At 41.3% G+C, this 121,896-nt stretch overlaps 3 protein-coding genes across 3 annotated transcripts; all 3 read left to right on the top strand.

The window, feature by feature from the left end:
• Positions 1 to 644: 644 nt before the first annotated feature.
• On the top strand, positions 645 to 50,511 carry nck2b (NCK adaptor protein 2b). Its single transcript, XM_077199176.1, has 4 exons — positions 645 to 828; positions 36,090 to 36,331; positions 47,113 to 47,837; positions 49,282 to 50,511. The coding sequence occupies exons 2-4, from the start codon at positions 36,106 to 36,108 to the stop codon at positions 49,474 to 49,476; spliced, it is 1,146 nt and encodes a 381-aa protein (XP_077055291.1). The 5' UTR covers positions 645 to 828; positions 36,090 to 36,105; the 3' UTR covers positions 49,477 to 50,511.
• Positions 50,512 to 57,520: 7,009 nt separating this feature from the next.
• otos2 (otospiralin 2) lies at positions 57,521 to 61,606 on the top strand. The gene is made up of 4 exons (XM_077199982.1): positions 57,521 to 58,049; positions 58,205 to 58,277; positions 60,418 to 60,435; positions 61,196 to 61,606. The coding sequence occupies exons 2-4, from the start codon at positions 58,214 to 58,216 to the stop codon at positions 61,378 to 61,380; spliced, it is 267 nt and encodes an 88-aa protein (XP_077056097.1). The 5' UTR covers positions 57,521 to 58,049; positions 58,205 to 58,213; the 3' UTR covers positions 61,381 to 61,606.
• Positions 61,607 to 67,665: 6,059 nt separating this feature from the next.
• On the top strand, positions 67,666 to 85,204 carry ecrg4b (ECRG4 augurin precursor b). Its single transcript, XM_077199248.1, has 4 exons — positions 67,666 to 67,769; positions 68,876 to 68,923; positions 78,027 to 78,193; positions 84,825 to 85,204. Exons 1-4 carry the CDS (start codon positions 67,700 to 67,702, stop codon positions 84,972 to 84,974), a joined length of 435 nt encoding a protein of 144 aa, XP_077055363.1. The 5' UTR covers positions 67,666 to 67,699; the 3' UTR covers positions 84,975 to 85,204.
• Positions 85,205 to 121,896: the final 36,692 nt, after the last annotated feature.

The raw sequence follows: 121,896 nt of genomic DNA, 5'->3' as shown, positions 1-121,896 counted from the left end.
GTTAACGTAAGTAATATCAACAGTGAACCATACATTTATTAGTTTATTCATCTTTTTTTAAACGTTAATAAAAATATAACTGTTCATTGTTTGTTCATGTTAGCTCATGTGCAATTAAAAGATAAAAGTTTTGATTTTAATAATTTATTTAGGCTACATTAAGATTAACATTTCTCCGCTGCTCCACTCCTGTCAACGATTTGGCCCGAGTATTCCAAGTTCTTCAGTTGCCGTTTGTGTTTAAAAGCGATATAAGGGGGGCAAAAAAATGATATTTAATTGTTTTAAGTTTTTAGACACTTGTTTGGAATTTATTGAATTTAGGCCAATAATCAGTTATAACCCATTTAATCTAAATAAATCTAAAATAATACACTACATTCCTAGTGCCACTCGCTCGCCGCCCCGGCCCAACAGTCGGATCTACCTCATATTGTGACATTGAATACTGGGTTTGTTTATTGAGAGTCTGGGTGGGCAGGGATCTCACTTGGTTTTTAGTACACAGAAACACACGACAAACAATTAAGTTGACAATGCATGTGAATCTTGTATATTGCTTTTCGCTGTTGAATCACGAGCAGTTCTCGCCCTGGGCAGTCCAGCCCTGGCAGAGGTGACGTCATCGAGCGCTGGGTTGAGCAGCAGCAGAGAGAGAGAGAAAGCGCGAGAACGCTGCGGTGGAGTTCCTAGGGGCCTGCGAACGAAGGACGAGGTGGAAAACGACAAGCACTCTGAACGGGATTTCCATCGCCCTCTTCTGCATGCACCCTGACCCACCCGCATCCCTTCGTTTCTCCCCGATCTGTCCAGAGGCAACCTGTAAAGGTAAAGAACGACGAGCGCATAAAGTTGGTGCGTGAGCGTGTTTGGCAGCTTCATGGGAGTATTCGGTGTTTCGTGGTTCACTGCAATAGAGGTTTCTTTCAAGAGGAAAAAGTCTTGGTGAAAAGCAAAGCGTTATTTAATTCGCGTATAACCCAACATAAGACTCTTAAAGTCACACACAGTGATTTTGTCTTCTGAATTTGCCGCTGGTTAAATACTGAATGAAGCTTTTGTGTGCTCACGCCAGAGCCTACAATAGCAGCGAGGTCAGTAAGAATCGAGTCTTCGAATCTTTCCTTGCGAATCAGAGCGAGCTGGTGGTACCGCAACCAGTTGACTTGTTGTGATATTTTTGGTTTTTCTGTGACACTGTTCAACGTCTCAACGCAGAGCGAATGTTTTACTTGTCAGTGTAAGATTAGATAATCTTGTGAAACACTGCAAACGTAGAATGGTGCAGATGGGATGTTTTTGGATCACTAGGAGGCAATACCCGTGGGTCCTACAATTGTTAAAAAGTGTATATTTCTTAGGAAGTGTCATTTTAATATATATTTTTTTTTAATAGAGAACACTTGATTTCACTTGAACATAGAGCCTACTGATAGCAATTATTAAGTGGCCAATATTATGCAGAACGTTTTTTTTGGGGGGTTCTTGACGGATTATTATTATTATAAATATTTCATAATATTTTGGGTTAACCTGTTTGGTTGCAAAGATGTTGCATACATTCCTGAATCTGTTATTTACATTTTCTGCTCAGTGCAAACGATTGCTCTGTAATTTCTCTTAACAAACCAGTTCTCATTAAATGGTATGTCTCAAGCGCATCAAAAAATACGTATTCATGCTTAAAGGGATATGTCATCATACTCACCCTCAATCCAAAAACCTGTATGCATTTGATTATTTTGCAATGACATTTTGAGGAACATTGGCACCCAAAACATCTTTGGACCCCATTGACTTTGATTTCATGGGTAAAAAATGTCTTTTTAGAAAGCAATACAGGTCTGGACAAAATGGTGAGTTTTAATAATTAGCCTATCCCTTGAATGATAGGTATGCCAAAAGTCAATTAACTTATGCAAACAACACAATAAAATATGAAATACATTTTAAATAATTGACCTTGCTTCCTGTTGAACATACATTCTTGTTAATGCTGTTGATTGGTGGTGTTGTTGTTCAGGGACCCATCAGATGGAATTGATTGGTAGAGTAGACCAGATAAGTTTGAATATCAAATTGCAATATCGGTCAATATCCTATATCTGCCTGTCTCTTTAGCATCTGTTACTCAGCCTTTACCCTCCTGTGACATTTCTCTAAATCCTGTAGTTGCGAGTTTTTGGCACAGGGGCAAGAATAATGTCAGAGCTGGCCCCATTTCCCCTGGTATTATCATTCGTGGGCTGTAGACGATAGTGGAAATCCGGTTGGTCTTACATGCATTACACCAATATCAGAGGATGACTTTGCTAAATTGGTCAACTACAGCTTAATGGGGGATGTGCGATTTACCCTCTTTCATTCGGCATCAGGGTCGGATGCCGTTCAGCCCATTTTGACAGCGATTGTATAAAAAATATAAAGTTTTAAAAATACAAATGATATATCAACATTTTTATTTACTTCTCAACTATACGTTTATGCTGTGTTTTGGGGGATATATACTAGCCTACTATTTTGTTTTTTTTACCTATTTACCGCAAGAATATTCTCCTTGTCCATTAGTTTGCTTATCAAATATTATATTTTTATGAAAAAAAAAAAACACTTTGAACTAGGTACTTGAGGCATAATTGACCTATGGCTAAGCCACGACCCCAAACGCGATGAGCCAATCACGGTGCGCATAGCTATCCCATAAACTTGGACATTCTCTACTTCCTCGTCCATTGAAATGCATTGCAGTAAGTCAGGTTTCATTCGTTTTTATATGTTTTTTGTTTTCCTTTTAAGTTTAGAATGGTCAAACGGTGTGCGTGGAGTACATGCAACTCTGACACTAGGTATCCCGAGAGGCTGGGCGACGGTGTGTATTTTTTACCCTTTCCCAAGCCACATCTCAACCGAGATAATTGCCTGGATTAAGTTATGCGGTACACCACAACACCAACTAAACGTGGATAAATTAAACAAGGATGTCTACATCTGTTCTAAGATAAGTCAACAACTTATTTGAACGTTATCTTTTACATCTCTAACGTAATGTTAGCCTAACATTAGAAAATGTTAACGTTAGCTTCTAGCTGCGTTGTACATCGTCACTTAGCTTCATTAACGTATCTGTAAATAACCGAGATAACAAATGTTAGCAATGTTGTGTTGAATGATTCATGTAAATACTGTAGCACCAAACTAACGGAGAGGTACTCTTGGTAAAGATGGTAAAAAGGCTTGTCCTGGAAAAGTATGCAACTTAGACCTGTACATATTTAATTTGATCATGAACCATTAATTGCATATTAAAGCACAATATTTTAGACAACTTTTTACCAAAATATATATCTATATAATCTTTCTGTCTCCAAAAAATATCAGTTGCCTCCTGTGAAATGTCTCCTGCTGTGAGAGCTGCCATAGCGCCTGTCACCGAATGTTGACTGTTTGTCCGAGTGAGTGGAGGGGGCGTGGCTTAGCCACAGGTCAATTCTGCCATCTGCTGGTTAGAGAAAAACCTGTAGGAATTAAAGTTGTAAAAAAATGTGTAATGGTTATACAATGATTATATAATGATGTCCAGCAGAGGCCCATAGAGAGCCATTCATTTTTCTGGATATTAGCACATTAAAATCAGTATTTTTTTCAAAGGTTAGAATTTTTTGTTGTTGTTATTTGAGGTCTTTAGAATTATCTGTTTTTGCAATAATGCCACCCAAACATTTGCAGAGATGCCATATTAGGCCCTGTCCATACGAACACTTCAAAACCGCCGCCTTATCTACGCGGTTTGGCCGTTCGTCCACACGCAAACGCAGTATTTGGTCACTGAAACCAAACTTTTTTGAAAACTCCTGCCAGGGTGAAGATTTTTAGAAACTCCGGTTGCAGTGTTGTCGTGTGGACGGTGATACCGGAGATTTTAGCTTGTGACGTCGGAACTCGGAACCATAACCGGCAATGCCTTTTTTTCCAGGCTGCTGATTGGCCTGCACGGCTTTACGGTTGGGGTTATATCGCCACCTGTAGGTTTGGATTGCTCTTGATGGCGCTTCATAGCGTGTTTTTATGTGGACGCAAAACATCTCGTTTTATAAAAACGTGTACAAAATTACCTTAGTACGAGTGGACTAGGCCTAAGTTGCCACTATTAGGCAAGACTTGATTATAATCGCATATAATTCATTTCAATATAAAAAAATACATTTAATTTAGAAAAAGAAATGAAATGAATAATAAAAAGTAAATAAAACCAACACCAAAACAAATCAGCAATAAGCAAACATGAACAGGAGTGAAGAGTAAACAGTGTACAAGAGCGTACAAGTACACAAGCGTTCTTCTTCGTGAGCATTTGAGCGTGTGGTTAAAAATTTGCCTACAGTGCTATCTGCTGTTAAAAACTAAGCTCAGAATCGATTGGAGAGAGGATCGCGATGCATACTGAAAATCGTAGAATTGATCCCTGAATCCCGATGCATCGATTTACTGTCCCAGCCATAGTTTTTATTGTGGGGTGAAAAACATATAATGTAATGCAATGCAACGACGATTGAGAGATGTACCAATAAACATGCCTGATCTATCATTTTTGATTTGCACATTTTAACAAAATATATTTAACAAATATGATACAGATTAGGCAGATTAGGATCAGTAACCCCTTTGTTCTAGGGAGTGTGTAAAAATGATTATGCTTTCACTCTCTCCTGTTGCTGTTTCTTGTCTCTGTTGGGGGCAGCTCTGCCAAAAATAACATCCTCTCTCCAGGTTTGAACTCTGGGATCATGCCCCACTGGGAGTTTAAAAGCCTTTCCTATTGATGCCAATGTAGGTAATGACGAAGCAGTCCACACTCAGCATTAATGATGGCCCAACTCTGAACCCTAAGAATATTTTAATTAAATTACACAGTGCAGTTTCAAGGCATTTAGTGTACATGACATTTTTGTATAATGACATGACACTTTTTTTTGTCATAAGCTATTCAAAAATACATTAAAATACAGTTCATACATACACTAACCTAAACACTCTACAGACTTGAATTTGAATTTCCTTCTTCCTGTGGCTTATACATTTGACTTTTGGTGTATGCAAAAGTATAATTCAACGCATTATTTACTTTCCATAAAAAAGTAATTAAGTAACTCAATTAGTTACTTTTTTAGGGAGTAATGCAATATTGTAATGCATTACATTTAAATGTAACTTTCCCCAACACTGCTTACTAAAACATTAGATTCTCAGTTGCACTGTGTACAGAATTGTTGTAGCTGTAAATAATAGCGTCATTAAGAATCTGTCTTTACAGTCTTATGCTCTTTCTCCCATGCAGCGCAGGAACAGAGCAATTTGCAGCTCAGCGTGGATGATGCATATTTTATTAACAGTCTGGGAAAATGTAGCATCTCAATATTTCATCAGTGCACAGCTTGTCATCGGTGCCAGGAAAAAGTATGAAGCCCTCCAAAAATAGGCTCTGTTAAAAGTTACCAAGAGGACATATTACTTGAGTTGGGACTCCTTGTTTCTGACAGGGCATTATTAAAAATCTGGATCTCCAGAATGAGCCCCTACTGAGCAGGGCTCTCAGAAAAGACCTTGCGAAAGGTATCTAACTTTGGGTACTGTTTGTGCTGCTAAAAATATTTGGAACAGAAAGATGGCTTTAAGGAAACAGAGGGAAAGGATTGTTGTTGATTAACTTTGATCTGATTTTGAATGTCCAGATTCAAAATCTCAGATCATGCTAATGTAAAAATTGACAGTGGCAGATTATACACAATGCCAGTGTGTTTTGACTTTACGTGATGAAGCATCATGACAGTTTTCTCAATGTATACTACTTTGTTCCAACATGACTGACAGTTAAAATAATGTTATGAAACATGATCTTTTGGCCATTGCGCGACATCTTCCACTATTTGGAAATATATACCCTGCATGGTGTTCCCCGTGGACATGTGCCCAGTTATGATTAATTCTGCCCTGTAGCAACACTATCTAATGTCATGGGCTTAAAAGATTTGGTACAAGTTCAGCTCAATCGACAACATTTGTGGCATAATGTTGATTACCAAAAAAATAATTGAAAACGGTTTGCAAAAAAAAAAAAGGTTATGGCAAGGCACTTAATTGTGACCCTTTTTTTTGGAGGATTTAACAGCACATGTATTATTTGTGCTGTAAAGTTGTTCAATCCTGTAAACCCTGTTTATGATATTAACTTAATTACTTAAAAACTGTATATACGGAAACCGACAGAAAATGGTTTGCGATTCAGGGCTGAGAAAGAATATTAAGGCCCCGATATACTCACGGCAAAGTTCTTCGTTTAGGGGTAGAACGAAGTTCGAAATAAGTGAGCAGCGATATACTGTCAGCGAACATCTGCACTGCCCACACTGAAGAGAGCGATGCTTAGGTGAATATATGTGATGTGTGCTTTTCTCTCAATAATAAAATAAGCACACAACAAAATTGAGAAACTGGCAAGCATTTTTTTTATAAAAGCACAGGAAAAGCATCTGACGTGGATATGTTTGCACAAGCTCTGCATTTCGGCACTCATGTAAAGTCATGTCACGTTTATTTATATAGCACTTTATACAATAGATTGCTTAAAATCAAGTAGCTTTACCGTATTAAACATGATAAACAATGTTGGTCTCTCTTTTCATCAGAATAACAACTTCATATTCAACTATAAAGCAGCTCTTGTGTGTTCATGTTTTCACTCACGAAAGAATGAGCAATTGGATATGCACCTAATAATAGCGAACATTTATCTAGGTTAACGTTAGAGTGAGGGGCCGTGTAAAAATAGCTAACGCGTTTCAAATGATAATCCACGATTGAAGTTGAATATGCGAAAATTTGGATTTCCTGCCCGACTTAATTACCCTTGACCAGCTGTGTTAATGATTTGTCCTGCACGAACTGCGGGACTTCGGCAATTCCTGTGGAGTTTTTTTCTCTCCGAACAATAAAAGATAGGTTAACTAAGGGGCTTTTACACGACACCGGTTTCAAAAAAAAAAAAAAAAACCTGAAAACTTTTTATGCTTTTGGCTGATCATTTACATGACAATGCTGTTTTGGGTGTCTGAAAACGCAAACTATTGAAAATGGATTTAAAAAGTTTAAAGGAATAGTTCACCCAAAAATGAAAATTATCCCATAATTTACTCACCCTCAAGTCATCCTAGGTGCATATGACTTTCTTCTTTCAGCCAAACACAATTGAAGTTATATTAAAAATATCCTGGCTCTTCCCAGCTTTGTAACAATAGTGCTTAGATTTTGAAGCTCTAAAAAGCACATCCATCCATTATAAAAGTAATCCATACGACTCCAGTGGGTTAATTAATGCCTTCTGAAGCGAAAGCATTGGGTTTTGTTAGGAACATATCCATATTTGAAAATTGTATAAACTATAATCAATGGCTTCCGGCAAACGGCTGTACACGCGTTCATGAGAGATTCAAGTTCCAGCGTAAGGGACGGGTGACCTCTGACCCGACTTATGACGACTTTTGCATGTTCTTGCATGTTGATGAATTTTGTGCAAAGTCAGAGGCATAGTGGTTTGTTTCAAACCATGGATTATCTTGACTTGCAAGCACATCTTTTGTGATCTAAGAAAAAAAGATCATCGTCCTTATAAGGCATGTTGGAGACATCATTAGCTTGGTCAACCTGTTACTTTTAATTGTACCTAGCTGAATTTTGCCAATTTAGAAATGTACGTTTGTGTGACCCCTCAGGCAGAGATGCTCCAGAATATGACCTTTGTTTGTAGAGGGCAGGAGTTTCTTTCAGATATGAGGAGAGGTTGAAAAAGAAGTAAAACAGCTTGTCAAAACAAAATTACAGCTTGTCTCCTTGACTAATGTAGCCCAATCTGTAAAAAATGATGCTATTATGTTGAATCTCATTTGATTCTAACTTCCATAGAACATTGAGAAAACAGGCTTTAGTTGAAGTTTTAAAAAATATTCCTCATGTCTTTTTTTCTTGTCACCAGTAGTAGTAGTAGTAGTGGATGCAAATGATAGTCTTCCAACAGACATTCTTTGCAAACAGACATTTAAGTAACTTTGCAACTAGATGTCAACTTATTCAAACCCTGTTACCCTTCCAGTCTACTAATACCAACACTCTAATGAAAGTAAGTAGACATAGGTGCAGCGTTACTTATAGTCAACAGAATGTGTTAAAGGGACCATCAAAATAAAGTGAAACTATTAATATTAAATATCATTATATTATTCTTTATTCAGTTCTATGCAACAGAATCACAATTAACAGATTTATTTTTTGACCAATCAGATCAGTGAACGTGAGGGTAGTGTCCTACTGTCCTTTTACCAGCGTTGCCCACCACGGCACACCATGTAACAGCACAATTAGGGCTATTGCAAACAGAAACGGGTATACTAATACATAAAAAAAAATAATTTCAGCACGTTATTTGAGCAGGCTTTGCTTTTCCTCTGAACATGACTGGTCTGTGAGAGGAGCGTTCGCATGGGCTGTGAGCCACTGACAGGAGCACACATGCATAGAGAGGAATTTGGCCGGAATCTGAAATCACCCCCTATACCCTAAAATAGGGCATTATTTGAGGGGACAGCCATTTGTAGTGGTGTTTGAAACCATAATGGTCATTATCAAGTGCACTCATTCTATCCCACACTGCACCGCAATAACGAGTGTACAGGCGATGTACGCTCAACGGCTGTCCCAATTCGCTCACTCGTTTTCAAGTGAACTGTATTAGAGGACTAATGCAGGGAATAGTGATTGAGGGTTTAGGGGCGTTTTTGGATTCAGCCATTGAGTAGAGCTTCACACCCCAAGTGTCCCGAAAAGTGAAGCCAAAAGCCAGGTGGCTGGATGCAGTATAGCTCATAAAACGCCCTCTCCATGTAATCTAATGGGACGTGAGACAAACTAAACAATCAAATAATTTTTTTTTCAAATTCAAATAATTTTTTTCCAAAGATGGTTTCTGTCAATTTAGGTAGTCTTTATCATGCTGATGTTATTTCAAGTGTTCTTTTTTAAAATAAGTTTTATAAAGTTTTAGTTAGCTATTTGATGCTATAAAAAACGGCAGTGTGGCGTCATGATTGACAGCTTCTCTGAGCGAAGTAGTCACTGAGGCACCAACAGACTTTTTACATGAGGACATTTCCATAACTGTTTGCTGATAATTAGGTTTTTTTTTTAATTCTTTATTTTTATTTTTTATCTCTTGAAAGAAAATCAGTCAAATTCTTCTAGAACTAAGACTGCAGAACAAGTTTACAGTCACTGTTATGTTCTATTGTGATTAAATCTATATGGTTTCTGTCTCAAATGCCTAAACATTTACTGTAATGTTAATTCCGCAAGTAGAGAGAAAGATGATTTGGTAATGAAGCAGGCAGGAACCTTGATGGATGAGTGATGTTCTGATCACTGTGACCGCAAGAGTTCCAGCAGTTCAGTGGGATCTTTTAGCTGGCCCTACTGCTGAATGTTGGTTTTCCCCCTCAGGCACAGTCACTCTATTTTTACCTACTTGTAAAAGTCTTAGACTAGATTAGAGCGAGAAGAATCCTTAACCACCCTTGAATCATTATGCTGTTCCTCTTTCCAGCTTATTTTAGCCAGCTGATGTCTTCATTAGTTCACATTAAGAATTCACTAGATGTTAATTAGCAATCTTTTTGCGCATATTACATCTTTTCATCCATTTGTGCCGTTTTCTTCATGGATCATACTCATACTTGCGTAACTCATACTGTACTGTTTCCTACACATGTATTTACATTTTAAGTCTTTGCTGTGTGATCTCAGGCCATTTGTTTATTTTATTTTCCCCCCTGTTCTAAATTGGTTTATTTTCCAATGGCTTTCTCGTCTATTATCTCATCACCATTTGAAACTTGATGCAATAACTTGTTGCGTGTGCGAATTTCAGTATAAGATCCATTTCAGCTACAGTTCTCCTCAATTGTTCTTTTATTAGCTTTCTGAATAATGAAACCGCATGTCATTTCTGATAACACAGGAAACAGAGGAGTGGGAGGAAGCCTGCAAACCATGTTTTGTCATCAGAATGTGTGTGACAAACATTTGTGCGTGGCACATAAGCACTAAATTAAAATGAAGCGTGTGTGGAATCCTTAAGGACACTTAGCAGGCAATTAAATGTGGAGTTTAATGCATTTTTAAAGTTTTTTGGTGGCACTTTTCATGAATAGGATAGACGTTTTATAGGATTTTATATTTTATATTGAAATATTTATTGTCAAACTTAATATTATGAGCTGTTTTATTTTCAGGTCACTGGACACCAAAATATGCCATTAATGTGCCTTTGTCTTTAGATTAAATTTAGCTTGTCTTTGATTGAGAAAAATGTGTTAAGCAACATAAAAATAATTAGATTTTTGGTTGTTTGTTGCACACCCGAGCCCTTTCAGTATCGGTTTGGATTATTTAAAAGCTCCAGAGCCTGAACTTGTTTTTTGGATGCAAATGTAGTGCGTTGGCACAACCACTACTTTCAGCTCTCATAATGCAACAGTTTGAGAAAAGTGCAAAACGATTATTGAATGTACAGTATCAATTTAGATAGGACTGCAATTATGTACCCATCGGATTACAATTTAGTAATTCACTGTTGCAAATATCATCTTCTGGTTGGCCTGACTGGTTGGTTGGTGAGTCTAGTGACTGGTGAATTAAGAATTACTGCTCTAAATGTCTGCTCACTATATGAATATTTGGCTATCTGCCAGCGTTTATGGGAAAAACTTGTTGACGAAAGGTGGCATCGGCTAAAATTGACAACCATGTGGTGCAGTGGCCCTCTGACAGGGCCTAACAATGATTGTTCTTATTAGTCATCCCTCTGAGAGAGCGGTGACGACAGTCACAGCATTTCTGACTCACACACTTTGTGTCTTTACTCATACATGCAAATACTCAGTGTTTACGCACGCATTCAAATTCATTCTGTATTCAGAAAGCTATTGCTTTCTTCAATGTTTGAGGGCTCTGGTGACCAACAGTCAGAAGGCAACATGTTCTGCCTCAGGGTTATTGATCCGCTTTCGTCCCGGTCCGGGAGCAAAGAGGCATGCGGATTGAACTGCATTCATATGTCATATATGATCTTGAGTCATTTAACCATTAGATGCTTTTTGAGAAGAGGCAGAAGAGAGGGCATTGTCTATCTAGGCTATTTTGCTTCTATTGTTGGCTCCAGGCATTCCTGAGGAACAAGAAATTGATGCTAAAATTGACTGAAATGTCCATATCAGTTCTATCATTATGATACCTTAATCCCCAAATGCATTTCAAATATGATGTGGAAATGGACGTTCTTCAAAGCAAATGGTAGCAGACAATTTTGAACCTTCAAAATGCAGACATCCCAAGTCTCCCGGAAGTTCCGGGAGTCTCCCGCATATTGATAGCGGCTCCCTGATGTCCGCAAATAAGTTCAAATCTCCCGGAATCTAGAGCTTGCGAGCTCCAAACCGTGTAGCGCGCGCACGACAGAGAGGGAGAGAGCGAGAGACCTTTCGTGTGTCTGCAAATGTGCGTGTGTGCCTCTTGAAGCGCGTGTAAACCCCTCTCCCAGTCAACAAAACCGAACAATCCCCAGTTCTGAATCAGTTCAACGAAAAGATCCATTCACTTATTCTGTTCATTTCTGCAGGTTGCATAATGTCAGCAAGTGTGACTGTGTGTTTTGAGTGAGTTCATTGAATCCTTCAGCCAAACAACAGTCAAACAACAGTCAAACAGATGATCAAAACAAGTCACAAGAAACTCAAAAGACTGTTTACACAAATTAAAGCAAAATTATAATTTACTTAAAAATATGTTTAATGCTATTTTTCTTTAATCCAGCTATAGAAAAAAAGTTTTAATTACATTTTTGTCATTTTGATTACCTTAGTTATTTTTTCACATTCGTCATTCTTCCACACCCTTTCTCTCCTTGTTACGAAGGAAAATGATTTGCATGCTGAATTGAACAAACATTCAGTTTTTCGGCAGATCCTCCTCTGCAACTGAGATGTCACAATTTATTCAATTAGTTCAAGAATGACTATATATTGTGCTATTGCCATTCGGCAGAAAAGCAGTCGTGTTTCAAAAAAAGGAATACTTTCTGGAGAAAAGAAATTGAACCCATGCAAATATGACGATTTGTTTACTTAAAAGATTCATTCCAAAATTCACAAAAGACCCTCTTTTTCTATTTTGCTCTCTAGCGAGGCATTTCACTCGTTGCTACATAAAGTTGGCATGAAACGGAAATTGCGATGATCTTTTCTTCCCTATTGTGACGTATATCAGAGTGAAACTGCTTCTCGAACAAGTATAGTTGTCGGGCGGTATGATTGTTAGAGGAAGTTATTTTGATAAAAGATTATGAGGGCACATGAAAATAATTTATAATAAATACTACACTGCCTAGTATAAGTGAACGCACCCATGCTAAAGTTGACTAAAAAGAGGAATAAAAAATCATCTTTTGGAAATTGATCTTAACTAGTGCAATGCCCGGGGCAAAATCTGTTTTTGTGTGTTTTTATTAATTGTTGGTTTGGTATGTTTGAGTTGCTGAATAGCCTTGGCTACTATTACACAGGAGCCTAAACTCTGAGAAAACGATAATGTTAAGCGCACCAGAATAAAATATAATATTCAGAATTAAACAGTGTAGCTGACGTTCAGTTTACAGACAGATTCAGTTAACATCCACAAATGAATAAGCGCGACGATTCAGGGGAGGTTCAGACCTTGGCTGGAGCAGCTACACAGTTAACTCAGAGAAAAAGCTATACGCTTGAGCAAACATTTTGTGAATAGGCTACTAAAAATGATGGCCGTGAATAAAATATAATATTCAGATATTTTTAAACCACAACCCTCGAATGTCAGAATGTTATTTTTAAACCACAACCTTCTAAACATCTATCTATAAATTACAGGAACGTCTGTCTGTCTTTTTGTGTGTCTGTGTGTCAGTTAATCGCATATCTCTCGAACCGTTTGTCCGATGGATTTCTTGACAGGTGTCTCGCTTCGGGCACGAGTAAGTGCAGTGCCGAGTTTGACGTTGTTTGGATTAGAAATGCAAAAGATATCGTCAAATATATCGGTAAAAGAAGCACACATTGAAGTTGTGGTTTAAAAATAAACTTTCTGACATTACAGAGGGTTGTGGTTTAAAAATAAACATTCTGTCAGCTAAACATTAAGTCAGCTGCACTGTTTACTTCTGAATATTGTAGTTATTCAGAATTAGTTGGTTGTCAGTAGTTAGTTATAGATGTAGTTCAATTTTCCATATTTATTTTATGTCATTATGTCAGTATCAGTATTTGCTTTCAACCATGCACAAAAGAAAATATCACTGAACTTTTGCTGTGTAGTTGAGAGACAATGAGCACTCAAACACACCAAACCAACAATTACTAAAAACACACGCAAAAACTGATTTTGCACATATACATACAGTCAAATTGATTAATCGCGATTAAAAAATATACAGTACACACACACATATAATATACAGTATATATATAATATAGCCTAATACACAGACACGCATCTATCTATAAATTACAGAAACGTGTGTCTGTTATTCGCATATCTCGGTAAAAGAAGCACACATTGAAGATGTTTAGAAGGTTGTGGTTTAAAAATAAACATTCTGACATTAGAGGGTTGTGGTTTAAAAATATCCGAATATAATATTTTATTCACGGCCATCATTTGTAGTAGCCTATTCACAAAATGTTTGCTCAAGCGTATAGCTTTTTCTCTGAGTTAACTGTGTAGCTGCTCCAGCCAAGGTCTGAACCTCCCCTGAATCGTCACGCTTATTCATTTGTGGATGTTAACTGAATCTGTAAGTCAGCTACGCTGTTTAATTCTGAATATTATATTTTATTCTGGTGTGCTTAACATTATCGCTACTGTGTAATAGTAGCCTATGCTATTCACCAACCATAAAAGACACTAACTGCCTTTCATTGTGCAGATTAGAATTGTAGAGACAATGACAAAAAAGTTGACACTAATGTAAATCTAATCTAATCTAAACTCCTGCCACCTGTACACAGATACCCAAATACATATCACCTAATATCACCATTATACATTGTTTTGCAACCATGTAGTTACATTTTCCATATTTATTGTATGTCATTGTCAGTATCAGTATTTGCTTTCTACCATGCACAAATAAAATTGTCACTGAACTTTTGCTGTGTAATTAACAATAAGCACTCAAACACACCAAACCAACAATTAGCTACTAAAAACACGCACAAAAACTGATTTTGAGTGGGCATATGTTATTCGCATAACTCTTGAACCGTTAGTCCAATGGATTTCAAACTTGACAGGTGTCTTGCTACGGGCACGAGTAAGTGCAGTGCCAAGTTTGAGCGTCAAAGTGGCCGGAAGTCATTCATTTTCAATGGAGCCGGTGGCGAGGCGTCTTGGACGGTGAGAGGGGCGAGGAGAGTTGCAATCAGGTCAACTTCATGGTAATGGGCTACCGTATGAGCCATACCAATGAGCTACCGGTTCGGCGGCAAATGGCGGCAACCAATCGGAATGTGGAAGTGCTCCGTTTGAGAGGATTCCAGAGAATGCAGTCCTGTAAACTTTGGTTCCGACCACATAAGTTCCAAAGCAAATTAGAGGAGAAGTTGATCATTTGAATTTGATAAGAAGGCGCACAACACTATTTATAGGCAAGATTTGCACGTTAGAACACTTGTTTTTCAGCGGGAATGCAAATTAGAATAGCACTTACTTAACCATGAACACAAAAGCCACACCACACAGATGGCTTTTAATCGGTTTATTTCGTTAGCAAACGTGTCACTATAATTGTTAAGTTCTTTCCATCAATCAATTTTCTGCAAAAATAACGATCGACATGAAACCACAATTTTTAAACTCTCTAATGTCAGAATGTTTATTTTTTAACCACAACTTCAGTGTGTGCTGCTTTTAACTATATATTTAACAATATATATTTACATTTCTAATCCAAACAACGTCAAACTCTGCCCGTAGCAAGACACCTGTCAAGTTTGATCCATCGGACTAACGGTTCGAGAGATATGCGATTAGCAGACATACAGACACACAAACAGACAGACAGACGTTCCTGTAATTTATAGATAGATTTAAAAAAATAGGAACAATCCAACCTTTAAGGACACCAATTTTCTTTGTAAATGAATAATGTATCATAAATAAATAAATGTTCTTCCTTAAAATACAGGTTCCATTAGTCAGGACACCCCTATGTTAAATTCCCAGAGGCAGGCAGATTTTTATTTTTAAAGGCCAGTTATTTCATGGATCCAGGATACTATGCATCCTGATAAAGTTCCCTTGGCCTATGGAATTAAAATATTATTTTTTTAACACATTCACATTTACACATTTTAACACATTCCCTTCACCATACCTAGAGATTGGCATGGGGCACTTTCAATAAGATCATCTTTCAATGCAAATCATACCAGTTAGCCTAACTGAAATAACACCATGCCAATCTCTAAGTATGGTGAAGGGAATTTGATGATGTGGGGCTTTTTTTTTAAATTCCAAAAGTCAAGGGAACTTTATCAGGATGCAAAGTATCCTGGATCCATGAAATTCCCAACCGTGCGGATTCCTATTGAAATGACTGAATTTTGCCCGTGAAAATTTGGGAAACAACAGTAAACATGTTGACACATTTAAGAGAATGTTCGCTTCTCACCAAAGCAAGTAAAGGATGTTGTAGCTGTTAGTACTTCGTGGAGTATGGGTGGGAGTGTCTTCCATTTTAAAGGTTTTCATATTTCCATTCTTTCAGTAATACGTTGCCAGTGCTCTCTTTTGTGATTAACAAAAAATAACATCACAATTACTGTTTTGCTGGAAGCAAATCAAGCAGATCAACTACAAAGTATATTATAAATGTGCCACCTGAAAAATGAGCGCAGGCTTACATTTTTATAGTGATTGACAAACCTGTTTTTCAACTCCTCATATATCAGGACAGGATTGTTCGTGGAGTGCTTATTTTATAGTCCCCAAATAGTTTACTTTTTGTTGTCCCTATATTATAAAAGGGAAGATCTCTTTCTTCACTAAAGTTGCATGTATTATTGTAAATTATTATATTATAGCACATTTCCATGTCTGGGAGGTTTTTAGTCTCTCGCTATAAATGTACATTTATCCTTTCACATTCCTGTGTTTTGGTTATAGTTTTCTTAGAATGCACTGTGGAACGATTTATTTATACACATCAATATAAGCGGAGATATGCTGCTTTCTATTCAACATGGAAAATCAGAAATCTCTATTCCTAATTGGAAAAGAACACAAACAAACTTGAACACAAGCAAACTATGCAGAAATCCACAACTCTGATTTCACTGAGATAAGCAGGGGCCTCATTTATGAAACAAACGTCTGATCGGATATGATCCTGAGTCTCATGGATTTCATCCTACCTCAAAAGTGAGGAGCAAAGCGGGATTTTAAAGGCAATACCTGGAGTGATTTTTTTTTTTTTTTTTGCCAGTGATTAAAATAATCTGACATTGTTTATTAATAAAATGTAAAGATAAATAGACATTCAAAAAATACTTAACTATTAGTATATGTAAAAATGAGCAACTGCTTTGCATTGTTCAATTTTGGATAAACTGCAATTTAGAAAGTGAGATGCATTTTGGAAACTTTTCTGTGTATGGGTGTTTTAAATATCCCATATACAACTATAAACGTAATGAAGCATTAGAGGCAACAGACAAACAGCTGTTTGTAATCTGAATGGCAAGTACAGTGTGGTCTGAGTTCCTCATAAGTTATTTTTCCTCTGGTGCAGTTGCTGAGAGATTGTGAAAGATTTAAAGTGCTCTCTTTCTCGCTCCTCTAAGCGTTCTAGATGGTACTGTCGTGTCAGTCAAATTTTTCAGCTTTTTAGTTTCCTGTTAGTGCTGCAAGGCTGTGTTGTGTGCACCTGTGTGATAGATCAGGATGTGAACGACACTGGCGCCAAGACACTGCAGCTGGACCTTAAGGGATCTGCGGTTTGAACTACCAGATTGGGACGCAGTCAAGTATTTAACTGGGGAAGCAGATTTTACATCCCTCGTGCATTAAAACCGTGGGAATTTGGAAAGGGGACAGTGGTAGAGAGAGACGAGACAGTGAGAAAGAGATGGGAAGGCAAAGGCAGGGTGAGACAGACTGAGATACTGTGAATGACCAGTGATTTCTCGACTAAAATGTGTCAGGACTTTAAATGTCAAAGGCTATTTTCACACAGCAGCAGAAGTTTGCAGTGTAGAGTTGTCAAAAAGTCAGTACTGAAATTTTAAAATTGTGACCCTGTTGAGCGTAATCGTAAACACCTCTGATTGGCCATCGTTTTTGCGCGCTCATCGGATATGAATGTGATTGGCTACAATGATCAAAGCACGTGAGCATTTGAGAGCACACGGAAGTGTTAGAAAGTGTTTTAAATAAAGGGAGCGGGAGCGTTTGAAACATAGACTGTAAAAAAATATTGACGTAGTGTCCATGACGTCACCCGTAGGTTTCTGAAGAGCGTTTTTGAAGCCTAAAGTGGGCGGAGTCGCTCGTCGCCATCTTGGAAGCGCGTCACAGTGCGTCACTTCCGGATAAACGAAAATGGGCAAAAAGGCGGGTGGAGTTGAGGTGCCTGGATGCTGAAACTACGCCCGCCTAGCTCGACGTGATCGAGTTTGCTCAGCTCAGGCTAAGGAGCTAATGTGCTACTGGCCTCGCGCCAAAGTGACAGCTGACATGAAGTAGTAGACCTAAAGCGAATAGTTAAAGTTCATGTTTTTGCCCTTTGAAATACTATTAGTTAAAATACATAACTAACCGTGAGCCTATGTGTATCGTGATGTTATTATTCTCATGCAGTAACTTACATTATTTGCTCTGAGCATGTGTGTGAGTGTGACAGTGATTCATGCGCATACATGTCAGTCAGCGCGGCATTGCACGTCAAGTTCGTAGAGAGCTTTATTCAGTCCATTTTCAATTCTGATAGATATTACCTAAGAAGTTCAAGTAATGCACTAGAAATCCGCGCTCATTTAAGGGACGAAGAGAAAGCACTGACACCTGCAGGATTTCATCTGACGGTACTTTTTATTGAACACTAAAAAGTTAAATAAGCATATTATAGTCTATCTGCTCCGTAAGATCAACGGTACAGCAGAATGATTGTGGCCTCTAACGTTAGATCTTAGATGTTTTTTAAATCTGAACCTCAAAAAGCAACGATATTGTCAGACATCCATGAGTGCATGTTCACAGAGGAAAACAACTGAAGAACAGCGCTGGTTGTTTTCTCGACACTCGACAACGACGGAATCCATGGCGTGGGTGAAGGTATAAGGGCGGCGTGTAATAAACTGAATGAAATAATCCCGAAAAAAGTACAAACACGGCAGATGACAAGTTCAGCAGCTCGAATCAGCTGAGGTGACATGATGGCTAACAGAGAGCAGACAAACGGCTATTAACAGCAGCGGCAATCCACCTGTCACTCAAGTGGCCACGCCCTTGATTATGGAGCATTTTAAGGCTTAATATACAGTAATTTAAACGGATGAGTTCTAAAAAATTCACCCCCCTCACAGTTGTCATGAAGGGCAAAATTAGCTGTATAGACCAAAACAATTAGGACACCAGGCTGTAAACATATTTTTTTCTGCTGTAAAGTTGGGCATTTTGACATGGGGGAGATACAGATTTGACTCACTTTTGCTGCCAGCCTCAAGCGGCCAGGCGATGAATTGCAGTTTAATTCACTTCCGTGTTGGTTTCAAGAGAGAGACAGGGAGGTTGCCGCTTGGTTTGAAAGCACTGTATCAGAAAATGTCTAATATGGGGAGAAGTTTCACTGGCAGTAAACTTCCGGGTTCTTAACTGGTTGCAGTTCCACTCTGGCTCCATATGAGGGCGCTCACAGGACGAGTGCAGAATGAATGGAGGTCTATGGAGCTATACCCCTAAAAATCCACTTTTCTCAGGATATAATTTTTTGTCTAGTAATTTGAATGTTGTTTTCGAAAGGAGATGCAAAGAAATTACAGATTACTGGGTGTTAGATTTTTTAGAGTCACTTATTTGCTTTAAAAAGTCGTCATACACATCGTACGCCCAGAGAACTGCTTTGCGGCAATCCTTCAGTCACTTTGGTGCTTTCGCGATCTGCACTTTCTTTTCTCTCAAGGCATCGACAACACCGCTGACACAGGTAAATACACGTGGTAGAAGAGTTTTTGTTTTGTTTTTTTAAAAGACCACGCCGAAAATACTTCGGATGCCATCAAGCGGTATCTCTAGACGTAATCAGTCCTTCACTGACCACTCAAGTCCATTAGCAGAATGCTAGCGTGTTATGGGCAACCACAACTCAACCTGTAAGAAATCTTGTTCATTCAACTTTGGACCTATAACCCATGTTGAACTTGCAAAATCTACATTCAAATCTGAGATTTCTCAACGCAATCGGGTGAGAGACAAATTTAGCCGTCTAGCCCCATAGACTCCAATTCATTTTGCACTCGGACGATCGGCCCCCACTTGAACTCTGGTGGAACTACAACCAAAATTCGGTACAATAGTACAATAGGGCTTAATAGGGCACAGTGGCCAGGCTTTCCTTAGACGGCTTTGACTGTATCTCTCCCTCTCCCATCTCAGTGTTTCCCCTACCATTATATAAGGGGGGCGCCCTGCCCTCCTAACGGCTCACCCCTTCCCCCTTGAAGGTCAATTCAATTTGATTTGATTTTCTTTAAAGCGCCAGATTACAATGTGTTATTTTATTTTAAAAAAAACGAAATAGCCCTTAAGTAATATGTTATTTATCTTATTTCCACTATGGCATGTCTTCTGTCTATGTTTGCGCGTTTACAATTATCCTAATGAGTGCGCACACGCGCACACTCACACACAAACACTTGTTGCAATGTTGTAATGCACTCACTCTGTGTGTGCGCATTGCGGGAGAATAAAACGATTCGCGGGACTCCCGCAAACTAGAGATATCTATGAATAAAACATAAAAACGTATACATTTTTATTCATCTGTTGCAGAAGCAACAAGAACAATTAAAACAAAATAGAAACGATTTACAGGCCAGAGTTCTCTTACGAGAGGTTCTCTCGTATTGCGTAAGTTTAGCTTAAGCTACGGGAAAGATTCATCTTCTCGAGATACTGAAGCCAAAAAATTATCCTTAATTTTGTATTCCTTGTCAACGCAGTGCAGCAGCTAGCAGACCTAGAGCAGGCCATCTCGCGTGCTCATTGGCTGCCCTGCGGGCAACTGCTGCAGCCTACCAGTGAGCCCGGCGTGACGTCACGCCCAATGAAGGGCGCCCGCGCCTTCATAACGTCACAGCCCGCCAGAATGGGCGTGGCTTAGCGTATAACACTTGGGGCTGTAGGCTGACTTCCCTGATTTTCGTCTCTTCAGCGAGCTCTTCGCATCGCTGGATCTGAGAGAAGCGCGCCGCGCCGCGCTGCGCTTTCGGCTCCGGGTCAGTTTCACAAAAGAAAGCAGGTTATGAATGTAAGTCTCGTGCCTGCCAGAGTGCGTTCACGCTTGCTAACACCAACCTCCCCCCGGGCTCCGTCCGCGCGTTTAAGTGTTATCACAAAACGCAGGGCATTAATAAAACGCTCCCCATCCATTATGATCGGGGCATCAAATACACTTGTAAGTCTCGTGCCCGCGCTCACGCTTACAGGAAGCTTTTCCGCCCGGAGCGCGTCAAAAAATGACAAAAGACTGTTCCCCATCCCTTATGATTGGGACATCTCACATAAATCAGCCGGTTTCGGCTTTTCAGCGAGCAGCCATTGCCCAGAACCGAGAGCGCGCACACCGCGTTTTCGGCTCCGGTTCAGTTTCACAAGCCCGCAAATGGCGGCGGTCTGAACCCGGAGGCCATTCGCCCCCTAGCGGCTCACATAGCTGCGTGGGAAACTATCCCAGGGATTTCAGAATGGGTGTTGAGCACAATAAAGCAGGGCTATACACTTCAATTCATTCGCCGTCCCCCGCGCTTTCAAGCCCGGACCGCGACGATAGTGAATGCGGAAGTAGCACACCTACTTTACGCAGAAATAGCAAAGCTGCTGTGCAAAGGGGCTATAGAAAAGGTACCGCCTTCTCTGAGCGATGTCAGGATTTTACAGCCGATATTTTCTCGTACCCAAGAAGGACGGAGCCTTCAGACCTATCCTAGACATTTGAACTAAGTGCTTGCGAAAAGACCGTTCAAAATGCTTATGACCAGGAAAATCCTCGCGCACGTTCGCCCGAGGGACTGGTTTATTTCTCTAGATCTGAAGGATGCCTATTTTCAGATTCAGATAGTACCCCGTCCAGGCAATTTTTGAGATTCGCCTTCGACGGTCAGGTATATCATTACACCGTCCTGCCGTTCGGCCTGTCCCTGGCACCCCGTACATTAACAAAGTGCATGGACGCGGCACTCGCCCCCCTGAGAAGTCAGGGGCTGCGAATAATGAACTATCTGGACGATTGGCTGATATTGGCACAGTCAGACACAGAACTGCTATCTCACAGAACAGTGCTTCTCAGTCATCTGGAAAGCTTGGGTCTCACGGTCAACTGGACCAAGAGCTCATTACTGCCCAGCCAGTCAATTTCCTTTTTAGGAATAGCACTGGACTCGGTGACCATGACGGCTCGTTTATCGACACAGCGCGCGCGCCGTGTTCGCCACCTAGCCGCATCTTTCCAGAAGGGCAGCTTTCTCCCTTTGAAAACATTTCAAAGGATGTTGGGCTGTATGGCATCAGCTGCACCGGTGCTCCAGCTGGGCCTACTGCGCATGCGCCCGCTCCAACGCTGGTTGAATGCTCGCGTGTCCCACCGGGTGTCTGGCGGCCAGAAAATCAGAGTGACAGAGTGCCTGCATAGCAGCTCTGCAGCACTGGTTAGTGGCCGACTGGTACCAGCAGCGAGTAATGATGGGAACCATCTCTTATCGTAAAGTCATCTCGACAGACATGTCCAACTCGGGTTGGGGCGCACTGTTCGAGGGCAGACCGGCCTTTGGCCAGTGGTCAGACCAGGAGAAGGGTTTTCACATAAACTGTCTGGAAATGATAGCGGTCGAGAACGCGCTGAAGTGCTTCCTCCCGTTCATACAGGACCAGCATGTTCTTGGTACAACATGTCTGTGGTATCCTATGTAAACCGTCAGGGCGGTGTCAGATCCAGAAATCTCTGCAATCTGACGGAACGCCTCCTTATTTGGTCTCAGATGCACCTGCGCTCGCTGAGGGCGGCGCATGTGCCTAGCCATTTGAACGACGGCCCAGACAAACTGTCCAGGGACAATGTTCCCCCAGGGGAATGGTCCCTGCACCCCCAAACACTCCAGAAACTGTGGCGCCTATTCGGCAGAGCGGAAGTCTACCTATTTGCGTCAAAAGACAACGCTCAATGCCCGATGGTCTTTTCGAAGGACGAGGACGCGCTGGCCAAGGTTTGGCCCAGCCTCCCGCTATATGCTTTCCCTCCGGTCTCTCTGTTGCCACAGGTGATCAAGAGAATCAGGGAAACGCGCCACTCGGTGCTCCTCATAGCCCCGCGTTGGGAGAATCAGATTTGGTTCCCGGAACTAGCACGGCTGTCACATACAGCTCCGTGGCCGAATCCGGCGAGGGCAGATCTCCTCTCTCAGGCTCGCGGCACGATCTGGCATCCCCATCCAGAGCGCTGGTCTCTGCATGCATGGTTGATCAACGGGTACTCGTTGCCCTGCCAGAAGGAGTGATGAACACTAGGGTTGGGCGGTATTTCGGTAATATCGTATACCGCGGGGTCTTAAAATAGCAACGGTATCAGTTTCAATACCGTCATTACCGGCACTTATATATAATAAATAAATATAATTCATTCAATGCCTAAAAATGCTTATGTAGTTGTCATCAAGTGACAGTGACGAGGAGAGAGAGAGGGAGAAGGGAGAGGTGGTAAATACTGACTAGACAATTTGTAAATGTTGCAATAAAAAAGGTGACCGCGAGAGATGGAAACACCTCTAACCTAATGTCGCATCTCCGAAACAACCACCCACTCAGTGCTGCGAGGATGCATTTTGCCCCGAGTTCATTAAATAAGGACATTCGTTTATATTTGTTAAAATATTATAATGTTATTTTTTTTTACGTTGATAATGAAAACTGAACAGCACGAGTAAGATGGGATGCATCGGGAGTCAGACGTTGACCACTTAATTAAGTTTCATTTTGTAAAAGGCCTTTCTTTAAAGTGAATTTCGTTTTGTATAAATTGTATCCTAATTTTAATTAAAAAAAATTATCAACCAATAATAAATAAGAATCAAATATAGCAGACAACATAATCATGACATGATCGTGAGCTGGCGCGCCGTGGTCACTTGCATTGAAATCTCATCATAAATTAACCGAAACTCAGTGTATGTCTCACAGACATGACAGATATCTAAATAAAGCTTGAAATTTCATTAAACGAAACAATTCAAAACGAAAAGAAATAGGCCACTCGCTGATTATTTAATCCAAGATGTGCATTTCTCTATATGCGTGTTCTATACGGAAATGGCGATCATCAAATTAAACGAAACTATTCAAAACGAAAAGAAATAGGCTAGCCTACTCTCTGATTATTTAATCCATGATGTGAATTTCTCTCTATCGTTCACTATGGAGATGGCGATTCGTCAATTTCTTTAAACGAAACAATTAAAAAGGAAAAGAAATATAGGCAGCCGACTCTCTGATTAGTCCATGATGTGCATTTCTCTCTATAGGCGCGTTCACCAAGGAGATATCAATCGTCAATTTCTTTAAACGAAACAATTCAAAACGAAAAGAAAAAGGCTAGCCTATACCTTCTGATTATGTAATCCATGATGCGTCCACTAGGAGATGGCGATCGTCAACTTAATCTTTGCAGCACTGACAGAAAAGTTGTATTAATAAAAATCAATGATCGCATGTCACCGGATTTACAAATGCACTTCTTGCTTGTTGCTTGTTAATTTAATTTAAATGAATTAATAAAATGAATACAATTGTCATAATTAAAATAATTAAATATTATTAATTGTCCCATTTTTGCTCATTTATAAATGGTATTTATATCTACCACCCCCTCAGCACCTGGGTTAAACAATTATTTGGCGCCAACATATTATAACGGCCCACGTATTAAAAATAGTCGAGTCTAAATAGGGCTACGGCTCATATTACATTTAATGCCGTCAACAGGGATCAGACACAACGTGCACGGGTTGGCCTTGATTTTTTTTGTGTGTTTTTTATGCCCGATCTGGTATTCAGTTTCTGAACGGTGTAGACACAAGCCAACAGTTTGGTGACGCTGTCTGAGCCTTATGTCATAATTTTTAATTAGTCACGGTAATACCGTATACCCCGGTAAAATAGGGAGGAGGTTTGACGGTATCAAAATTTGGATACCGCCCAAGCCTAATGAACACGATCACGCAGTCTAGAGCCCCTTCCACGAGAAGGCTCTACGAGTCTAAAATGGTCGGTGTTCTCTGGATGGTGCACCGACAGAGGTCTGGACCCGCGGACATGCGGGGTGGCGCATCTGCTCACCTTCCTACAAGAGCTGTTGGATAAGGGAAGGTCCCCATCCACGCTCAATGTATACGTGGCGGCCGTGGCAGCGTTCGCAGAATCGACGCTCGGCCAGTCATTGGGAAGACACGAGTTGGTCATCCGCTTCCTTAGAGGAGCTAGAAGGATGAATCTGCCGCGCCCCCCGTCGGTTCCCATGTGGGATCTTTCATTGGTCCTCGAGGCCCTGAAAGCTTTTCCATTTGAACCACTAGACTCCGTGGGGTTGAAATATCTATCACTGAAAACCGTCTTTCTGACTGCACTGTCGTCAGTAAAAACGTGTAGGGGACCTGCATGTGCTGTCTGTCAGCGTGTCGTGTCTTGAGTTCGGACCGAATGACTCTAAAGTCATCCTCAGACCTAGACATGGCTATGTCCCTAAAGTGATGGGCACTCCATTCACAGCGCAAGTTATTTCGTTGTCAGCTCTCCCAGCATCTGACAGGGAAGGTGATGTGAATCTCCTCTGCCCTGTCAGAGCGCTGAGGTTTTACATTACGCGCTCCGCCTCCTTCAGGCGTTCGGAACAGCTTTTTGCTTCGTTTGGTGGGCGCACCAAGGGTCTCGCCTCCTCGAAACAGAGCCTGTCCAGATGGATAGTAGACGCTATAGCGGCCGCTTACGCGTCAAAAGGTCTGCAATGCCCTCTGGGCATCAGGGCTCATTCCACGGGAGGCGTGGCCTCTTCGTGGGCATGGTCCAGTGGAATTTCTATCCATGACACATGTGTAGCGCCGGGCTGGAGCTCCCCGTCTACCTTTGTCAGGTTTTATAACCTAGAAGTTCCTGCCTTGCAGGCTAAACTGTTGTCAGTCTGAAGGAGAGGTGTATTCTGCCCAGATCTCCTGCTCAGATCACTCTCACATGACTCAGCTCTCCTGGTTGAGCTGCACTAAGTAGGGTATGTGCCATGTGCCTATACGGACCGGCGCGCTGCTCTGTATTCCCTATGTGTGCTTATGTACAAGTGATGGGCCGCGTGGCTGGCCACCTTATTTTTTCCACTTATGGGGTTCCCCTGAAAGCTCGGGGTCTCATGTGGATGCTTGGCGCGCACGGCGTTGACAAAGTGTTCCCGTAGCGTAAGCTAAACTTACGCAATACGAGAGAACCTCTCGTAAGAGAACGATACTCGGTTACTAACGTAACCTCGGTTCTCTCTAGAGAGGGAACGAGTATTGCGTAACCGGCCGTGCTTGCGACACGAGCGACTTCGCTTCAGTCGACGAAAACCAGGGAAGTCAGCCTACAGCCCCTAGTGTTATACGCTAAGCCACGCCCATTCTGGCGGGCTGTGACGCTATGAAGGCGCGGGCGCCCTTCATTGGGCGTGACGTCATGCTGGGCTCACTGGTAGGCTGCAGCAGTTGCCCGCAGGGCAGCTAATGAGCACGCGAGATGGCCTGCTCTAGGTCTGCTAGCTGCTGCACTGCGTTGACAAGGAATACAAAATTAAGGATAATTTTTTGGCTTCAGTATCTCGAGAAGATGAATCTTTCCCGTAGCGTAAGCTAAACTTACGCAATACTCGTTCCCTCTCTAGAGAGAACCGAGGTTACGTTAGTAACCGAGTATCGTTTCTTTTTATAACTTGTTTGCAGCGTTGAGCGATGTAGCCAATCACAGACATAAGTGTTGATTTCTTGAACGCAATGGCCAATCAGAAGCGTTCAAGATAGACTCCCCTCACCGCTCAAAACGGACTTTTTGTTCAGTGCTGAATTCTGTATGCTGGCAAATCCTCTAATTATAACAAACAAAGTGTATATATTATGAAAGATTCATCGTGCAGTCAGCTTCATTGATAATAACAGAGATGTGTGAGATCGCGATGAACTGATGACAGCTTTTTAGGAATTATTAAGGGAGCACACTTTGCGCGCAGTCATGCCAAACCATGCTGCAGTATCTTCTTGCTTTTATGTTATAACACAAACAGTGGTTTAATAATGTATAAAATGCAGTTAATATATTCACTGCAGCCATTAAAAGAAACAAGTGAACACCATGACTCCTTTAAGTGTTTTTGTCTGTCATTTTTCCCCAACCCCCCCCAAAAGCTGTAAACCTAGGGGAAACACTGCATCTGTATCTGTGTAAGTGCTCTGTGAAGCTGCATTGATGTTTATTTACAATATGTTTTTGAAGCGCTGATCATTGTAGCCAATCACAGACATATCCAATGACCGCGTGAGTACAAGGGCCAATGAGAGGCATTTAAAATTCTGCTCAACAGCGCTCAAAGCGTCACATTTTTACAATTTCAGTACCGACTTCACTTGGTACCATATCAACTACTGCAGTGCTAAAATGCCATGATATTTGGAATTTAGTCATGAAAACTGACTAAAATGTTAAAAAGTAACTGCCTGAAATTGAAATAAGTCACATTGACATACACATGATATCAGTGTATATCAGTCCATGCTTTGGGGGTAAGTTTTTATTGTTTGAAATAGTTGTAAAAAGTACAACAGTGCATGTGCAAGTGACTTGAGCACTTGAAAACAGTCAACTAGATGCTGCGCATGTGCTCTTTCTGCACGTACAGCCAAAGGTCTATACATTGAAAGGCTCACAGACTCAACAGTGCTCAAGACGGAACAGCACAACAAAGTGTATAGGAGACCCAATAAACCTAGCGATGTCACTGACCTTAGACAAAGATTTTTTTTTTTTTTTACTTCAAATCCAGTTTTTAATTGCTCCAGTGAAATACTGATTGGCTGCAGTCTTGGATCTGGTAAACAAGGTTTCGCTGGTGGACCGTCAAAGATTGCTGGACACTAGGCGCACGGAAATCCTGTAGATGTCAGCCAATAAGAGTTAGACTTTTTTTTTTTTTTTTTTTTAAATCATTTCCAGTTTAGTGTGCAATACAGATCAGGTGGTTAGTGAATAACGGTGTGTGGGCGGTCTGTGGGCTTGACGTCTGAGAATCAAACCATGTCAAGAAATTCAATTGAAACTGGGTTTGAACACTAGATCACTCTGAAACATCAGAGATTGTGAGGGTGTTGTAATATTAGGCTTGAAATAAGAATATGAAGTTTTCAGCTCATTTGTCTCTTAAAAATATGCTGTTGTGTCCTTAAAAGTCAATAATAAGCCTTATCTGTCTTTCTCCTCAGCTGCAATAATGTGTCAGGGCAAACCAGAGCACTCCAGCTTATGTTTGTCAAAGATATGGATCTAGCCAGCAGTAATTTCTTCTGTCTAGCTGTTGTGTTTGTACAAATAGTCTGCACTTTATAGTTGAAATGATAGTGTTTTCAGTGAAAATTGGAGAGCAGAGAAAAGCTTCTTGATATCATCCTTTTCCATTCTACATGACTTAGGCAAATTTTCCTTTCTGCTAACAAGGAAAACTGCAGTGCTAAACCAAATATACTGGCTGAACTCTTTGGGATAGTTCACCCACAAATAAAAATTGTCATCGTAATTTTCTCCATGAATTTCTTTATTGCGTGGGACAAAAAAAGTTGAAGAATTTGATAAATGTTCATGTTCTATATACATCACAAGCTACACAGCTACCAGAGGATATCAAGCTCAAAAAATGACAAAACAATACTGGTCAAAAGTTTGAGATCAGTACTTTTTTTATTTTATTTTTTTATAATTTAATATTTTAGCTTTTTTTGGCGAGGATGCTTTAAATTGACTAGTGACAGTAGACATTTAGAATATTACAAAATATTTATATTTCAGGTAAATTGTTCTTTTTAACTGTCTATTTATCAAATAATACCGAAAATGTTTTCAGTTTCCACAAAAAAATATTTTCCACAAAAAATGTTTGTTCCTGGAGCACCATATCAACATAGAACGATTTCTATCATATGAAACTGAAGACTGGAGTAATGAATGCTTATAATTCAGCTTTGCCATCACAGGAATCAGTTACTTATATATACAGTATATCTTAAAATATAAAACAGTAATTTTAAATGGTTAAAATATTTCACAATATTACTGATTTACTGCATTTTTGATCAAGTAAATGCAGCCTTGGTAATGATAAGAAACTTAATTTGTATAACTGACCGCAAACTTTTGAACAGACATGTAAAATTGCTCCATATTATGATGTGTGCACTATATTCCAAGCATTTTAAAGCTATACAAAATTAAGTCAATATTTGCTGAAAATCTTCACATGTGCACAAATGAGATTTTGAGAGATAGCCCATTTCTTGAACAAAGGTATTGTATGGTTTTAAATGGACTACTTTTTATGTATTTTATCTAGCTTTTCTCGATTTCTGGGGCCTGAGGCAATTAAGTCCTCATTCCCGTTCATTAAGAGCAGCTTGAGCATTTTTCAGAACAGCCCCTTTCACGTTTAATAGAAAAACAGGAAGTCATACAGATTGGCCGAAATGTACAGATGAGTAAATGATGGCAGAATTTTCATTCTTGGCTGAACTATAAGTTTACGGTCACATTTCGTACTTCCTGTGTGTCACAGCTGGCCCATGTGGCCTCACTAGCCCCTCTCTCTGTTTTCCTCTCTTCATCCCTTCTTCACCTCAGGGTCAAGGCTTTCCCAGCAACTAGGTTACAAGAGTGCACAGTCACATGGTTCAACTTCACCGCCTTAGTGCTGAAAAAAATAATAATCCAGAGACACTAGTTATGGTCACACACACACACACACACACACACACACACACACACACACACACACACACACACACACACACACACACACACACACACACACACACACACACACACACACACACACACACACACACACACACACGTACACACAGAATAAACTGACTGCAGTGAGAATTAAGCACAACTGCCAATAATGTACACCCCCCCCCCCCCCCAAATTTCTTTCACCCTCACAACCCACAATGCCAACATTTATGCAAAGTGTTAGAGCTGCATGATTCTGAATCAATTGTGATTCATGATTTTTTTATTTATTTTTTTATAAATAGATATCACCATTCTCCCACCATTCTGAACAGACAAGAGACAACTAAACAGAATAAGTAATTTACTGTAGTATTAGTTCTGTCAAAATGTTAACATTTGCAGTCTATTTAAAATTTTTCATTAATTTGAATTTACATTTATTCATTTAGCTGACGCTTTTATCCAAAGCGTCAGGTCGCACGCCGCAACGAGCAACTAGGGGTTAAGTGTCTTGCTCAGGGACACATTGGTGTCTCACAGTGGATTCGAACCCGGGTCTCTCACACCAAAGGCATGTGTCTTATCCACTGCGCCATCACCACCCCATGAATGAATTATTTTAAAAATTGGTTCCAATGAATGATGCCAACATTGTGGCATAACACTGTAATTGATACAACTAGTGCAATGCCCGTGCAAAATCTGTTTTTGTGTTTTTAGTAATTGTTGGTTTGGTATGTTTGAGTTGCTGAATAGCCTAGGCTATTATTACACAGGAGCCTAAACTCTGAGAAAACGATAACGTGTAGTGCACCAGAATAAAATATAATATTCAGAATTAAACAGTGTAGTTGACTTACAGATTCAGTTCACATCCACAAATGAATAAGCGTGACGATTCAGGGGAGGTTCAGACCTTGGCTGGAGCAGCTACACGGTTAACTCCGAGAAAACGCTATACGCTTGAGCAAACATTTTGTGAATAGGCTACTACAAATGATGGCCGTGAATAAAATATAATATTCAGATATTTTTAAACCACAACCCTCTAATGTCAGAATGTTTATTTTGGGGAGTGGCCACCCAGTGTGCAGTGTGAGCCAGAGTTGCCAGGGCTAGAGCCGCAAAGCCAATGTGTGCTTCTTTTACCGATATATTTACATTTCTAATCCAAACAACGTCAAACTTGGCACTCACTTACTCGTGCCCGTAGCAAGACACCTGTCAAGTTTGAAATCCATCGGACTAACGGTTCGAGAGATATGCGAATAACAGATATGCCCGTTCAAAATCAGTTTTTGTGTGTGTTTTTGGTAATTGTTGGTTTGGTGTGTTTATACAATAAATATGGAAAATGTAACTACATGATTGCAAAACAATCTATAATGGTGATATTAGGTGACATGTATTTGATATTTGGATATAACCCACAGCGACTCTGGCGGTCATCCGGAATTCACAGAACCACAGTTACATACGTAACTAGCGTTAGCGTCTTTTATGTTTAGTTGGTGAATAGCATAGGCTACTATTACACAGTAGCGATAATGTTAAGCATAATAGAATAAAATATAATATTCAGAAGTAAACCGTGTATCTGACTTACAGATTCAGTTAACATCCACAAATGATTCAGGGAGCAGGCTTGTGAACTCAAACTACGCTTGAGCAAACAGTTTGTGAATAGGCTATGATGGGCGTGAATAAAATATAATTTTCAGATATTTTTAAACCACAACCCTCTAATGTCAGAATGTTTATTTTTAAATCACAACCTTCTAAACATCATCTAATCATCTTCAATGTGTGCTGCTTTTACCTAGATATCTGAATAACAGACACACAGACAGAAGTTTTCTGTAATTTATAGATAGATGTATGTGTGTCTGTGTATAGGCTATATTATATTTATATATACTATATATTATACGTGTGTGTACTGTATATTTATAATCGCGATTAATCGATTTGACAGTATGTATGTGCAAAATCAGTTTTTATGTTTGTTTTTAGTAATTGTTGGTTTGGTGTGTTTGAGTGCTTATTGTTTCAATTACACAGCAAAAGTTCAGTGACATTTTTAATTGTGCATGATTGAAAGCAAATCAGGAAGAGCTTTATTGCCAAGTGTGCTTGCACACACAAGGAATTTTCCTTGGTACTGAAGCTTCCAGTGCACATATACAAATACAGATACAACAAGAAACATAGCAATACAAATTCTACAAATAAAATTATAAAAATGAAAAAACTATAAAAATATATGGTCACAGTTGGGTTTTGTCAGAATAAACATTTACAGATTATGAACATATTTACAGTATTTTGAATAGTATGAATAAATATAAATAAATATAGATATCACCTGAATTTTTAAGATATTGCACTAAACAGTGGGAGTATTGTACTTACAAGCATATGCCTTGGGAGATATGTTGATACCTGTTAAGAAGGGAAATGGCCTGTGGGAAGAAACTGTTCCTGTGCCGCGATGTTCTAGTGGCCAGTGATCTGAGTCGCCGTCTTGACGGTAACAGTTCAAACTGGAGGTGTCCAGGGTGAGTGGAGTCTGTGATGATTTTACCTGCTCTCTTCCTCACTCTGGAAGAGTTCAGGTCCTGGAGGGATGGCAGAGGAGCACCAATAATCCTCTCCGCTGTCCGTTGTAGTCTCCTGATGTCTGATTTGGTAGCTGAACCAAACCAGACAGTGATGGAAGTGCATAAAACAGACTCAATGACGGCTGAGTAGAACTGAATCAGCAGCTCCTGTGGCAAGTTGAACTTCCTCAGCTGGCGAAGGAAGTACAGTCTCTGCTGGGCCTTTTTCACAGTGGAGTCAATGTGATAGTCCCACTTCAGGTCCTGAGGGATGATAGTGCCCAGGAACCTGAATGACTCCACTGCACTTACTCGTGCCCGTAGCGAGACACCTGTCAAGTTTGAAACCCATCGGACTAACGGTTCGAGATAAATGGAATTGACAGACAGACAGACAGACAGACAGACACGCAGACAGACCGACACGCAGACAGACCGACACGCAGACAGACCGACACGCAGACAGACCGACACGCAGACAGACCGACACGCAGACAGACAGACACGCAGACAGACCGACACACAGACAGACCGACACGCAGACAGACACGCAGACAGACAGACGTTCCTGTAATTTATAGATAGATATTTATTTGAAGTGCCAAGTTACTTTCAAAAGGGGATCTGCTCTAATTTGATCGCTACCGTAGACATCAGTGTTTATATCCGAAATTAATAAACTTTTATCACAGTACTTATGTGATCATTCAAATATGTGTAACAGAAATAATACTGTATGGTTGAATAGACCTGTTTGTGAAGCTGTTTTTTTAATACCTACAGCCTACATAATGACTGCTTTCTCTGCTTTGAATGTTCACTGTGATTTTGTCAAAGGTTCGATAAACACGGCCGAATCATTGTCATTTAGGAATGAGATCGCGTTGGTGTTTGAATCGAGATTGCGATCTTTTATTGATCGTGCATCTCTTACCTACCAACATGTGGATACCCTGAAAACACAGCACACGTCTAATACCTCTCTCTTCCTGTAGCCTCGAGACACACTACACAGATTGAGAAACCTCCTGATTCCTTACTCACTTTTTAAGTCTGTTTAGTACTGCTACTTTTAGGGATCTCAGTCAGTCCTCAAGTGTTGTCTGACTGGCAGGCAGCTATTTTTGAACACAGCAGCCATGTGTGCATTCATGAATGAATTGAAATGTGCTTCTTGATCAAAACCCTACTTATTGCTCTGGTTCTTTATTACTGACTCTTTACTTGGAAAAAAGAAGCATTGTTAGAAGTGTATGCTTTAAAAAAGTGGACTTTGGATCCATAATCATGTTGCATAACCAGATTATGATTTCAGACAATTTGGCTGTATGAGCTTAGGACCATGGGTAAGTAATAGGGATATAACGCTGCATTGTAAGTGTCCTCTGTTTACCCAGACCACAGTTTGACAGGTGTCAGAAAAAAAAGAAAAAAAAAGTGTTCCACTCTGTGAGGGCAGGTTTCTCTTTCAACACCACACAAGGAACGGAAAGATCTAGGAGACGACATGCTTGTTTATCGAAGAGGAGTTTTTATCCCTTGCTGTTTGAAAATGCTGGCTGTCAGGCAGTCATTGTAATTGTATCGACCCAGTGTTGACACATATGACAGCTTTATCTGTGTGTTGAAAGGTTTCCCTACTGGGAATGGGAGAGAGTGGACCGTGAAGATCTGGCAGTGGTTTTGGAAGGTGACTGCTGTGCTTGTTAGCTCTTAAACTTCTAAAGTTGCAGTTTATAGTCATACCTGAGGTTTGCTGTCTTTTTTAAGCTGTCATTTTATATCTGCGAGTAGTTAACAATACCTGTCATTTTTGGCGTTACGGTCGGCCCACTTTAACACTTGCATTTCGTCATTTTGGACTGATGTTATGGATGAGGTTTCCTGCTGTCACATAAGACAGGCAGGGGACTGTTTAATGATGAAGTGGCTAGTGTTTGTGCACAGTATCAAGAAGTGTCCACTGTTCGCTGCTCAGCCTGCATCTGTGTTTGTGTGTGGCAGCTGTCAGAGTAATTGGACAACAACGTATTGAGTGTGTCCCTGGAGCAGGAAGCAGCACTGTCACGCAGTGCCATCATGGTCCTATAAAGCCTTTTTCACTGACACACTCTCTCAAACACACACACACACACACGTACGAGGAAGTCTGAGGGAATGCCACAGTCCTTGTTTTTAAAGAAATAGCTTGACAAGGAAGCACAGCTTTATGTCATGTGTTAATGTATTTCTTATTGAAAGGGGAAGTTTGGGCCAATAGGTTATAGTTAAAGGGATAGTTCATCCAAAAATGAAAATTAGCCCATGATTTACTCACCCTCAAACCATCCTAGGTGATTATAACATTCTTCTTTCAGACGAATACAATCTGAGTTATATTAAAAAATGCCCTGGCTCTTCCAAGCTTTATAATGGCCGTGAATGACCGGTTTCTGTTTTTAAAGTGCATCCATGTACATGATAAAAGTGCTCCACATGGCTCTGGGGTGTTAATAAAGGCCTTATGAAGTGAAGCGATGCGTTCGTGTAAGAAAAATATCTACATTTAAAACTTTTATCAACTAAAATAACTAGCTTCCGGGTAGTTATGTACTTATTCAAGAGAGCATTTTGATTGGTCAAAAATGTGTTATGCAAGATAGGGTTATTTTTATTAAAAATAAAATATTTTTTCTTAATTTAATAACCTGGAAACTAGGGATGCACTAACAGGATTTTTATTTTTTGTATTTTTTTTTTTGGCCGATATGGTTTTGATCAAATAACTATTGGCAGATACAGGCCATCATTATAAGAGAGGCAAAAAGATAAAAATAACAAAAAACAAATAAGACAGCATTAACAACATTATTTTACCCAGAGAAAAACAATATATAGCACATATTCATGCCTTTATGCAGTTAATAATAAACGATTGGGTTGTTATATCTGTTTTTTTCATATAGCCGATATTTTAAAATTGATCAAAAGTTGTCCGATACATCAGTGCATCTCTATTGGGAACTTAACATAGAAATGATATGGTTCCTGTTCCAGCTCCAGTCTGCAGGGAACAGCGGACACTTCATGAATAAAGAAGTTACATTTCTTAATACAATGTTAAGGCTTTTTTCAGTATCATATTTTATTTTCTCTTAAAGCACTGGTAGATTGTTATACAGTATATTCAAAACGTGCAAGAAAATCTCCTAGTGTTGAAAAGTTATTAGGAAATTAGATTGTTCCTTAGTAATTTAATAGAGTATGTTACGAACAACATTTTATGTAATCTGTGGTGGAATACATTTTAAAGGTAGCAAATACAAATATGACTAAAAGCTACAAAACACTTATTTTGTATTTCATGTGTTTATTTCTTTAAATGGATAACACAAAAATGAAAATAATGTTGATTTTGACATGTTGAATTTCAATGGATGGACAAGCAATGAGAGAATATTAAAAATATCTACAAAAGCCTTTAGAACAACACAAGGACAGAATTTTCATTTTTTGATCAGCTAATGCTCTAAAAGCTTTATTTTCCTTGTCTTTTGTTTTCTCTTTCTTTTTCTTATAGGTATGTTGCTAGGTATTATCAAATGTTTTTTGTTTCTTGTTTTTTTTCACCCTGCTCATAATGTGGGTTGCTCAGTGTTTTCAAATGGATTTGTTTAATTAATTCCATATAGCATTCTGAAATTATTATTCACTTTCTTCTTTTCTTTCAATATCCCTCTCTTTTCTCTCCTTCATTGTATTTGCTGAATAATGTGCTATGTTTAAGATAGTTAGGTGAAAAGGGGAGGCTTTAAAAGCTGTTTGAGGGCCAATGCTGCTGTTCGTGGGGAGTGTGTGAGAGGAAGAGAGAGAGACACGCACATTTAGAAACAAGCTTTACCTCCTGGCTAGCAGGGCTCTTGGTCCGTCCTGTCCCTCCTGCGGTTGCTGCTCAGTGTCTAGGGATAGCCTGTACAGAGCAGAGTTGCGCACCAAAATCTGCATGGCTGTTCATGAGTCCAGGACACTCTCCATTAGTCTATTAAAAGTCATTTGGCTGGATGAGGATTCTAATTTCTTCTTTTATTTATATTTCAGAGGGATTCCATGAAAGATGTCAGAGGAGGCGATTGTTATTGCCAAGTGGGACTATACGGCACAACAAGACCAGGAACTTGACATTAGGAAAAATGAGCGCTTGTGGCTTCTCGATGACTCAAAAACGTGGTGGCGAGTGCGAAATGCATCTAACAGAACGGGCTTTGTTCCTTCCAATTACGTTGAACGCAAGAACAGTCTGAAGAAAGGTTCTCTGGTGAAAAATCTCAAAGATACACTTGGTAAGAGACTTGTTTCTTTAAATTTATTTATTTGTAATATCCTGACACAATGGCAAATAAGAGTGTCTGATTTAAAGCACATGCTTGTGTATTCATTAGAGCTGTGGAATATAATCATTTTTACAAAAGAATCGATTTAAAAAAAAAATGTAATTAAATAGGCCTATAATACATATTAATCTGCTGTGTTATTGTAAATATAAAATAGGCTACTCTTATTATATATTAATAAAGAAGTTGTGCGTGTCTTTAGGAAGCAAAACACTTGCGTCTGATGTTTCGGTTATATATATATATATATATATATATATATATATATATATATTAGTTACATTGATCAAAAGCGACAATAAAGACATTTAAAATGTTACAAAAAAATCTAATTCAAACAAAAGTCTGTTCTTGTGAACTTTCTATTCTTCAAATAATTCTGAAAAGTATCACTGTTTTGGCTATTTTCAACATTGATAATAAAAAGAAATGTTATCTGCGCACCAAATCAGCTATTAAAATGATTTCTGAAGGATCATGTGGCACTGAAAACTGGAGTAATGATGCTGAAAAATTAATTCAGCTTTGCCATTAAATGAATAAATTACATTTTTAAAATATATTAAAAAAGAAAACATTCACTTTAAATTGTTATATTTTGCCAAATTAGCTTTGAATGATTCTGTATTTTTCCAGGTAACAATTAGTATCATGAATTATTAATATTATTATCATCATAAATATAATATTACATTTTTATTTGATATTTTATTTAAATTATTTTTTAGAGATTGACATGTATTCATGAGGGTATGCAGGGGTCCTCTCTATGATATAATTTCCTTTGTTTATGTTTTTGGATGTTGGTTTTTACCACTTGATGTTTTCAAATATTAATAAGCAGTGTTTTTCCCCCTTTAGAAATAAAAATACTGCCGCAGTGCTTAATTAATATTTTCTTTTCAATGATTTAATTTTTTTCATTATGATAGTTCCATCTCTCTTGTATTTCGGAATTATTGCCTGTTTTCATGTGAGAAATTCAAAACCTTCAGAGATGCAGAAATAAAACCTTCAACATCAAGGTTGCGTAAGCAGGAAGCGGTAATTTAAAGGCTTTTTTTGTAAAACCTAATTAGTTTCCCATCTGTTAATCACACATGGGAGCGAGGTGAACCGATTGATCAGCTGTGTCTTGGGGCTTAATGTATGAGTTTAGAGGAGTCAGACTCAATTATCCTGGCTGTGAAGTGGAGACTAATGTGTCCCAGACTTTCCAGCGCTGATTATACAGTACTTCGTTTTGACATTTCAGTTGTCCTGCCATTCTGGTTTGCAGGAGAATAAGACGTTTAACACTCTTAATTCAGCAATTAAAAAAAGAGAAGGGAACACCTTAAGTTACTTTTGTTTATTGGCATGGCTGAATTGGATCATCGAAGGTCAGCAAGCAAGGAAATTGGTTAATAAAGTGAGATTAAATGCATAAAGTATATTTGTGTTATTTAATATATTTAATTATTGCAGATTTGAGTAATATTTTGAGTTTGCATTTCACTGTTTTTATTCATTTTGAGGAAAGCTGAATCTGTTTTTGTGCAAGTGAGATGAGTAAATGCATGCTCACATGTAGTCTAAAACTACAATAACCATCATGTTTAGACAGCGCAAACAACGTCTCTGATTTCTCTCAACATGGGGACGGGAGAGGTGTCAGTCAATAAATGGTAAAACAAAGTAACTTAAGTACTTATTTGAAAAAGTAACTGATATTTTGTTGTAAATTTAAAAGTAATGTGTTACTTTACTAGTTATTGAAAAAAGTAATCTGATTACGTAACTCATTCCTTGTCATGCATTACCCCAAACACTGGTCACACTTGGTTTAACCACCTGGGATGAACAAGCTAAAGACTGTTGATATGCAGATGGTAGTAAATGAGCCGTGCTAATGGCAGTTGCATCTCTTCCTCAACGTCCTGTTCAATCTTCAACTACATGGTTTAAACAAGCACATTTCATGGGTAAATTAAACTGAAATGGAGAGTCTTTTGATTTAATTAGTGTTTCAATCTCATGTACACTTATGGTCAAAAGTTTGGAATCATTTAAGATTTTTTTCCCAAAAAATACTGTACAACATTGTGAAATATTATACAATTCTATTTTAATATATTTTAACATTTAATCCTGTGGTATGGCAGCCATTAATTCAGGCTTTAGTGTCACACGATCTAATATACTGATTTGGTGAAACATTTATTATTGTTATCAATGTTGAAAACAGTTAATATTTTTATGGAAACTGGGATGCTTTGAAAAAGTTCAAAAGAACAGCATTTATTTGAAATGGAAATCTCTTGTAACATTATTTATAAATGTCTTTACTCTCACTTTTGATCAATTTAATGCATCTTTGCAATAGTGCACGGCACAACACAATTTAAAAAGGAAACATAAGTTCACAACACAATGAAATTAAACCACAACACAACAAAATGAATCCACAACACAACGGAAATGAGTCACAACACAACGGAAAATGTACAACACAACGAAATAAAGCCGCAACTAAACGGAAAGGCTCCCGACCACTAGAGGGCTCTCGGAGCGCGATAAAGTTAGTTAGTTTTCCATGAGACTGTTCTATAGAGTCAGCTGTCTAAAAAATATATCAACATCACGATTAAATTTTAACAGTATATAGCATTGTATATCGAAATGGCAGGGGTAGGCAAGTTCGGTCCTAGAGAGCCACTGTCCTGCAGAATTTAGTTCCAACCCTAAGTTTTTTTATTATTTAAGTTTCAAATATTGTAGTTCCTGTAGACCAGCAATTCTCAAACTGTGGTACGCGGACCACTATTGGTCCGTCAGGGTACTGCAGGTGGTCCGTGGAAAGGCAAAATAAAATATAAAATAATATTTTTTTACCTTCATTTTACCAGAAAATTCCCATAAAAAAAAAGTAAAAGGAATATGTAGGCCTATATTGATATAAAATTTAAATAAAATTGTCAAGTTATTGTGTGATTACTAAAATAGGCTAGTGGCGCTCGGCCGTGACGTTCAAGTTCAGTGCCGTTAGAACCACAACATGGATCGGTGGATAGCAACAGGTTCTTCATCAGGGCTCTCAAGTGTCACACATTGAGCGTGACAGTCACTCATTTCGGTCTTTTGTCACGCACTCCCACCACACATTGTATTTCTCACGCAGAAAAACTATTTATAATATATTTAATATGTTAAAATTTCTCTGGCCGCGCCGCTCTAACTATGGAACCGTCCAGAATCAAGCGTGTCTCCCCTGGTGTTGTTAGTCGAGCCACACAATAACCAATCAGAAAATAGCACGATGGTATCTGGGTAAGATTTAACGCACCAACCAATGAAAAAAAAAAAAAAAACAATTGTCATGAAACACCCCCCCCTCCCGCCCTGATTATGCCCTCGAGCGCTTGAGTAAATAAATAAATAAAATATGCGGCAGCCGTTGTGTGCAGTAAACTTTCTTTTAACAAGCCTGTTGTACTGATGTGATGACCAGTTGTAGTTTTAGTGCTAGTAAGCCTATTTAGAGGTGCGAATTAATTCAGGTAGGACTGTGTGTAGACATATTTTATTATGTGTATTATGAGGTGGTCCGCGAAAATTCTTGATTACAAATAGTGGTGCACACACACAAAAAGTTTGAGAACCCCTGCTGTAGACTGACTTACAACAGATTGTGTCAATAGCTCCCTGTATGCACAGTACACAATTTGTTTTTTATAAAAACACTAGGCCTGTAATCCACCTAAAGGTTGTTTTATTTGTATTTATCAAATTATATTATTATAAATTATACGTTTTAACCTCTTGGTGGAATTGCCAGACGGCTCCCTAGGGGTCATGAGCTATGGTAGCGCGTCAAAGCATTCTCGAGAATAAATACGCAGCTATAATTCATGTAGGTGATTTCGAAGTAACCATATACAATGGTTACATACTGTTGAAACTAATCGTGGTGTTGATGTATTTTTTAGACTGGTTAGAATGATTTTGTACATGCATGAAGAATTCAGACAGGCAGGCAGATTTAGCAGCCACCAAGATAACTACACATTGTTGAGTGCAAAATCATCACTTTCGGAGACAGACAGAGCAATTAAGGACATCCTCCACTCCATTTTGCTTTCCTGCTGACATCTATTTGTAAGATGTCCACACACACACACAAACTGCACCACCCCTTTCTTGTCAGGGTAAATGGGCCTCAGCTCTCTACCCTTTTGACCTTAACCTCTCTAGAACATCCTTTTCTCCCCTCCCTCACTTTCCTTATGAAGCTTGTTACATGCTACTCTTTATTACTGACACATGGATCTCTGCATGGAGTCCAAGACAGGAAATGGGAGAATGGAGGGCAAGAACCTCTGCAGTGAGAATATGCAGCCTGTGTCACCTTTTCTTGTATATTTAAGATCATTATTAAATGGCTGTTTTGATGGCTCTTGGTTGGCTCTGGTTTATTTTGGTCATTGGCATATCATCGCTGGACAAGAACATGAACCGTTTAAAAGTAGAGCTTGCCAGCTTAATACAATGCCAACTTTTAATCTAAAAAACAAATTTATGGTTTTATAGATTTTCATGAAGCTAACTGTAGCACAGTAGAGGTTGTGTGGTATAATGGTGGAAGATCTGGGTTTGTAACTAAAGTTGTGGGTTCAAACCCAGACGATATGAACACTGAGATCATCACCATTGTGCCAGTGAGCAAGATGCCTAATCCCAGATAAAGGCCTGTTCACGTCAAAAATGATAACTATATTAGCATCCACTCCACACCATCGGACAGTAATGATCTGTTTATTTTATGTCGTCTGCCTCATTTAATGCTTGAGCTCTTTAAACTTGAGTGGATTTTGATTGGTTGTCAATATTTTTATCATTCATCAGAAAAAAGAAAAAAATCCAAAATTTCAAAATTCCAACGGTATCTTTCCTCTGATGTTATCGTTATAGTTGCGGTGTGAACTTCGCTATTCTCATAGAATTAGAACGATTAAAACTTTATAGTAATAGTTATCATTATAGTCATTGTCCTTGGTATAAATGGCTCTCTTTACTCCAGGGGGCTGTATTTGTATTAAGAGTAGTGAGCTACTTTAGGTATCTACATTTAGGTCTGTTACATGATACTTGCACTGTAAAAAAATAAATAAATGAATTGCAGCACAGTGCATTAACAGAGCTATTACAGTTTATAGAGAACACGGCTGTTAAAGGGATAGTTCATCCGGAAATTGAAATTCTGTTATGATTTAATCACCCTCATTTTGTTCCAAATCTGTATGACTGACTTTCTTCTGTGGAAAATAAGGGTTTGACTGGAAGGTGAGTAAATAATAACAGAATTTTTTTTTTATTCTGTCACTATTCCTTTAACAAAAATACACTGTACACTAAAACACCTCTTATGGCTCTTTTACTTGCTACTGAAAGCCAGTCAAACGCTGTCATGACCGTACAGGCAGCTTCAATCCTTGGCCTTGGGTGTCATGTTTTAAAAGCACATCCTCTTTCCCAGTCTATTGGCCTATCGATCCTCTGTGGACAGAGTGAGGACAGCTCTCTCACAGGCTCTTTGTTCTTTCAATTTGCTTTGATAAATGTGCTCATCCGCTGTCTGTGAGGTGAGACTCTGACTCAGAGACTCTGTGTTTATGGGCTACATAAATGATGTGTGTGCGCGCGCGTGCTGGTTTATTGGTGTTTTTCACCCTCTGGCCTCATAATGTCATCTGTGTCTGAGGTCATTCAGTCAATGCTGCTCATGCATTCGGCTCCTGCTTTCATCCCTGCACCCGATTTGTAGTTATCAAGGTTAACCTCCCCTCTCTGCTCATCCATTGTGACAAGGTTACCCTCTCTCTGACAGCCTTCGTCTGTCTTTCTCTTCCTATTATTATTCTCTTTTCCTCACTCTTTTCCAGGTCTTTTTTCATATCTGTGTATGAAAGATTTTCTCTCAATGAGGAAACTCTGTGAGCTGAGACTGGTAAAGAGATGGAAAATCAAGCAACAAAGTAACAAAACATCACTACAACTATTTAATACAAATTGTCCATTTGATTCATGCAACATATTCTGAAGCTGTATGGTAGTGTTATGTGAGGAACAGAAATAAATTGTTTGTAAAGTCAGTCGCTGAAATTATTATTCGTGAATCATGTTGTTGATACTTTATTGATCCTTTACAGGAAATTACATTAGTGTACATTCAAATATGTCATGGTTGTGGCAGGTTTGACCTCAATGATGTTTGGTCACAAGACAATAACCAATTAACTTTTAAGTCATTGACATCAAACTGGTCTAACATCTTGATGTCATATTTGAATGTTTCTTTAGATCAATGGTTCTCAATCAGTAGTTCGGAGCCCACAATGGGGCCCTAGCAAACTTCCAATTGTGTCTCAAGTTGACTTGCTTATGATTTGCTAAAATCATAAAAATCAAGATATTTTTTATTCTGATTCATCCCTCAAAATGGTTTTATTTATTTAAAGCCTGGATGTGTGAGGAAGTCATATACATTAATATTAAAACACCATAATGAATATACATTTTTTCTTCTAGTCTAGCTCTAAAATATTTCACAGAGTGTCTATTTACACCAATGGAAATAGCCTGCCTTTTTAGTGAGCAGAGTTAGTCAGAACTACAAAATAAATCGCACTGATAACAGATCAGTGATGTGGAGAGTAAGGTGGGTGGCATTAGCTTTTGATCTGTATTTTTCCAAACTCATTATTCCTCCATTTTCCTATTGCTTGGCAGCTCGGAGAAAATATTTGAAAAGTGGAAATAAAGCTTAACAGGTGGGAATAGTGTAACAATAGTGGGAATAAAGTGTTTAATGGATAGATTTAGGTGTAGGGGGGACTTTAGGGATAAGGCAGCATCCATTTATGATTAATAAATATAGTCATATACACTGAATTTGTTATTATATACTACTATACACAGGTGCAAATAGTATCTTCCACTATTTGCGCTAGGTATAGATAGCATCTAACAACAATTTCAACTTGGTTAAAAGAAAATACTGCAATTTGCAGTTAGTGCAAAGAAAATACTTTCTGTTGCCATTTACACACAACATTCAGCTCTTAGAAGTTCTGAAATGTAATTATTTTAAGTATAATTATTTTCTTTTCTTTTATATGGACATTCTTAGTATCTGCAAAATTGCAAGTTAAAAAAAAGCTTTAAAAACTGTCATTACATCAGATAAACCAGTGGAACCTACTGCATTAGTCTACGTTGTTGTGGACAATAGTGGTCTTGTGGTCAACATTTTATGTAAAAGAGATAATTAACATTCTGCTAAATAACTCTTTTTTTTGTTAATAATCATACAAAGAAAATGGGGGTAAATAAGTATTTTTTATTTTTTTATTTTAACTATTCCTTTTAAGATAACTGTCTGGCATTATTATGGATTAAAATCTGCCGGGTGATGTGTGAGTTGAGAAAACAAGACATCCTGTTCTTTCGAATTTGAATGTATTGTAGCCAATGAAATCACAGAAGGGTCCATGAATGAAAGGCTTGATCATCTTTTTGCCTATAAACCGCAGTAGAATGACTCAATCTCCCTAACAAACCCTAAACAGAGAGACTAATGTTTGTTACCGTGAGTGTTAGAGAACACGCTTGACACTATTGTAACTGAAACACCTTGCCTAATTTCCAACTTCAGTCTCGATTAAGTATGTATTTGAGAGTTTTATCTCGCATGAATCAGTGAGACCAGAGAAAGCAGAATGAAACCACTTCATGTTCGAGCTGCACTGCACAGACAGTTTATCAGCTCTGATATTAGACAGTCCAGCGCTAGTTCAGAACAGGTTTACTCTTGGCCAATCTTGACCGCATCACTGTTAGCTGGGAAGTCCATGAGGAAGCATTTAAATTTGCCTGCATTCTTAAAAACATCGCTGTGAGATCTAGTGAGAAGATTTAAAATTTGGTGCAGAATTCTCTGTTACAAACCATATTAGATCAAACTGCACTGACGTGGAAACCAGGAGAAATATTGTGCCATGAACAAATAAGTTGTAGAAAGCTCCACATCACCAATATTCACCATGGATTTAATGTAGCAACGCTAACTGTAACCATGGTATTGTGGCAGAAATAGTAAAATGTTTTTACATTAACCATTTCGGAGTTCATACAACCTTTTGAGAGTGAAATTAAGCACTATTTCCAAGGACATTCAAGTCCTTCACACTTTTATCACAACTTTAAAGCTCTAAATATTATCCAGTTTAAATGTAATTTTTAATGTGATTGGCAAAAAAAATAATTACATTACTTTTGTTCATAAAAGTTCATTTTATCTGCATCTTAACTCTGAATGTGATATTATTTGTTACTGCACTTAATGCAAAATAATAGTAATTTTATTATTAAATTACCTTTATAATTAAAAATCCCCCACCCCCATTGCAATCAAATTAGGTACTGCTGCCTCCAAATGTTAGTCTGGAGCCCTGCTTTAGTGTGACTTAAAAATCCAGCTGTTAAAATTGCATCCTGCTGTCCTGAGAAACTGTTTCCATGGAAAAAACTGACCTTAAAGCCTCTGAGCTTCTTTTTTTTAAGCCAGCACTTTCTCAGGTCACAGTATGCTAATAGAGAACATCACTGCTTTAATGAAGCATTGGGATCATCATACCTGAGGGACAAAATGTTTGAGGTTTCTCTTTGTAAATGTGTCCTTTTGAGAGATGTCTGCTTCCTTCTGGTTTTGTACTACTTCTCTTCCTGTTTGTTATCGGTGATTAAAAAAGGGAAAATTGTCTGATATTTAAGAGGCGTACTTTGGCACACTGTCATGGACTTCAGGATTTTTATATATATATATGATAAAACTAGCTGTTTTAGCTTTTTGTAGCATATTCCTGCACATTGCTTACCACCACACTGCTGCTTTAAAAAAAAAAAAATAATGAAAAATGATGCCAAACTACTGTCATGGAATGAAAAATCACACTGTCTATTTTCTAAATGCATGTTATTTATCTTATTGTAAACAAAATCATATGTGTAATTTTTAATGGGCCATTTACACTACACCGTTTTCAACTATGGGAAAATCTTGAACCTCCCTTGAAACAACAGACTTCTTTTTGGTAATGGTTGCCAAATTAAGTCTTATGGGCTTGGAACGACACGACAGAGTGATGTTAGAATTTTTATTTTTTGGTGAACAATCCCTTTAAGGGTCTCTTTTCAAGAATTTCATATTTCTATTTAGGCTTTTTATTCATTATGATATCAGGGCATTTGTATCACCCTGTCATTTTTTTAATCAAAAATATCAATATGATTTTTAATTCCTTGTGTCATTGATCCATGTCTCCTAATGGAATATATAATTTCCTTTCCTATAAAGGGTTAAATTACGTTTAATACCAGTTCTGAAGGGGGAAAAAAACCCGACAATGCACAATACCAGACACATTCTTCTTCATTTGAATAGAAACGCGCCATGTGTGAATGCAAACCATCATTCTAAGCATCCCTGTCTCACAACACGCACTTAAAAATACACACATAGTATATCATGCTGCTTTTTGCTCCTAAAAATAGGCCACCCCCGCTCTCTCCTCAGTTGAGTGGACACATGAACACCTGCACTCTTTCTCTCTTTCCTCCTATTCTTTCATAGTATAGAGGAAGTTATTGTCATTTTGTATTCTTTGCAGGTGTGTATTGAGAAAGAGGGAGGAGTTTAGGGTTGGAGGTTGAGTGAGTGCGTTTGTGTGTTGTTTACTGAGTAAGGAAAGCAATGGTGAGATGAGTGTGTGAAACTGGGTGCATGGATCATCTGCTACAGGAAGGAAACTGCTGGGTACTGATGTTTGTGGTTGTGTTAATGTGTTATGCACATGTAAATGTGTAGCCTATTTCTTAATCTTTACTATACACAACTGAGTCTATTTTAAGTGATGGGTCAACATGTCGCTTGTTTGGTTTGATCGTTATGTTTATACACTGACAAGCAGCAACACTGAGATCTGTATCACATCGCACATTTATTTCACTATCCATTCGCAGTTGTTCACAATGCCCACATAAGAGGTACGGCTCTGCGTAGCAGAAGGCTTAGGGCATGGTTTAGGGATAGTTTATCGTATAGCATATTATTTATCTTCAGCTAGATATTTGACTTTATAAAGTTTTAAATATGGATGTTTTTCTTACACAAACGCATTGCATCACTTCAGAAGGCCTTCATTAACCCCTTGGAGCCGTGTGGAATACTTATATGATGGATAGATGCACTTTTATGGACTTCAAAATAGAAACAGCCATTCACTGCCATTATAAAGCTTGGAAGAGCCAGGACTTTTTTTTTAACTGTATTTGTATTTGTCTGGAAGAAGAATGTCATATACACCTAGGATGACTTGAGGGTGAGTATAAATCATGGGCTAATTTTCATTTTTGGGTGAAATATCCTTTTAAGTTTGCCTGGTTGGGAGCAACAGAAAATGTGATGAATGAGGTTTAAGAATATAGAAGACACTAAGAGGAAATGTGGTTGCTGCAGTGATTATATCACATGTATTCTTTCAACAGGAAATGATTCATATTGATGAATTTGCAGCGCTAATCAATATCCCTAGCCTTTCTTTTCTACTTCTAATTAGTAGCGCTCGAGGCTCGAGTTTTACATAATTACTGTACTGTGTTCTGTTGTCTAATACCATCTTTCTCTTTCTCAGGCCTGGGGAAAACAAAACGCAAAACGAGCACACGGGAAGCCTCTCCAACTCCCAGCACGGATGAGTACTCCTCTAATGGCGGCGGGGCTGAACGAATATACGACCTGAACACTCCAGCGACGGTGAAGTTTGCCTACAACGCGGAACGGGAGGATGAGCTCAGCCTGGTGAAGGGGGTGCGGCTGATGGTGATGGAGAAATGCAGTGACGGCTGGTGGAGGGGCAGCTATAACGGTCAGATGGGCTGGTTCCCCTCCAACTACGTCCAAGTGGAGGAGGAGGTGGAGGACACTTCGGCCGACTTTCCCGCTGTCTTCTCCTCACAGCCGGGCCTCAGTAACGGTCATGGTCCCAGAGTCCTTCACACTGTTCAGACGCTCTACCCCTTCAGTTCTGTCACGGAGGAGGAGCTGAACTTTGAGAAGGGCGAGACGATGGAGGTGCTGGAGAAGCCAGAGAATGACCCAGAATGGTGGAGGTGTAAGAACTGCCGTGGGCAGGTGGGTCTCGTGCCAAAGAACTATGTGGTTGTGCTCAACGATGGTCCGTTATCGACGGCCTCGGGGTCCCATGCCCAACAGAACAGCCACACGGGGCCCTCCCACACAGGGAAATTTGGCGGAATGGACTGGTACTATGGCAACGTGACACGGCACCAGGCCGAATGTGCGCTGAACGAGAGGGGGGTGGAGGGAGACTTCCTCGTGCGAGACAGCGAGTCCTCTGTGAGTTGAGTCTTTATCTGGATCTAAACAAAATGCAGTGACCAGATAACTGCTTTCAATAGCTGTGAATAGTCACTTGAGTGCTGTTCTGTTATTTGTGTCCATGGTGTCATTTGGAGGGTTATTATCATTATATAACACTAAAACTATTAAAACATTTTCTTACGAATATAAATATTAGATGAAAAACCAAGAGCATGTATAACTTGTTTTTGGGGTCTATTAGAGTAAGTTTACATGCTTGAATGTTCAAAAAACACTTTTTTTCCACATATTTTACATTGTTGCAGCACTTCTCTTCCTAGTCTGTCAGTAACACTCTATGAAGCCCTTCCTTCCGAAAAGCACAATGAGCTCTGATTGGTTGACTGGATCAGTGTGTTGTGATTGATCAACCGCTTCAAGAGTGTATCGGAAATGTCACGCCAGATCCGGGGTGGAAAATAAAACTCGTCTCTTGGACATGGCAACAATACACTACTAACACAACTCAACCAGGCCTCGTCCCCAATATTATGCGTATGCCTTGGGGTGGAATTAGTTAAATGAGGAATATTGTGTCGTATGTTCCTGGAAGAAAACTGAAGATTACAATTGAGGGTTTTCAGGGAGTTCAGAAACCGTACTTATTATTATAGAGAATAACTGCTTTTGGAGTTACTTTGGAAGTGCTTTGGAACTTTGCAGACATGCTAAAACAGCAAGATTACTTACTAAGTTGTTATACGTATTCTCTATGTATCCAACCTAGAAAGTTGAACGTAAAAAAGCATTATAGGTCCTCTTTAAGTTGAATTGTATTGTGGTTTTGTCTTTTGGTTACTCAATTATGCAGAAAATAAATTTTGGCATTAATAGTGTTGCCCTAGAAACGCATAATTCTGAGTCAGAAGACATGAACAGCTCAGAGTAAAAACACCCAGGTTGTCATTTAGTAATTATTATAATTACAATATGTTGTGAAAGCACCATGTGTGTCAAGGTAAAAAAAAAGTCTCTTAAAATAGATAATTTGACTTTATGACGAGGCGAGGTTAGTTCAAGTTGTAAAATGTCATGTGGTGCGACTATAAAAACTTAAATTAATTGATGTTTGGAGAAAAAAAAACATTTTAGTTAAAATTAATGATTGTAGTGTGAACATTCACGTCTTCAATTGGAAAGGAAATGTTACTTTGTACATTTTAGAGCTATTAAACTTCTTGAAAATGGTCAAGTTTTTTCAAAACCAGCAGAGTACATTTTTTTAAAAGCTTGAAATTTAAAGTACATTTCTTTATCATGGACACATATGTCACTGAAATGAAAATGCTTGTTGATCTAGAGCAGTTGTTTTCAAACTCGAAATCTAGGGCTTATGGCGCCATCTGCAGGCTGAAGCTCGCTAATGAATATTTTTATAATGAATAATGAATAATTATAATGAATGTTTCTTTCTTTCTAGCCAAGTGATTTCTCTGTGTCTCTGAAAGCAGTGGGGAAGAACAAACACTTCAAGGTGCAGTTGTCGAATGGAGTTTACTGTATCGGTCAACGCCGCTTCAATTCTTTGGATGAACTGTTAGAGCACTACAAGAAAGCTCCCATTTTCACTAGCGAACATGGAGAAAAGCTTTACCTGATCAAACCCCTCCAGTGACCTTCCACACACAAATGAGCCTTACAACCAGACCAGATCTGACCTCACACTGAGCCAAGTGATCTGCAACTCCTACCTAACGCTCATTTCTCACCAGCAAACTGGGACTTCCCTAACACCAACCCACTGGAAAATCACAGGAATTAACTTTACTGTTGATTTAGAGTAATGATGTGATTTCTGTCCCTGTGTCTCCATGTTACTTTAACTGATGATCTTTTCACCTGGAGTGGTTAACGAAAATGAAAATCGCCTTTTCCAAGTGATAATGTAAGCACTTGCCCATTGCCTTTTGACCGACAGCTCAATTTCTGTTCACACTACATGAAAGCCAACAGATGCGGCCTTCATCTGATACAGCCTGAGACTATTTTGGCAGCACAATATTCAAGGTTGTCACGGGACAAGTGCAAGGATACAGACACAGAGGAATTACAGTAAACTGTATGTACATAGGAGTTGCCAAAGAGAGAGTTGGTGACAGGTACTAGTCGCCTCCTGCTGGATGAACTGAGAAATGCCAACAGGAGGGTCTTCATAAGATGAATGTTTTGTAGATGCTTAACCAAATGTGCCACCTTCACATTCAAGCACCGCTAATTTGATATGTGCCTATATATATATATATATATATATATATATATATATATATATATATATATATGTATAGTGTGTGTGTATATATAAGAGAAATATATCCACCCCATTCAGAGTCACACATCTGTATCAATACACATCAAGTGTTGCCATAGACCTTTTTACAGAAAAAACTGTTCGTTTTCATTTTGAAAGGGCACCATTCAACAAGAATGGTTTGGTCTATTTACAAATGAGTCTGTTCTTCATTTACTTTCCAAACTTTTATAAAAATATGGTACGTCTGAATGTTACTGAGCATTGTTATTTAAACCATGTTTATTTAAGGGAAAAAAAGCTGCAGAGAAGGACAGTGTAGTCCGATCCACATCCATGATAGCTGTGCAAAAAGTTTAAATACTGTTGTTTAATTAAACACTTTTCAAGAGTATTAACAAAGCTGTGTGTTTATTATGGTTTCTTGGTTGCATACACTACCATTGAACAGTTTAGGGGCAGTTTACCCTGGGATGTTTTCAGCTTCCAGGAATTGGGTACAGATCTTTGCAACATGGGGCCGTGCATAATCATGCTGCAACATGACGTGATGGTCGTGGATGAATAGCACAACAATGGGCCTCAGGACCTCATCACGGTATCTCTGTGCATTCAAAATGCCATCAATTAAATGCACCTGTGTTCGTTGTCCATAACATAATGTCTGCCCATACCATAACCCCACCACCATGGGCCACTCGATCCACAACGTTGACATCAGCAAACCGCTCACCCATCTGCCCTGTACAGTGAAAATTGGGATTCATCCTTCAAGAGAACACCTCTCCAAGTGCCAGACGCCATCGAACGTGAGCATTTGCCCATTCTAGTCGGTTACGATGACGAACTGCAGTCAGGTCGAGACCCCGATGAGGACGACGAACATGCAGATTAGCTTCCCTAAAACGGATTCTGACAGGTTGTACAGTAATTATTTGGTTATGTAAACTGATTGTTGCAGCAGCTGTCCGGGTGGCTGGTCTCAGACGATCTTAGAGGTGAAGATGCTGGATGTGGAGGTCCTGGGCTGGTGTGGTTACACGTGGTCTGCGGTTGTGAGGCTGGTTGGATGTACTGCCAAATTCTCTGAAAAGCCTTTGGAGATGGCTTATGGTAGAGAAATGAACATTCAATTCATGGGCAACAGCTCTGGTGGGCATTCCAATTGCACGCTCCCTCAAAGCTTGCAACATCTGTGGCATCATGCTGTGTGATAAAGCTGCACATTTTTGAGTGGCCTTTTATTGTGGCCAGTCTAAGGCACACCTGTGCAATAATCATGCTGTCTAATCAGCATCTTGATATGCCACACCTGTGAGGTGGAACAATATTTGAGAGAAATAGGCCTTTTGTGTTCATTGAAAAAGTCTAAGATCTTTGAGTTCAGCTCAAAAGGGTTGCATTTATAATTTTGTTCAGTGTGTGTGTGTGTGTGTATGTTTGCATATATATATATATATATATATATATATATATACGCACACACACACACACACTTTTTTTAAATGTTATTTATTCCTATAGACACATTTTCAGCAGCCATTCCAGTCTTCAATGGTGCGCTTTTTAAAAAAAATGTAAGAATTTAAAGTTCAAACGAACAACATTTATTTGAAATTGAAATCTTTTGTGTAACAAATTTTACTGTCCCTTTTTGATACTGTCCCTTTTTGATGGGTCGTACCACTGCGGAGTAGCCCAGTAATACCTGCGTGACTCGTCATAGACATATACCGAGAAGTAGCTCCGGCTACAATCTTCCGCAAGACGCATCCAGTTCTGTTTATTAACCGATAGAGCGCTAAAAGTTAAAGACTGCAGCTTTAAAAGAGCATGTGGAATAAAAGAAAGTTATTGGGGTTTGTGACCATAGACATAAGATATGATATAAGTCTATGTTTGTGACACTTGAATTTGAAAGTCAAGTCGAGTCAGAGCGTTGCATTGTGGGATACTCCTGTCTGTGCAATGTGCTTTGCTGTAGTAGGCCATCCAGTTATATACATCCTCTATAGGCCTACATACTGAATATATTTTGGATATTGTGCACAGTACTGTAATTACACTATTACTAGTAGCATAATTGAGTGTAGCCTCCAAAGAAGTCTTTGTGTTTATACATACTGGTCATACCGGTCACATACCGGTGTTCATACTGGTCACTGGAGGGCACTGAAGTATTATATCATTGCAGAGCCATATAATATAACAGGTTTATCTGGGCAACTTTTAGGAATGTTCTGAATTCATTGTTTTGTCTGCCAGCAAATTAGCCACATGCTGAAAACTTCAGAAACATGTATAATATTTTCATTTTATTTTTATTAAGTAATTACTGTTTTATGTCAGTTATAACACACACTGCCACTTTCATTTACTTTGCCCAACGTGAGAGAACGTCCTCGGGTTACGACTGTAACCCTTGTTCCATGAGAAAGCGAACGAGGACTGCGTCGAAGGACACTTTTGGGGAACGCCCCTCAGCGTAGCGTCTCTGAAGCATGAATGAAACTAAGCCAATCTCTGATTGGTGTTGCGTCATGACGAAATGAGTGACGGCATACAAGCGGAAGCTATAAAGGACAAGGGTTACAGTCGTAACCCGAGGACGTTCCCTTTCGAGGGAACTCGGACTGCGTCCAAGGGTTACAGTCGTAACCCGAGGACGTTCCCTTTTGAGGGAACTCGGACTGCGCCCAATGACACTTTGGGGGAACGAGTACCCACTATGCCACAACGCGCCCTGCCTGTCCTAGTGTGAAGCTGCTCACAGGCACACTTAGGACGAGAGCACGAGAGTGCCAGGCGTAGACGGGATGTCCAGACTGTAACACTTAATAAAGGTGTGGGGGGTGGCCCATCCTGCTGCATCGCAGACCTCTTGGATTGGGGCCCCCGAGAGGAGGGCTCTAGAGGACGCCATGCCTCTGGTTGAATGAGCCCTCACGGCCAAAGGTGAAGGCAGATTGCGCACCTGGTAGTCCAAGGAAATAGCGTGGACTATCCAGTTGCTGATGGTCTGTTTGGAGGCGGGAAGACCCTTCTTGGGCGACCCAAAACACACCAGCAACTGGTCTGACTTCCGCCATGAAGAAGACCTCTGAATGTAAATTTTTAGAGCTCTGACAGGGCAGAGCAGATGAAGTCTCTCCTCATCCGCCGTCACGTGAGGTGGAGGATGAAAAGCCTGCAGAACCGTAGCCCGTGCCGCATTAGATGGCACCTTAGGCAAATAGCCCGGCCTAGGATGTAGGATGGCTTTAATGTCTCCTGGAGCAAACTCCAGGAACCCGTTAGATATAGAGAGCGCCTGGAGATCTCCTACCCTCCTCAAAGAAGTAATGGCCAAAGAAAAACCACCTTCAGGGAAAGGTTCTTGGCCTCAGCCGTATTCATCCTCGGCCAGCCCTTCGAGAACCACTGCCAGGTCCCATGTGGGAACCCTGGAACGAGCCGCAGGTCTCATCCTCCAAGCCCCACGGAGGAAACGTACGACCAACTGCTGTCTCCCCAGAGGCCCATCACCCAGAGGAGCGTGGAAAGCCGCAATGGCAGCCATGTACACCTTGAGTGTGGACGGGGTAAGACCAGCTGAAAAGCGATCTTGGAGGAACTCCAGAACTGAAGCCACTGGGCAGTTAACTGGATCCAACTCACGCCCTCTACACCAATTGGTAAAGACATTCCACTTTTTAGCCGTACAATTTCCTCGTGGAGGGAGCTGTAGAGCTGAGTATGGTCTCCACTACTCCAGCTGATAGGCCGGCCTCTAGGTACTGTGCCCCCTCAGGGGCCAGACCCACAGCTTCCATAGCTCGGGCCGAGGGTGAAATATTGAGCCCTCTGCCTGTGTCAGCAGGTCCCTCCTGAGGGGAATCTCCTACGGAGGGCCGTCTAGGAACGATACAATGTCTGAGAACCATACTCGGGCCGGCCACAACGGGGCTACCAGCAGTAGACTGATCCTGTCGCGACCGACCCTCTCTAAAACTCCCGGGAGCAGAGCGATCGGGGGAAATGCTGGATGAGTGATGGAAAACCACAGTGGACAGTGGGTCGTCTCTCGAGACGGAAATAGGTCCACTTCCACTGGGCCAAACCTCTGAGATATTGACTCCACCACCTCGGGGTGGAGTCTCCATTCCCTGGGCCTCAGCCCCTGTCTCGACAGGATGTCTGCTCCCTGATTTTGACTCCCTGGGATGTATGTTGCTCTTAGAGATAACCGCGTCCCCTGGGACCACAGGAGGATCTGATGCACCAGTCTGCATAGAGGGCGAGATCTCAGACCCCCCTGATGGTTTATATAGGCCACAACCGACATATTGTCTGACCTCACAAGGACATGAAGCTCCTCAGAGCTCGGAGCACCGCCAACATCTCCAGGCAGGAAAAAAAACCAAGCTTTTTTTCCACATAGATAGGGAACGAAGGCATCTGCGCGTAACCCTGATCATGCGGAACGGGTTCCCCCTCGGGGAGAACCCCTTGGTTTTCAACCACCACTGGAGGGCCCTCATGTGCAGCAGGCCAAATGGAATAATGTTGGACGCTGCTGCCATGAGCCCCAACACTCTTTGAAAATGTTTCACAGTAATGGCTTGGCCTAGCTTTATCCTGGACACTGTGGCCAGAATGGACTTCGATTCGTGCAGGAGACAATCGTGCCCGCATCGTGACCGAGTCCCACACCACTCCCAGGAACGTGGTTCTCTGGGCTGGTGTCAACATGCTCTTTTTCGTGTTGAGTCTCAACCCCAGGCTTTGAATGTGGGCGAGGACGACATCTCGATGCCGAACCGCCAGCTCTTGTGACTGGGCCAGAATCAGCCAGTCGTCGATATACTTGAGCACCCTGATGCCCTGGAGCCTCAGCGGTGCTAGAGCTGCATCCATACATTTGGTAGATATTGGTACGCTTCGCCCCCGAAAGCGAACTTCAGGAACTTCCTGTGAGATGGAAGGACGGATATGTGAAAGAATGCGTCCTTTAGATCTATCGTGACAAACCAATCCTCGGATTGAATTTGACTCACGATTGTGGGAATAGTGAGCATCTTGAACCTAAATCTCCTCAGAGAAAGATTCAAGTGTCTGGGATCTATTATTGGACGCAACCCCCCATCCTTTTTGGGAACTATAAAGTAGTTTTACTATTTACGTACTATTTACGGCTGTAAAACCCGGACTCCCTGTCCGGTGGAGGAATACGTTCTATAGCCTCCTTTACCAGCAGGGAGTTTACTTCCTGTTCCAATACCCGACCCTGCACTGGGTCGACTGCAGTCCAGACCACCCCGTTGAACCTTGGTGGGCGTAAACCGAACTGCAGCCTGTATCCCTCTTGAATAGTGCGCAGGGCCCAAGGCGAAATATTCGTGAGATTTTTCCATGCATCGAAATATTTTACCAAAGGAACCAGGCTATCGAGCCTGGCTTCGGGTACCAATCGAAATTCGTTCTCGACCCCCTGAAGCGGATCCCCGGCAGGGTTCGACCGAAAACGATTCTCGATGGGCGATTGCCCGCAAGCCAGAGGGGTGGACAGTGCAGCGCGCGTTCGCTGGAAACCGATGCTTCCCGAAAAGCACTTGGGTGTGGGAAGTCGACATCGATTTCCTGCGGGCTCCGCGGAGGAGGCGACCTCGATCGCTCCACCACGGGTGGGGCTGCCCGCAGAGGCTGGCTAGGACCTCCTGGACGAAGCCTTTTTAGCCTGCAGGACAGCCCTCAGGTCGCCCTGCTGCTGCTGCTGAGGCTTCGCCTGAGAGCGTAGTCTATGCCCCCAGGCTCCTTGATGAGGGGCTATAGACGCAACGCTCTTTCTGCGCCTGTCTATAGGCGGAGGAGTTGGTAGCTGGCTGCGGCTGCCCACTGGGGGCAGGCTTCTTGGATTTGGAGCGGCGAGGGAGGTAATGCTTGAAGGCTGCAGATTGCTTTTTCACCTCCTGAAACCTGTCGACGACTGTATTTATGGCGTCGCCGAACAGGCCAGAAGGTGAAATCGGGGTATCAAGGAGAAAAGCCCTGTCCTTTTCCTTGATCCCTGACAGATTTAACCATAAATGTCTCTCCGAGACCACCATAGCTGCCATGGAGCGGCCGATGGCACGGGCCATCTCCTTGGTGACTCAGAGATAAATCTGCAGCCTTCCTCAACTCCGCTACATCTTCTGGAGTTGGTCCCTCGCCCTCATCAATATCCTTAACAAGGTCGGCCTGGTAAGCTTGTAACACTGCCATAGTGTGTAAACAAGCACCAGCCCGACCTGCAGCCATATAAGCCCGCCAAGGAAGATGTATCCCTACACGGCTTAGTGGGCTGCACCGGGGCTTTTAGGGACGATGCCGATTCAGGTGATAAATAGGTGGCTAATGGTTGTTCCACCTTTGGCATCGTCCCATAACCTTTCTCTCGCACCCCCAAAATATTACTATAAGGACAGGGGGGTTGGACACGCGCGAGGAATGTGGTTTATTCCACGATTTACACAACTCGTGTAAATCGGGAAAGAAAGGCAAGCCCCTGTGTTGAGGTTGCTCTGTGTGCTGCAGGAAGCGCTCGTCTAATTTGCTTTTCACGAGCGCTTCCTGCCTCTCATGTGGCCAACTGATATTAAGACGGGCCACAGCACGAGAGACAACCTCTACCAGCTCCTCATATGCGGGGACATGGGGTGGCGAGTCATCCCCAAAATCTCCGCCCTCGATGCTGAGCACGTCTAAGCAGCCAGCTCAAACATCGGGTCCTCCACTCGCGCGGAAGAAGCCGTGGGGCGGGAGAACATCAGAACTGACAGTGGAATCACGAGAATGTGCCTCGGCAGTCTCGAGATCCCCTGCCAGATCCATTTGCGAGCCCCATGAAGAGCGTCGCCGCGCTGCCTCAGCAAACGCGGGTCCCGCACCACGAGGCTCGCGAGCCTGACCATCCTCGTTAAAAATGGCCAGGCGGGAGCGCAGCACACGGATTGGAAGTTTTTCACAATCCTCGCAAGCAGCCCCCTCGAGAGCTGCCCGCGCGTGCTGCACTCCCAAACAATGTGTGCACAAACGATGTATGTCCCCACCCGTGATATAACGAAGGCAGGGATGCACACACCGCGTGACACTCGCTTGGCTCGCCATAATACATATATATATATATATATATATATATATATATATATATATATATATATATATTTGAAATGCTTGTGACAGACAACACCAAATAAGACAGACAAGTCAAACAGAGAGCGCTTGCTGAAGAACAGAAAGCTGACATCTCATGTGTGCCGGCGTCCTTTATAGCTTCCGCTTGTATGCCGTCACTCATTACGTCATGACGCAACACCAATCAGAGATTGGCTTAGTTTCATTCATGCTTCAGAGACGCTACGCTGAGGGGCGTTCCCCCAAAGTTTCATTCGACACAGTCCGATTTCGCTCGAAAGGGAACCTATAACTTATGTTTAAGTCTGCTTCACAGGCCAGAGGTTTGTGGAAGTTTGTTTCCGCCACTAAATAAAAAAGAAAACAGGGGATTGTGACTTTTAGTCTTGAGTTTATATCTCACAATTCAGTGAAAAAGGGAGAATTACAAGTTCGAAAATTGCATGAAATAAAATCAGAATTGTGAGATTCTTCTTTTGAACTATGACGCATAAAGACAACTGCAGTATTCTAAAAAGGTGAGGTGGAAACCCAGAGAAAAGCTTCTAGAATTTTTGGAACGTAAGGCCGCTACTTGAACAAGGGATTCTTTCAGCTGTGGAGAAAAGTGTGAGAATCCCCTGCAAACAAAGAGCTGTAGAGTGAACGAGCAAAGAAATGAAGGGTATGACATATGAAAGGTCCATGTGAAAGGTAAACAAGACAATTCCAGCCTTGACTTGGGGTTCTACTTAAAGGTCTGGGCTCCGTGACACCACAGTTGGATCCAGGAACAGCTACTGCAGGTAATCTTAGGCAGACACACTGATGTAAGATTAATTTCTGTAGTTCCTTTAATGCAATAATGTTTTTGTGTTTTATAGTAGAATCTCTTTGAAGTTTGAAAATAGAAAATTGATTGCTGAGCCTTATATTTAGTGTGTTGCTATGCTACTTTCAGGAGGTGATCATGTTTCGTCTGTATTTCTCATTCTTCCTTTGTGTGGTTTGGCTTGGACTGCTCTCTCTCACAGGTAAGAAAACCTGATACTTTGTGTACACTACCATTCAAAAATTTTGAGTCATTGTGATCACTGTTTATTTTCATTTTTTTGCTCACCAAGATGCATTTATTTGACAAAAACCCAGTGAAAACAGTACAATTGTGAAATATATCAATTCAAAATATATTTTTTTATTTTAAAATATAATTTATTCCTGTGATTGCAAAGCTGCATTTTCTGCATCATTAGTCTTCAGTTTCACATGATCATTTTCAGAAATCATTCTAATGTGGTGATTTGCTGCTCAAGAAACACATTTCTGATAACCATCAATGTTAAAAACATCTGCTTGCGGTCTTAGTCTTGCTTTGGAAACCGTGATACCGTTTTTCCCCGAGGATTATTTGATGAATAGAACCGCTCAAAATGACATTAATTTGAAATAGAATAGCAATATAAAAGTCTTTTCTGTCTTTGCTTTTAGTTTAATACATTCTTGCTGAATACAGTTATTAATTTCTTTTAAATCCTTTAAATGGTATTGTATAGGGAAAAAAAGTCTTAATAAATCTTTATTTGTATTCATCATAAATCTGACGTAAAACATGGCACTTGAATGTCTGCAGTGTGCATTGCAATTTTGTAGAGAAATTTTAGAATCAATTTCTATGAAGCTTGTATAATGCACCAAAAGCATCGTAAGTCTATTGGTCATAGAGCAATTGCCACCAATGGTCTCTACGATTTACAATGCTTTTGGGAAAAGTCAGTAATATTGCTAAATATTAGGTATCCCCAGCTACGCAAGCCAAAAGGCAACTTGAGAGTCAAACTTGAGAGAAAACAGGCTCCGTCAGAGTGGCAGTTCTCCTCTAGCCAGATGAACAAACATGGCGTGGGTTAAGTCAGTTATAGTACTTAAAAGTTATAACCATTTTTTGTTTTTTTTAAGTATGTGCACTTGCAGTATTTACACAAGAAATGACTTGGTATATGGGTTAGGTAAGGGTTACTGAATGACTAGTTATTATAGTTGTACAAAGTGCATGCAGAACAGGACTGTAAAATAAAGTGCTGTAAGTATTATAATGTATTATAACATTATCATACATTTTTCATGAAATTATACATATTATAAGAGATACAACATATCACATGACATATAATAAGGCATTATGTTGGCATTATGCAAGAAGAATACCCTTAAAATTCATTATTAAAATATATAATATAAAGTGTTCCTGAAATTTTGTTTTAGCACTCAAGTTGGAGCCTTTATACTCATTTCAATATTTCTCATGTGAATCTGTGAATCTGAGCTAGACAAGAAGGGCAAAATTGAGTAAATAACATAAAAAGGTTTGACGTACTTGTTTAGCTGAAACAAGCTGAAACATGCTGGCTTTGTCAAACATGCTGAAACCCCTGAAAGAACTTTGGCAGAACATTGATATTGAGCAAAGACAAAAGCTCAACTGTTCCTCCCAAACATGGGACTGTTTACCGAATCAGAGAGCTCTGCTTCTTTTTACGTGTGTCTGTGTGTCTGTTTGTGTGTTTGTGTGTGTGTGTGTGTGTGTGTGTGTGTGTGTGTGTGTGTGTGTGTGTGTGTGTGTGTGTGTGTGTGTGTGTGTGTGTGTGTGTGTGTGTGTGTGTGTGTGTGTTTGTGTGTGTCTGTTTGTGTGTGTGTGTGTGTGTGTGTGTGTGTGTGTGTGTGTGTGTGTGTGTGTGTGTGTGTGTGTGTGTGTGTGTGTGTGTGTGCGTGCGTGCACCAGTCGGCTGCTGTGAACATTGAAGCTGTGACAGACAAGGATAACAGATGAATGGGAGCTTATAAATAATGTTGCATTCTTGCCATTAAATCAAGACCTTGAGAAGCTCTCAAGGTATTTCCACCATATATGCATGAACTGAAATTTAGTCTAAAACACCTTTTGTTCTTTCTTCAGATTTACTAAAAACGGGCAACATTGGAATGATTAGTCTTAAATTAAGATCAGAGCAGTAATTAAAAAGTCACATTGCTGTCTGCTTTCCTACCAGATGTGTCAGCAGTCAGCCACAATACTTCACAAATACACATTCCCCTCGGTTTCTTGCCTTAAAAGAGTTGCATCTATACCTTCTTTTTGGTATATGTTCAATGTCCCTCTGTTTATTTGCCTTACAGGGGCAGAGGAAAACCAAGGTGAGTTTTAAATCACTTTAACTATGTGATTTGTAACAGTACTGAGTTTCTATGGGTCCTAAAATATGATAATTGGGGGGAAAAGAATGAAAAATGTATATAATTATAAAATAAGCCGTATAATTTCTGCAAAAAGAAATGTTAAATAAGTTGTTTATTTTTTCATGTAAAATAAAGGCAACATGAGGGTTCGTTTATCACATCCAGGGTCCATGTTTCTGTATTTTAAAAAATGACGTGTACAAGGTAGAAATGGTAGTAGATGCATATTTTACAAATGAATCCCAGTGTGCATCACTTTGCACATCTTTCACAGCAAAGCCATTCCTTCCACTATAATGAATAGCAATTAATTGGTACTCTGAATCATCTTTTTCTGCCAACTAAACAGTGAATGTGGCTTTAAACCCAAGGTCTTTTTATTCCACAGCTACTGAAAATCTAGTGAACTCATTGAAGGTTTTTTTTGTGTGAAATAATTAAAATGCCCTACACGAATTTGCAGCATTTTGAATATTATTACAAATTAGATCCAATTAACTCAAATTAAGCCTTTGTCATCGCACATTATAGCCTCTTAATTCAGGACACATCACAGTGCATACAAACCAAAAGATGTTAAGGAAAGTGCTGTGATATTTTCTGAAAGTTGAAAGGCCTTTTACCCCGTACACCCGATAGTAAACCATTGATGTTCTGTTTAAGGATCTGTTCTTGTATCGCTCTTGTTGACCTCTTTGCCTTCTCTCTTGGCTCACAGCTGAATCAAGGGAAAAAAGGAGTGTGCCTAACTGGGCAATGACTTCTTCAGACTTTTTCGGCTGGATTGAAGAGCTGCGTTCTCATGCTGGTTATGACAAGATCGAGGAATTGGCCAGAACTTTCTGGGCTCACTTTCCTTCTGCCAGCCGCCTGGGTTACGACCCTCCCGCTCCAGAAGAATAACGCCATCTGAATCTGAGTGTGTATTATCGAGACCATTTGCCCCTTTCATTATGGTACGGCTCTTGGAAAAAGAGACAAACAGGCTATATTAATCATCTAGACTTGATTTGAGCCAGGGCAACATATCATGAGAATGGTTTTTTTTTTGTTGCTTTTTTTTGTTAATGTTGCATAAAACCTGTCATGTAACAGCATCCGAATCAAGTAAAAGTCTTCTGTTCACAAACTGTTTTTTCATTTATTTATTATTGTTTGGGAAAAAAATGGATATTTGTCCTGGTTCTTCTTTAAGGTGCCCCTATTATGCTATTTTAAATCCTTGAAAAACTGGTACAAGCAATCAAACCACTCCGAACCCAAACAGCATCCACACTGCGGTATTTTACCCTATAATGCTATTTTAAAGTGCCCTAATTTTGTTTTGGAGGTCTCCTACAATAGGTTTGCATGCATCCCAGGTCAAAAAACACAGTTTCCTCATAAAATATACAGTACATTGCAACATCACGTCTTTTCTAAATGTCTTAAAGGGTACATATCATGCTTTTAAATTTTTCCTTTTTACATATAAAACATACATTTGTGGTCTATATAAAGCGAAACTGCAATTCTTGGGTCTGAATTCCTCATTATTATAGCTCCACAGGCCCCTATTTTACTCCTTTTCTGATGTGCTTCTGTGAGTGACTCGTTTTGAAGCGGCCCCTTTAAATGCAAAGGAGCTGTGTCACACCCCGCCCGCTCTCCAGGGTGCTGAGTTGACAGTCGGTTCAACTCCACCCCGTTCGGCCATTTTTGTAGTTTGATTAGTGATATACGATCTTATAGCGTCACAGAACATTTATATTATATTTATATTATATACAGTACACACACATATATGATGTAAACAAAACAAAAATTCTACAAACGATTAGTCGTGATTAATCATTATGCAGCCTTATAAAATGTACAGCATAGCAGTTACCACATAATGCAAACCTTTACTTTTGACATGAGGCTGGAGTGTTCTTATAGAAAGCTGTGTCCCAATTGAGCACCTCTGGGGTTTTGTTTGACAGCCTTTGTCAGCAAATGTTGGTTTGTGACTTGTTGGTTTAGCCCTCTAAATAAAGTGAAAGTCGATTAACGTTATTTCTCTTGTTAAAACAATCACACTAAAAAGATAAATGACTACGGTCTAATCTTACCACTAAAAATCTGTATTTATAATATGATACGTTTAGAAAAGCATCAGAAAACACAGCAGCTAAATGACCATTGATGAAACTCAAGAACAATAATACTTCAGACATGTAACGTTACTTCAAAAAAACAAAAACAAAGAAATACGAAGGCACTGCTAAACCATGACCACCATGTGTTTTAAGAAAGTAAACTATTTTTATTAAAGATATTTACAGCTTACCGAAGTGATCTGTTCGTCGTCTCCAAAGATAGATGGAATTGACCCCTTATTCAAACGAAGTCGATCGGCAAACCCTTCTTCATACTGGCCGAGGTTGTTGAAGTCGGAATCGTCGAAGTGCTTCGTGCACACGAAAATGACTTTACCAAATGATGTGGGAACATTTCCTTGGTAAATAAAACTCAACCAGGCACTTCGAAGAGGTTCTGATGCTGGGAGACGGTGTAACGAAGCGTGTGGGTCACTACATGCAACAACCGAACATTTTGACTTGAGCTCTCGACACTTCTCTCTCGCTTGAGCTCTCGACACTCGACACTTCCACGCATCATTGAGCTTGGACTACAAAATCGGAGCGAGGAATAATAATGGCGGATTGATCGAAATGTTGGGCCGGTAGTCAATGTCCTTATTTGGTAGTTCCGCTGCAAATACTGTGACGTAATTGTTCAGAAAACGTCATAGAACACAGAAAAATCTGAACTGGGTGAACAATAAGACCAAAACAGAATATAAAGATATAAACGAAACACCTGAAGAGAATAATTTCAACTTTTCTGCACTTTTAAACACTCCAAATATACAACAAAATGCATTTAAGGGCTAAAAAAAGTGGTTTTAGCATGATATGTCCCCTTTAAACGATTCAATAAAGGATCCGGTCTCTCTAAACCCTTCCTTACCGAGAGCTTTGCTCTGATTGGTCAGATGGGCCCAGTCTGTTGTGATTAGGTTACCGCTTAACCATGTGTAGGAAATGAAAACCCATCTGAATTTCAGCTCCAGAGGAGTCCTCAGTAGCCTGGCTCCGCCCTCCTACGCACACTTCCGCTCAATTTCATTTTCCTTCAGTACTACGTCTGGGATTGCGCTGTAGACTTTGGTTTTCTCCGATCAATTTTTTACCGGGCCAATCAGCGAACAGAGGGAGTGGCTGAGAACGATGACGTTGATGTCGACTCGTGCGTTATTTTGAGTTGTAGTTCAAAATAAGAAAGATGCGAGCGAAGCCATTCGGTCCGTTGTGGCAACGCTGGCGAATATCAAGAAGTTAAAGCCGGAGCAAGAACAATCTTTGCTTAGTTTTGTGTTTATGGCCATCCTCCCACGGGGTTCGGGAAAAGACATATGTCACGACCAAACGTCAGCGATTGGTTATGGCAGATAGAGTGACTCTGGGCAGATCCAATAGTTTTAGACTTCAATAGAATACCCGCCTACAAGGAAGTTAACGCTTGTCAATGGAGCGGTGCCAGACTCTCTGTACAAATGAAATATACGAGAGTCTGGTAGAACCAGGCTAATTCCTCAGTACACAGTGATACAAATAGCATCGGTTCTCCCGTATCAATTAGACCCTGAGTCCTCGTCCTCTGGAAGTGCATGCAAAGTGGATTTTCCTTTTTGCAGCACAGAAAACAGCTTCTCAACATGTCAACAACACACCCCAAACTCTTCTAGGCCTCAGCTACAATTACAGAGTTTGAGGGTGGGTCAAAGGAGACATGGGCAGCCAGTGAAGACCATAGGCTGTCATTGTGCAAATGTGTTACCGATCTACGTAAATTCATGCAGGAAGTAAGACTGGAATTACTGATGACACGTTTCAGGCAGTTCAGAATTGCTTTTTTCTTTTGGGAGACAATAACTCCATTTATCGTGCACTTAAAAAAAAGAATTACATTCAGAAACATCTATATATATACATACTGTATATTTACAGCTATGTTACACACAACACAATAGGTAATATCCAAAAAAGCATAATGGGGCACTTTAAAATACATGTACACTGCATTTGTTGTTGCTATAAATTAAATGTAAATATGTACTACACACAGTAATAGCAGCAGGGCAAATTATTCAGCAGCACAACAGAGCAGGCAGGTGTTCTGTTATCAGGTGGGAATGCAGTCCAGGTGTTAAGAGATGACCATCTGAACAGGGGTCATCTCCCTCAGGACAAGTACATGCAGGAACATGTTCTTATGTGTTTGACTGCAGAATAACTCCAGTATACTATGATGGATACTATAAACAAGCTTATAAGTGTAAGCTTTAACACAAATACAAGGAAATATAAACTCTTATATCAGGAAAAACCAACGCATTCTCATCCTTTGGCGGCATATGTGACGCCATATGACAAAACGGCGAAATACTACGCACATGGCACCCTTTATCGTCAATATAACACGCACTGTGATGGGTAGGTTTAGGTGTGGGGTAGGGTCTGCGTCTCATATTCACGCTAAAGGATGCCAGTCAACTTTATGACGCCTTGGGTTCGCGTGTTATATTCACGCTAAAGGGTGCCATGTGCGTAGTATTTCGCCGTTTTGTCATATGGCGTCACATATGCCGCCAAAGGATGAGAACGGGCTCGAAAAACATATCGTATATAATTTTTCAGTGATTTTCTTTGTTTAATTTTCTTTTAGCTTGTTTGGATATTAATACTTAATATCAAAATATTTGACAGTAAGGTTCAATAGTTGGCAGCATTTAGTGCATTCAGTAGCTAGTGCATTATGATGAATAAACAATGAACAACATTTTATTACAGCATTTGGATCTAGATTAATGTTTTAGCGTTTATTAATCTAATGTTAAATTTTTGAATGTATGTTTTAAACATTAGATGTTAATTTATAAATTTTAAATGTAAAAAATGCACGTAGTAGTATATAAATTAAAATTAAATGTTTTGTTCCTTGTTATTTCGTTATTGTTAGACTTATTGTAAAGTGTTACCGGCTCTGATGCTTCCAAGTGGGGCACGTGTCACTTCTGCTCACCTAGACTGTATTTATTTGATTAAAAACAGTAAAATTGTGAAATATTATTACAACTTAAAAGAACTGTTTTCTGTTTGAATATATCTATATAAATGGAGTCCCTGTGATGGCAAATTATCTGAATTTTCAGCATCATTACTCCAGTCTTCAGTGTCAGTGATCCTTCAGAACTCCTTTTTATTATGCTGATTTGCTGCTCAAGAAACATTTGGGTTACACTTTATTTCGATGGTCCACTTTAGTCATTCTACTAAGTAAGTTTGCAAATTCCTAACTCTCATTAGAGTATCAATAGACTGTTATTAGTGTCAGTAGAATGTCTGTTGAGAGGAGCATAAAAATAAAGTGTTAGCAGATATTAAGTAGACAGTCTAGTACTAATACACTAATGGCGGCTAGTTGACATGTAGTTGCATATTTACTCATAGTTAATAGTGGACCCTCGAAAAAAAGTGTTACCAGCATTTCTTATTATACTGTATATAGCGCAATCCAAATTATTCCAAACTTTTGACCGGTAGTGTATATTTTACACTAATTAAGATCAGAAAATCTATTCTTTAACTCTCTTAAGGTGATGATACACAGGGCAACTTTTTGAGCAATGTTGCTGGGTAATGTTGCCGTCAACGGGCAACCAGGTGAGACAGGGCCCACGACCAATCTAAATAATCCAGATAGAAATGTATTGCCCATTTTCAATAGGAAAGTGCCCAAGCAACATTCGCTCTGCAAGATTGCCCAGCAACAATGCTCAAAAAGTTGCCCTGTGTATCATCACCTTTAGACATCATTATTTGACGGATGAAAATCTACTGTGAGTTCCACTAACATTATTAAATGGCTAACATTTGGTGCATTGTGCTACATGAGAACTCTGGTACCGACTCTGTCAAGAGTTGTTTCTGCTTTGCAGGTTCCCACACATAAACATACAACCAGGAAGCTACTGCGGTACATTTGTGAAATAGCCATAAGCCTGATGTCCTACAGCGTGCAGGGACTTCAAAGCTGTGGAAGGAAATTGAGTTGAAAAAGAAAAAGATTAGTTTATTGCATCTGAAGAAACATCTGTCTCCCTCCCAAGTTGTTTTGCTGCTTTTGCCCCTAAATGTACCCCCTAAAACAGGAAAGTAAAATGAGCATAAAATAGGATTACTAGACTGACAGCATAAAATAAATATTCAATAGCCGGTTTGCTGTAAATGGGCAATTTAGAAAAGAGTGATTGTTGAATATTCCTGATAGATATTAATAAGTAATACTGTTTACTGCATGCTAATCATTCTTACAGCAAGAGGACTAACTTGATGATTAACAAAATGATTAAAATCCTTGGTTACACTATGGTTACACTTTGTTTGAAGGTGTCCTTGTTACAGTGTAATTATTAATTTTAAGTACTGAGTAATAGTAATTAAATACATGGGATTAGGGTTAATTGCTGTAATGTTTTTACATGTACCATAATTATGTAACAATGGCACTGTAAAATAAGGTGTTAGCGAATCCTCACAATCGCAAAGCTGATAATAAATTAGGTAACACTTTACAATAAGGTTCATTAGTTAACACTGGTTAATGCAATAACGTGAACTAACAATGAGCAAAACATTTGTAACAGTATGTATTAATCTTTGTTAATGTTAGTTATTAAAAATAAAGCTGTTCATATTAGTTCACAGTGCATTAGCTGATGTTAACTAATACAACCTTTTATTTTAATAACGTATTGGTAAATGTTGAAATTAATGTTATCTAAGATTAATGAATGCCGAAGACGTATTGTTCATTATTAGTTCATGCAAACTAAGAAAGTTAACTAGTGTTAACTAATGAACCTTATTGTAAAGTGTTACCAAAATTTAGTTTACTTAAAAACTTGAGACGTTGAATCAACCAGTACAAGCAATATAACATCATGCACACTGTGGTATTTGTAGAGGTAGGGGGCTTTCTGTTGGCTTCCTACAGACATTCCTCCACAAGAGCTAACAGGTCACAGGTAGGAATGTTTGCCTGTTCATCCAGGATGGCGCCTCGTTGTTCATCTCACCCAAGACCAAATCCTTCCCCACCACACAAGTGCAGCCACAGCTGATAGAACAACAGCATGTCACTCCACAGCCTCGGTGTGCAAGCAGTCCTTCTCATAAGCATCCTGTCTGTCTGCTCACCCTCAGGTATGTCATTTAAGGCTTTCCATAGTGTATTTTAACTTAGCAAGAATATGGATCAATTGCATTGCATTTTAGAACTGAACATGCTTCATTTTTTAAACATATTTACATTTTTTACAACAACATTTTAATTGAGCATAAAATAACATATTTTACAGTGTTATTTAAAATACATTTTCTATTAAAATTTTTAAAATTGAAAAATATTCCTTTTGTAACATGTCAACTCTACATTGTATAAAAAGGGAACAGAATGTATTGTCTGTTGTGTTAAACTTTGATTGGCTCATTTCCCCCCCTTTATTTTTGTTCCTTTGTCTGTTTGATAATATTAGGTAAAGTAACCACTTGAACAAGAATATGGATGCTATATTTTAGTGCCCCCTATAGGTAGAATTTGGCCTAGAATGTCCTATTGTTTACAGCAGTGGAGCTCAATCCTATTCCTGGAGATCTACATACTGTACCCTGCAGAATTCAGATCCCGCTGAACTTTGCAGGAAGGTAGATTTCCAGGAACAGGATTGGGCACCACTGGTTTACAGTATGTGTTTTGAGGCTTGGACTTCGGAAGATATATATATATATATATATATATATATATATATATATATATATATATATATATATATATTAATAGTTAGTCATTGTGGGCAAACACCCCACAATTTTGTTCCCTTTAATTTGACAACTTTTATTCTTTGTAGGATTTGTGTGTGTTCACCTGAATATTGGGGAGCATTTGGGACCATCCCACAAAGTTTGTTGACTTCCTCTAAAACTTACGGTCTTTGACATAGAGACAGTTTTAAAGAATAATTATAAGGAAAATCCGAAAAGAATGCAGTAGGCTCGGTCAACTATGATTTCCATATGGGTGTCAATATATTTTAAGCTGACACAACTGATATAGATATTACAGATAACTCTATACTGTCACTTTGCAGTGGGTGTAACGATTGTAAAGAGAGACAGACAGCTGTGGTATATGAGGTATCTAGGATGACACTATTTATGGAATTGCTTAGTCTTAATAAATATCGGGCCTACATTTATTATATAAAGCAATCTATTTCAACATATTTAAACAAAGCTGTTTGCTTTTTTAGGTGGTTCATCCGAGAGAAGACTTCACAGGATCCTCATAAAACAAGATGGTATGATAATATCAGCATCCATTTTAAACATTTTACTGGTTAATGATATATGGTTTATTAACTCTCTCATTCTACAAGCATATTCCACCTAATCACCAACCCTGCCCATCATGCCAATGGTTTAGTCCTTTCCCATAAATCTTTAATTATAGCCTGATGCCCTCCTGATGCCTTTTTCTCCATCAATTTCTTCACACTTGTCCATAATTCCCCAACAGCTTCTGACCTTCAAAACTGACAGAGATTGATGGCTGATATGTTCCAAGGGAAGATAACATGGATGATTATAAACTAAAGACATCGCTGATATTTATAACATGGAGGTGCGGAAGCTTCGGGCTGTAGATCGGGTCAGAGTCTCTACGTGTCATCGTCAGAGCAAGATAATTGGGCAGGGGTGCTGTCGCTTTAGGCTGTTATCATCCTCTGTGCTTAAAACACACGTTTCTTTTTTAAACTGATCTGGGGCCAGCTCTTTTAGAATGCATAAAAAAACTAAAAAAAACTACATGAATGCGTGAAGGGGGTCAAAATTACCCGTATTGGAATTAATTTGTTTTTTTGTAGGTAACTAGGTGTCCTATTATTACAAATAATAAAAATAATCGATTTTTCACAAATGTTTCAATATATCAAACATGTTAATTTTTCCACTTTCCTTCTAGGCTATGTATATGCATTACTAAATATATAATTTATTATTTTTTTAAATGTAGTTGTATATTAGTTTTAAACTTATTTAAATCTTGTAGAGTGTATTCAAGTCTGAACCTTCACTCCCCACATTTCTCACAGACCATTAAAGTGATCTTTACAGATAGAGACAGAACATTTCACATAAGATTTTCACCTTTCTAAGCATAACTTTTGGGCAGAGTCTGCACCTCTTCCTTTGTTTGAGCCTTCAGTTGTCCTTGTAACCTTCCTCTACTCATCTACTGCACCTGAAACAGCATATATCATCAAGCATGAATGTGTGTAGAATGTGTGTAGTATGAATGCAGTCGGTTACTATGTTACTTTGTTAGTTTTGTCATGTGAGTTAGGTAATTTCTCCGCCATTCACGACTCCTCTCCCATGGTCTATGGATAGTAAAGTGTCCATTTGATGTGACTCATGGCAGAAGTAATTGGTCATCCGGATACTTTTTATTTGCCTGCTGTGGCATTAATACTGAATATTCAGACATACTATTAATTTACATGCTAAACTATTTACATGCTTCTTTTCATCTGCTATATAGTAGTGAGATATACGTATTCAGACACAGGGTTGGTGTCTGAGACAAATTCTTGGCCCAGAGCAACAAAAAAAAAAAAGTCACAGAGATCTTTACCTAATATATATATATATATATATATATATATATATATATATATATATATATATATATATATATATATATATATATATATATATATAATTTTTTTTTCTCTTTCTCCTATGACCAAGAAATCTGAAAATTACAGTGAGGGTCAGAAATTTTTTTTTTTTTAAGAATTCATGGAATATCAATCAAATAATGTTGTCGTAGATAAAATATTAAAAAAATCACAGCATGCTGGGTCAGTTTGACCCCCTTTATGCATTATAGGGTTAAAGGGATAGTTCCCACAAAAATGAAAATTCCTTCATCACTTACCCTCATTCCTTTTGTTCATCTTTGAAACACAGATGAAGATATTTTAATGAAATCTGAGAGATTTCTGATTCCCTGAACTGAAAATCAATTCGCTCAAAACTCTGAAGTTCCAAAGCATTCATAAAGAGATTGTAAAATAAATCCATATCAATCGAGTGATTTCTGAAGAGACGTGGATCTTTTATATGCTAAACGGATTCAATTTGGCTTTTATTTACATATAAACACTGACCTGTGAACATGCATAGAGTACACGTATTTGGTAAGCGGAAGCTCAACTGTACTTGACACGTGAGAATCTCATTAGTTCTTGTGGAAGGTCAAATACACTGGCATGACTTAAACCCCTTTCACACAGAGATTTCGGAAAATACACAGATAAAGTGACCAGGGATTTGACCTGGGTTCGTTTGACTTTGGTTCATTCACACTGCCAGTGATTTTCCATAATCAGAGAGTGCGTTCACACAAAAAAGCAGGCATGTTCCTGCACAAACAATCCCTGGTGCTATTTTGCTGTTCCAGAAAACCATTGCGCTAGAAAAAACCTAGTCTAAAGTCAGTGGCGCGTTGCGCGTACATTCAGTTGCTATTTTAATAATACAGAGTGTGAACAGCGTGCATAGACTGTAGATGATTCTCTCATCTACACAGATGCATTTTCCTTTTTGCAAATGATACATTATTATAAGGAAAAATATTAAGACACGAGGGAAATCATTGTTGTGTCCATGACGATGGGAAAAATAGGCATAAAGCTTACACATTTACCCAAATTATTATATGCATGTTTAACTGAAGCTAATTTGGGTGGGTTTGTCCCATCCCCAATGTCACTTCTCTTTCTTTTACGGCCCAGACGAGAACATTGATCTCCTAGGCTGAGAACCGATTCTAAAGCGCGCCTGGTAAATGCGCCGTTATAATAGTATTGCCCCATGGAACAAGCGCACCTCGTTCATCATGCTCTTGAAGGGAATGTGATATAAAGCTCTTATTGGTTTGTTTCCCGTTATGCCCAAACCACACCTATGAATAATGAAGCTACTTCAGACCAACCCCTTTTAGATTTGCGTCGAGCGCAAGAGTCATTTATCCCGCCGGTTAAATAGCAACAGCGCCGAGATCCGCCCACAAAGTTACTAGCACTTTGCACTTGACACTTGCGTTTTAGATCGTTAAAATAGGGCCCTTGGTGATAAATCAGGGCTTGAAGGCAGATACGAAAGTACTTAGAACTTGAATGCAGATACGTAGACACTTGAATGGAAATACCGATCCGAAGACACACGAACTGAGAGCGGACTTGAATAAACTTCCAACTTGAATGCAGAGAAGAGATACGAGGTCCGTAGATGCACAGAAGAACTCGGAGAATCAGACTGGAGAATCCTGAAGCACCGCCGCACACAATGGTTGCTTGGAAATACACACAGGAGATTGGTTAGTGATAAACTTGAGTATACTTGCTGCGAGCACCAGGGAATCCTGGAACCAGAGAAGCATGAGGAACCGGTGAGTCACACGCGTCGCTAGACGAGACCGGAAAGAGAACAATGGAGAGGCTGAAGCTTAAATCCTGTGTGCAGCGTGGTACGTTCGTGATGCAGTGCAGGTGGTGAGTAATCAGTATTCAGGGGATAATGAGCGTGACCAGGTGTGCTGAGTTGATGCTGGTTGGGGTGTGTCGCTAGGTGTATCCGTGACAGTACCCCCCCTCCACGGCCAACTCCTGGGGGCTATAGACCCAGACGACGTGGACGAACCCATGGACGAAGGGCAGGATGATCTGGATGGTCACGATGGAAGTCCTGGCGTGGGGTCTTAGATATCATCCCGGTGGACCCAGCAGCGCTCCTCCAGTCCAAACCCCTCCCAGTTCACGAGGTATTGGAGCTGACCCCCTCGTAGACGGGAGTCCAGGATAGCGCGGACCTGGTACACGGTGTCCTCAGCAGGATCCACAGGAGGAGGAGGGGGCACCCCGCCAGCATCCGTGTCTGTGGGAACAGGAGAGAGAGGAGGAGTGTATGGCTTTAACAGAGATACATGAAAAGTAGGTGCAATCCGGTAGTGCCGGGGAAGTGCAAGACGATAAGTGACCTCGTTGACCTGCCTCAGTACCGCAAAATGACCTATGTATCTGGGACTCAGCTTGCGACCGGGCAGCCGGAGGCGGATGTCTCTGGTGGACAGCCACACTAGCTGGCCCGGAGCGTAGTGTGGCGTGGGTCATCTTCGTGCGTCCGCTTGTTGCTGGTGCCTCCGGACTGCCCCCTGCAGGTTGACATGTGCCGAGTCCCAGACCCTCTCACTCTCAGAGAAACAGTGCTGGACCACTGGAACATCAGATGGCTCTCCAGACCATGGGAACAGAAGGGGTTGATATCCCAGAACACACTGGAAGGGAGTTAGACCAGTAGAAGTTTGTCGGAGAGAGTTCTGGGCATACTCTGCCCATGGAAGGTATTGATATCCAGCGGTCCAGAGCGTCATGACAGTAGGTTTTCAGATACCCCCCAATCTCTTGTATCTTCCTCTCCACCTGGCCGTTGGATTGCGTATGGTACCCCGACGTTAGGCTCATCGAAACTCCCAGTAGCTTGAAGAATGTTCTCCAGACTCTCGATATGAACTGTGGTCCTCGATCCGATGTCCGATCCCAGGACATACTGGATCCGTTCCAGTTCGCATACAGGCAACAGTGCAGCATGGAGGATGCTGTTGGCACTCTTAGTCATCTGGTCTCAAAATGAGTCAAATGGCATGAATGGCAAACTCAAAATGGCATGAGTTTACCTTCAGGTAGACGTCGGGGTACTTTGGCCATGGCGCAGAATGCACATCCTTGTACGAACTGGGAGGTATCTTGAGCCATCCCAGGCCACAAATAGCGTTTTTGGAGAAGTGAGAGCGTTTGTTGGGTGCCTGGGTGTCCCGAGCCCGGAGAGGTGTGTACTGAATCCAAGAGGGAAAGGCGGAGAGTAGATGGTACGAATAATTTTCCCTCTGAACCTCCCGGCGGAGCAGGTTCGTTCAAAGTGGCGACGGCTATGAGTTCATCGATGTTCCACTGGATGGGGCTGACAATCATGGTTGGAGGGAGTATGGTCTCTGGATTCTCGACAGAGGTTTCAATCTGGTGAAGGCGAGACAGAGCATCAGCTTTGAGATTCTTTGAACCAGGTCAATAGGTGACTGTGAAGTCAAAGCGTGTGAAGAAGAGTGCCCAACAAGCCTGTCGAGGATTGAGTCTTTTGGCTTCCTGGAGATACTTAAGATTGCGATGGTCAGTAATCCCCTGGAAAGGATAATTGGCTCCCTCCAACCAGTGTCTCCAATCCTCCAGAGCTAGTTTGATGGCCAGAAGTTCTCGATTACCGACATCATAATTCTGCTCCGCCGGGGACATCTTACGAGAAAAGAAGGCACATGGATGGAGTCGTGAGGGGGTCCCCTGCCGCTGGGAAAGAACAGCTCCTACTCCGTTGGTGGATGCGTCCACTTCCACAATGAAGGGCAGATTAGGATCAGGATGTTTAAGCATAGGGGCTGAACAGAAAGCTTTCTTTAAACACTCAAAACCTTCCGACTATGTTAACTGCTTGGTACCCTTTTTCACCATAGAAGTCAATGGAGCTCAGATCTTACTGTAGTCGCAGATGAATCAGCGATAAAAGTTGGCAAAGCCCAGGAAGCGTTGCAGCTCTTTCAGGGTTTGAGGCTTGGACCAGTTGAGTACAGCTGCCACTTTGTTTCGATCCATTGAAATGCCGTCTGGACAAATCACGTACCCCAGGAAGTGCATGGTCTTCTGGTGGAATTCACATTTCTCTAACTTCAAGTACAGTTGGTACTCACAGAGACGTTTCAAGACCTTCTTTACCTGCTGGACATGTTCTTCGAGATTGGTAGAGGATATCAGGATATCGTCGATGTAGATGATGACAAACTTGTGGAGCATATCTCGGAATATCTCATTCATGAAGCCTTGGAAGACAGCTTGACTGTTTGAAAGGCCGAAAGGCATGGCACGATATTCATAGTTTCCAGCAGGGGTAATAAAGGCAGTCTTCCACTCATCTCCTCCACGGATACGAACCAGATTAGTCCTCCAGTATAAGCACTTCTCAGGTCGAGCTTGGTGCAGATACAAGCTGAACGCAACTGTTCCAGGGCTTAGGGGACCAGAGGCAGTGGATATCTGTACTTAACGGCAGAGGCATTCAGAATGCGATAATCTATGCATGGGCGGAGTCCTCCATCCTTCTTCCCAACGAAGAAAAAGCTTGAGGCGGCAGGGGACGTAGATGGCTGAATGTATCCTTGACGTAAAGCCTATTCCACATACTCCTCCATGGCCTTCTGCTCCGGGATGGACAAAGGATATATCTTTCCATGTGGTAGAGTGGCCCCAGGCAGCAGGTCAATTGCACAGTCCCATGGCCGATGAAGTGGAAGAGTGGTGGCGAGATGTTTGCTAAATACGTCTTGGAACGCCCAATATTCCGGTGGGATTTCGTAAGAGGATTCTGTGGCTGGACTTTCTACTGAAGTTGAACCCAGGACAACAGGAACAGCAGACTTGGAAGGCCCCGAAAGACCCTTCGTGACAGGGCGAAGACAATGTTCCTTGCAGTAATCACTCCAGTGACGTACTTCCCCATTAGTCCAGCAGATGTCAGGCGAGTGTTGATTGAGCCACGGGCGTCCCAAGACGATGTCTGCAGTGGAGCCCTCCAGTACCAGTAGCGAACATTTCTCCTGATGAAGACAGCTGATGGAAAGTTGGAGTTCTGGACTGCAGTGATGAATGCTGCTTCTGCTGAGAGATTTCCCAAGGATGGAGTGAATACTCAGAGGCTGACTCAGTTGACGACGGCAGGCTTGTAAGCCGTTGAGTAGTGAGGCTGAGATGAAGTTCCCTGCAGCGCCTGAGTCAATCAGAGCTTTCGCTGGAATGTAGTGATTCAAATAGGTGATTAGTACTGGAGTTTGTTTCAGATTGGTAACTGGAAATGGAAGGTCAACAGTACTCACCCTAGTACGGCCGGGACGGATGGGACATTCCATTCGCAAATGTCCTGAAGCACTGCAGTACATGCAGAGGTTATTGGTGCAACGACGATTATGTTCATCGGCGGTAAGATGTCCAGCATCGATTTCCATGGGTTATGGTACTGGAGGGCTTACGGGCATGGAGTGGCGAGAGGAGTGTGGAGGGAAGTTGTTTAAGCAAGCTGTGCGATGTTGTGCAATGAGTATAGAGCGCTGGATGAGTTTCTCAATTCCGATGGAATCGTCGTAGATGACCAGTTGTAAGCAGATCTCAGGGTTGATCCTTCGACGATAGGCAGTCATCAACGCGATCTCATTCCATCCACTGTTCGAGGAGATCGTCCGAAACTTCAGAGCCTAATCTGAAACTGAGGATTTGCCTTGTCGAAGATGAAACAGCTGATCATTAATAGACATGGCATTCGGAGTTTGAGAGAATACAGTGCAAAAATGTTCAATGAAACTGTTGAACGACAGTAAAGCATCAGCATTGGAATCCCACAGGGCTTGGGCTCTTTCAGAAATGAATTGAGTAGTATAAAGCTTGCATTGCAAAAGAAACCCGTTGTACACCTCCCCGCCTGAATATGAAGCAGGTTTGGCCATGGGACTTAATGAGGCAGGTCTGAGGTTCTGAAGGGCGTGACGGAATTCAGTGAAGGATTCCTGGATCAGTGTATGCGGTGCGGAGGCTGCATTGGCAGCAGCGTATGCTGAAGTATCCATAAGCGATTGGGGTGTGGCGGCAGCGTGTGCAGCGACTCCCCGAGGGGTTTCAATGGATACGGCAGCGATCTCGGAAGCCGGGGATACTTGCATCGTGTGTGGTCCGGTCTTCTGTCACACTACTAGAAGGATGAGGACACAAGGAATACGGTTAACAGACTTTATTTATACACCTGTTGCAATATCCGATCTCAGAGAAGGCTTCGAGATCCACACAGAATTGAAAACAGGAAACAAGGAATAACTGGAACAGAAATAGTCTCTTGAATACTTTGAACTCAGAAGTAGACTTGGTGATAAATCAGGGCTTGAAGGCAGACACGAAAGTACTTAGAACTTGAATGCAGATACGTAGACACTTGAATGGAAATACCGATCCGAAGACACACGAACTGAGAGCAGACTTGAATAAACTTCCAACTTGAATGCAGAGAAGAGATACGAGGTCTGTAGATGCACAGAAGAACTCGGAGAATCAGATTGGAGAATCCTGAAGCACCGCCGCAGACACTGGCTGCTTGGAAATACACACAGGAGAGTGGTTAGTGATAAACTTGAGTATACTTGAGACCAGGTGTGCTGAGTTGAGGCTGGTTGGGGTGTGTTGCTAGGTGTATCCGTGACAGCTTGTGCATTTATTTCTCTGATTTCTCTGAACTAGCGCATTTCGTACCATTTCACACTGGCGAACGATCCCGGCTTCAGCGCCATCATTACGACACGGCATTGGTTACGGCTTTTGTTCACACAGCGCGCGTTCCGGGACTGAACACGGCAATGTTACTAGGTCCCCAACCCGGCATCGATCCCGGCATCAATCCCAGGTCGTGTTTGCGTTCACACAGAAGGTGTTCTGGCAATTTCCCGGTAATTTCCCAGGATCAACGCACTGTGTGAAAGGGGTTATACAAGAATGAATCTCATTAGTTGTCACACATCAAGCAAGCATGCTTGAGCTACTGTTTGCCAAATTTAAGTGCTCTATGTACGCTGATCAATGTTTATATGTAAATAAAAGCCAAATATATTTTCATCATATAAAGTGATTGTGTCTATTCAGAAAACTTGGATTAAACTGCTCGATTCATGTGAATTTCTTTTCAAATCTCTTTGTGAATGTTTTGTGTGAGTTTTGGGTGAATATACTTTCAATGGAGGAACATAAATATCTCAGATTTAATTTAAAATTTGTGTCATGAAGATGAATGAAAGTCTTACGGGTTTAGAACGACATGTGAGTGAGTAATTGATAACAGAATTTTCATTTTTGGTTGAACTAAGTGTTTAAAAACTCCTGGTCTGTTTAAACAGTAAAACAAGACTTCAAGTCTTTCATGTTGATTTCACCAAGTGCAACATGTTCCTGGATCAGCATTTTTGTTGATCATAGAACAACATTCCAATCAAGATTTGAAGGAAAGTTTACAGTTTATATCAAGTTTAGGCTTACAGCCAGGGTGCTTATCAGTGTTATTCATATCATTCCCTCTTATTTTAGGGATAACTTATGGATAGGGTTAGGTTAAGGGGTAGGGATATGGTTATGATTAAATTTTCGGACCGGAATGTTGTTCCAGAATCAACAAAATATGTTGACCCAGGAATATGTCTAACTCAGCAAAATCAGGACGTGCCTGTGACTCTGGCCTTGAATGTTTCCTGTTCTCTTCACACAGCAAAGCAGTTTGAAGCCAGGCCTAAAGCACAGATTGCAGTGTCGCAGTCCAAGGCTAAACAGTTTCTGTCAGGTCTTCACAGGACTAAGAGAAACGTGTGGGACCGAAGCCGCCCCGACGTTCAGCAGTGGATCCAGCAATTCATGAACATGGGCTATGATGAGGCAGTAAGTAAAACCGTAATCACACAAATTATGTCAAATAGCCTATGTCAATTTTCATAATGCTATCAAATGCAGTTTGCCTCATTGTTTTATTTAGAAGGGAATCGAAGTAGATTTAATATTCACACTGAATATTTTTTTAATATAACCACTGAATGTCAAGTAATTATCTGCAAACTTCAAATGAAGCTGAGCCTAAATATAGTTATAATGAGAACATGGTGATGTCTCAGATAAACCTAGTGTGCTTTGAACACTGCACTGTGTGATTAGTGCAGCGCTGCTGATTATTGATGCATACTATAACACTAGCTAAACGGATGACTTTCAGTGATAAACTGATCGACTATTCATGCCGAACATTCATGTTGGTGGCCTAACTACGCGTTTTTTAATAATTAATAATTTTTTTTATTAACATTAGGCATAGTGTTTCTTTACAAGGTGACATTGCCAACTACTGGTCTAGCAAATCGTGTTTTTAGTCGTTTTCTTGGATCTGTGTGAACTGTGATAATTTTGACAACGTTTCGTCTATAGGCACTGTAGTGTAAACGTACCCTAATACCATTACAATTGTTCCACACAAAAGACTATTGGATTCAATCAGAAGATCTGGAATTAAAGTTATGTTATGCTGTTTTTAAAGGGTCACTCCACCCATTTGCATTAAGATTTCCATTGTTAGAAATCCAGTCATACTATTGAATCGTCGTGCAACACTCTTTCATTTTCCCCTGAGGCGAGATAAATCCTTTATTTACCTTTTTCACTTCCTCCTACAATGACGCAAAAATCGTCATTTTACGTCATTGTAGGAGGAAGTGTAAAAGGGGTGGATTTCTGTGAAGAATACAAGCACTAGTTCCCACCCTTTCAAACCCGCCCATAGGGGGTTGGACCTAATGTGCTAACAGACCTATCAGATCAGTGCCAGTGCGTTTGATTTCACCGGGAGAAACTTTTTGAAAATATGGACGAAGGTACTGAATACACAGGCGGATGCATTATTGAGGATCTGGATTTTGTTATGGTAGAAACGGATGTTCGTGGCTACCTTTATGAGCCACAGTATAGCGACGAGCAGCTGAGGGCTATGGAGGAACCGGAGGCGGCTGAAGCTGCTGTCACCACAGCCGATGCAGACGATCTGCCTGCCGCGGACGAGGAGCCCGCAATGGCTCGAGCTGGGGCATATTGGTGGTGCCTGTGCTCTCACTGTGCGCCAATGGACACAGAACAAGAGTCTGTCTGCTGCCGAGAATTCCAGCGGTGCTATGGAATCAGAGGATGACACGGACGTGTGTGTTGTTGCTCACCCGAGTTTCGCACCCCATATGGATAGCGGCGTCCTGGAGACCTACTTTAGAATACCTAAGTTCAACTGGCAATGTCAGCCAAAGCCTACAGGGTCAAATGGTCATCTTTCTGTAAAGTAAGTTTATTTTCATTTTGTTAACACGTTAACGTGGCAGGTTCATTGCACAAATATCTTGCAGTTAAACTAGCTACTGTAGTGAGAGTGGTCTGCGGAGCTGAGCATTGCCATGCACTATGGGGATTGTTGTCTACAATCCACAATCACTAAAAAGCAGGGATGCTCCGATTGATCGGACGCGATCATGATCGGCCGATACTGGCTAAAAATAGATTGATCGGCGAACGCCAAAAGCGCCGATCAAAAAAGCCGATCACGTGACGTAAATTACTCGCGCAACTTTTTCCCACCTGAATGCGGAGTGGAGCTTGGCAGTGGCAACATGAGTTCTCCTTCACCGGAACGAATAGGGAGTCTCCCAACGGATTGAAGCGCGCGTCCGAGTGAAGACCGTGCACCGCGCGAGCCACAACAGAACACAGTATCTGCGCCACTGATCGCTGCGGTAACAAGCACTTTGATCACTTGATAAAAAAAACATTTCAGCGCTGGATCGCCTCTTATTTAACAAATGAACAAAATGAATGCTCTGACTTAACTGGAGATGTTTTTATTTATTTGTATTGGTACATTCGTGCCGCGAGATTTTTCAAAAGTGGTGGTGGTATTTATTTATTTTTTGATCTGACGTAGTTGGTTCCTCAACTACATCAGACTCAGATTCAGATTATTTTATTTAATGCCATGTCAGCATTCAAAGCTATTTTCATGGCAAAAATTCAATTATAAAAATACAAATATCATATAAATACAATAAAACAAAACAAAACAAGAAGTCATTTTAATACAATATATATTTTTAAATGAACATATAAAAAATCCAAAACCCTTTCAGGCATAATCTCATTAAATATGTCCTTTAATGAAGTAACATCATAACAGAGCATTCTGCTCAACTACATCAGACGTTCATAATAATAACAGAAAAAAACTTGCCATAGTTTTGTCCTTTTATCAGTAGCCAGTTTTGTTGTAACAAGTGGTACATTTTGTTGCCAATTAGTAAATGTAGTGGGTGTATTAAGAGGCTACAATTTCCAAATATGCCTAAGTGTAACTTGATCCCCTTTCATTAGGCTGATCTGATGTGTGTTGGTCTGCCTGACCCCTCTTTGTTTGGAATAATTTAATGTTACTCTGCCTTATGAAAGCTGGCCTACAGTAGCCTTAAGACATCTCATTTTCTAAATACAATTAAATAAACACATTTCTACAAATGGTGCAAACTCTGCTAGATTATAGATAAAAGATTCCCATTCCCCTGCCATTCTGTGATCGGCAGTGATCGGCAATCGGCAGATCATGATTTTGGTGATCGGTAATCGGTGATCGGCCCCAAAAATGCTGATCGGAGCATCTCTACTAAAAAGTCATTTTCTGCCTTTTATTGGCCAAGAAGGTCCCAAATTAGACATTTATGATACTATTCTACTACATATATGACCCACATTCAATACATATTTATGTCTCCACCAGTGGAATGACCTTTTAAGGTTCCTAATTTTGTTTTGGAGGTCCCTGACGATTGGTTTACAAAGCAAAATAACAATTTAATTTTCTCAAAATATACGAATATACAGCATCACCTCTTTTCTCACAGTGTCTGAAATGGATCGATAAAGGATTCAGTTTCTCTAAACCCCTTCTTTCCGAGAACGTAATCTCCTCTGATTAATCAGATGGCCCAGTCTGTTGTAATTGGTCTACGGTTTACAGCACGTGTCGAAAATGAAACGTCCATTACCATATCTGAAGCTCTGGACGCTTCCTCAGCACTTGTATACACACTAATATGAAGAGTAAAGATTGCACCAGTTTTACCATATCAATTCGAGCCCAAGTCATCATCCTTTGGAAGTGCATGCAAAGTCTAGAAAACAGTGTCTTCTAGACATGTCAACAGCATAAACCAAACTCTTCCAGTCCTTAGCTCCAGAACTAACTTTTGAGGGTGGGTCAAAGTATACAATGTTTTGCTGGAAGCCAATGAAGACCATAGACTTTCGTTATGCACATTTGTTAAAACCCATATGTTCATGGAGGAAGTAAGACTGAAATTACTAACGAGTTCTATTTCAGAATCGGTTCTTTCTTTTAGGAGACGACTCCTAATTAGACATTTAGATTTGTGCACTTTGATCTTTGAAACTTTGTGGATCTTTTACATTCACAAGCAGCTATATTGCATGCTACATGAAAGGTAATATCACAAATGTATAATAGGAGCACTTTAAGTCATGTTGAGCACTTTAAGCCATGTTGAGTTCTTTTATGAGATATTTATGGTGCTTTTGTGTCGTTTTTGAAGCTCCACTTCACAATCTTTGTAATTTTTCCCCCGATATTTCTCCTTTTGTGTTCCATGCAAGAAAGAAGGTCATGAGTTTGATGAGTACTGTAAATGATTCAATAGGTGAACTGTCCCGATATATATATATATATATATACTGTATATATCTGAGTCTGAACCTTAGCTATGGTGCCATGTCACTGTAAGTGCATGTGCTCCTGGCATGTTTAGTTGTAACACTTTGAGCGTGAGTCTGGTCTGTAATGTGTACTCATTCATTTGCTGTCCATGTCACGGTGAGATGTGGAGATAAACCCAAACGCAGAGAGTATAAAATAAGACACGGTTTAATGACAAAAACAGGAAAACAAAACAGATGGAACACAGAATACCAGACTGACTAGCCTAACTGGGAAACAAACGAACAAGAAAACAAACAAGACTACAAGAGATGCTAACAATGACTAGATGTACACAGGGTACTCACGATCAACGTATAACAATGAACCGACCCAAGACAGCAAACACAAGGGGATTAAATAGGAAGACTAATCAAACATAACAGGTGTCACGGGTGAAACACTAATGACAGAATCAGGATAACAAGGGGGCGGGGTAACGAGAAGAGACAACACAAGCACATGACCAAAACACAAGGCCATGTGCTTGCACACAGAACATGGGTCTGTCATGATCCTGCCAAAATACTAGAACTCACAGACCTGATGGCAGAATCATGACAGTACCCCCTCCTTAAAGAGCGGCTACCAGACGCTCCCCAAGGAGACATTAAACGCGGGACAAGACTGACAGAGACATAGACCAGACCCAACAAAACATGACAAATAATAACAGGGGCATACAAGCGTGAACAATGACCGGGTTGGGGTGAAACATCAGAAAAAATAAACAAGGAAGGGGAGGCGGAGGTACAACAGAGTCTTTGAGCGAGAATCCAGGGTGGGTGGGCGGGACGGTGATCTTGGAACTACAGGGTGTGGGCTTAGGACGGGGGACCCGAACGGAGTTGGGTGGAGTGGTGTGAGTAGACGGAGAAACAGTCCTAGGTTGAACCATGACGGGGGAAATAAACGGGAGTCCGGGGGCAGTAGAGACAGGGACACACGAGGAGACAGTCCGGGGACTTCTGACGGGGAACATGGTTGGTGATGGGGCAGGACTGGGTGCCACGCTCACGGCGACCGACTCTGGAACAGCGCTTGCCGTAGCGGGCTCTGGAACAGCGCTTGCCGTAGCGGGCTCTGGAACAGCGCTTGCCGTAGCGGGCTCTGGAACAGCGCTTGCCGTAGCGGGCTCTGGAACAGCGCTTGCCGTAGCGGGCTCTGGAACAGCGCTTGCCGTAGCGGGCTCTGGAACAGCGCTTGCCGTAGCGGGCTCTGGAACAGCGCTTGCCGTAGCGGGCTCTGGAACAGCGCTTGCCGTAGCGGGCTCTTGAACAGCGCTTGCCGTAGCGGGCTCTGGAACAGCGCTTCCCGTAGCGGGCTCTGGAACAGCGCTTGCCGTAGCGGGCTCTGGAACAGCGCTTGCCGTAGCGGGCTCTGAAACAGCGCTTGCCGTAGCGGGCTCTGGAACAGCGCTTGCCGTGGCGGGCTCTGGAACAGCGCTTGCCGTGGCGGGCTCTGGAACAGCGCTTGCCGTGGCGGGCTCTGGAACGGGCACTGGGTTCAGCTCCGAAACACCAAACACCGGCCTCTCTAAGATCCGAGCCAGACGCTCCAGATAGTCCCAGCTCAGGAAGGCAGACGGGGCGTGAACAGTCTCTAGCTGGACAGACGGGGCGTGAACAGTCTCTAGCTGGACAGACGGGACGTGAACTGGCTCTGGCTGGGCAGACGCAGGTCTCCTCCTCTTCTTCCTCCTGATTCGCGGAGCCGATGATGCCTCGGGAGTCGAACTGGGACGAGTCTGTTCTCCAAGCCTCACGAAGCCTAACCTCAGATCCTCCGGGATCACCGGCAGACAGGCAGGAGGTGACGACACCATGGGACCCTGTGACTCCCGACGAACCAAGCAGTCCACCATGTCCCGGAACGGGCGGTGGGCCAGCCTCTCCCGTTCCGCCAGAGGTGGAGGAACTTTGAGACCCGCGATGAGGTAACGGTTAACCAGGCTCTCCGGTAAAAAAATTCTCTTTGCCTCCACGGCCTGAGCATATCCTCTCAGGGACCTCTCTCCCTGGGGAGGGAAAGGAAGCTTGCCCAACTTGCTGTCGTTGATAGCTGACTGCCACCATAGTTCCTGGTCAGCTGATTGTTGTTTTAGTGGGGATGACATACTGTCCGCTGGGTTCAGAATGGGTCGGTTCATTCTGTCACGGTGAGATGTGGAGATAAACCCAAAGGCAGACAGTATAAAATAAGACACGGTTTAATGACAAAAACAGGAAAACAAAACCCACGAGGGGGCAAAACAGATGGAACACAGAATACCAGACTGACTAGACTAAACTGGGAAACAAACGAACAAGAAAACAAACAAGACTTCAAGAGATGCTAACAATGACTAGATGTACACAGGGTACTCACGATCAACGTATAACAATGAACCGACCCAAGACAGCAAACACAAGGGGATTAAATAGGAAGACTGATCAAACATAACAGGTGACACGGGTGAAACACTAATGACAGAATCAGGATAACAAGGGGGCGGGGTAACGAGACGAGACAACACAAGCACATGACCAAAACACAAGGCCATGTGCTTGCACACAGAACATGGGTCTGTCATGATCCTGCCAAAATACTAGAACTCACAGACCTGATGGCAGAATCATGACAGTCCATCTCTGTTGTGCCTGCGCAAAAAACAAAACCCAAATGTAACCTAAATCTTTTCCCATACAGTGTAATATCCGCTCTCATTCAACATTTATGTATTTCCAGAGACTTGAGACTGATCTTTCCTATTGGGTGGACCAGGCCAGATCAAATGACCAGGGCCGGCAGCATCATCATGATGAGAATGCACCTATGAGCCAACAGGACCCTCTTTCCTACAGACACGGGGCCAATGTCAATTACGATTACTATTAAACCACCTTACAAACTATCTTGAACCTAACATTCGCTGTGAGAATTGGAGGCTATTAGTAGACTGTTGCTCTAGTCTAAGGCAATGTACATAGGTCTACCACACAACCTAATGATGTGTATTTTTTTTTTTAAATCAAGTTAGTAGGAATATGCAATTGCGTGAGAGGAAGCAAATCAAGATTGAATAATAGAGTGGAATAAATGCACATTGAATAAAAAAGAAAAACATTTCTTGTTTGCATGCTATGATTGCATTACAACCTACTGTACTGTAAATATAATGGAAGTTTGAAGTGGCTAAATCTTGAATAAAACTTCAATGAGGTGACAGACATTATGTCTTGCGTAAGCATGTACAAAAAGAGGATATCAGTTGAATATAGATAAACATGACTCATTTAACTGCAAAATGAATGGACTCAGATTTGCAGACATAATGATTTCATAACTCGATTCATACAAAGGCCACAACATCTGAGGCTGAGGGCAATTTAAACCTCCTTTACAAACTACAAATGAATAGAGGACAATAGACTCCTGGATTCAGTAAGTCAAAAGAGGTTTTCAGAATTATTATAGCATGTTCTTCATTTTTTAAACCAGACAAAAAAAATGCATTTTAAATATTACATGAGAAGAGTGGTGTTCCAAATATTATCACTGTGGTAATTCATAGCCATGTTAATTCTGGGACCAGCAGCACAATTGTGAGTGAGTGTGATATATTTTTTTTTGTGTGCAAAAGTTAAATAAACAAATAGTTAAGTATTGAGTAAATAATATTTTTTATGAAATACCAATTATGTTGTCAGTTTTTGCTCCATCAGCAAAAATATTTCCAAACGATGTCAAAGCAGAATCTACAATGGACCCTTCGCTAAGCCCCGCTCTCCCTAGTTATTGTTGCTACGCCTGACAAGCTTTCGCACCTGGCACGTCTATTACAGTGTGTATGCACCGGTGTCAGACATTCCCAATGAGATAATTAATAATTTGAGGGATATATCCACGACATAATATGCAACCGATCAGAGAATCACTTCATAAAAATTGAAGCTAAAGCCTATAGTCCCACCCCAAGCAGCAGCCGCCTCATACGCTGAACATTCAAATGGGCAACACACAAATCGAGGAACAGCTATGTTCGTGCACAGCAGAGTAAGTGAAATTTGAAAATAATCTAATAATTATAAATCAAACAGCTTATCCATAAAGTTAGTGGAATAACACTAACACCGGGAGAGCCGCGATCAGATTGGGTTAAAGTTACTCAGTCAGGGGTAGTAGGTCGTCGATTAACAAAATGCTGAAATATATTTTTAAAGTACGTCAGTGAGCCTCCATCTTGTCTTTAATCAGCTAAACAGGTCAATTAGACTCTTAACTTCCATTATCCATTTTAATTATACTAATGTCTAATTAAAACGTCTACAAATGTATGATCAGAGATCAGGGCCGTTTCTCAATAGGGACCCCCGCTTGACGTCACGCCATTTGGAGCAGCCATCTTGACGGAATATAAAATGATACCGCCGGTGATAATACAGCTAGTTCGCAAAATATTTCTATCATGCCCGAGCGATGCTGTGCAGTTGGATGCGATCAGCTACGTGATCATAAAAAAGGAGTATCTTTATACCGTATCCCAAAAGAAACAAAACGGAGAAACAAGTGGTTGGCGGCAATAAACAGGCAAAACGCTGATGGCGATGTTTGGCTTCCACCTCAACACACGCGGCTTTGCAGTCTTCATTTTGGATCAGATCAGGTAAGTTGTCCCCTCGAAGGCTAACGAATGATTTCTCTGAGTTCGGAATCAAATGTTATAAATTCACTGTTGCCATAGAAATATATATATATATATATATATATATATATATATATATATATATATATATATATATATATATTGTTGTTGCTTTAAACAGAAAATCATTTGTAAATCAATCTTTTAGCTGTCGCCCTTTATGATATAACTATTGTGCATTTTTTTTCACGGTTCTAACGGTGTATGGGTTGACTACATTTTTCTACTTTTTTTTGTAGCAGTGAAAAAAAAAACTACCAACATTAGTTAGATACAGTATTAAAGTAACGTTAGTAGTAAAGAGTAGAGAAGAGAGCCGTGGAACTGCTCAGTTAGCTTCAGAGTCACAACTGGTAAACGCATTTAGGCCTACCTAACACACTTTAGCCCAATGTCAAAAAGTTTTTATGTAATTATATTATTAGTATAAAAATATACTAATAATATATATTACCCACGGCAATGGATCTATTATTAGGGGTGGCCCATCCCTAACAAAGAGTATAGAAGAACTTCTTCTATACTCTTTTCCCCTAATAATAGATCCATTGCGACTGAGTAGCTGACGGATGTATTCCATCAAAATGGCTGACACGCGGCTAGGAGTCACATGACTGGGAGATCCCTATATGCGTTCTTGTCTGTACTTGTGTTTTTGTGGACTTGTGAAACGTCATCAGTCGCTGCCCAAGTACTGTTCCAATTCAAAGTTCACATCTAGCCAAGTCCAGTTCAAATCCCAGGATGTGTTCTTGATCCGCCCCTTTTACCGAGGATGCATCGAGAGGTGACTTGTGTGGACTTGAGTGAGACAAACGGTGCTAGGGAGAGGGAGAGGACGCTGGCGCTGTCTGTTCGCCGCTTCTCCATTTCTGATTTTAATTTAGCGTATTTTAAGAAAGTGTTTTTTTATAGGTCTTTTTTATGCCCTTGCAAGTTTCCTACCTCTCTGTACCGCAACAATCTTTTTGACTGGGTGCTTTAGCAACGTACCTGCTGCCGCTCTTTGGTGTAAACACTCTGTGCGAACGCCACCAGCGTCCAGCATGATGCTGAAATATTCCATTTCTCAACTGCTGAGTCTTAACTGCAACACTGCTCCACCTTGCATCACAGCCATAAGACAGCTTGGACTTTTGCGCCGACCCCGGTACTGCCACAGAAGTGCTCGGAAAGACTTTGTTTATCTCCTGCATGGTGCATCGACGATCCCCTCCATCTGGTCTTCAGCTACGCGTGTCGCACTACAACGGCGTCATCAGATCACTGCCGCGCTTGGAGTATGTAGGAACCCTTCACCGCTCCTGAGAACCTCTAGCGGTGGGAGATATATAAAACATGGAGTGGACCACAGTGTACTGCGGAGCTTACAGAGACGTTCACCATCAGCTCTGTCTCCTGCCACCATGGAATTATTCAATACACAATCCCTTACCAATAAATCCCTGCTTATCCATGACCATATTCTGGATAGAGGATTAGACTTCATGTGCCTAGTGGAAACTTGGCACAAAATAGGCGACCACTCAGTACTCAATGAAGCTTGCCCTCAGGGTTATGTCTATATGGAAAAATCACGCAGCTCTGGACGTGGGGGTGGTTTGGCCGTAATCTATCGGGATGAACTGAAACTCTCTCCCTTGCCACTGCCTGATCTTACCTCAATGGAATGTTTAGCCTTCAAATGTAAACCTCCATACTCCATGACAGTGCTTCTCATATACGTCCCCCCAAACCACACTCCTCATTTCTCCCTGAAATACATGATCTACTTACATCACTTTGTTCCATGTCAACAAGGATTGTTATTCTTGGTGATTTTAATATCCATATTGACAAACCCTCCTGTCATCTTGCAACAGAGTTCCTGAGCCTGATCGATTGTCTTGGTCTCCACCAACATGTGAAGGCTCCTACGCACACAACTACCAACATTAGTTAGATACAGTATTAAAGTAACGTTAGTAGTAAAGAGTAGAGAAGAGAGCCGTGGAACTGCTCAGTTAGCTTCAGAGTCACAACTGGTAAACGCATTTAGGCCTACCTAACACACTTTAGCCCAATGTCAAAAAAGTTTTTATGTAATTATATTATTAGTATAAAAATATATACTGATCGATTGTCTTGGTCTCCACCAACATGTGAAGGCTCCTACGCACACAACTACCAACATGATTTCCATTACACGAGAGTAGATGTTAAAACTTCATGCTGAATTGTACTCTGCTTTCGCCAAGATAATCACCAACTAAGACGTAGCTTTACAGTAACCTATGCTTCTCCATCCATTTACGCTTCTTTCCATCTAGTGACGTGAATCTTCTGTCTGGTGTTAATACAGTGTATTGCGCGTCAGCACACACAACGGCTGCAACCACAGTGCGGTCCCCCATAACAACCCTCTGGATTGAGCGGAGTAGGGAACATCTCTAGGGTCTTCAAGTGGGCACCTCCCGTCCTCAGTGTTTCGTCGACTAGCCCACGACACCTCAAGAGGGCTCGACAGTGACTCTGGCGTCCCAGAGTCACCCCCTCCGTCCCCCACTCAACTCAGCCCAGCTTACTGACCTCTACTTCCCTCTTGCTGCTGAGACCTAACCACAATCTCACAATCTCTCCGCAACCCAACCATACGCGCCAACCCGTTTGACTAAGGCTGTCGAGCCCCACTGGTGCGTTAATATGCAGTTTCAGTGGCAACGGTTCCGTATGGCATACCACCTACCACAAAACACAATATCTGCCCAACCACCCGTCATTCACGCAATATACACAGGAACGTAATGACTGTAAATACTATACAACCTATACAAATAAACCAACAGTTGCTGCTGAGACCTAACCACAATCTCACCGCAACCCAACCATACGCGCCAACCCGTTTGACTAAGGCTGTCGAGCCCCACTGGTGCGTTAATATGCAGTTTCAGTGGCAACGGTTCCGTATGGCATACCACCTACCACAAAACACAATATCTGCCCAACCACCCGTCATTCACGCAATATATACAGGAACGTAATGACTGTAAATACTATACAACCTATACAAATAAACCAACAGTTGCTGCTGAGACCTAACCACAATCTCACAATCTCTCCGCAACCCAACCATACGCGCCAACCCGTTTGACTAAGGCTGTCGAGCCCCACTGGTGCGTTAATATGCAGTTTCAGTGGCAACGGTTCCGTATGGCATACCACCTACCGCAAAACACAATATCTGCCCAACCACCCGTCATTCACGCAATATACACAGGAACGTAATGACTGTAAATACTATACAACCTATACAAATAAACCAACAGACCTTTCAAGTTTTCAAGAATTCTACGAAACCGTAGCATGGCGGCCTGTACACAGCCAGCTAGAATCTTTCCGTCTCAACCACAGCCAGTTGCTGCTCCTTTCTGCTGCTTCAGATAAGTTCTTTACTGTACGACGCAACTCTTGGCCACTGAATCCGACGTCTCTGAGGAACCGGGTTGTAGAGTGTGCCACAAAACCACGACAACCCACTACCACTGGATAAACCTGGACTCTCCATCCTTGCTGTTCTGCTTCAGTGGCCAGATGAGCATACCGCAGTTTCTTCCTCTCATATGCCTCATCTACCGCATCCTCCCATGGCACTGTTAACTCTATCAGTTGAACAATGCGTGCTGATCCAGACCACAAAACAATATCTGGCCGTAGGTTAGTGGTGGCAATCTCAGGTGGAAAAATAAGCCGTTGATCAAGATCAACCAGCATCTTCCAGTCCCTAGCAGCTTCCAGTTGTCCTGGGCGAGAATTGGTGTTAGCACCTTTTCTTGGTGGTTGCTCGCCTGGGCGGAGGAATATTGTCTTCTGCGTGTAATGTTTTGCTAGAACAGGCGGCAATTTATTGGTCATACTACGCTTGCCTTCCAATGCTAAAGCCAAACATCGCAATACTTGGTCATGGCGCCAAGTAAACCGACCCTGGCTAAGAGCCACCTTACATCCTGTCAAAATGTGCCTTAATGTGGCAGGTGATGAACACAAAGGACAAGATGGATCCTCTCCTACCCAGAGGTTTAGGTTCTGCGGTGATGGGAGAACATCATATGTTGACCTAATAAGGAAACTGATCCTACTCTCTTCCATTGACCAAAGGTCTTGCCAGCCCATTTTGCGTTGTTCCACACTCTCCCATCTCATCCACTCTCCCTGCTTGGCCTGGGAAATGGCCTTTATACATCTCATCCTCTCCTCCTGCTTTCGCACCTCGTTGACTACCAGCTTCCTCCTTTGGGCTGGGCCTGCCTTGTGCCATTTAGGAGGAGCTAAACTGAGCCCAAAACCCCCTCTTCCATGCTGTACCTGTCCCACGATATCCCCAATTTGAAGGTCAGCCTTTGCCTCTACTACAGATTTCTTTGCTGACCACTTTCTACCAGTTTTTACCACAGGGGCTGTCTCCCTTACACATTTGTCACGTGACTCTGCTAAAGTCATTTCCAGTCTGACCTTGGCACACTTAAACTCCTCGGTTAAAGCAGAGACTGGCAGCTGCAATACTCCTTTACTATAAAGTCCCACTCTGCTGAGGCAGCGTGGAACTCCCAACCATTTCCTGATGTATGAACTTATTAACGCTTCCAGCTTATCCACTGTTGTCAAAGAAACCTCATACACAGTCAGTGGCCACAGCAACCTTGGCAGTAGACCAAACTGAAAGCACCAGAGTTTCAGTTTGCCTGGTAGAGCACAGCTGTTTATGCTCTTCAACCCTTCCACTGCTTGTCGTCTAACTTCTCCCACTCGAACTGTGTCCTTTAGATCCCCATCGTACCATCTCCCTAGACTCTTCACTGGCTTCTGAGAAACTGTTGGTATTGCCTCACCATTAATGAAGAATGTTTTATCTACTACCTTGCCTTTAATTATGGAGATGCTCCTTGATTTAGAGGGCTTAAATTGCATTCGTGCCCATTCAATATTATCTGTTAACTTCCCCAATAACCGATTAGTGCAGGCTACCGTTGTAGTCATGGTTGTCATGTCATCCATGTATGCTCTGATTGGTGGTAGTCGCATCCCAGAAGCCAAGCGCTCTCCTCCTACTACCCATTTTGATGCCCTAATGATTACTTCCATTGCCATGGTAAAAGCCAGTGGAGAAATGGTGCATCCTGCCATTATTCCAACCTCTAAGCATTGCCATGTAGTGCTGAATTCTGGAGTTGAGAAACTAAATTGCAAATCTCCAAAATAGGCTTTCACTAAATTTGTTATCGACATCGGTACCCTGAAAAAATCAAATGATGCCCAAAGAAGCTCATGTGGCACTGAACCATATGCATTAGCCAAATCCAGGAATGTCACGTGGAGCTCCTTCCTCTCCTTTTTAGCTGATTGAATTCGTTGCCAGATAACACTGATGTGTTCTAAGCATCCTGAGAATCCTGGAATGCCCGCTTTTTGAACTGAAGTGTCAATGAAGCCATTCTTTAATAGGTAGTACAACCTGCTTTTCCCAAGCCACTTTTATCAATTTCCACAGAATTCGTAGAACTCCTGAAGCACTCTTGTACACTCTGTATGGAACTCCATTAGGCCCTGGAGATGATGAAGCCCTTGCCTTTCTCACAACCTGCTCTATCTCTTTCCACTTAGGTGCACAGACCTCCATTTGGTATTCTGGTGGATTGACAGGTGGGATTAGTTAGATACAGTATTGAAGGCTCCTACGCACACCAAGGGTCACACCTTAGATCTTGTCATTACTGACGCGGCCCCCATAAACAACCTGGAGGTGAAAGATCTGGGCGTGTCTGATCACAAGTTGGTCTCTATGGCCCTTACATTCTCACTGCCCATCATTAGACCAAAACGCCAAATATCTTTCAGGAACTGGAAGCAAATAAACCCAAATTCTTTCACCGCAGACCTTCAGTCCAATATAAACTGCCCAGTCTCTACAATAGTGGACGGACTAGTGGATCAGTACAATACATCATTGAGATGTGTTTTTGACCGCCATGCCCCTGTCAGGACACGGGAAGTCAACTTCGAACGCTATGTACCCTGGTTCACGCAGGAACTGCGGCAAATGAAAACTGAGGGCCGTATCCTGGAACGACGCTGTAAACAGACTGGTCTAGCTGTTCACAATGTTGCATTCCGTGACCATCAAAAGGCTTATCTCCTTGAAGGGTGCACGCGCAACATTTTATTCCAACCTCATCAATAAGAACACTGGAAATTCTAAACAGCTTTTTTCTACAGTTAACAATCTCCTGAAGCCGAAATCATCTATGTCCACTGAAGCCACAGTGGAGCGATGCAACAGCTTCATGGACTTTTTTAGATCTAAAGTCAATAACATCCATACTTCTATATCTGGCTCTCCATCGCTGCCTCCATCGTCCTCCAACCCCCTGTCCGGTGGATTGACGATCCTTCCGTACTTTGCCGAGGTTCAGCAGAGCCATGTTGAGGAAATCATCAATAAAATGAAGCCGTCCGCCTGCATCCTGGATCCCATCCCTACTGTTTTGCTCAAGTCGCTCATTTCCAGTGTCAGCCCAATCATCACTGAGTTTATTAATCTCTCACTAAAAACAGGCGTTGTCCCTCCTGCCCTTAAAGCTGCTGTCATTTGTCCGAAACTTAAGAAACCAACTCTAGACCCAGAGGTCCTGGGAAACTACAGACCAATCTCCAACCTCACCTTTCTGTCAAAGGTTCTAGAGAAGGAAGTCGCCATTCAGCTTCACAACCATCTAGAACACAATAACTTATATGAGTTTTTTCAATCAGGCTTTCGTTCGGCCCACAGCACCGAAACAGCTCTGCTAAGGGTGACAAATGACCTTCTTATGGCAGCTGATTCAGGATCACCATCATTGCTCATTCTACTCGACCTAACAGCGGCATTCGACACGGTCGACCATACCATCCTTCTGCACCGCCTTCACAATACAGTTGGACTATCGGGAACAGCACTGCAGTGGTTTCAGTCCTACCTCTCTGGCAGGACTGAACGATTCATTTTAGGAGAATATGAGTCCAGGCTGCTCCCTGTTACGTGTGGTGTTCAGCAGGGGTCGGTTCTCGGCCCTATCCTATTTATTCTATACCTGCTTCCCCTCGGTTCTGTCATCAGCAGACATGGACTACCTTTCCACTGTTATGCGGATGATTTGCAACTTTATATTAAAACTGCTCCAAGCTCCTCCGCAATCTTGTCGCGACTCAACACATGTCTACTGGAGATAAAGGAATGGTTGGTTAGCAACTTCCTCCAGCTTAATTCCGGTAAACTGAGGCACTACTTGTTGGAACCCACAACCCACAACCTCTCCCGTATCTCAATTCATCCTGGACGACCAAGTCATCACTTTCTCCTCCTCAGTTACAAACCTAGGGGTTAGGTTTGACCCGCAGCTGACCTTCAACAAACACATTAAATATATCTGCAAAACCTCCTTCAACCATATTCGAAATATCTCCAAACTACGTCCTCTTTTAACTCTTTCGAATTCAGAGAAACTTGTTCATGTTTTTATTTCCACCAGGTTGGATTATTGTAACGGACGCTTGATTGGGATTTCTGCCAGAAACATGCAGAAGCTACAATACATCCAAAATAGCGCTGCCAGAGTCCTCATGAGAGTCCGAAAATATGATCACATAACTCCCATCCTACATTCACTCCACTGGCTCCCTGTTTCATCACGGATTGATTTCAAAATTCTGGTCCCGACCACAAGACTTCGCACTATGGGGGACCGAGCTTTCTGCTCAGCTGCACCTCGGCTTTGGAACCACCTTCCGAGTGATCTGAGAGAAGTACAGAGCCTGGACACCTTCAAGGCAGAACTGAAGACTTTTTTATTTAGAAAGGCTTTTATGTGCTGATTTTATTGTTCTTAATATTCTGTAGCTATTGTATTGTTGCTCTTTTGTAGCACTTTGAGATTCTTTGGAATGAAAAGTGCGTTATAAATAAAATCTATTATTATTATTACTTGAGACAGCCAGGTATCCCAGAATGCAAATGTAATTTTAATAGTGTTTCAGGCGAGAATGTAGTTGTTTAAAGCTCAAATCTGTGGTTTATTTATAAAGATAGCGCCTATTTGAAAAAATGTATCTGACGTTTTCGGAGTTGTGAGATCCAGACGATCACCGGGAGTTCAGCGCTCATTAACCCCGACTGGAACAGCTTTTCCTCGGCTTGTCCTTCTGATGTTTGCCGCTGGCTCTGATGTCTCTAGTCTAGTGGTTAAACATGAGATATAATTTGTCTTGTGTATAAGTCAATCTTTGGTCTCATTAATCTATAGTTTGTTCCATGGCAAATCGTTTTGGCTGAGGGCAAAGTGAAGTTTTATAACTTTATATATTTAGGCTATTTAACTTTAACTTCGTAGCCTATTAGAGAGCTGACTTATGTTTGACTGAATTGTTTGCTTTATTTCTCATTGTATAGCTTCTTATAGCCTACCTATTAGACTACTTGTACTTTTATACTGGATATTATTGATCATTCAAACTTTTTTTATATATTATTTTACTATACATTCTCTTCACTGTATGTACATGTATACAGGGGCGCTGCTAAGGATTTTGGGCCCCATGAAAAGAATCTTGACAGGGCCCCCAACACAGCTGAGACTTTTTTCATATTAATTTACATAAAATCATGCGCTTTTATGGTATTTTGACTATCATTCTCATATATTTAAGTCAATCAGACAATTGAACTCCATGTCCTCACCCGTAATTTGTCCTCTGTAATACAAAGCCGTGCACCCGCTGCACCCTGTCGAAACGTGCTAACTTGTCGAAAAATGCTACCGTAGAGACCTGGGGCCTCATGTACATGTAGTCTGGCTGGGGAGATTGTAGGAATTGATAAGAAAAGTAGAACGGAAAGAGAAACGGGTAGTGTAAATAAGCAATCAATTTTTATAAGAGGAACAGATGGAAAAGAAATAATTGATATTGTCAGATCATTTAAAAATAAGAAGTCAACTGACTGGAATGACATGGATATGTCTGTAGTAAAACATATTATCGAGTGTGTTGAGAAACCCCTGGTACATATATGCAATTTGTCTCTTCAAAATGGCATATTTCCTAAAAAAAATTAAAATAGCTAAAGTTATACCCATATATAAAACTGGAGATAGACATACCTTTTCAAACTATAGGCCCGTTTCTTTGCTTTCACAATTTTCCAAAAATATTGGAAAATTTATTTTACATAAGATTAAATGATTTTGTTATAAAATGCGATATACTAAGCAAGCAACAATATGGGTTTAGAATTAATAGAACAACCTCACATGCATTAATAGATTTTGTGGAAAAAATATCTAACGCAATAGAAAATAAACAATGCACAGTTGGGGTATTTTTAGATCTTAAAAAAGCATTTGACACTGTCGAACATGACATATTACTAGAGAAACTGAAAAAATATGGAGTAAGAGGGGTAGCTCACTCTTGGATACGTAATTACTTAGAGAAAAGGCATCAATATGTCAAAATAGATAATTGCAAGTCACAATTGGTGCAGGTAACATGTGGGGTTCCCCAAGGCTCTGTGCTGGGCCCATTGCTTTTTCTGTTATACATTAATGATATATGTGAGGTTTCCAAAGTATTAAATTTATATTATTTGCAGATGATACAAACTTATTTTGTTTTGGTTACAATCTGAAACAACTTCTGGATACAATGGAAAAAGAAATGGTACTGCTAAAAAATTGGTTTGATTCGAATAAACTAACATTAAATATAAGGAAAACAAAATTTATTGTATTTGGTAATCGTTTATCGAATAAAATAGGAAAATTAATAATGAAGTTGAAATAGAAAGGGTGTCAGCTATTACATTTCTTGGAGTGATTATAGACAATTTAAATTGGAAGCCCCATATATCTGAACAAGATATCAATTCAATCGCAATATTGTATATAGTTAAAGATCTCTTAAATGAAAAATCATTATATACTTTGTATTGTTCCCTTGTGCTTCCATACATTACTTATTGTGTGGAAGTATGGGGAAATACATATAAAACAAACACTGACCCAATATTTATGCTTCAAAAGAGAGCCATACGAATAGTAAAGAAAACCACCAATAGGGAGCCAACAAACTCCCTTTTTATTGAATTAAAGGCTTTAAAGTTTAAAGAATTAGTAGAACTTAAAACATGACAAATCATGTACAAAGCAAAAAAACATCAATTGCCAGAAAGTATCCAAGGGTTGTTCACAGAAAGAGAATGCCAACATGACTTAAGGGGAACTTGTATATTCAAAAAGAACCAAGTGAGGACCAATGCAAAATACCATTGTATTTCAGTTAAAGGTGTAAATCTATGGAACAGCTGTGATGAGGAATTAAAAAAACGTGGGACACTTAGCAAGTTAAAGAAATTATTTAAAAATAATGCAATGAAACTATATGAAACAATTTAAAGAGCGATAAATGAACAAACTGTTTTTGTTGTATTTTGGATGGTGCAACTGTATTTATAGGAAATAAAAAAAATTGTATTCTGTTTAGATTTGTTTGTCAAGATTATAATGATAATTACTTTTATTTTTTAAATATGAGAGGTTTTCAAAAAAGGGTATAAGCAAGAGCTTCAGCCTACACCTGTTTCAGACTGTTGTAAATATGCTGCTGTTTGTCAGCTCAAATGTGTTGAGACTAAGTTTTTTGTCTGAAACTATCTATCTACAAAGCGTCCTTTCTTTTACTGTCTATGCAAAGCGTGCGTACGCCATAGCTGTCAACATTGAAAATAAGGGAGATTTCCCGGAATCCATCCCCAAAATAAGCGATTTTTTTACACGATTCTTAACCACAAACTTTAAAAATAAAGCACTAATCATTAAAAGTCTAAAGAGTTTATAACTAGCCTACATATGTGTGAGAGAAAGAGAATGTGTGTGTATGAGACTGAGAGAAAGAGACTGTGTCATTTAAAAAAAATTATCATAGAGAATGTTTAAATACTAATATCAGCTTACGAGGGAAACGGAGGCGGAGGCTGAGTGCTGGAGATGATTCGGGAGAGGTCTGTGCACCTTTACCGATCAGAGCGCGCGCTGACACGGAGTAAAGTTTATAGAGTCCGCACGAGCGCGGCAAAAGTGACAAGTTCGGTGCGCAAGACCTCATTTCGCTTAGCGGCACCGCATCCGAGAATGAACGACTTCAAGCCGTATCTGTCCTAGCGTGTAACTTACGTCTCACACAATCAGAGCGTAAAATACGTTGCCTGAATACAATTTGGGCGGACTGAACCATTTTAAGATAATCGAGAGGGGAAGAGGGGCCCACGGACTTTTTGTGTTTCCTAAACAAATACATTTTTGACACCAGGAAACAGCAAATAGAATAATTTAAAGTTAATTAGTTTTACTATCAAATATATTTTTTTAGCACCACAATTTTATTGGGGGCTTCTCTGGGCCCCCTCTTAGTCATGGGCCCCGAGAATCGTCATCGTTTACCCCCCCTTTACTGCGCCCCTGGATGTATAATAAAATAAAATAACACAACCCTGTCTCTGTTAAATGTCAGTTTTAATGATCAAAAATGTTTCATATTTTTAAAATGAAAACAAAAAGAATCAGGGTTGTGTTTTATACTTCGTGTTGTTATATGATTTCCATTACACGAGAGTAGATGTTAAAACTTCATGCTGATTTGTACTCGGCTTTCGCCAAGATAAGCAGCACCAACTAAGACGCAGCTTTACAGTAACCTATGCTTCTCCATCCATTTACGCTTCTTTCCATCTGGTGACGTGAATCTCCTTCTGTCTGGTGTTAATAGCTGTAGTGTATTTGCGCGTCAGCACACACAACGGCTGCAACCACAGTGCGGTCCCCCCATAACAACCCTCTGGATTGAGCGGAGTAGGGAACATCTCTAGGATCTTCAAGTGGGCACCTTCTGTCCTCAGTGTTTCGTCGACTAGCCCACGACACCTCAAGAGGGCTCGACAGTGACTCTGGCGTCCCAGAGTCACCCCCCTCCGTCCACCACTCAACTCAGCCCAGCTTACTGACCTCTACTTCCCTCTTACTGCTGAGACCTAACCACAATCTCACAATCTCTCCGCAACCCAACCATACGCGCCAACCCGTTTGACTAAGGCTGTCGAGCCCCACTGGTGCGATAATATGCAGTTTCAGTGGCAACTGTTCCGTATGGCATACCACCTACCGCAAAACACAATATCTGCCCAACCCCCCGTCATTCACGCAATATACACAGGAACGTAATGACTGTAAATACTATACAACCTCTACAAATAAATCAACAGTGCTGCTGAGACCTAACCACAATCTCACAATCTCTCCGCAACCCAACCATACGCGCCAACCCGTTTGACTAAGGCTGTCGAGCCCCACTGGTGCGTTAATATGCAGTTTCAGTGGCAACGGTTCCGTATGGCATACCACCTACCGCAAAACCCAATATCTGCCCAACCACCCGTCATTCACGCAATATACACAGGAATGTAATGACTGTAAATACTATACAACCTCTACAAATAAACCAACAGTGCTGCTGAGACCTAACCACAATCTCACAATCTCTCCGCAACCCAACCATACGCGCCAACTCGTTTGACTAAGGCTGTCGAGCCCCACTGGTGCGTTAATATGCAGTTTCAGTGGCAACGGTTCCGTATGGCATACCACCTACCGCAAAACACAATATCTGCCCAACCACCCGTCATTCACGCAATATACACAGGAACGTAATGACTGTAAATACTATACAACCTATACAAATAAACCAACAGACACTTCAAGTTTTCAAGAATTCTACGAAACCGTAGCATGGCGGCCTGTACTCAGCCAGCTAGAATCTTTCCGTCTCAACCACAGCATGTTGCTGCTCCTTTCTGCTGCTTCAGATAAGTTCTTTACTGTGCAACTCTTGACCACTGAATCCGACGTCTCTGGGGAACTGGGTTGTAGAGTGTGCCACAAAACCTCGACAACCCACTTCCACTGGATAAACCTGGACTCTCCATCCTCGCTGTTCTGCTTCAGTGGCCAGATGAGCATACCGCAATTTCTTCCTCTCATATGCCTCATCTACCGCATCCTCCCATGGCACTGTTAACTCTATCAGTTGAACAATGCGTGCTGATCCAGACCACAAAACAATATCTGGTCGTAGGTTAGTGGTGGCAATCTCAGGTGGAAAAATAAGCCGTTGATCAAGATCAGCCAGCATCTTCCAGTCCCTAGCAGCTTCCAGTTGTCCTGGGCGAGAATTGGTGTTAGCAACTTTTCTTAGTGGTTGCTCGCCTGGGCGGAGGAATATTGTCGTCTGCGTGTAATGTTTTGCTAGAACAGCCAGCAACTTATTGGTCATACTACGCTTGCCTTCCAATGCTAAAGCCAAACATCGCAATACTTGGTCATGGCGCAAAGTAAACCGACCTTGGCTAAGAGCTACCTTACATCCTGTCAAAATGTGCCTTAATGTGGCAGATGATGAACACAAAGGACAAGAGGGATCCTCTCCTACCCAGAGGTTTAGGTTCTGCGGTGATGGGAGAACATCATATGTTGACCTAATAAGGAAACTGATCCTACTCTCTTCCATTGACCAAAGGTCTTGCCAACCCATTTTTCGTTGTTCCACACTCTCCCATCTCATCCACTCTCCCTGCTTGGCCTGGGAAATGGCCTTTATACATCTCATCCTCTCCTCCTGCTTTCGCACCTCGTTGACTACCAGCTTCCTCCTTTGAGCTGGGCCTGCCTTGTGCCATTTAGGAGGAGCTAAACTGAGCCCAAAACCCCCTCTTCCATGCTGTACCTGTCCCACGATATCCCCAATTTGAAGGTCAGCCTTTGCCTCTACTACAGATTTCTTTGCTGACCACTTTCTACCAGTTTTTACCACAGGGGCTGCCTCCCTTACACATTTGTCGCGTGACTCTGCTAAAGTCATTTCCAGTCTGACCTTGGCACACTTAAGCTCCTCGGTTAAAGCAGAGACTGGCAGCTGCAATACTCCTTTACCATAAAGTCCCACTCTGCTGAGGCAGCGTGGAACTCCCAACCATTTCCTGATGTATGAACTTATTAACGCTTCTAGCTTATCCACTGTTGTCAAAGAAACCTCGTACAGAGTCAGTGGCCACAGCAACCTTGGCAGTAGACCAAACTGAAAGCACCAGAGTTTTAGTTTGCCTGGTAGAGCACAGTTGTTTATGCTCTTCAACCCTTCCACTGCTTGTCGTCTAACTTCTCCCACTCAAACTGTGTCCTTTAGATCCCCATCGTACCATCTCCCTAGACTCTTCACTGGCTTCTGAGAAACTGTTGGAATTGCCTCACCATTAATGAAGAATATTTTATCTACTACCTTGCCTTTAACTATTGAGATTCTCCTTGATTTAGAAGGCTTAAATTGCATTCGTGCCCATTCAATATTATCTGTTAACTTCCCCAATAACCGATTAGTGCAGGCTACCGTTGTAGTCATGGTTGTCATGTCATCCATGTATGCTCTGATTGGTGGTAGTCGCATCCCAGAAGCCAAGCGCTCTCCTCCTACTACCCATTTTGATGCCCTAATGATTACTTCCATTGCCATGGTAAAAGCCAGTGGCGAGATGGTTCATCCTGCCATTATTCCAACCTCTAAGCATTGCCATGTAGTGCTGAATTCTGGAGTTGAGAAACTAAATTGCAAATCTCCAAAATAGGCTTTCACTAAATTTGTTATCGACATCGGTACCCTGAAAAAATCAAATGATGCCCAAAGAAGCTCATGTGGCACTGAACCATATGCATTAGCCAAATCCAGGAATGTCACGTGGAGCTCCTTCCTCTCCTTTTTAGCTGATTGAATTCGTTGCCAGATAACACTGATATGTTCTAAGCATCCTGAGAATCCTGGAATGCCCACTTTTTGAACTGAAGTGTCAATGAAGCCATTCTTTAATAGGTAGGTTGACAATCTCTGAGCAATAATGCTGAAGAAAATTTGCCTTCGACGTTTAATAGTGAAATAGGGCGAAACTGACTGATGCTTATAGCATCTTTTTCTTTGGGTATAAAGACTCCCCCTGCTCGGCGCCATGCTCTAGGTACAACCTGCTTTTCCCAAGCCACTTTTATCAATTTCCACAGAATTCTTAGAACTCCTGAAGCACTCTTGTACACTCTGTACGGAACTCCATTAGGCCCTGGAGATGATGAAGCCCTTGCCTTTCTCACAACCTGCTCTATCTCTTTCCACTTAGGTGCACAGACCTCCATTTGGTATTCTGGTGGATTGACAGGTGGCATGTCTGACGGAATTGACATAGGCTCATGCCTTTTTGCATCTGTATGCGTTTCCTCCAAATATCTCTCTAGCTCAACCCTAGATGCTTTTAAAGTGGCATTCTTCTCACTGGTGAATAACTTCTTTACGAATTTGAATGGATCTTTATAGAAATTAGCCCTCGCACGCTCCTTCTTTTTGTAGCGTTTCCGTAGGCGCTCAGCTCTGCGTAATGTTGCAAGCTTATCTTTTATGGCCCTTTGTAAGAGATTGAGTCCCTCCTTCTGACTTTGTTCCGCTCTTTTCCATTGCTTCCTCCGCTGTCTCCTTTCTCTAACTAACCCTTCAATTTTCTGCTGCCGTCTAGACAATCCAGGAGTAGTTTGTACTTTTTTCTTCCTTTTTTTCACACCAAACCTCTCACTTCCATATGCGTAAATGATGTCCCCAAATGTATCCAGCTTCTTTTCAACTGTACCAGTTAATCTTTCCAATGCAAAGCATAGATCTGTGTTTACCGTGTCTCATGCAGTTTTCTCACAAGCTCTTGGCCATCTATCTCCAGGCCTATGCCCGTTGAGGTTCTTTTCTCTCTTATGCTGGTTAGTCTGACCGGGTACACATGAATCAATGTGTTCATCACTAACTGTGCAAACCCTCCTCTCCTCTATGACAGGGGTGCTGATATCCTGCGAACTGTGGTTTGCTTCCTGTCGCTGGATTTCATTCGACTGACTTGACTGACTCCGTAAGAAGTACTGATCAATGCGAGGCCCTTGTCCCTTCTCCCTCAAGCATTTCATTTTCCCTTGATGATTCTTCAAACCCCTGACCGTTGTCGCCTTGCTCCAGCCACAGACACAAGCTTGGAGTTCAATGGCTTTGCTAACTGCAGAACCTGAACTAGTCTTTTGTGAAGTACTCTCCATACTCATATCCGTTTCCATTCCAAAGTCGTTAACCATGTTGTCCACCGTTGAGTCATCTTCCGCCCCTGCTCTCGCAGACTCTAGGGGTATTTTCCTCTTTAATTTTTCAGAAGCCTTGGGCGGGTGTCTCCAGCATCCTGTAAACACAGAGCTGGATACTGCAGACAAGGGTAGCTAACCCTTACCAAACCCATTGGGGTCTCTTTCCTCCTGTCAGCTGTCTCTCCAGGCTGTCACAAGGTCTTTCCCTTGTTGCCAGCAGTACTATTCACCGCAGTCACTGGACGTATCCAGATCTTCATGATTTCCATTACACGAGAGTAGATGTTAAAACTTCATGCTGATTTGTACTCGGCTTTCGCCAAGATAAGCACCAACTAAGACGTAGCTTTACAGTAACCTATGCTGTAAATATAATTTAAATATATGCAGTGTAGTGCAGCGTTCATCCCGTGATGAAAAAGGAGAACTGCTCGGGGCTATTGTTCGTGCAGTGTCCAGACTAGTCTGATCACAGCAAAAGAGTCCCATAAAACACCCAAAGCTTATCAATAAAGATTGTAAATGTATATATATATATATATATATATATATATATATATATATACATGACGTGTCTTTGTGCCCTCGACGTCGACCAATTCGACTATTCGGCACGCGATGATATGATGCTCTCTCAGATTGGAGAGACGCTCGTGGGCTTTCTCTCCCCTGATCGCATTATCACATGCATTTCAGCGGGGCAGGCTGCACTGCACTGTATACAATGGCTGTGTTGCAGGCATACCAGGTTGATCTTATGAAAGATTTAAACACAGCCTGTCACGTAACACACACAGGAGGCAGAAAATCCAATAGCAGTAGTCTTTAATAGGATAATCCAAATCGTAGTCTTCCAGGCAGGGGTCAAATCCAAATAATCAAACAGTCCAAAAACAAGAAACAAAACATGAACAGACAAGAAACCAACCATAAAGTGTGAGGACATCTAACAACGACTCCGTACACATACTGACACAGACAGGGAATATATACACAGATCTAACAAAACTAACAATGAACAGCTGGGAACAATGATTACGGGGAACAGCTGAGTGCAATGGACTGATGAGTGACAGTGACAGACAGAAGCTGGGAAATGAAGTCAAATGTGACGGACACCGTGAGAACGAGGACCTCTAGTGACAAACACGGGAACACAACCAGACACTGTGACATAACCCCCCCTCTACGGAGCGGCTACCAGACGCTCCACGACATAACAAACAAACACACAGGAGTCCAGGCGGGAGGTGTAGTGGTGGAGGATCAGGTGGAGGGATGGGGGGCCAGGTCCGTGGAACGGAACAGAAACAGGGAGTGATGGTTTAGCCGGCGGCTAGGGCGAAGCAGACAGTCCATGGGGTGGCCAGGGCGAAGCAGACAGTCCATCGGGCGGCCAGGGCGAAGCAGACAGTCCATCGGGTGGCCAGGGCGAAGCAGACAGTCCATCGGGCGGCCAGGGCGAAGCAGACAGTCCATCGGGCGGCCAAGGCGCAGCAGACAACCCATCGGGGGGCTAGGGCGAAGCAGACAGTCCATCGGGCGGCCAGGGCGAAGCAGACGACCCATCGGGCGGCCAGGGCGAAGCAGACGACCCCTCGGGCGGCCAGGGCGAAGCAGACAACCCCTCGGGTGGCCAGGGCGGTGAAGACTCCGCGGGCGGCCAGGGCGGTGAAGACCCCTCGGGCGGCCACGGCACAGGAACAGAACCCGGCTCAGGAACAGAACCCGGCTTAGGAACATAACCCGGCTCAGGAACAGACACCGGCTCAGGAACAGACACCGGCTCAGGAACAGACACCGGCTCAGGATCAGACACCAGAACAATAACAGCCACAAGGACAGACACAAACACAGAAACAAACATTGGCTCCGGCTCAGGAACAGCAGACATTGGCTCAGGCTCAGGAACAGCAGACACTGGCTCCGGTTCCGGCTCAGGAACAGCAGACAATGGCTCCGGTTCCGGCTCAGGAACAGCAGACACTGGCTCCAGTTCCGGCTCTGGAACAGGCACTGGCTCTGGTTCCGGCTCTGGAACAGGCACTGGCTCTGGCTCTGGAACAGCAGACACTGGCATGTCCAGGATCCGTGCCAGACGCTCCAGATAGTCCAGCATTGCCTTGGCGGCCACACGAATGGGCATCTCTTGATCTGTCTCAAACTGGGCAGACTGGACGTGAACAGTCTCTGGCTGGGGAGACGTGACGTGACCATTCTCTGACTGGGCAGACGGAACATGAACAGTCTCTGACTGGGCAGACATGACGTGAACAGTCTCTGACTGGGCAGACGGGTCGTGAACAGTCTCTGACTGGGCAGACGTGACGACGTGACGTGAACATTCTCTGACTGGGCAGACGGGACGTGAACAGTCTCTGACTGGGCAGACGGGCTGTGTCTCCTCCTCCTCCATCCTTTCTGACCGATGTGTGCCAACTCTGAACTGGACGAAACCATCGACAAAGTCCCAGCGCTCGAGGAGACCCGTGGTGAAGCTTCAGCTGTCCTGATTTCCTCATGTCTTTGTGCACATCTAGAAAAATACTCTAGTAAAGAGATCCCATTCTCTCTCTCAGCAGGAGAAAGTTCGCTACGTGGAATCCACATAGTGACTGGGGACGAGATCTTACAAAAACAATAAAAAATAAAAAATGAAAATTACCGCTGGATTTATGTGTGACGGAGTCGTTCTGTCACGTAACACACACAGGAGGCAGAAAATCCAATAGCAGTAGTCTTTAATAGGGTAATCCAAATCATAGTCTTCCAGGCAGGGGTCAAATCCAAATAATCAAACAGGCCAAAAACTGTTGGTTCTCAGTGACTCCTCATGATTCCTCATGGGTTGACAGAGATCATCGCCCCCGAAGTGTTTCGAAACAGTTATGACGTAACGAAGCCTCGTTCACTGATGTGTCTCTGGCAGTTTGATACACACTCCGAACCACAGATTCTGAACAAAAGATTCGTAAAGGCTTCGAAGCTTCATGTGCAGTGTTTTGAAATTGCCATCACTACTTTAAACGTTTACCACTACTAAGGAACGAGAGATGGATATGTCCCTATCGCTCGCTCTCTCTCCAGATTGCAATGTCCTTTGCCTGACTACCGATGCGTGCCTCGGGGCTTCTTCGGCTCGGGCAGAGGACACTGAATCTGAGTTTGCCGCCTCCGAGCGTTCATCGCGTGATGAAAAAGGAGAACTGCTCGGGGCTATTGTTCATGCAGTGTCCAGACTACTCTGATCACAGCAAAAGAGTCCCATAAACCAACCAAAGCTTATCAATAAAGATTGTAAATATATAATATACATAATATACACACACACATATATATATATACATGACGTGTCTTTGTTCCCTCGACGTCGACCAATTCGACTATTCGGTACACAATGATATGATGCTCTCTCAGATTGGAGAGACGCTCTTGGGCTTTCTCTCCCCTGATCGCATTATCACATGCATTTCATCGGGTCAGTCTGGTACTGCACTGTACACAATGGCTGTGTTGCAGGCATACCAGGTTGATCTTATGAAAGATTTAAACACAGGCTGTCACGTAACACACACAGGAGGCAGAAAATCCAATAGCAGTAGTCTTTAATAGGGTAATCCAAATCGTAGTCTTCCAGGCAGGGGTCAAATCCAAATAATCAAACAGTCCAAAAACAAGAAACAAAACATGAACAGACAAGAAACATGATCACACTATGGCAGTGTTGCAGGCTTACCAGGCTGATCTGATCAAAAAAGCAGAGTGTGACGAGTTGCGTTCCCCCTCGTAAAGACTGGGGACCGGCTCGATGCGATCAGCAGCCTCATAATATACCAGAGACAAAATCCTGAATTTTCTTGTCCCATGTCTATGGGGGTGTGCCCCTTTGGGATGGAGCATGTAAAATGCATCAATCAGCTCCTACCTAACACCCTCACGAAACCACTGTAACATCCTTGCCACCTCTGGTGATTCAGGGGCCAGCGGTGTCCAGCGAAATGTTGAATGCTCTTTTGTTTCCTGTTATCACCCAGGACAAAAGAATATTTAACATCTCCCTAGCAGGAAGTATTAAAGAGACTTTGGCAGCGTGAAAGCTACTGCCGGGTATCTCTTTTTGTTTCCTAAAGACAGTAAAATGGAATATGTTGCCCTCCTCGTTTTAACGGTGTGGTTCCCACTACAGTGAAACAGGAATAGGCGCATAAGCTGTCACAAAAATTAAATAAATGGGGGACTGTATCCGTTTTTAGATCTTTGAGGCTTGAACCGTGCCGTCAGAATGCTCAAGTTCAAGATGCTAACTATCAAGAAGATCGTGTTGCAAATTCAACATTGCGATTGGTTCTTCACGGTCGATATTAAAGACGCATATATATATTTCACATAGAAATATTGCCACAACGCAGGAAATTCCCAATGTTTGCTTTTGGGGGCAGAGCTTACCTATATCGGGTCCTTCCATTTGACCTAGCCATGTTAAATAGACGATTGGCTGATACTGGCCCAGTCTCAAGAGCTGGCGCTTCGACATTGAGATCGATCCCCGCTCACCCTTTCTCTCTGGGGCTGAGTTGCAACGCCAAGAAGAGTGTTCACTCTCCTCTCCAAAGAGTAACGTGCTTGGGGGTTAAATAGGACTCTGTCACCATCGGGGGCACAACTGTCCCCCGCTCGTGTCAAGACCATTTTAAACACCCTAAAGCAACATCTGGCTAGGTCAGGACATTACTTAGGTCTCATGGCAGCTTCGTTCACAGTGACCCCTCTGGGCCTTTTGCACATGAGACCACATCAGTTGTGGCTCAAAATCGCAATACAATCCCCAAGGGCAAATAAAAGGCAAGAGCACGCGCTGAGTGCTTCGTGTCCTTTCTAAAAATCCATGTTTATGGTAAGACACGCGCTGAACGCTTCGTGTACTTTCTAAAATCCATGTTTATGGTAAGGGTTACGCGCTGTGGCTTTGATCCCTTTCTACGTGGTTCAGACCCCGGTTCCTCACCTTGGGTCCCACTCTAGGTGCTTCTTGCGATTGCAGAATGCTAACGACAGATGCCTCCCTGTCGGGCTGGGTAGCGGTCTTAAGTGGTCGTCCAGCCCAAGGGATCTGGGGAGGCATTGGCAAATCAATTGCCTCAAGTTGGTGGCTGTATTTCTGGCCCTGAAATACTTTCTCCCTCAGTTGAGAGGCTGTCATGTCCTAGTGCGAGGGGGACAACACAGCGACAGTCTCTTACATAAATCATCAGGGAGGTCTGAACTCACGCAATCTGAACAGAATAGAGAGTAGGGATGGGAATTGATACGATTTTATCAATATCAATGCCACTGACGATTCTGCTTATCGATCCAATTCTTTAACGATTCTCTTATAGATTCCTGATAGCACTGTGTGGAAAATAGTCATATGCTTTTTAAGCAAAAAAAAAACAGTGGTTTTTATTTGTTTTAAAGCTTACCCTTGAGTAACCAAAGTGTACATTTTTTGTATGTAATTTATGTAATGAATGGAACCTTATTGTAAAGTGTTACCGATTAGTTATACACCGATTCAGACGTCTAGTGAGTTCAGTGTTGGAAAGATCAGTTGTTTTAACAATTCATTAAATTAATCGGTTCAAATGAGTCATTAGTTCGTGAATTGGACGTGTCATGCGCGATGTGTGATTATCCCAGCAGTTAGGACATGGACATTCCAGATTTGTGTCAACACAGAAAACATTTCATCACTGGATTGTTTTTTTCTTCCATTTAAAGGGTTGTTTCATGTCTGCTGAATGTGTGGAACGCTTTTCAGAGAAGATAAGGTAACTTATTTTAGCAGCGGTAATTCAGGAAAACAAAATCTCTGAATGCTCCACATGAAACTTTGGTCTTCCGACCTTTTAACATCATGTCGATTTATTTTGGTTAATATGTTTGAGGGAGAGAGCAAGACAGTGATTAGTGTGTAGATGGTGAAGTCTTGTTAACACTTTCGCCTGGGTCCGAAGTGAGAGAGTGCGCGCGTGACCGGGTCTCTCTCTCTCTCTCTCTGCTCATTCTTTCAGTTAAACATGTGCCCTGTCACAAGTGCAGCAGTTCATCTACATTACTCACCGGTCAAATAAGACTTTGGCGGGACAAAATTCGCTTTGGCGGGCACATAAAAAATTTCAATGCAGGAAAAACCCAGTTATTGAAAACGGGAAACAGCATAATTTGTCTCGTTTAGTAAAATAAAGTCAAGTTTTAGTTCGTCATTTCCTCTCTATGATTACCTCCTCTGCCCAAATCGCTTTGACATCATGACGCACAGATGTGTATAGGACGTCGTGGTATGGTGCCCAATAAAGGACAAAAGGGAAAGTTGTGAGTTCACGGTCTGTATATTACTGTATGGTTGGGACTTGGAGCAGGAGCATCGACAAGAAGAATCGTTAATGTCGAGGGCATTCAATATCGATGCTTCGTAAAACTTAGAACCGGTTATCGATTGGAACCGGTTTTCAATTCCCATCCCTAATAGCGAGGCAGATTTTTCTCTGGGCCCAGGAGAAGTTCCTGTCACTCAGGGCAGTGTACATTCCAGGGCATCTGAATGGAGGAGCGGATTTACTGTCCAGACAGGAATTACAGACGGGGGAATGGAAACAGATGGTTGTATAGATTGTAGTAAAACAGATCTGGACCAGATTTTACAAAGCGGAGGTGGACCTCTTCGCCTCTTATAAGACAGGGCAATGTCCCCTCTACTTCTTTCTGAGTCACCCAGCCCCCCTGGGTCTGGATGCGATGGCGCACACATGGCCCAAAATGCGCCTGTATGCGTTTCCTTCAGTGGCTCTGCTCCCGGGAGTTCTAGCCAGAGTTCGCCAGCAAGGGTCTTGCCTCTTACTGATAGCGCCGCGTTGGCTGAACAGAGTATGGTTCTCTGAGATAATATCTCTCCTCGAAGGCTCGCCATGGGTGATTCAGAAGAGGAGGGACCTTCTGTCCCAGGTGGAGGGCACAATATTCCATCCCAGGCCCGACATGTGGAACCTTCATGTTTGGCCCCAGATGGGTACCAACTGAGGGGCACTGGGCTTTCGCCTGCCGTTATTGTGACCATTCTAAGTGCTAGGGCCTCCTCCACTAGAAAGAGTTATGCCAACAAATGGGGTGTTTTTGAAAGGTGGTGTGTTTGTGCATAATGCAAATCCGGTCAACTGCCAGATTGCTGCAGTTCTGGACTTCCTGCAGGAAAAATTATCAACAGGCACATGCCCCGTCACTCTCAAGGTTTATGTGGCTGCTCTTTCAGCTTGCCACGCCTTGGTTGACGGGGTGCCACTCGGGAAACACCCTCTGCTCGCTCGCTTCATTCGTGAGGCCAGACGACTGAGGCCTCCCGTAAGAACCAAGATAACTTCATGGGCCTTAGCAATAGTTCTCGAGGGTCTGGTTGAGACCCCCTTTGAACCTCTAGAGTCAAACTTCTAGTCTGACAAACTTCTGACCCTAAAGATGTTTTTTCTTATGGCTATAACCTCTCTAAAAAGAATCGGGGATATGCATGCTATGTCAATATCGCCATCCTAGGTAGACTTTGCCCCAGGAATGGTGAAAGTGATTTTGCATCCTCATCCTGATTACCTGCCTAAGGTACCTTTCTCGGCTGTACATCCGGTCACTCTAGAGGCCTTCTGCCCTCCACCGTTCACAACGCCGGAGCAGGAGAGATCTCACAGACTATGTCTAGTTCGTGCTCTTCAGGCCTACGTCCACCGCACTAGCCAGTGGCGTAAGTCAGAGCAACTATTTGTTTGTCATGGGCGCAACAACGGAGCCACCACCAAACAGACCATGTCACATTGGGTCAGGGATGCTATTGCTCTTGCCTATGAGGCACGCGGCCAAGCTTTGTCAACAGGTCAAAGGGCTCACTCCACCAGAGGGGTCGCCTCCTCTGCTGCCTTGGCAAGATGTGCTCCTTTGCAGTTTTTTTGTGATGCGGTAGGCTGGTCCTCTCCGCACACAATCAATACGATTTTATAGTTTGGATGTTCATGCCACTCCGGGCTCTCATGTCCTTGAGTCCACATCACTGCTCTTCAGACAAAATATCCTGACGATGCACCTGTGGCTAATCTAATTATAGCCTCGCGTCGCGGGTGTGCGCCGATGACGTCACCAACCGTGGCTATATTACCTGAGTCGATTCCATCGACGTGTTTACACACTATATTCACATTAGGTCACGTTTAAAGACGTTCCCAATGCGCTAAGCAGCGCAGCATCTCGTGCCGCTTTTTTCAGGGAACAGGGTTACAGTCAAGTAACCCGGAACATTTCCATCCTTCCAACTGTTTTGTGATCAAATAGGTTCATTAAATGATTCAATGACTCACTTTCATAGTCATTAATCCCCTACTAATGGAGCTTGGCTGGAATGTGCAAAAAAGGAAAATTGGAAAGTGAAACAAAAAAATTGCCCAGTGCTGTATGACTGTGTGTCAGAATTCATATGTAAACTCACCTGGCACACTGGTCGGAAAATACTGTGCTGGTGGAAAATGTCTAATGTTTTACGATCAAGGGGAATAACCAAGAAAATACCATATTTATTTAGTTTTGCAAGCTAAAAAGTTTCCTGGCTTTTGAAAGTTATTGTTGTTCAGATTTGTTGATGTCTGGTTGGTATGTAACTCGAGGGTAAAAATCAAGGCCCATGGTTTAAGTCTGTCAGGGCAAAGACACAGAAACAAACAGGGTTCCTTCTGGGGGTTATGCCTAAGTCTGAAACTGGACTGAAACTAGGGAAATGCTGTACAGATGTTTCAAGCAAGAGAATGCTTTATTTACGATTACATTTTCCATGTGGCAGATGGTGACTCTCCATTAATGTTTCTCACAGATTATATTTATTACACCAGAGCAAGAGCAGACATGACAATTGAAAAACAGACTAAATGAATTTGAAGCATAATACTGAATGTTCTCACCTTTTATGTAAACATGTTATCTGTGAGCGGTCACATCAGTCATTGCAGTAATTTTCCTGGTAAATGCATATAGCCTACAACATAGGATAATGAGAGCGTGAATAGGTATTTCAGTGCTTTATCACTGTGTATATATGAACAATAAACAGTGTTTGTGTAGTGAAAGCACATGTCTGTGTGAGCGTGCAGGGGTGAAGTGCAAGACTACATTGGATCAGAGCTGTGGTTTAGCCGTCATCCTGATGTTATTGCTTCAAAATCCCTCATTTATTTCCAGCTCTGTAAACTAATACTGTAGGTTTCTATCTTTAGCACTGAGAGATTTGTTATATAATACCAGTATGTTTGAAGATCAAACACACCTGTGGAAAACCTTTTCTAATGCTATAGATAATATTTCAAAAAAAATACTACTTAGGTGGTATTTATTATATCCAGAAGTGAAGCACTCTGTTATGTACTCTTTTTTTAAAATCATGTTTAACATTTTTCCCTTATTGTATGTCTTCATTTCACATGGTATTCTTCTCAATTGGCTTTTAATGCTGTTCTTCAATAAAAATCCCGGGTTATGCTGTTCTAAACCCCAAAAGGTATTTCACAGGGGCCTTTTTACACTGTACATAACCCTGGGTTATTGTTCTAAAGCCCAGTTTTAACCCTAGGTAAAATAATGTTTCATACTTGTAATTTAGAAGTGGGGTTAGCACTGCTAAAATGTGACAATTGGAGTAAAGAAGAGACCATTACATTCTTACCTTTCTAGTCCGACAGTATGACAGAACTGTGGTTTTTTGCATGGCATAGGTCAGGCTTTGCTAACCTTCGACAGTGTAACAATGATCGCAGACAATTGATAACAGGGCAGTGATAGCTAACATGGCTCATTAGTGTTCTCTGCATTGTGCTGGAAACAATTACTGTTGACTGACACCCAAGGAATGTCTGATCTGCTCAAATGCTCCTGAAGACATTAATGAAACTGAGACAACAGCTTGCAATCTCCTACAGCTGTCTGAACTGCATCACAGTATTCTCTGCAGAATGCACATCCAACTGGGCAAAGTGAGAGATCCTGTGGCCTGGTAATTTTTAAGGCACTTCTTGCCTCTTCTCACATCCTGAGATCATAGGAATATCTGACACCCAGGCTGAAAGGAGTCTTTGGAGCCAGGAAAAAGTTGTGTATGACATTGACAAAGAAATGCATTAAACTATACAATATGCTTTAAAAAATCCCCCCTGTGTTTGTGTCTTTATATTGACATAATTTTGGTATTTAAAAAACAAAACAAAGCATTGTCTTATGTTGTGTGGGTTTAAAAAGTCTACCTTTTCACTCAATAAAATAAAAAAAAACCTGGAATGATTAACTGCATAATTGTGCAAACCCCTGAACTACTTGTTGAATAGTTGAAGCAGCCTTTGTTTTTATTACAGGAATCTTTCTGTTTTGACATGTGTCTTGTCAGCTTGGGATATCTTGACTTGGGAATATTTTCCCACTCTCCCTTGCAAAAATGTTCCAGATATGTTAAATTGTGAGGGTAGCTGAATGATTTTGAGCGAAAGATAATTTATCCGAACTTAAATAATTACACATCAGAAGTCTCTGACCACAGATCAGGCATTAGAATAAACATGGTTACTTACATGTTTGTGGCGTTGCTGGCAGATCCATATCGTAAAAGTCTGTTTGCAGAGCCTGCATCAAAATTGCGACTACCAAATAATCCACAGTGAAATGCACTGAATACAAACAAATGCACAGCTGAGACATTCACATTGTTGATATGATCGTTTGGAAAGTAATGGTATTGATCCTGTGTAGATCTTTACTTGTTCTCATGTCACAATTCACTAATGCTCTAGTGGGCGGTGCCAACGACGCGGTGATGTAGATGCAGGCGTTGATATTCTTCTGCAAAGGCGGTCTTTCGCTGCCCTATGACATCATATGTCACCACTTTTGAGATCATGTCGTTTTCTACCCTTGGTTTCAATAAAAGCTGTTTTTGGAATAACAAGTTTTTAGTTTTGAAACTTACAGGATATTCTTATAGTATAACTACCTCTTAAAGGTGGGATCAGTAGTTTTTGAAATATGCTGTTTGGATGTTAGTCGGTCCTACACCAACAACGTGTCAGCCAATCAGCATTAGTATGACGTAATGGTAATAGATAATCATATAACGGTGGAGGAGAGAGAACGATCAAGAGGGAGATTTGAACTGAAGAAAGACTGCAGAAATAGTGATGAGACACAATACAAAAGAGAAAAGCTGCGAATAAATTACTGGAAAATAAAGGGTTATGTCTTGGCAAGAGCTTCAGGACCCATGTTAATATTAGAAAAGCTGTCCAGCGTTGGGAAGAGCGAAGCGGGAAGGCCTGAAAACAGATGCGGATATTGCTTTGATTCCGCTCCACACGTTAGTAACACTGGGTTTGAGTGTCAAGTGTCTGGAGCTGCTGTGCTGTTGGCAACAAACAACCAACTCTTGTTTGCAATTACTATTGTGTAGGCCTAGTGTACGTTCATTTTTTGTGCTTCCTTGTCATTTGTTCATCATCTGCGCTTTATTTTTCGTGAAGCATTATTCTGTTGCGCTTCTGTATAAACAGACATCCACTCTTGGATTGCGTGTGTAACGGAGTGAAAGTCGCGCTGACGACTCCCAGTGAATGTGGTGTTTAGCGTCATTGTTAGTGCACTCGATTCGCTTGCAGGGGGGTCGGGATTCGAGACCGACACGGAGCAGGGCTGTTAGGATTGGATTGTGAGTTTTGGAGGTGGAGCAATAAAGAAGGGGTGTGTTTGTTTGGGTTGATTTTAATTAACCACATTGGCCAACAGCATATTTCAAAAACTAGCCTACTGATCTCACCTTTAACTGTAAAAAGATCCAAGGAAAATTTGAATTCTCATTTTATGACCCCTTTAACTACGAATTAACTAATAGAACGCAGATGATTTCTAAGTACTTTATTAATGTACACTTATTATAAAGTGTTACCAATTAGTTCCACCTATTTTTAATGAAAAGTCATGGAAACATTTTCCTCAGTTTAATCAATTTTTTTTAACATTATTATTTTTTGAGTAAGTAAGCTAGTAAATACTCACACTAGAAATGCTTCCCCCGAATTCTAGTGTGAAGAATAACAGTTCCTCTCATTAATGCATAAGCCATGTTCTAGATCCCCCACTGATACTAGACATGACAGCATGCCATCATTTCTGGCCTTTAGATGGTAGAGAGACTCGTGGAAAGGAAACAGTTGATAGAAAGACACTGGCATTTCCCTCAGTGAGCTTGTCATGGGTGAACATGCAGTAAACTCTATCTGTCGCATCTCTCATGCACTGATAATGTCAGTGACAGTGTAAATCAAGCACTTTACATTTCCTCAAAAAAAAATGCTCTTTTGTAAAAAAAAAAACCTTAAACGGGGTAAAGTATATTTTTATTTATTTTTTCTCTCACAGCATAGATACAATATACACGCTATCACTGTACAATGAATTTCCAACATAGTAACAGATAGATGTTTCTGTGCACAGTAGTTGTTCATGAGCTTTTCATAAAAGAATACGCCCATAAAGTATGTGCTTGTTGAACATTTCATTTGCAAATCCACAGGCATTAAAAGAGTAATTAATACTGATGTTGCTCCTCAATTTGCTGCTTCAACTCTTCTGGGAAGTATACATATTTTTTGGAATATAGCTTTTTTAAGGATTTGTGCCCATTTAGAGACAAGATCATCATTAGGTTTTTCCCATAGGAATATTTTGATGGAGTAAGCAGTGATCTGATATTTATCATTGTGTTTCATATTGACAATGTTGGAAATGTCAGATTATCATTATGATATTGATAAAACATTTAAATAGCTGTTGCTTAGCAAAATCCCCAGTGTTAAATTTAACACTGAAGCAGTGTTAAAGTTAATGATACAATTAAGTGGATAATTGAGTGATGATTGAGCATTATTGAAGACACCTGATGTTAACAAGCAGAATCACTGAAGGAGAAAAACGGAATGTTTAAGTCACCATTTTGGTGATCAGTGTTTGTTTTAGTTGGGCTCTTAGTTAATTTTGTTTGGCTGCTGTACCTGAGTTATAACAGCCAGATGAACAAATAGAAAAGGTGATCTGTTGGTTGTGTTTTAACATAATAATTATTTCACAATCATTTGACCTGAATCACTGAACTCAAATAGAACCCAATTTCTGAGATAGGTTTACTTTATTAATTATATCAGCACTGTCCTTGTATGTACAGCATAATATTTTTAACTTTTACAATGTATTCTTATACAAAATTTTTTTTTTAGACACAATAGATAATCTGTTTGTCACCATTGCTGAGATTCATACGCTAATTCTTGATGTCTGTGTGTGCCTTCATAAAATATTTTTTAGAAGTTTCTTTTTTTTATATTGATTTGATCATTTGGATTTCATTGAAAAGGCTAAAAATTGTATGCTCTACAATGACAGTGCTGCTATAATCCATAAGGTAAATTTAACTCAGAAATTATGCTCTGAATGAGTTCAGTGATTCAGATCAAATAACGATTATGTTAAAACATAACCAACACCATCAGAACACCTTTTCTATTTGTTCATCTGGCTGTTATAACTCAGGTACAGGATCCAAACAAAATCTAAAGTTAATGATTTGAGGGTCAATAGCCCAACTAAAACAAACACAAAATTCAGTTTTCCTCCTTCAGTGATTCTGCTTGTTAATATCAGGTATCTTCAATAATGCTCAATCATCACTCATTTATTCACTTAATTATCTCATTAACGTTAACACTGCTTCAGTGTTCATTTAACACTCTGCTCAGAGTTTATATCATTCACACCCTCAATGTTATTTTAACACTGATTTTGCTGTGTATCGTGTTGTTATGAACGAATTCTCTGTATTGAATTTTCAGGTGTTTCACATTGACTCAGTTAATGGTAAATGGTAAATGGACTGCATTTATATAGCGCTTTAACAGACCGATGGCCACCAAAGCGCTTTACATATTGCCTCACATTCACTCACTCATTCATATACCGACGGCGGTGTCAGCCATGCAAGGCACCATCCGGCTCGTCGGGAGCAGCTGGGGTTAGGTGTCTTGCTCATGCACACCTCGACACTTGGTCAGGTGGAACCGGGGATCGAACCACCAACCTTTCGGTTTGTAAACAATCTACATGAACTTACTGAGCCACTGCCACCCAGTAATGTTGGGCAGTTAATGTTGGGCCCTATGTGAATATGAAGGCCCCAAATCGTCTTATGTAGTGCTAGCAAAACCTCTTATATATCTAGCAAAATGCTCTCTATAGTTATATATATAGCTATGGTCATTAAATGCCTTTCCTGAGGTAAATGCGTTAAGTGACATTATTGGTCTCCAGCTGTTTTATTGACGTCTTTCCACGGTTAAAACACTGATTTATCGATTACATGAGAGACATGATTGATTTCAGTAAGTTGTTATGTATCTTTCAACATTCCTTCTAATGGCATAAGCTAAACTTTCTTAAAATGTAGTTTAACATTGTGAAGGACATGTCCATAAACGACAGAAAAAGTACTAGTAATTTTCTGGCAGGATATAGGACACATTATTCTACATATTTTTTTTCTTAGTGTGTGTGTGTGTATATATATATACATATATATAATACAGACGCAACCAGATTATTTTTCATAATGACCAACGTAATCTACCAAGAGCAACAAATTAGTGTCTGGTTTAATACATGCTTTTTTGGGGGGCGGTAAATAATGGTGCAAATACCAGTAAATTGACTAAATCGACCTCCCAGACACCACCGGACTGGACTGGAGGGAGACCGCTACCGGTGTCGGGAGAGTGTCGTGCCTCGATCCGGAACACAGCTAGTCCCAGGGGATCTTCACGTCATGCCTGACTAGCCTGATCGTCACGTCATGCTTGGCCAGCCTGGTCTTTACGTCATGACTGGCCAGCCTGATCTTCACGTCATGCCTGGCCAGCCTGATCTTCACATCATGCCTGACCAGCCTGATCTTCACGTCATGTCTGACCTGCCTGATCTTCTCATCATGCCTGACCAGCCTGATCTTCACGTCATGCCTGTCCAGCCAGAGCCTACTCACGTCAGTCCTGCCGAGCCTGAGCTTCACTTCAGTCCTGCCGAACCTGAGCTTCACGTTGTGCCTGCCCCACAAGAGACTGTTCACGTCATGTCTGCCGCACAAGAGACTGTTTACGTCGTGCCTTCCACACAAGAGACTGTTCACATCATGCTTGCAAAACCTGTCGCTGAGCCTGTCCCTGAGCCTGTCACTGAACCTAAACCCATAGCTCCGCCCAAGAATTTTTTTTTGGGGGGGGGGGTTATACGTCCTCAGCCTTAGTGGCCAGACTGGGCTCCCATGGAATGGACATGAAGGCTGATCCACCATGGATGCCCGAAGGGTCGTCTCCACCATGGCCGCCTCCACAGCCTGCTCCGCCCTGGTCTTTCGAACTGCCGGTACCGTCCTGGAGTCATCAGTCCCTGCTTGACCCTCCAGAAGAAGACTCCAGGACGCCCACCCCCCTCCCTTGTTTCACCATCTACGGCGTGTGGACAGGGGGAGTACTGTCACAGTCCCTAGTTTCACCGTCTGCACCAGCATCCCTCATGTTTTCCCACCTGCACACTATCGGCCATCACTTAATCACTTAATCATCACTTAATCATCTGACTCACCTGTGTCCTGTTAATCTGTGTTAGTATATAGTTCCCTTCTGTTCAGTCAGTCTTTGTCCATTCTACGTTGTACTAAGTGTGTGTGAACCTTCTGCCTGTCTGTACCTGTATAGTTTATATTGTAAGTAAAAGTTAAAATTGGAACTGACTCCTCTGCTCCTTTTGCCTGCACCACACAATGACACACACCTTGAGTAAGTCCTGACAATAGTTTTTTAATGCCAAAAGACAGTTCTTTTTTAATGCCAAATTATTGGTCAGGAAATTAGCAAAATTTTAGCAAATGCAATACTTAAAAACCCATTGCTGTCTCAGAAAAGGACATAATGAAGATTGGCGGATTATGGGAAGTTGTGTGTGGAGTGATGAATCACAATGAAACACAAATTTTTTGGTGATGCTCTAGATTGGTGTATTCAAAAATCTGGTGAGAAATATAATAATAAATGCATCTCTAGTAAAGCATGGAGGAAGAGGTGTCATTCTGTGGGGAGCCTTTTCAGCTGCTGGTATTGTTGAGCTACTTCACTGTGAAAAGCAATTTAATGCTTTGGAGTACAGGAACCTATTGCCGAATTGCTTGCTTCCCACAAATAAAAAGCTGTTATCTAAAGAGGAATGATCTTATGTTATTTTTTAACTAAATGCTCCTACTCAAATTGCAAAGTCAAACAAGAAGCGGCTTGAGAACAAGTCCATCAGGCTCATGTTTTGGCCCGATCAGAGTCCAGATTTGAACCCTATAGTGAATATTGCTCTCACATTAAACTCAAACTAACTGGGAGCATTTTTCAACTGCTCATGAACTTTTTGAAGCCATTAACATTGAGTGGAACAACTCTTCTTCCTGTAAAAAGCTGTCTGCATGTAGGGGAAGGCTATTCTGTATTACTTTATCTACAGTATTCGTACAATTCTTGATAATTTCCTGACCAGTGATTTGTGATTAAAATGGTTAAGACCATTAAAAGACCACTAATGGTTTTGTTTTGTTTTGTGTTGTTGTTGTTGTTGTTGTTGTTGTTGTTGTTGTTGTTGTTGTTGTTTTTTGCCATTTTTGCCATGGCCCATTTTTTGGCCCATGAGTTTGTGTGTGTATATATATATATATATATATATATATATATTAGGGTTGTACCGATACAAAAAACTGACGGTTCGGTTTTCCCACGGTTTTGACGTCTCGGTTCGGTTCGGTTTAGAAAAAAAAAAAATTTAAATAGTGGTTTAATGTAAAAATGGTGTCTTTGTCTTTAAATTAATTCAATTACAATTAAACGTTTTGCAAGGATTAAAAATCTGCTAATGCTGCAAACTATATAGGGAGCCGCACATTACTATAACATTAAAGGTTAACAACAGAGCCTAAATTCAGATGCTATTTATTTTGTAGATATAATAATCAACACCCAACACATTGTATGAAAACATGTAAACTGAACATAAGGCATTTTTGGATTAATTTTACTCTAATTTGTTATTGAAATATAATAATTTAAACTGAGGAAGAGATGATCGCGTTTACTCGCGCTGCGTGCTGCCACTTGAAATGAGGAGCTAGTTCAGTGATCTGTCACGCCACATCAAAGAGCGCCAAAACGGCATTTATTGTTTGATTTTTGTGATCTAATAGTCAGAATTTGAAGATTACACCTTGCTTATAATCGAAAGTAACAAAACACGGAGCTTGCTATTTGGTGTTAATGGTGGTTAGGCTACATACTGAATTCGTTGTGTACACATTCCAGGTTCAATGAGCCGGGCTGGGCGGGGGCGGGGTAGCAGGGGGCGGGGTGGGGCGTGTTCGGTACGCCATGAGAGTATTGCGATTCGAATCGTGGGTTCTGTATCGCGGTTCTTCGGTTCGGTTCGAATATCGTTACACCCAAGGGCGTAGGTTTAGGGGGGGACGCTGGGTACTAGTCCCAATCAATATTTTGAGATGACAAATTTGTCCCCACCAATATTTAGCAAGCTCCTTTGAACTGGTAGTTTGATATTTGCGCTGCTATTTGGATCGATTCCAACGGCCAGGACGACGACAGTACAAGATACGCCGTAATTTGATTGGCGGCGGGTTATCTGACGGGCAGGCTACACGCGCGGGCCGGGACTACTTTTTGTGCTTGCACTCACTGGCAGCGAGCGGGTGGTGTGTGCGTGTGTGCGCGCGTGACGACGCCGATGGTAAGTTACCAGGGTTGTCTCTCTGCCTGCCATATACAAAGGCCAGAGTAAAACATTTTAATATTCCGTTTTTTGCCCCTTTTTGTACTTTGTAGATCAGCTATGTCACCCAAGAAGAAGAAAGGGGACATACGAAGCTTTTTCATAAAGCAGAGTGTAAGTAGGCAAAAATAACTAGCCACACAAATAACTAGCAGTAGCAGTGACTGACCAGGCTTTCAAATGCAGATTCTACTGTGGAAAATAGTATTAACTGGTGATCCTGGTTACCCAGGATATTGTTACAGTTAAACCTAGCTTCTGCAATCTTTCAAGATTAGGAGCATTAATTAGGGGTGTGCAGCACGGATAGACTCATAGAAGTTGCGCTATCATGATAGAATGCTACAAAGTCACTGAATGTTAATTAGCCTACCTTAACTTAGAATCTTGCAGTCATAAACAATGGATCATCTGAGACATTTTTCGTTTCTACATTCTGTTTATGTAATGTATTTGTGAGTGTAGCCTCTTTGCTAGACACATGTGCTGGAAAAACATGTTGGCAATGTTAAAAAGGCGAAAGTTAACACTGTTGGTTATTCAAATATAATGAATCATTACTTGATTGATAATATCCAAATAACAATATCTGGTAGGAGGGTTAAACTTGCTAGCCATAGGATAGACTACAAAATTAATTAACCATTTTGTATGCAGGAAAGACCGCATCAAACCACAACAGATTTACATTTATTCATTTAGCAGACACTTTTTATCCAAAGCGACTTACAATTGAGAACAATAGAAGCAGTAAACCTAGGATAACAATATGCAAGTTTTATGACCCTTCCCAGTTTAATCTAATGGACTTTTTTTTTTTAAGAATAGAATGGGGGGAAGGGGGGGGGATGGATGTCCCCACCAAAGCTGAGACCAAACCTACGCCCATGGT

The sequence above is a fragment of the Siphateles boraxobius genome, unplaced genomic scaffold (assembly GCF_051911475.1).
Source record: "Siphateles boraxobius isolate OS27281-9 unplaced genomic scaffold, OSU_SipBor_1 41, whole genome shotgun sequence".
Classification (NCBI taxonomy): Eukaryota; Metazoa; Chordata; class Actinopteri; order Cypriniformes; family Leuciscidae; genus Siphateles; species Siphateles boraxobius.
Note: the sequence above shows the minus strand (reverse complement) of the source record. Positions and strands in the feature narration are given on the sequence as shown.

What these genes read in the sequence shown, in the direction of transcription:
- nck2b (XM_077199176.1), top strand. Translation starts at nt 36,106, where the DNA reads ATGTCAGAGGAGGCGATTGTTATTGCCAAGTGGGACTATACGGCACAA. An exon ending in AAATCTCAAAGATACACTTG is followed by an intron (nt 36,332 to 47,112) that starts GTAAGAGACTTG and finishes TCTCTTTCTCAG; the next exon opens with GCCTGGGGAAAACAAAACGC. An exon ending in TGCGAGACAGCGAGTCCTCT is followed by an intron (nt 47,838 to 49,281) that starts GTGAGTTGAGTC and finishes CTTTCTTTCTAG; the next exon opens with CCAAGTGATTTCTCTGTGTC.
- otos2 (XM_077199982.1), top strand. Translation starts at nt 58,214, where the DNA reads ATGTTTCGTCTGTATTTCTCATTCTTCCTTTGTGTGGTTTGGCTTGGA.
- ecrg4b (XM_077199248.1), top strand. Translation starts at nt 67,700, where the DNA reads ATGTCACTCCACAGCCTCGGTGTGCAAGCAGTCCTTCTCATAAGCATC. An exon ending in GATCCTCATAAAACAAGATG is followed by an intron (nt 68,924 to 78,026) that starts GTATGATAATAT and finishes CTCTTCACACAG; the next exon opens with CAAAGCAGTTTGAAGCCAGG. An exon ending in ACATGGGCTATGATGAGGCA is followed by an intron (nt 78,194 to 84,824) that starts GTAAGTAAAACC and finishes ATGTATTTCCAG; the next exon opens with AGACTTGAGACTGATCTTTC.